We start from the raw sequence: 144,179 nt of genomic DNA, 5'->3' as shown, positions 1-144,179 counted from the left end.
CTGCACTAAATAAAGAAATAACTCGAACAACCAACATGAAACCTGCCATCGCGATCACAAAAAAGTATATACCCGTGCAACGTGATTCTTCAGCGCAGCCAATACTGGGTGATGTCACTGTAAGATATTTATATGAACCAGGTGAACCTGAAGGTGGTAAACGAAGAGCAACTGATCCTATCTGGAGTATTACCGCACATAAGATATCTAACATAACGAGATCGTCAGGCAGACCAGCAATCTACAGGTTGGATTCAACTGTTCCTCAACGTGGATTTACACGTGAGCAACTTCAGGTAATTCCCGAGGATACCCAATTACCGCCGCGATCACTTAACTAGCACCGGCACCCCGACGTCGATTACACTAAAGACAGGTCAGCATCACATTATCGCGTGTATGACCGCGACTGTTATCTTTTCTATCTACGGTGAATTGTCTTGGATTATTACTCGAATACTGCCATAGCATTATACAATTACAACTCGCACAGTGATTATTCTGCTGTTGTTTCAGCGCAACAACGAAGTCATCATCGAGGTCGAAATCGCGATTATTTTTTTTGTCACTCTGTTTGTAACCAGCGAGTTTTCTTATTATGTCACTGGCGACTGCGTCGTTGTTGTTTTCAGACTCATCCAAGACAATTCTTCGCAGTTGAGATATTCTTCTGACTCTAGACACAGCTAAATAGACTAAATTTGACCATTCGATGCGGTCGTCAACGATCCAGACAGTTGTATCACTGATAGTTAGTCCCTGAGATGAATGTATCGTCATTGCGTATCCCAGCGTCCATGGGGATTTATTCATTTTTAGTGCGTCTTTGACAGCATTAATATCAACTAGCACAATATCATTCAATACTAAATTCTGTTTCCTTGACTCTGTCCCAGGATCGAATGGGAACAAAATATATTCCCGAGAAAATAATTTGGGATGAGATATGTACGGTACCGTTGGATATATTAAAAACGTTCCTGGATTGGCTGCTAACAGCGAATACTGCAGTGATAATGTGCGGCGATCACGGTCAGCCACCTCCGTTTGTCGGCGTATCCCCACATGATTGGCTGAGGGATTTTGTTGATTATTACGAAGAAGTGTTTGATGATCATAGAGCACTTGATGCAACGTTGAAGGAATTTAAAACATTAATCAGATTACAACCGAATAAAATTCAGTGTGAAATTATTCGCAAGATGATTCCTGAAACTTCAATGAGCGACTTTTGGAGCGCGTGGAAACCAAACGATTTGATAGTGGCAAGTAGAAAGATAGTCAGAGACACACTTCAACAACAGCTATTTCAGTTACAACAAGAAAAGTTTCCAATGCTGCCAGTGCCGTTATGTTATAGACCAGCTGATACGAGGTTACAGAATATAGATGTTGATATTCCTGGGACAGAGTCAAGGAAACAGAATTTAGTATTGAATGATACTGTGCTAGTTGATATTAATGCTGTCAAAGACGCACTAAAAATGAAATGGATGGCGTGGGATAAGTTGTATTTGATAGCTCCATCTGTGGATGATCAGCGATGCTACAGCGTGTTAAAAGATTTTAATGAAAGCGTAAAGTCGCTAAACGACGGTGATGTTATTGAATTTATCACTGACATCGATGAAGCACCAAGTATTGATGATATTGATGGGAGAATTAACAATTTAGTCGTGTACGATGATGTGATGTTGGACACGCAATCAAACCCCGCAAGGATATTTTCACGCGGCAGACATAAAAACACTGATGTGATTTATGTAACCCAGCGATATACACAAATCCCAAAAGTGATCAGGGATAACTGTAACATTCTTGCGCTATTCAGCGGCGTTGATACTCATACACTGAGAAATATACATCAGACTTGGTGCAGCGGCGACATGGACATAAATAAATTTAGAAATTTCTTTGGTCGTGCTCAGGCAAAGCCACATGGATTTGTAACGATAAATTTACATGATCCTCGAACACGGTATCGAGTTGGGTTAGATAAAATTTTTAACTAGACAAGCAAACTCTGCCAGGACTTTCACAGAGCAGCAGAGGGGGCTAAACACCCCCGAGTGTTTTCGCAGCATAGACCCTTGTACGAGAAATAGTTGTAGCGTAGATATTTTCACGATATAACTCTTCCAAGTCAGCAGAGAAAGCCCATTTTGTCATGTTATCTGAATAGAGGGTTTATTTTGTGAAAATAATATCTCTATCTAAAATGTCCTCGATAGAAGGCTCTGTTAAGCGAAATATTTTGTGTTATTAGCCCCCTCTGCTGCTAATAATCATCACAATGGACGAAATGAGTGTCGTTCGATCTCTTTCAAAGCCGACATGCTTTCAACAAGGGACTGTCTCAAGGCAAGGTAATCATTGGAAACAAGGTACATGTACGCAACATTTTAAACAATTATACTAAACATATAGATAAGATAAAATTATGAGACTGGCATAGCACAGAAATAGAGCACCTCAATGACAAGGCCACCAGTGCAGTATACTTCAACGGCAGCATAGGAGACTGGTTCAGAATGACAGAGACAGATAAGGCTGTATGCTCTCTCCCACACTATTCATCATCTTTCTGGAGAGAATCATGGCTGACGCGCTTGAAAAGCATGAAGGGACAGTCAGCATCAGAGGCAGAACAGTCACCAACTTACGTTTTGCCGATGACATTGATGGACTAGCATGAAATGAGCAGGAATTAGCTAGCTTAGTAGAGAGCCTCGAAAAAACCTCTGCAGCCTACGGCATGGAAATCAGTGCAGAGAAGACCAAAATGATAATTAACAACATCAAGGGAATCAGCACCGATATCAGGGTCCAAGGTACAAAGCTAGAAACAGCCCACAGCTTCAAGTATTTGGGGGCAACTGTAACAGATAAAGGATCGAAGTCTGACGTACTCTCCATGATTGCACAGACAACAGCAGCGCTGACAAAACTGAAGCCCATCTGGAACGACAAGAACATCACACTCCGTTCAAAGGTCAGACTGATGCACTCACTGGTGATCTCCATATTTCTCTACAACTGCAAATCATGGACCATAACAGCTGACTTAGAGAAATGGATACAGGCCACGGAGATGAGATGTTTCTGAGAGATCCTCGGCATCACATACGTTGACCATGTCACCAATGAAGAAATAAGGCAAAGGATCAGATAAGCCATTGGGCCTCAGAAAACCTCCTGATCACAGTGAAAAAACATAAACTGCAGTGGTATGGGCCTATCTCATGATCATCAGGACTTGCCAAGACAATCCTTCAAGGCACTGTACAAGGAAGAAGAAAGACAGGCAGGCAGAGAAAGAGGTGGGATGATAACTTTCGAGAATGGACAGGTTTGACACTGAGCGATTCACTGAGAAAGACGGAAAATCGAGAGGAACGGAGGAAGCTGGTTGTTTGGTCTTGTGACCCCAAAGGTCTATCAGACTGATGATGATATATAAAACAATGTCTCTTACCAAAATGAGTAATTTACTAATCTGCAAATGATATTGATACAATTTAATGCAAAATACGATCATAAATATATTTATTATATAGTTGAGTACATGTTAACCTGTATAGGTTGTCATAATATAATGCCATCAACAAGAAGAAATTATTACTTATTAGAAATTTTTCATATGTAGAAATGAATTTACATACAGTTCTGTCCTCCAATGCAGAATCCCGGAGTCAAAAGAAACTTTGATTCTATCCAAATCTCTAAATAGGGCATCCTCTCCAACTGATGCTCCAATGTGTTGGAATTGTTGAAAAAGCTAAAATGTAAGAAAATAAATAAATAAAAGTGATTATGGCAAAACAACTGATATAATGTTGGACAAGAGTTTATTACTTTCTTAACAGTTACATAAATACAATAATTAGGTAGCTGTTAATGTAATTGTAATGTACACAGTTTACTTAGTGGATTCCAGTCTATCTTTGGTATTTATTGACTATATTTGAAGGCTTTGCAAACAAAAGTGTACCATATAATACTTTATGAATTACAAGCTAGCAACGTTTTTGGTTTCACGTAACTTGCGAAGTACCAACACTTTTTTTTATCTCTCTCTACCCCCCCCCCCCAAAGTGATCTCTTTGTTCCACTTTCCACATTTGTATTGCATTCATTTTTTGAAGGAGTGACAGCTTTCTAGAATGAAGCTGATACAGTAGCATTGACAAGCAACAACCAATGGGTCGATTTAGAACGTTACCTGTCACTCTGGAAAATGTTTTTTTTTTTTTTTTTTTTTTTTTAAAGACAGTTTTGTTATTAATGCAACGTAAACATATATTTGTCACATTACTGGACAAATTATCATCGCATGATCATAATAAAGGATGTACGACTAAAACATATTAAAGTCTAACTGCTAACCTGTATAAGCTTAATGAAGTGCAAAACGGGGTCTGACGTGTTCATGTTTTTGATCCGCTATAACAGTAAATACATAAATATATGTGTACGTGTCTTTAAAACTATCGCATTCGTCAGTAGTTTTTGCTATAATTCTAATTCAACATTAAAAAATTTCAAAGTTAGTACCTTTGTGTTCAAAGAGGAAAGTTTATAGAAACTGGAATGATGTAAATCACCTTGAGGTTGAAAATACAGTTTACATCGTTCTATTTCAGTAACAAGAACTCTCTCTCTCTCACACACTCACACACACACACACACCAACACACTCACAAACATATAGAGCATACTTTATTGGAAATAAAATGATTACTGACGTGTCATGATTATTTTAACCTGATGCATTTAATTTTTCCTATTTACTCTCTTAAACCGTTTCTAATTAGCTGGATTTGGTAATATAAGAAGAATAACATCTTTTGAAATGTCTAGACCTTTGGCATGCAGCAGTAACAAGTGCACTGTAAAATACAGAAGCCGCTGATTTAACCTTTTCATTACTTTCCTCCCAGTTAAAGTTTTCGATAGACCCAACCGAGATCTCTCTTGATAGAGGAAAGTCAAAATGTTCAAGTTTCTTCAATCCTTTCCTTGTCTGATCAATCACAAAATCTACAAGGGCCCTTCTAGCTACGTTTGATTTCTTCAAGTAATACCTGAATCCTTTCTTGTATTCAGAATTTTAAAAGTATGACAGCCCTTGATGAAATCGCTGCTTTCCCTGAAAAAATATTTTATTTCGTTGCATTGTACAAAACACTTGAATTCTTCTGGATCATCACGATTTAAGCAAAAATAACAAAAGTGGTAACAGATTTCTTTAATAAACACTGTTATCATACTTGAAAGGAAAATAAGAAGAAATAAAAAAAAAATAGAATTTAACGGCACATAATTGATGAAGTCAGGAGTGATAAAAAATATAGTAACTGAAATGCTTAATGTAACTTCCCTACCTTACCTTAAGAGGACTAGCAATCGGTGATCTAATTTTGGATGCAACAAAATGTGGTGACGGTCTTGGTCTCTTGATTGGAGTTGTGTCTGCTGGAAAATGCAATTTTCTCTTCCTGGCTAAATATGAATCCTCCTGCGTTCTTTCCTGCAATTCTTTTCTGGCCTTGACACCATCTTTGGCAATTCTTACAAGCTGATGCCACTCATGGCATAAGAAATACCCTTGTCGGGGAGCACGGGGTGTTAACGTTTCCACTCCTAACATTTCCTCTATTTCTTCTTTTAAGTGTAAAACTGAATATCTCCTGTAGCCACTTTTTTCCCCCTCAAATTCATGTCCACAGTATCCACATTGCATTTCAAAAGTGTTATTGGTAACAAAATAAAAAAAAAAATTATACATGATATTGAACAACACTAATGACAGTTATCTATGCAATAATGAAGGCGCATGTAACCCCAAACTCTCAATTGTCAAAGCTTTTATATGGACTAAAGAGATCAAAGAAGCACTGACCACTCTGGTATCTTGTTAGCACGTGATATTCAAGTCACGTGACCAATCATGGTCTTTGATGTCAATTTACATTGCCGATTAATTAACTTTGCCGCGTGCTAAGCTTTAAAGGACTAGTATTGGGAAGAAGATGAAAGCTGAAGACAATTTTCGTTTGTACAAAAATGTTCTCAAAATAAAACACAACTACATATTTTCACTGAAATCGGAACAAGTTGCAGTTATGCATGCTGTTATGTCGAAGCGGGATTGTTTCGGACTTTTACCCACAGGATTTGGAAAGAGCATTTGCTACCACCTTCTGCCACTTTTACTAGACATCGTAACATCGTAATCTCTCTCTCTCTCTCTCCCTCTCTCTCTCTCTCTCTCTCTCTCTCTCATATACACATAAAAATAAATTTAACTAAATTGAAAACTTTGTGTCCTGACAAGAACTGGAAATCTTTTATATTTTTCTGAAATATAAACATGAAAGTATTGTCTTGACAACTGCTAAATACAAACACATACAGCTTCAATACATTATGACAGTGATTGTACATATTCAAAATTAAGTCAAATTAGTATTTTATTAATATTCTTTCTTTCTTTCTTTCGTTATTGCTTTATTCAGATTGAACCATCCAAGAGGTACACTTCGTTAGTGATTTCACCTCTAATAAGTCTCATGACCGACCAGTGTCAAGATTTAGGCAAACAGGGGATTGAGTGTGACAACATCTCAAGCGATGTGAAAGGAGGTGAGATATCACGGATAGCTATCTTTGTTAGAAAAACATAAATCAAGTTAAAATCGATCGTGTATCATTCTACACATTCGTTTTGTACTACAACGTAAGGGACATCACCCGATATTTTTGTTCGGGGGTGTGTGTGACAGGACATAGCACAAAAACAAAAACATGTGCTATGTCTTACCACAGGAGTCTGACGTTTTATCAATAAAGTACGGCGAAATCTCTGACAACATGAAATCAGCTTATCGGTAATATGAATGAACACAAGGAGTGCAAGCGTGTTCATTTATATTACCGATAAGGTGATTTCATGTCAGAGATTTCGCTGTACTTTAATGATAAAACGTCAGACTCCCGTGGTCAGACTATACGTAGACATTGGCCTACCTGCCCAACAACTTCGCGATTTCAGTGTCTGATGCTAACTGCTCCATCAGTGCTCTCCATGGAACAAATTGATCCCCAAGACGGATCCTTGATAGTTCCCGTTCGGTTTCTCTGATAGCTTTTCGACGTTTCTTCTCAGAAAGCGACAAGCGCGGGCGACTTTTACGTTGTTTACTCTCTCGTACGTTCGGCATTAAAGGGGGGGGGGGGGGCTCCCAACAGTTATTATGTACTTTTGAGAGAGTGACGTATGTACGGTGAAGTTGTTTGCATTTAAAAACATGCACAGTAGACAGAATGTTGACCTACCTCTATGCTGATTTAATGTAATGTGGCTGACATTTCTTTGGATACTGTACTTTGGGAAATTGTAAATGATCTAAGCACACTGCTGACTAAAATGACTCCTCCCTTGTACTAAAAAAATAAGCCTGAATTTGTCTAAAGTACACTATCCTTAGCAGCTATTCAAATTGGGAAAATGAATTTTGACAGACTAGACAATACCAGCTTCTGAAAGTGCAATGAACGAAATACCAAATATATCAAATGTAAAAAGTTATCAGCTCTTATTTACCTCTGAAGTTCAGCAATACCAGCTTCTGAAAGTGCAATGAATGAATTACCAAATATATAAAATATATTTTAAAAAAAGTTATCGGCTCTATTTTATACAATTTACCTCTGAAGTTCAGGAAGTGAAACTGACCAAGTGGAGCTAGCATTGTTTTGAAAGATGCACATCTGGAGTAAGGCCAAGCTGTTTACTTTACAACCCATATTACACCCATCAATCATACACCAAAAATAAAGGGAATTCAAGTTTCTTGGCATATTACATAAGATATTCAATGTCTTTTTTAAATAGCCAGTAAAACAAGTAGGAAACCCGGGGCGATTCTTTTTCTGCAAAATACAAAACTGTAGAGCGCCACCTATAGTATATATTTAAATTACAACCACGTGACTCATAACCCGCCCACTAGACGAAGATGACGTATCGATTTTTGTGGCCACGAGAGGTTTCCATAAACAGTGCGTGACCTACAAGTTTAAATTAAAGCAGCCCCCCCCCCCCTGCATTTTCTCCCGTTTATTTATCAATTATCTAATTGAATCTTCACAAAGTCTAGGTTTTTGTCAATTATTTCAGTTTATAAGTTTGACAAATTTCATCACTTTCATGACCTTTAAAATTCATAGAATTACAGAAACTCTGCACTATTGTGTCTTTAAAATTCCCTCTCTCTTTCTCTCTGTCTCTCTCACATACACACACACACAGAGTACATTTCGGAAAAAGAAAACCCAGCAGCAGTGACAATGAAATAATGAAATAACTGTGTTTGAGAGAGACAGCGACTGAAAGAAACAGTCAGACAATCAGAAGGTAAATATAATTTTTTTTACACAAAGCTGTTTACGGTTTAAACTTTATTTTCGATTACAACGTCAAGTAGATGCCTAAGAAGAACAGCTTTGATTTAATACATAACGTATATATCAAGACAAGGTTTCCCTATGATGCTTAAATTTTTTGTTTTAGTTGTCAAATTATATTATACATATTTTTTAACACGAGTTAAACATTCCGTATTTATTCACTGTAGAGCAATAAAGTCTCATTTTTATGTACAACATTGTTAAAAGTTGAAAAAGCACATTTTTCTTGGTTTTGCATTTACACATAAACATCACATTTCCTTTTTTCATAATATATACTTTATGAAAATGGCAGTTACGAGCAAATAAAGCATCAATCAATATTGTTTAAGTCAACATTTAAGAACAACCAAATATACTGTTTATTTCTCTTATTATAATTCCTTCTTCGTGACGAATGAATGAATAAACGAATGAATGAATGTACGTGTGAACGCGTTGTGGTCTCGCATGTGTGATACAATAGTAGGATAGTGAATACCAGTGACCATTGATCTTAACCTAGATCAGGTATGTTTTTGTATAGATTTTTCACGAATTTGGTGAAGCAAAGAAAGATTTCTTTTCTTCAGAAAAGATTAGAACTATTTTGTGCTTTAGTCGTCGAACTATATTTATTAATTTTTGCATAAAATGTTTACATTTTTATTTTGTTTTGAAGCATAATTTGCATGCCTTGACTTGAAGTTTTCACTACCTTTTTAAAGAAGTGGATATTTTTAGAAAAGCAGGTCTCATCTCAGTTTGTGCAGAAATAATCGCAGCTCAACCTGATCACGTGGTAACATTTGAACAAATATACCAACTAATGTAATTGCAATTGCATAAATATATCAGTTAGCCAAAAAATTTCCCTTTTCATGGTTTCATCGTTAGCTTTAAAATGAAATCCTGTCCTTGACCTTTTTCTCCATGACCTTCCATATGCCATGGAGTGGTTAGTTAAAAATTGCTGAGCTGAAATACTATTGTTTTCGTACGAAATTATGCCTTTAAAATTGATGAAAATTGTGTTGAAATTTCGGATACATTCAGAAATCATAATTGCTATCACACAGGTTCCCTCTGCAACAGACGGTTTTAAAGAGTCAATTTTCTCGTGTGCTCCGGATGAAAAATATTTGCATAACACTAAAAAGTTTGTAGTTTGACACTCAAATAGTCCTTTGCTGTTTGTTTTATCACCCTCACAACATTTATATTTTGTAACGTTCACATCAGGTGGATCACATGGTTTATCATCCATGTCAAAATATGACCAATCTGTTCCAAGAATTCCAAAATATGAGATATAGTAATCATAGAATTTCATTTGGTAAACTGCGTTTCCAAACTGAAGCAGTATCTTTGCATCGTCTGTTTCTGAAACTCCAAGTTCACCAAAAAAATAAATCAGTTCAACTTGTTGACATAAGGAAAGACTGAAAACAAACTGCCATGTTTTACAATATGTATATTCAGTAAGATGTGTAACCACGACATAACGCGGCTGTTTAATGTATTCAAAGTCTTCGTATTTAAATTTAACCTGTTGTAGCACATCTGCAACAAACTTTGGTTTATCATCAAAAACTTTTTTAATATGTAATTTAAGTGAGCTTTCATTTACATTATACAATTTATCTAGGCTTTGATTTTGTAGAATCTTTTGTTTTTCAAAGCAAACTCTACTCTCTGATGGTAAAAGTAAATCATTTTTGATACTTTTTGTACCAGGTTTATAACGTAAACAAACGTTTGGTTTCTTGAATGTCACGTCAATACTATCTTTTGTAATGATTACATCATCCACATGAAATTTACTTCCTCTAAGATTTTTTATTGACTTTATCGCATCGGACTCATGTATGTTCAAAAATTTGAAAAGGTTTTGAGGTAGAACTTTGCTTTCTAATATTTGTTCCAAATATTGTTCATACATGTTGCAGTTTACATCTGAGTGACGTAATTCATACACCTGAGAGTTTATAAATTTATAAATGTTACCTTAGCGTTGTTTTATATCCATTCTTTAGTTTAGAACACACAGTATATCATTATGTGTAGATTTATGAAGTTTCAGATCCATGCTTCTGTAGTCCTCGTACCAAGTCAGCCTGTATTTATAGAGATCATCAACACGTGGCATGCAGTTTTAACCTTAGTCATGAGATTAATTGCCATGTAAATATCCTTGAATAAAGCATTGATTTTATCTCAACTTATTTGAACAAGGAAGTTGCGTTATAAATCTGAACAAGTACTATGGACTGCAATACAAATCCAAATTATGTTATCGTTATCTCAACATTTTATCGAAGGCAATAATGTACAATGTTGTGCGTGATTGGAGGGTGGATAAGGAATGATTTCAGACACTGTACACATTAACTCTGTCTATTAAGTTGCATGTTAGGAAAATTTACCTAAGCATTATTTTCACTCTTTGTATAAAAACTTACTGAGCTAATTTTTATCGACACGGGATTTTAACACGTGATATTCTGTATTGAGATTCGATGTCACAATACAAAGATGACGTATTTTAGCTGCATAAAAGGAGCCGTGTACATAAGACACTTTCTGTAAATGTATACATTGTAACTGCATAAGCCCTGTTCCATCTAATTCTTTAAGAAGTCATATAGACAGTATTTATTTATTCTGGATTCCAATGATTTTGTGCATGAAGATCCGATATCGCGTTGTATTCATGGTATTTTATTTAAAACAGCTTTTGTAAGAAAGGTATAGTTGCTTGTATCAAAGTCAAATAATCATAACTCCTTGGCTAAACAGATCAAGTAAAACTGGGCGATTATTAATATTTATACGTACCAAAGAATGTCCCTCATGCATTCTCTTTACCAAGCCTACCTGGAGATCTAGCTAAATATAGGCACATAGACTGTGAGTACGTGAGTAAAGGGTAGATATATGGAACGAATATTTATGATTCGCAATCAAACTTTCATCTGATTTAATTCTGATTTTTATATTATTCCAACCTTCCAAATGTTCTTGTAAATTAAATAGGTGAACGAGGTAAAAATGAAAATTAAAACAAAGTTGACAGAGAATCGGAAGGTTATGACAAATAGTTTGAAATGTAAAATCAAAGACATTTATTAATAGTGGACAAGGAAAATACTCGACTGAATTTAGCAGCGGTGAGTATTATTGCACACCTTGTAGAATGGAGTTCCTTTCAAAACTTATAGAAGACATAAAATAGAACCATGAAATGGAGAGAAGTGTACAAGAAAGAATAAAAACACAGATTATTAGAAAAAAAATATATAAATCTATTCATAAAACACCAGAGACACAAGAAAGACCACCATGATGACATTTTCAGATTGCTTATCACATCAGGAAATAGAATTTACAAGCAACACAGTACCGAAGCAAGACATTAAATGAGATGCGACGTTGAAAATGATTGGTGTTTTAGCAATTGATTTTCATTGTAAACTTACAAAAACCTGAAAGTGAGAATGAAAATTAACTTCGTATTGAACAAAAGTTATTGTATGTTGATATTTTATTTGTGTGATCCCGAGAGACAGAAAAAACTAGTGTCATTCTTCCATTACAAGGTATATGATTGCAAATGACAATCTGGTTAAAAACGCTAAGATACTTGGCATGAGATAGAAAGGTGCATGAAAAATCTTAAACATTCAAGATAGCTAACTTCGTCATTCAAGAAATTTTAAACGGCTTTGTATACTCGTTACTTCTGAGAATTTTGGATGGTAAACAGCTACAGTGTCAATTACTATAACGATTGTAGTTAAAGGCAAAAATGAATTAAAAACAAAGCACACTGTTACACATGCAAATTGTAAAGTGTTTTAATGTTTTGATTCATCTATGTCTTCTGCCGTGGGCTTTTGAAATTAAAATGTTTGAAAATTATTGTACCTAAACAAAATCTACATAGATGCAGCCATGACAAAACTCCAGTGACGTACCTAATTCCACTTGAAATCATACATTCATATTTCAATTTCTTCTATAAACTATGTTTTTTGATTGGAAAAAATGTTCGAATTAATGATATTACAGCATAAATTACAACATCTGATAATACTTGGAGCATCGACGAAGATTTCATATATCTTCTTGATTTCCTTTCTTCATCTTTTCCTACTCTTTTTCGTTTAAAGTTTTACCAGTCATCCTTTGGTATTGTCCAGTTTCTATACTTAATTTAATTCCAGAGTTTACTCTTCCGTTTGAATAGAAAAAGACAGAGCTAAAGGGGAAAATGTTTAGCTTTGAGAAAGTCATGTGCCAGAGACACTACATACATATACTCTGGAACTAAGTGTTGAACAACACTACATAACAATATAGAAATATATCCGGTACAATAAAGATGTAAACAAGGGAAACAGAAGAGACGTTTGATGAACAAGTTAGATAAGGTGGGCTATATAATCAAATCCAACCTCAAGGGCTCTGCTTCAAACAATAGAAAACAACCTAATGACATGAACCCTTGCCCTCAGATTTGCGTTCCCCAAGGATGTTCTATTCAAGTGGTGAATCTGGTTAATTCACTGTGAACCTTGTACTTTTGACCCCCGAATTCCAGGAGATACTTTATATTTTGTACAGAAAACGTCCACGTATTTTTGTTGACAGTCTATCCCAGAGAACATAAGACACTGATCCGAAAATTAAGACATTTACCAAAAACCTTAATTTATATAACTGCCCCGTCTTCAGTAACCTTGTTATCTGACATTGTTTAACTTGGCTCTTTATGAATGGTACCCATGGTACATTTATGACTAAAGTACCATGAAGCCTATTCGTGCAAACGGGATAATTTTATATTGCTTTTAAGAAACTTTAACTAAAGGCTGACATATCCCTGATAGACAATGGCTGGCTGAAATTGTCACAGACAATTTTGCTTTCAAGACAGAAGCACATATAATTTTGTTATGTATATCTATATTTTGTGTATTATTGTAATAATAATAGTTTTTTAAGGGTTATTTATTTAATAAAATTTAAAGTACTCATTTCCTTTATGAATAAGTTTGTACTCTCAGAAGAAGAGTCGTGTATCAAATGCATAGATTCATCCATAAGTTCCAAGGTAGAATCCAGTTAAATAGCATGTGCTGTGAGTGGATTTATTTTTATATAAAGAAAAGGATATTCTGAGCTAATTCTTGATTAACTAGTCTAACCCACATGCTCCTTGTTTACCGGTTCGATGTGCAATGTAAATGAGTACTTAAATAGATTAAAAACATTCTTCGCCTGATCTGCGGACAAAACTGTACTATTTCCATTATATTACTGATATAAAAAAATTATCTTGAGGAAATAGAACAAAATTCTGGTTTGAAAGAAAATCCAAGGTGCCCCCCTCCCCCTCTGCCAAACTAAATGGTTGGTCCGTTAGCAGCGAGTTTATAGTTCTGCATAAATATAGCTATTGCAGAAAATGTAAAACACTTGTAAAGTTTCTCTTAGTTCATAGGTTCACGCACGACAGATGATTAATAATGTTTCATGCTGTATGTGTCATGTCTCATATTCTATGAAGCTTTAGGACTAATTTAAACCTTAATATTCATATGTACATACCTGCTTTAACAATATTGTTTATAAGGTTAAATTGTTATAAACATTTTAAGGGAATTTGAATGATAATGTGTGATAATATTTGTCACATTCGCCATACTAATACATCAATCTACAAAACCTAATTACAGTATTTTAAATGCACAAAAATTAAAATGTATATCCTGAAACCATGTTATTTCAGATGAGGCTACAAGAAACCAGATTCTTGGAATCAAAAGTGAACTGATGAACAAACTGACACATGTTGTTAGTTCTCGATATAAACTATTTGAAGGAAGTCATTTATTTAATATTCACTCCACCAAGGTGTTTATAGGGGGAGAATTGCGGCTGCCAGACTATAAGTATTAAATACAGCCAATAAAATATACGTACTTAGCATATTTCTCAAGTGGAACGCATTGGGTTTTTTTTTATTAAAAAGGAAAACTAATTGTAACTAATAGTATTTAGCTAATTTGCTGACACAGTGTATAAGCTGTCTTTGGTACCAATTATACATACCTATATATTAATGAAGAATATTGGAATAATTTATGTTTTGTTGTTGTTGTTTATTGGTTTTACAATTACTGAAGGACATTTAGAGTTTTTGGAAAATTACCCACTCAAGTAGCAGGCCTACTTTTATTCATCTATGTAGTCTTAAATAATAGTTATAAGTACATAGTGCTGAGTCAAACCTTTTTGCACTTAATAAAGTAAGACGGCAACTGTTTATTCGTTAATTTGATTTGTATTGCGAGTGATTTTATCCATGCAAAAGATATGGGCAAAACTGGTGAGCTGAATGGTTAACGACCATTACATACGCCACCATTTTGTCCTAAGAATGTACACTAACACCGTATTTACTGGTATGACGTTATAGGAAATATCATGAAACGAAAAAAATACATGTGAAAAATCCCTATTTGCTGAATATATAGTTCCGCATTTCTTTATTTCTCATTCTTCTTTATAGTCAATGAATTGAAGCATGCGCCTCGCTAAACATGTATGATTACTCGGGTTTATGATGTTAGCCAGCATCAAGTCTCGGCCACAGTCTTGGTCCAACGAGATATTGAAACTGGTCTAGCTAATGTCACGCGAAGGTCTCCTCGTGTAAAAGCCTCTATCTCTCTATCTGATGCCCAACACATTTTAATTATCATTTCACATACAACATGCATTTTTGTACTAATTTCAGCAGTCTGTTAATGTAGGTTTGAGTTTTATATTCTGTAATTTTGATGATTGATTGTCTTATATTAAAAATTGCAATGTATGGACACTGTTTCACATTCTGATCTAAAACATGAACTAAAGTTTGCAAAACTATTATTGAAAGCAAGAAATGTTGTCCATACTTAAACCCTTTTTGGTATCATGTATATCTAATTTAAAGCTTGTGCATTGGTGTTCAAACTGTCAAAAAACAAGATTTATTGCCAGACCGAATTCCAATACTTGTACAGAATATCTGGACTTGGACTTCTTTTCAGCGTCTACAGAAATTGATATAAAATGTAGACATTTTGTATCAAGTAAAATTTGCACTTTGGTTCTCAGATTTAGGTTAAAGCTTCAATGGATAATTTGGACGTTAACTATTTTGCAACGGCAAAAAAGTTCAGTACATCGCATGGACTTCGTCTCATTTGCATCTAATAAACCTTGGTATTGGACCTATGTAGTTCCAGAAAAGTTCCAACCTGGACTTTAACACTTCTACAGCAGGGAGATTCATCAAAGAAAAACTTTTTTAATTATCTTGCAGTAGGTTAACACTCCCATAAATAATCTGTTCTTTGGCTTTTTGCATTTTTTGTAGTTGTGGAAATGTACACTATAGAAGCTGAGAGAGTCAGTGTGGACTTTCAAGCCTTGTAGCTACTAATACAATGTAAGCGTGGATTCTGTGATACGGTTTGATGCTGCGGAAAAAAACCCTAAACATGACTCTTTGGGAAATGATCTGAACGTGGACTCCATCACATGGGATAGAATCTCCTGTATATTTCCCGGCCTGTCATTTTACAATTTCTTTTTCTCAAAACTACTGCCCCGAAAATATTGTCTGTTGAATTTCGTTGTCATTATTTTCCTGATTTACAGATATTTAGGTGTTCAAATGATGCATATTGGAAGTTGTCTTTAAAATTTCTTCATAAATCACACTATTAAGATAATATGGACCAAGCCTATCTCCGTCCTATTCCTGTCTCTGACTTTTTTGCTGATGTTCAGATAGTACTTGCATCTATTTTATTAACGATGACTCAGTTTACGTAATATGGGCCACTTACATCCTTTCTGTTTCCTTTTCTGTACTTGCATATTTTCAGAATTGTTGTATTGTTTCTGAACAGAAGTCATTGCTAATTTGTATAATCTACCTCGAGTCACTCATTTTTGTGTTCTGATTAAATGTGCAGACCTTTCAATCTTTAAATCGCATTTTAATGCCGAAAATGTTTTACTCTATATTTGACTGTGGCTTCTGTTTGTCTATCAATCGAATATGAAGAATGAATTATTTGTATTAATGAGACATTTAAAGGTTCATTTAAATCTATAAAAAAAGAGAAAAAAATTATGATCAAATAGTGCTTGAAACATAATGATTGAGATGTACTAATACAAATTTCACACATCAGTCAAGTGATATATAACATTCCAATAAATTGTATTTTTGGTGAGGACAGAACGAGATAGAAAAGCCGCACACAAAGAAATCGTCTTGAATAATAATAATTGTAGCTTTGTTAAAGATTATAATCTCAGTGCGTTTACCAGTAAGTCTTGGTTACTATGTTTTTGGATAACACGTTTTCTCTGTTTGAACGTTCGAATTTGACGGTCTTTCTCCTTTCTTACAGCGTTTGATTGGTTACGGAGTTTGATTTGTCTGGTCCGTCAAACAAAATTAGCCCAGTGGTAACATTCTTATCACCAGACCTGCAAAAGCCGGATAACAACGGCGATCGTTTAAATAACAAAGGCGTAACAAACGCGCAAGGTAACAGACTCTTGATAAACACACTTAAGTCACAACTGGTAATTTAAAATCACGGTTTGCTGGTTCAGTGCAATTCAAGCATGAGAAAAAAATGCTTTGTTTTTTTACTTTTTGACCAAACAGTTTAGCATTATGCTTTAGCGATCATTCCGTACTTGAATGTCGAATAATCAAGTACAGCCGGAAGTAACTCGAGGAGTCATCATCATTTTGAAACCATCTTACGCAGGAGCTCTTATCGTAATATGCATGAGCAAAAAAGAACAGAACAAACGCTTCTTGAAAAATAATCATACACATATTCTATAAAAGTCAAATGCAATGAGAATGTTATTACAGAAGACGCCATCATAGTGTAGCATAAATGAGGGAAATGCTACGAGACAGAATATCACTGAGACAGGCAAACCAGAGAGCAGATTGATTATCCAAATATTACAAGTCCAAAGAGTATCTAAAAGAAACAAAATGTGAACTAACAATTATTTTAATCAAAAATACTTTTGATACAGACACTTTTTATATAAAAGAGTCGCAAAAGGCTGGAATGTGAAATCAGTCCATTTAGCTATCCCGATTTATATTCAGTTTCTAATCGTTTATAATTATGCTAATGAATATACTTAATTTTCCATTGCAATTTTATTTCTATTTGTTATTAATTGCTTATATTTTAGAGCATTCAGACTTGTGTAATACGATTTCGTAATCAGTTCGATCCTTTCGAGAACTGACACTCAAAGACGTAATGGAATTCATTACCCAAAATATTATTCTGACGTTGGGAATATTTTCTTTCTTCATATGGAGTACACCTTTTTAGGAGCATTGTTTAAATATTCTTCCAATTAGATACATGTTTTATCAATTTCAAACATTGTCCTTTAAATGATTTTTCTATGACAGATAACCAATCTTGTTTGTGTTGATCAAAGAGGATGGTTGTAATATAATTTCCTATAGCACGAATGCTGTTTTTTCTCTATCATTTAATTGTACATTATATCTTCCCGCCCGTTCAGCAATATGCACAATCCAGTTATGGTCAAAAAGGCCAGAATCAACGTATTAAGTACTGAGAGAAATAAACGTAACGAGGGCAATCAGTATAATTTTAATATTGCATGGCATGATGGTTCCACGGGCTGTGCTGCATCTTGTATCTGCCTGAGTTTTAATAATGATAATAACAATACTTTAAAATATAAACTTGTATAAAGCGAAACTTTGTTAGTTAATTTTTGTTTTATGAGACGATATGTTTACTTGTTACACATAACGTTTACTCATTTTTGTATTATACAAATTTGTAAACGAAATATAGGAATAAGCTGAGTTGCAATAGATAAAAAAACATAAATAACATTAAATATTTAGTTGTATAATTTAACAAATTCAGTAATTCTATTGGAAATTTAGAAAATAATATTTTTGAAACCATTTACGTGTATATGCTGGGACATTTACTTAAGAGTTTAATGTTGTTTTTAAGCTGTGTGATTAGGCAGCTAACGATGTCTACAACGATAAACAAATAACAATAAACTCTTCTAACTCAAATTCTATTAATTTTATTCATTCATTTTGTCATTTATTGCTTTAAAGAATCTCTATTCAGCGTATGAATGCTAGTTTTGTGTTCTATCTTTTAAGTTTAAGTCGTGTATCGGCAGCTGATACTTTGTACTTTTGACTTCAATGTGCGCTGTAGAGCACTTCTTTTTGCGCAGCATCCCAAGGAAGCTGCTGTTGAAGGGTGCTCTGATCTCCTACTGCATCTGTTCTGTTCGTCTCCTCCTGCCCTGCTGGTTTTGTGCTGTTTATACATATAGTATGCGTTTATGACGAAGGCTCTTTTCATCATCATCATCATCATTGGCGACTCGGTCTCGAAAGACCATGCGAATAGCGCCCTTGCGGTGTTGTCTGTCTCTGTTGGCAACGTCTGATGTGGCTGTGCAGGCCTATACGTGAGTGACAGTCCCTACTGCAGTTGGTGCAGACATACTGGGAAGTCTGCGTTACTGTGGTTGCTGTTGCGTTCTTCTTTCTCTTACGTTTCTCTGCCGCCAACTGGCCTCTCCTCGCATCAGCGACTGATATGCCATTGTTTACCATCAGTCTCCAGGTGCCTCGGTCCTCAGCCAGCTCTTCCCAGCCATCGGGTGAAATGTTGCATGCCTTCATGTCCCTCTTGCACACATCTTTGAAACGGAGTGAGGGGCGTCCGACTCTTCTCATGCCAGTGGCCAGCTGTCCATATAAGATGTCCTTTGGCAGCCTTCCATCCTCCATGCGTCGGACGTGACCCAGCCATCGAAGGCGGCGTTTAATTAGCAGGGAGTACATGCTGGGGGTACATGCACGCTGCAGGATCTCGCTGTGTGGAACACGGTCTTGCCAGCTGATTTTCAGGATGCGTTTTAGGCACCGTATATGGAAGGAGTTGAGCCGGCGTTCTTGCCTCATGTAGGTACTCCACGTCTCACTTCCATATAGAAGGGTGCTGAGAACGCAGGCCTGGTAGACTCGGACCTTGGTGTGCTCTGTCAGCGCGTTGTTTTCCCAAACCCTCTTTGTTAATCGAGCCATGATGGTGTTTGCCTTTCCAAGCCTTCTGTCCAGCTCCATATCAATCGAGAGAGTGTTGCTGATGGTTGACCCTAGGTAGGTAAAGTTGTTGACTGCTTCCAGGGTGACACCGTTGATTTTGATTGAAGGGGCAATGGTGGTATCTTGCACGCTGACATTTGTTTTTTCCAAGCTGATTGTGAGACCAAACTGCGTGCAGGCAACAGCAAAACGGTCTCCCAGTCTTTGGAGGGCTTCCTCGGTGTGGGCCACAAGAGCTGCGTCATCTGCAAAAAGCATCTCCCTGATGAGCACAGCTCTCACTTTGGTCTTTGAGCGCAGTCGTACCAGGTTGAACAGCCTCCCATCAGACCTGGTGTGTAGATATATGCCATCCGTGGACGTGTCGAAGGCGTAGGACAGGAGCAGGGAGAAGAAGATCCCAAAAAGTGTTGGTGCCAGCACGCAGCCCTGCTTCACACCACTGTTAATTGGGAAGGAAGTTGAGGATGATCCATCATACAGGACTGTTCCCTTCATATCTGCATGGAAAGAGATTATCATGCTGAGGAGTTTTGGGGGGCAACCGATCTTACTCAGAAGTTCAAAAAGGCCCTTCCTGCTGACCAAGTCAAAGGCCTTGGTGAGGTCGATGAACATCATGTAGAGTGGTTGACCTTGCTCTCTGCTCTTCTCTTGGAGTTGTCGTAGGGAGAAGATCATGTCTGTCGTCGACCTGCCTGCTCTGAAGCCGCACTGTGATTCCGGGTACACACGGTCTGCCAGCAACTGCAGCCTGTTGAGTATGATGCGGGCGTACACTTTACCAACAATACTCAAGAGCGAGATCCCTCTGTAATTATTACAGTCACTGCGGTCGCCCTTGTTTTTGTAAAGGGTCACAATTGTGGCATCACGCATGTCTTGGGGGACTACTCCTTCCTCCCAGCAGCGGCAAAGTAGCTCGTGCAGTGGTTTAATCAATGCTGGTTTTCCACGTTTGATAGCTTCGGGCGGGATGCTGTCACTACCTGGTGCTTTGTCGTTTGGAAGGCAGTCGATTGCTTTGCTGAGCTCCTCTAAGGTTGGCACTTTGTCGAGCTCTTCCATGGTGGGCAGATTGTTTATGCTGCTCAGGGCTGCATCAGTGACTGACGTTTCTCGGGAGTATAGTTCTGAGTAGTGCTCCACCCATCTGGCCATCTGTTGCCCACGGTCTGTGATCTTCTCTCCCGTCAGGGATTTCAGGGGAGCGACCCCTTTCACTGTAGGGCCTAGAGCCTTCTTGATGCCACTGTACATGCCTTGGATGTGTCCGGACTCGGCACTGCGCTGGATCCCTTCACACAGTTGTTGCCAGTACTCGTTCGCACACTGTCTAGCAATGCGTTGGGTGTTACTTCGGGCACTTCTGAGAGCAACAAGCGTCCGTTCATTAGGGCATTTTTTGTAAGCTATGAAGGCTTTTCGTTTCTCCTCGATTTGTGGTTCCATCCTTGATAGGTGTGCATTGAACCAGTCCTGGCTGGGTCGTTCCTTCTTGCCAAACGCTGACATAGCTGTACTGTAGATGGCACCCTTCATGGCGTTCCACTTGGCTGTAGCGTCATACTCAGGCAGGTCCTGGAGAGCCTTGTTCAGGGCAGACACATACTCCTCCACCTTGGCAGGGACTGACATCTGTGCAGTGTTTATGCGAGGACGTCCTTTTGGTTTTGAGCGGTGTAGCGCGTGTGGCTGTAGTCGCACTCTGCTGCTCACAAGGGCATGGTCAGAGTCACAGTCTGCACTGTGGTAGGTTCTGGTGGAGAGGACACTGTTAAGGGCAGAGCGCCTGGTGATGACCAAGTCGAGTTGGTGCCAGTGATGAGATCTGGGGTGTTTCCATGACACTTTGTGTTGTGGCTTACACTTGAAGAAGGTGTTTGTGATGCACAAGCCATGGTAGGTGCATAGCTCCAGCAGTCTCTGGCCGTTTTCGTTGGTCTTTCCAGTGTCATGATATCCGAGGCAGGTAGGCCAGGACTCGTGGTCCGCACCTACTCTGGCATTAAAGTCGCCGAGGAGGAATAGTGGTTCATTTTTGGGGCATCCTTTGATCTGTTCGTCCAGCTGCCCATATAACTGATCCTTCACGTCTTCTGATGACGTGACGGTTGGGGCGTAGACACTGATGATGTTGACAGGACCTTAAGTAGTGGTGAGGTGGATGGACAAGAGACGCTCAGTGCCCCCTGTGGGAGGTTCAACCGAGGCCAGGAGATTGTTTTTGATGGCAAAGCCCACTCCGTGCTGACGGGGCTCCTCAGGTTCTCGACCCTTCCAGAAGAAGGTGTAGTTTTCCTTTTGAGGGAGCCACTAGAGGCGAGCCTGGTTTCCTGGAGGGCAGCTATGCTGATATTTAGTCTGGTGAGTTCTCTATCGATGATGGCCGTCTTTCTGGTTTCGTCCACTTCTCTGAGGTCGTCGGAGATGCCTGTACACATGGTGCGCACATTCCAACTTGCAAATCGAAGAGCTGGAGTCTTCTTTATTGGTTTCTTGTTTCTTTTGTCTGGTGTGGAATTACCGTCTGCTTGTCATGCTGAACAACACACTGAGCTCCAGACACCCACTGGAGCAGGCAGACGATGGCGGGTCAACACCTTATTGACCGGGGGCTGCCCGGCTTGAGGCGGGCGATAGTTGGCCAGTAGGACACGATGATCCCTCCCACCGTCAAAACTGACCCGTGGCGCCCCTTCCCTACGCCAATCGGGTGGGACTTATAACCCGTAAACTGTCAGCTTCCGTGTTGTTTCCTCACTTAGTAGCGAGACTGGAGTGTCCTCTCCAGGGCGCAAGCCTGGGCGTGGAGTATGGAGATCCTGGGCTGCCCAGACGTCAGGATCCCTCTCTCGTCCTTGCTGGTGGGGTCCAAAGGAATGCTGAGCATGACATTTGGCACCAGTTTGGATGCAGGAGCTGCCGGAAGGAGGTCGTAGTCGACCCCCAGCCGCCTTAGGGGCTCCACTCCTGATTTTCTCTCTGGGTTTACTCCCGTAGCCTTTCCTTCTCCCGAAGATATCCACAAGGCAGTGGAGCCATAATCCAATGGATGGGACTTGGTTGGTTTTGAATCAGAGTTTCCTTCTCCTAGATGAACTGCCTGACAAGGCTAACGAGCTTCATCTGCCCGGGTTTGGGGTCAGAGTTTCCCTTCTCTTAGACTGGTTGCCTGCCAAGGCTAATGAGCCCAGTCTGCCCACCCAGTTATACCGCCGGGTACTCGGTCGCGCCACACAGCAGGCTCTGTTAAAACAGGGAGCACCGCGTGAAGGTGCTGCTGTGGACACAATAGTGTAGGAGAGGCCATATGCAAGTAACCTCCCGCCCCGCAGAGCGAGACAGTGGTCCTGCGGCGATCACTACACCTGGGAAGGAGAGGCTATGAGAGACGCTTCACTTTCCTTTGGCAAGCGGGACGTCAGGCCCAGGCCACGCACCCCGTACTTAGAAGGATTTTCTTAATTCGTCCATCCTGGTGGTTTCCGCCTGCTTCATGGTTGCCTTTTATTTCTCTGACACTGCCTTCACTTCTATTTCGTTCCTTCTTCATCTTGTTCACTTCCGTTGATATCATCTTTATCTCTTCATGTATTGGTGCCTTTTTCTCCCAGCTTCTTCCTTTGACCTCACACCCTTTCTGTTGTTTCCTTCTTTTCTGGTGTCTTTCCTTTATGCATGCGCCTTCAGTCCCCGCGTCTTCGTTTTCTTATTTTTGCTCAGAGTGTGTGTTTATCTATTTGTTTATTTACAAGTATTGTTTCTCCGCACCGTTATATTATTGTATTATTATTATTTATTGAAACCCTAAATTATTTATTTATTTATTTATTTATTTATTTATTTATTTATTTATTTATTTATCATGATGGCTACTCTGAGCTGTATGTGGGTTTTTATTTTATTTATTTATTAATTTATTAATAATTTTGGATAATTAAAAGGTTGTTCTAGGATGTATTTCCTTCTGATATTGCTTTATATATTTGTATTTAATTTTCAAGTCAACTTATCGGCCAGTTTTAAAGGGTGGAATTTTCGACATTGTGTTGGGGGGTGGGGGTGGATAAACGCATAATGTTCCATCGATATGAGTGATATATCCAACCCCTACCGTCCTACCTTTCCAGTGTGTAAAATGTGTTCATTCTTCATTCTGGGCAGACCAGGCCTGAACAGAGAAGGGTCTTTCTTTTCATGAGTTCTTAAGTATTGGTGCTGGATTGTAGGTGTTTGTATTTAGATAGTAAATGTAATGTACTGGATTGTAGGTAAAAATTGTATCATAGCCATTCCAGTTTATTCCTATAAAGCACTTTACCCTATAAAACATTTTGACCCCATAAACACCCCATGATTCTATGAACACCTTAGACTAAAGGCGACCATTCTTATATGTGATTACCTCGGGAACATATCCACATTTACAACGTTTTCTTGGACGAGCATAACTGCAATGTCAGGGCTTTTACGCGCACTTCGTTCGTATCATATATCAATAGGTTGTCAAGTGTATTCTATGTTGAAAGATCGGAAAAGTCTAGGATCTATCCCGTATTTAAAATACCCATCCAACCATTTACAAAAGGAACGACATAGAATTAAAGCCAGTGTTGTCATCTTTAATGGCTAGACAATGGATCTATACGAAATAAGAGAATTTCTAATCAGTTCTTCCTCTTCAGCAATTGGAACACCACGGTAGTCAACCAAGGCTGATATTACGGAAGGATTTGTATCCGTACGATTTGGAACCACTGCGGTCCTTCTACATCGATACATACTGAATAGATTTATAGAATAATATACTGATCGAGACTTTATGTGAGTAAGTGAATAAAAGATATGCACTTTGCTGGATGGATTGGTATTATTTCGACTTATAAATGGATTTTCCATTTAAATATACTTTAATTTGGTATAGGAGACACAATACGTGTGTCATAATCTATAAACAGTACTTAAATTTTACAGAAGAAAACGCAGGTAGGTTTATAGCATATGAAAGACTATATTGTCAATAATGTATGGAAGGTATGCATGTACTTTCTAGTGTGTGGTTGGATTGGGTATAAAGAACCATTTCAGACACGGTTACCCTTCAGTCAGGTTACATGTATTGGAGGCTTATGTCAGCGCTATTTTAACTCTTTCTATAATAAGTCACTGAGATAATGTTTATCGACTCGGGTTTCCAATACGTGATATTCTGTTTTGAGACTGAAAGTCACATTCATAAAACGTACAACAAATAGGGTAGGTCAGCTAACATGAAAGGAGCTGTATGCGTAAGACATTTTTGTGTTAGTCCGGTATAATGCAAATGTACTTGTGATAAACGTGATTGCATTCGCGATTTCAGTGCTTGAGTTTGTGTATTAAGATATTACGTCACACAATAGGTGGGTTCCTTGAATGCACCAAAGAATGACGTTACCCATGTTGTATACAGGGTGTTGTATAATGGTCGGCATGTTGTCAGGATAATGTGACTGGGTGGGACATGATGCTATATGTCTGCAGCATCAATCCCCCCAGTGCAAGGTACTATCAACTGACACATCGCAGACATCGTAGCATTATGACTGAAAAATTGTTAAAAGCTACTTTAAAAACACGCACTAAAAACAGTGCAACTACAAATGGGCCATTAGTAACACTTATAACGTGACACGTATGATCAAATATTTAACATAGTAGCTCTATACCAACCTCGACTTACCTACCTAAATAACTAACAATAACACCCCCCTCCATATATATATATATATATATATATATATATATATATATATATATATATATATATATATATATATATAAAACGAAAAAAGTGAAACCAACAGCAAGATTTTTGCTGTTTGAAAAGAATTAATGCGATATTGATAAATTTGAAACTAATTGTAAAACAAAAAAAGTTTATTGTAAAGGACGTATATATAGATCATCATTTCATTTTCATTACGTGCATCTGTGCTAACCGTTTATATATGTGTACAGGACTATGGTAAAATTATAATGGCTTTTCATCGTCACCGTTGTTATACATTTAACCGCTTTTAGAAATAATGCGAAATATTAATTCTGATCTTGAAGCTACTGAGCCAACTTCGAGTGTAATGCCGATTATCAGCTTCTTAAGCAGACCGTCATGTTGTAAATATTAATGCCACGCTCATACTAGGCTCTGGCAGCAGCTGACCTTAATAAAAACCAGGCCTCACAAGAACCTGTCCTCCCCCAAAACCAGTCTGAACACAAGTAAAGTTGAACACAGCGATGCAACTCAGATTCGCCTGATGTTACACACAGGGTCCAACATTAACTCAAACACTGTGGATGTCTTTTGACAGATTCATTATCAGTTTGATCAGTGGAAATAACTGAAACGTGACCAACATTTAAATAAAGAAATGTGCTTTGTTTTCTTCCAGATGAGCCGCATCCGACAGCTTCGTACAACGGCAGCGCAGCTTCATATACAAATTTCTTAACAAATGGTCGCCGATAAACAAAATCGTCGCCATATCGCATCAGTTATCGTCGCTTTGACTGCCGCGTTTGTAAGTCAGTGGGTCAAAGTCCCATAATTTAAGTTACACAAGCGCGTAGGTGATTTCGAAGATTACCAAGTAATAATTCAAAGTCTGTAAGCCAAGAAGTGATGCTGTGATTTTTCTCTCGAAAATGCATCCGTCGATCATATCAACGTTGCAGCTCTCGCGCACAACATCGCTCGTGACCGGAATCAACGTGATTTTGCGCGGAATGTATCATGCCTAGTTATTTGGCTAAATAAAGCCACGTAATGCATACTATCTCATAATATGGTTTTGAAGTGATGTCCTTGTGATCTCAAATCACGAAGCCACCGAGTTTGATAAATACAACCGAACGGTTACAGAATGGTCTCTTTCCAGTTTGTTTGAAATTCAAGTTAGGGCTTCTGCGTACAAGACTTTTCGCGGGTCGAGTTATATTACAACGCCATCGTGGATTCAACCGCGAGAAGTGATAAACGTGAAACAACGACGACAACCGTTGTTTTGAATGGGCGATCGTGTTGCGCTGCATCCCACAAGCGATCGTACAGATTAGCCTCAAAAATACCTGGGTGAAATCGAGTTGGATAGCATATAATTCCCTTTACAAATTACTGATATCAGTAAGTTTGAACGACTCATTCCAAACATTGCCATTAATATCTTTATTTAGAATACTGGTCTTAGCCGATTCGACTATCCACCGTGGCAAGCGAAGCTATCACGCACGGGCAGACTAACGTTGATCTGTTTTTGTTGAGCAACATGGTAACCCAGTCGGATACCAGTACGTATCTTAAAAACTTGCCTGGATGGTTTACCGATACAGCAAGCACAAGACGAAAAGATTTCCATCTCGACATTGTCTGTATAAATTCAGCACGCAACAGCTGCTTGACAGGCATGACTGTTACTGCGGGATTGTCATTGAAAAGCTACAGCGTGCGATCATTCCACAACCAAGCAAAAACATTCTGAAATTGACGCTGCAACGTTCAGCGTGTGATTTACGCGATAATTGAATGCTTGAACATGTACGATCAAATGTTGTTGCGGGAAACATATGCAACACAAGATGCTGAATAAGTCACATGCGTTTTGTTTTAGACTAATGTTAGATGCGACGGATCAACTAAGGCGACATTGCTGTTTTTGACCCATGCGACAGAGAAATCCAGCTTAGTTGCTAGCCTTTTCATGCCTCAGTCTGTCTCAGAATGGTCGCCTCAGTCGTGTTGCCGACGAGACTTTTGAAGAGAAGAAACCGTTGTTGTCTTGAGTTGTGCCCAATGGAGTTGTTTTAAAATCAAACAACAACAGAAATACAACAAAAAGGAACTGTACCTCGTCAAATATATGGTTCATGTGTTCCTTAAATAGCTCCAGATTACCACGAAATGGATCAAGCATCCGCTTGATCTTTGATGGTCCCTTTGGCACCGTTGGAATTGAAAGTTCTGGGTCCGAAGTGCGTGATCACTCTCACATCACTGGAGCTGCACACAGGGCAAGCACCCTATAAATACTGATTTACCCCGATAAACCAAGAACTCAAGTAGTCCTGCGACGAACCCCTGTCAGGCTATTTCCTCTAGTGTTTGTTTCTTTCAAAATGTTCCATTCCGCTGCACGACACAGTTAAAATCACCATCCCTGACAGGGGTTATATCACTGGGATCAAACTCCGACATTTAGAAGAGCCCGTGTGCCACTGCAACCACTCGGTGAGTGTTATTGGAGTAGGCTTGTTGACGCCAGTGAGAAATACTGACAGCGTCTATCACGAAGCGTGGAAACGCGTAGCGCAAGATTCTGACCTTTTCCCCCTCTCCAGGTTGAACGTCTCTGTTACCGCCCATCCATTCGCGTTTCGTTCGGCCTTGGATAAGGAACTTTACAGAAATGAAATATTCTTTCCACCACCCCAATCCCGCTAAAATTTGACCTGATCCATCCTGACACTCACGTCTCTAAATATTTCAAGCAATATTTGAATCCCTAATCTGGTTTCTAAGAAAGTTAAAAAGTTATTCGATGTATGCTTAAATGTTAACAATGCCTGCCTGCTCCTAGTTATCCATGTGACTAACATAACCCTTCTGTAAGTAAATTGTTCCCGCTTACCTGTGTAATGTGTAGCGGACTGTTCAACTAACCATAATTTCTGTTCAGTTTATATTTTATGTTTTTCCTTGTTTGATTAAAACTTTTGTACGTAATTGGACTTTCTGTACGTAATTGGACTTTCTGTACGTAATTGGACTTTTTGTACGTAATTGGACTTTCTGGAGTACTGCTATGAGGTCGTGAATACAAATATGTGTCACTCATTTATAACGAAATAAAATGTCAAGAAAATACTTTCTTTAACTTAATACATTCTCGTTACATTTTATCAACAACACAACATAAATCATATATGTGATTTTAGTTTTAGCAATTTGGATTTATGTATCTCCTTCCATTCCAACGTATGAATGGTTTCAGACCTGTGTCGAACTGATATTGACTCTGCTGCTGCTGCCTCATAGACTGTGTCACCGTATACTGTTTGGACATAATTATTTGGCCAAGCTCATGCTACTACATAGACTGTGTCACCTAGCAGCAGAGAGGGTGAACAGACCACTTAATCCGTCACGTACGTTTTTTAGACAGAAAAAATAGTGACCCTTCAGAGAGGTCATTAACATTACCGCGTCATTGATTGACCCAGACAAACAAGGGATGCGGTCGCACCTCTCTCTGCTGCCATGTTATTCTGAATAATCCTGGAAATTATCAGAGTAATCTTGAGGATCTTTAAATTTTAAATAATACTCTATCTCTGTTGGTGGTTTTTCTATTTTTGGGGGTTTTTTTTGTTTTTTTTTCTGTAATACGCCATCAGACTTCTATATCGATCTCCGTGACAATTTTCACAAATCTGATATAATCCTCTAACGCCGTTGTTACATCCAACACAGCGTCGTGAACCAGCATGAGGATTTTTTGATAAAATATAATTATGTCTCCTGCAATATTCTCCATGGCACCTTTTGTTGCATTTATCTGTTGTTTTTTTGAATCAGCCACGCACAATTGTGCATTATATTAATGATATCTGTTTAATTAAATTTACACCTCTCTCTGCTGCTATTCATCCAAATATTTTATCAAGTCCAATACGACATCTTGTTCTAGGATCGTGCAAATTTATTGTTATAAATCCATGCGGAGTAGCTTGCGCTCGTGAAAAAAAGTTTTTAAATTTAATTATATCCATGTCACCGCTGCACCAAGTTTGATGAATATTTCTCATCGTGTGTGTATCAACTCCATTAAACACAACTAAAATATTACAGTTATCTCTGATCACTTTTGGTATTTGTGCGTATCGTTGAGTAACATAAATGACATCAGTGTTTTTATGTCTACCTCGAGAAAATATTCTAGCTGGGTTTGTTTGTTTATCTAGCATCACATCGTCGTATACAACTAAATTATTAATAAATCCGTCTATGGAATCAACTGATGGTGCTTCATCAATATCAGTTATAAACTTGATAACATCGTCATCCAGTAATCGCGCGTTTTCATTAAAATCCTTGAGCACATCATAACATCGTTGATCATCAACTGACGGGGCTACCAAATACAATTTATCCCACTTTAACCATCTCATTATAAGATTAAGTAACAACTGTGTCTTTCCGCTTCCATATGGTCCTATTATTATCATTCTGATGGAATTCGGTAACGCAGGATGATGCTTAACAGGTTCTCGTTTTCTTGTCGCTGAGAAATCAATTATATCCATGCTATATAAAATATATATGGATTTATATTGTGTGAAGTGCAGGACGCGTACCCCGACGGATACACTAACAACTATTACCACAAAAAATAACAGATCAGCGGTTACGGGTAAGTGTACGCGTTGTGGTACAAAGAAATTCAAATATATCTCTACTGACAAGTCAGTGCAGTCAGGTGAAAAACCAAAACCAAAATCAAGTAAAAAGAAAAGCAACGCGGAGGTGATATTGCAGCAAAATTAACAAAGTTACCGGGAACTCCGTGGGCCAAATACCCAGGAGAAAAACATCTACCAGGATATAATTATTGCGGTCCTGGTACTCGACTCGATATCAGGCTCGATAATCAGGATCAACCAAAACCAGGCGAGGAACCAATAAACGCTATTGATAAAGCATGTCATGCTCATGATGTTGCGTATAAAAGCAATGATCTACAACATAGGCATATTGCAGATGTGAAATTAATTCATGCGCTAGGTTCTATAAAAAATAAAAATATCAAAGAAAAATTAGCTAATTGGTTAGGAAGATCTGCGATGAAAGGTAAATTAGCACTTGGGGCTGGTAATATATAAAAATGGAATCGATTTATTATTCCCCAATTCGATACTGGAAAGGTAAAACAGCAATTAGTAAACTTGCTGATGCAGCAGCGGTTAAACATTCTACTGCTAAAGCGTGGTTATCCAAACAGGCAATATGGCAAATTTACCTACCACCACCTAAGCAAATTCGATTTGCACATTTCGATGTTAGTGTTCCTAATGAAGTTCATCAAGCTGATATTCTGTTTTTACCACATGATACTGTACGTAGAAAAACGTACTAATACGCGCTAACCGTTTTTGATGTTGCAAGTAGATATAAAGATGCAGAACCGCTATCAACGAAGACAGCATTTGAAGTAGCCGATGCTTTTAAACGAATTTATCAACGAGGACCATTACGATGGCCACAGCTGCTACAGATTGATCCTGGCAAGGAATTTCTTGGTTCAGTATCATCGCTGATGAAACAACATAATATCAAAATACGACGAGGACATACTGCAATTCATCGTGATCAGGCAATTGTTGAACGATTTAATCGAACACTTGCTGAGCGGTTATTTGGATATCAATACGCGAAGGAATTTATTCAGGATACGAGATCTCGTGAATGGGTTGCAAGATTACCAAGTGTGATAGCTGCATTAAATAACGAGATCACTCGAACAACCAACATGAAACCTATTCATGCAATTACACAAAAAAAATACCAATACAACGACGTGATCTTTCAACATAGCCAGTGCTAGGTAATATCACTGTAAGGTATTTATACGAGCCCGGTGAACTCGAAAGTGGTAAAAAAAGAGCGACTGATCCTATTTGGAGTGTTACCACACATAAGATATCCACCGTAACTAGATCCTCAGGTAGAGCCGCAATCTACAGGCTGGATTCAACTGCTCCTCAACGTGGATTTGTACGTGAACAATTACAAGTATTTCCCGAGGATACACAATTACCACCGCGATCACTTAACTAGCGCCAAGGGTGCCAGCACCCCGACGTCGGTTACACTCAAGACAGGTCAACATGATATTTTCTCGTGTATGACCGCGACTATTATCTTTTCTGTCTACGGTAAATTGTCTTGGATCATTTTTTAGATACTGCCATAACATTATACACTTATAACTTGCACAATGATTATTCTGCTGTTGTTTCAACGTGCTGATAAATTCAACGTCGAGATCAAAATCGCGTTTATTTTTTTATCAGATTGTTTATAACCAGCTAATTTTTTTCTTATTATATCACTCTGACATTCGTCAAGGCCTCGACATTTATCGAGGTCATCACTAATCACTGACGAGTTCATGACGATTCGTCTCAGTTGAGATATTTTTCTAACTCGAGACACTGCAAGATAAACTAAGTTCGACCATTCGATGTGATCATCGACGATCCAAACAACTGTATCAGTAATAGTTAATCTCTGAGATGAATGAATCGTCATTGCGTATCCAAGCGTCCACGGGAATTTATCATCATGTAGAGCATCTTCAACAACATCAACATCAACTGTGATAATATCATTCAGAACAATATTCTGTTTCCCCTGTCCTGGTATATCAACGTCAATATTTTGCCTTCGCGTACCTGCTGGTCGATAATATAACGGAACTGGCAATGTTGGATATTTTTCTTTATGCAACTGAAACAACTCTCGTTGAAGTGTATCACGAACTATCTTTCTACTTGCAACTATTAAATCGGTTGGTCGCCACGTCTGCAGAAAGTCGTTCATGTGTGTTTCTGAAATTATTTCACGCATTACTTCACACTGAATTTTATTTGGTTGTAGTCCGATTAATTTTTTAAACTGTTTCAACGTTACATCAAGTGCACTATGATCATCATTCATTTCTTCGTAATAATCGACAAAGTTTTTCAGCCATCCATGTGGAGATGGTCCAACTATGGGTGGTGGTTGACCATGATCGCCACACATTATCACAGCAGTATTTCTTGTTAATAGTCAATCAAGAAACGTTTTTAATGTTTCTAACGGCACAGTGCATATTTCATCCCAAATGATGATCCTTGGAATGTATTTCTCACCCATCCTTAAAGATGTCCATGTATCACCCTTCCATCGGAAGAAGCTGTGATAATTACACGATTGTACTCCTCGTTGTTTCATCTCTCGCGCGAGTCTGTGTGTAGGTGTTAGCACGATCATATCTGATTTTTGAAACAGTTCGATCGCTCGAGTGGTTTTACCAGGGCCTCCCGGTCCGTTTAGATAAACCGTTTTATTTCTAGTTATTGGATCATATACCGATGGTAACAACGAAGTTGTCAATGATATATTTGATCGCTGGTTTTTATAATAATCATCTTTGATCGTAACATCTGCTGATTCTGAATAATCAAGTATATTTTCTTTCTTTATTCTCCATGAACCCCACGATGCATTATCGTCCGTAAAATCATCCAACAATGTTGCATATTTCTTATCGATGTAGAACGAATTCGTTGCAACCCTAACTGCGGTATCAGGGAATTTATTTATCGTAGATAGCAAGTTTATGCTCACGTAGGCCAACATCGATGATCTTAAATGCGTATACTGAGGCGATTCTCCATCCATATAGCTTACAATCGTACCTAATCGTGTTTCATTTGATAAATAAATATCTTCGCGGTTTATAAATATATTTCTCGCTGCTGCATCAGCAACTATAAAATCGTGTTCGGTATCATCCAGCATTAATCGTGCATGACGTTGTTTATGATCATATGCACCACCTTGAGTAAACTTTCCTATTATTTTTCTTCCAAGATCTTTTGCTGTTTTATCGCTATTATTGAGTTTAATCTCGAGGATTCTAGGGATATCATCGGGGGAAGCGTCAGGACATTTTTCTCTAAATTCCTTAATGACCTCATCGAGACTGATATTTTTCCTCGGTGGTAACCAAACCTCGGTTTGTTTCTTATATGATATAATTGCCTCACTAACCACCAACGATACCAATATCGCACAATCGAGCATATATCGTAATAAAACTATTGATGCCCAGCGTTTTTCTGAGAAATGTCTACCAAACCAAACATAGCATATCGTATGAAGATCCAAAGCAAACTCGAATGATTCAATACAAGCAAATCCAGTTAGATCAAAATCCGGCAATGGTCCATTTATCGATACTTGCGTCATTTCATGTGTTGGATGACCGAACCTTGCAAAATAATTAGAACAATCTCCGTATCCGAGAAAACTTCATGGATAACATGCAACCATATCAACAGATATCATATCGTTGTAATTGTATTTGGTGTTCCACAATCCGCCGTGGCCATGCTCGACACAACTTGATTGTATATCCGAAAGAAATTCATTTTGGGTTGGTTTCCACGAGTTTTTTTCTCTAGCAAAATGAGCTGCAACGGATGGAACAGTAAAACAGTTGCTGAGCAACTCATCAATATTTTCTGAATATTTTTGAGCAAGATTTTTCATTTCTTCATGAAGGGATTCTTTACGATATATTTCACCGTTGGGTCGCACAAATTGATCATATTTTTCATCATCTGAGCTCTTAAATAACCACACTGACACAGGATCGTTTTTACTTATTTTGTTAATAGAATCAAACATGTTATCATCATAAAATTTAACAGTTCGATTTCGTGGAAATATTGTTTACTGCGCTAGTCCATGCATGCGCATTATGATCAATGATATTTATTTGAGTTCCTTTTGATTTATACTTTGATTCTCCTGTTATCGTCGCTACGGTTATTGGGAATTTTAATTGTTTTCCTAGCTCAGTGACATCTTTGATAGACGCTCCGGTATCTTTAACTGTCGCCCCACTCGTTTATTATTTTACGTCTTTTATCTGTTAAAAACCGTTTCCACGGGCCGCGTTTGTAAAATGTTCTATTACTCGTTCAGCTACACAGTTTATTTTTGAAAATTTCATTGGCGCCAGTTTACCAACGCTAGGTTTTTCATTTATCACATAGATTTCATAAATAAGTGCTGTTACAGGATACGCTCGCTCATAATACGGTTTGTCAATACCGGTCAATAGACCTGGTTTGGAATTTCTACTTAGTATGACAGTTTTTTTTATTACCGTGGACTGGATCATATTTGTCAAGGATAATCCAGTTATCTGTTTCTGCAAGTATGACAAATTTTATTCTGAAAAGATAACTTCTATCATCGAGCTGTTTAATAATAGCTGCTGCTCTTTTGTCATTCATCGTAGCGTCGACACCTTTGGCGTTGACCTTGTCATTGCGAATAATCTTGAACGTTGACCAGACATGAGATGCACCATCTGCGTAAATTTTTTTCTTGGCGTCATGAATTTTATGAAGTATTATATATATACAATGTCTCAATGCAAATGGTTAATGATTGGATCATTAACTTGTTGTAATAAACCCATCAGAAAGGAATTATGTGGACAACACATGCAAAACGTCCACCGTGGAAGCTTAGGACCAATACCATGTCTGCGATGTGGTGCTGGAGTACGAGGAAAAACACAGTTGTGTGCGTGTTGTGGTGGTAAACGATACAGAGAGCTTAAAAGATATTATGACAAAAAAAATAACGTCAATAACAACGCTATAAAATCCGTGGAGGATTATCTAACTAGGTTTTCAGACAAATTATGATTTAAACAAATGATATTTTTGTATAATGGAGCAAGATAAATTTGTCTCACATCCTACAATAACAAACTACGAATCAAATATTGATGGTATGATCAGAAATTATCAGAAGAAAGTACCAGTTGGTTATGTTAATAATACTGGTTATCTATTGTTTACTGTTGGGAAGAAACCTTATCTCTGTCATCGATTTGTGTATGAATGTCACAAGGGGTTGATCAGAGACGGTCTTGTGATCAATCATATTGACTGGAATCCTCAAAATAATAGTTTATCCAACCTTCGAGTTGTTACACAGAGCGAAACCTCTGCACGTGGTAATACTGGGAGATGTAAAACAACCGGAAAGAGGGCGGTAAAGTCTACAAACATATAAACTGGCGAAGAAATTATATTTCAATAAATGAACGCGGCTGCGAAATATTTCGATATTAATCAGCGTTCGGTACAATTTGTCGCGGAAAATATATATAAATCCACTTTTTCCAGTAAATATAAACAAAGAATCACCTTCCAATATTGTTAGTGAGATAAACTATCATCATTATCAAGTAATTACGTAGAATTATATTTATTAACTATTTTTTTAATTATTTATCCTTTTTGTCAGGGATTCCCATTTTTATACTACTTATTTTTGACTCATGCGAAAGGGAGATTACTACTGTATGCATATATTTATCAGTAGATTTCTGATTTTTATGGTCGTAATTAGTCAATTTTAACCATTTACGTCGTAATTAATTACTCGTAGAAGTATATTTATGGTTTTTAGGTCACAAAATAAATATATAAACGTATTTCCCATCATACAATATAGCGGAGTTATTTTTGGATCTGTTACGAGAAATCGAGGCAGAACACGCAGTTTTAATGCAGATATTTACAATCTGTTTAGGAACTGCTGTTATAATACAAATCGATCTGTAGGTATGATAATGCAGTGGTAGCATGTCCATATATTTTATCAAGGCAGAACACGCTGTTTGAGTGTAGATATTTACAATCTGTTACGAAAAATGTTGGCAGAACACGCTGTTAGTGCAAGCTATTCAGAAACCACTGTTATAATACAGAAATATTTACAATCTATTCAGAACACGCTGTTAGTGCAAGATATTTAGAAACTGCTGTTTTAATGTAGAAATATGTATAACTTACAATCTATTCAGAAACCGTAGCTATATAATATTTTTCTAAAACATAATATTGTTAGATGATTCGATAGCTCAGTTGGTAACGTATTGGACCGTAATACTTGTGGTCCGGCGATCGAATCCCCATGGCTGACAACTGGTCGGTGGTTACGCATATTTGCGATTTTTGTAATTAATTGGGGCGCTGCCAGTCCCTCTACGCTCAGCAGAACCCCTCCAACCACACGTCGCTGGTGTGTGTTCTGCTGAGCGTAGAAAATGGCCTCATATATGTTTGTGCCGTCCATTCATTCATTGTATATACTCATTCATTGTATGTTTGTGCCGTCCATTCATTCATTGTATATACTTATTCATTGTATGTTTGTGCCGTCCATTCATTCATTGTATATATTTCATGTCATTCATTGTATGTTTGTACTGTCCTTAATTAAGATTATATGTATCCTCTAAACTTAGTAGAATGTGGTGGCAAACTACAAGTTATGGGGTTGTATCATGTAAATACTTCATATTGTGTTCCTTGTATCGTCTAAACTTAGTAGAATGCGGTGGCAAGCTACGAGTTTAATGGGGATTATCTTCACCAAACGCACCCTCTTGGGCCTCTAGACCGTTGTTTGACGGGTTAGGGGCTCTCATAGGGGGTAGTGTTTCGTTTGCCCGTTGAACTTGGTAGAATGCGGTGGCAAGCTACGAGTTCTGGGTTGAACTGTTCTTGTATGTTGTGCTGTGCCCCTTCCTGAACTTGCCAAAAGACTCGAAGAGATGTTCATAGGGGATATTTTTTTCTTATATATATATTTATATATATATATATATATATATATATATATATATATATATACTAAATAATGAACTATAAAAATATCAATGATGTAATTGTTGCTATTAAAAAATTAGAAAAAGACAGTATTAATGTATCTGATGAACTGAATCTGATTTTGATATCTTACAAGAACGTAAAAATGATGGTGGTTTTACACTGTCGTCTGAATACAAGTTCATAAAACGAATTCAGGCAGCGATGATCCGGTCACTAGCTGCAGTAAAAGATGATCCGGTCAAGGAATTCGTTCCTCTTTCTGCCGCAGTAGAAAAAATTAGATCCGAGTTATCTCATGAATACGAGGCAAATAAAACGATTAGTACTCGTATAAGACAGTTAAAGAAGATCATGTTAGATCGTGAAATGACCGAACAAGTGTAATATTTTTATTTATTCTGAAATATTTTTATTTATTCTGAAATATTTTTATTTTTTGCAAAAACTGATCGATTTTGTTAATTTTGAGTACCCATTTACAAGTCAAAATTAACAAACTGATTGATTTGCATGATTTTGTGTACCCATTTACTAGTCAAAACTAACAAACTGATTGATTTGCATGATTCTGAGTACCAATCACCATATCAATTTGACATATTTCTGATAAAATAAAAAAAATATTTCAGAATAATAATAAAGTATTTCAGAATAATAATAAAATATTTCTGATAAAATAAAAAACATTTCAGAATAATAATAAAATATTTTTTTGTAGTACTTTTTGCAAAACTGATCGATTTGCATGATTTTGAGTACCTAAATACCCATCAGAATTAGCAAACTGATCGATTTGCATGATTTTGAATACCCATTTACTAGTCAAAATTAACAAACTGATTGATTTGCATGATTTTGAGTACCAATCACCATATCAATTTAACATATTTCTGATAAAATAAAATAATATTTCAGAATAATAATAAAATATTTCTGCTAAAATAATAATAATAAAATATTTCAGATTATAATAATTATTTCAGATTACTTGCAAAACTGATTGATTTGCATGATTTTGAGTACAAATCATCATATCAATTTCAGAATTAAAAAAATATTTCACAATAATAGGAAATTTTTTTGTAGTATTTTTTGCAAAACTGATTGATTTGCATGATTTTGAGTACCTAAATACCCATCAGAATTAACAAATTGATTGATTTGCATGATTTTGAATACCTAAATACCCATCAGAATTAACAAACTGATTGATTTACACGATTTTGAGTACCATCCACCATATCAATTTCTCATAAAATAAAATATTTCAGAATAAATAAAACATTTCTGATAAAATAAAATATTTCTGATAAAAATAAAATATTTCTGATCAAATTAAAATATTTCAGAATAAATATAATATTTCTGAAAAATCTACGATAAAGATCTATGATTTCACATACAGATTGACAATCAATTCCTCCCCACGCAGGTCAATTAATCGTCCTATGTGGTCAGTTAGTTTAAAATTTATTCGTGTTAACATATTATTATGACACCCCAGATAAACAGGATTAATTGGTTCTTGCACGATCAAAACCCCAGGGGGAACTTGTGATGTGAACGTGTATAAAACATATCCTTGTTGAGCCTGGTTTGATCTTCCGAGATCTATTTGATAGCTGCCATCGATCACATCACAAACTAGATTAACCGCGACCGTTGAAGTTATATTAACGATTCCCGGAGATACATGTCTGCCGCCGCCGTGTGGATCATTATTATATCTAAGAACGGTTGCTGGTGGGGCTACTTTTCTCCACGCATCGATTATTTTAGGAAAATATTCATCAATGACATCATTGACAGATTTTCTTAATCTATCTGGATTATAATCAGGGAACTCAAACGTTGCAATATCAGCTTCGGGTATTTTGTATTTGGTTGCGAAAAACCTTCTATAATCGCCCGATGATTTAAAAACCAAGTTTATGATTCTATTATGAAAATATTCAGTGGTATCAGCTATATGATTTAAAATTTCTACTCGTTTAATAATTTCTTCACGCGTAGATGTCAAATCAGATAAATATTCCTGAAAATTATCACGCAAATTATTTAGTTGTTATTTATGGTCTGAATTTATGATATTAATGATATTATTTATATTTATATCGTAAAATGAATTATACAGGTTATTACCGTCGTCAGCGTTGTGTAAAAGCCAATAGTAATCACCAGTTCGCTCGAGACGAAATTGATCCCGTTTATCCCATACCCGTTTTTCTATGTTCCACCAAAAACTAGTATAATTCATTTTAATATTATGATGAAAACTTTTCGTCGATGTAAAATCAGCCCGAGTTGGTTCTGGTATCTGTGCCGGTATTGGTGGTGCTATTTCAGGCCAACCTAGCACGTTTCTGATTGAAGATTGATAAATATCAACGACGTAATCAGGAGAATGTATCTCAACCGTAGAAGATAGCGTCGGCTCATGAGCGTTAATCGATATTTTTGATTCTTTTCCTATTATTGATTTTATTCTACGTTGAAATTCCTCATTGATCTCTTCAATCTCATAACTGCCAGTTGGTATTCCAACAACGACCCAGTCAGGTGTTCCATCTGGTTTGTTTTTATTAGCAAATACAAGCGAATTATTTGCTTGTGTACCATGAAATGATTTCCATCTGATATTTGGCCAACTATGGTATACTCGTAATTGCGCTAGTGTAATTTCATTCGCGTGAATTGCAGTTGGAAAATTGATACTAAATTCAGGATTAATCGAGCTTACCGAGATCATCGTGGTCTTGTGTGAGGTTGTGTTTGTCACGATCTGCTGGAGTAATTCCGTCATTATTAATACTCGTACCTTTAACAGCACTGTTATATATTTTAATTATCTCTGAAAACTCGAAATCAGATATAATTCCATCACTGAGACTCTCTGATAACAACGAAGAGAACTTCGAGTATGCGACCGTCGCTGTATGTAATTTTATGATGTAATCGGATAACTTTTCATTCGTGCAAGTACATACTTTTTTTGCAATGATATTGAACACACCTGCAATAGTTGTTGTAGCTGAAATACAAATGGTTACAGCTACTGGTGCCATCATTGTTATTGTTGATAATATCACACCGGTTCCAGCAACAATAGCGGATACTGAATAAACGATCACGTCGACGATAACTAGTCGTCGTCGATATTTTTTACTTTTACCGCGTATTGTATTGTTCAACTAGATCTTTCAACGCTGCCTGCTATTCACGCGCTTGATTATACCTGTATTGAGACGCATCGTCGATCTGGGTACTCATTATATTGTATGCAGTAACCAATTGAGGTGTTTCAGCTACAAATTCCAAACACCACCAGTAAGATGTTGCGGTTAATTTCTTATCAGCTGCTTCCAGAATAAATATTTCTTCGGTTCCGCTATTTAATATAACAGATACAACCCAGGAAAACTTACCAGTTGAATGACGCCATGGATACGTTGTAAATATTTCAAATTTTGCAGCACTGAACACAGATAGTCTGTACACGCCAGTGACTGTTGCGGTATATTTGATAGTTTTATTTTGCTGCGACCATGTTGCGAATCCAGGTGATACAGTGTATACGATGTTGGTAATATGCCCGGGAGTTATTCCGGCTGGAATTTTAATCAAATTGGTTTTATTAACGATCTCAGGAATCTCCGCTACGATGTTTTGCTGTGTTTGTTTGATCGTGTCCATGTTCGTCCGTCTTGATGTCAACGAGTTTTATGTCAACGGTGTGCGGAGCGCCGAAGAAGTCTTCTGCGGTTTTTTGATGGTTTCTGCGAAATCTTGCAAAAGCGCTCACATGAACGTCATACGCGGCCCGCAACATGGACAGTTTACCATCTACGGTGTTGTTGTTGACGTCGACGTATTTTTTGTTGCTGCGTCTTCGTCGGATGTTGGATCTCTTAAAACTATTATCTTATTCCCGTTCATGCTGAGTTCACCCGTCATTGTGTCACCGGTATTTTTCACGCGATTAGCAACACTTGCTGTAATTTGATCTCTGATGGTTGTAAACGACATACTTGAATCCCTGATTTTGCCGCTGTCAGTAAACACAGGGATATTATCCGTGACCGCACCGAGTACTCGTCGAACTATATCATTCCATTTGATATTGCTGGTTTTTAGTTTACCATATCGATCTTGAAAAATAACAACGTCATCTGGGTCAACTCCAGCCAGGTTCATGATATCAGCGAGTTCATCTTTAGTCGCGTACTTTGACAGATCAATGTCATCGGATTTTTTCTTAACGCGTGAAGATATTCTTCCGTAAATATCAACGATTATATAAGATCTAAGATCTAAGATCTGTTTAAAACGAATCGGTTGCTTGTATAATCATGCACGACTTTATGTGGCGGTTTGGATGATTTTGATATAGCGTTAAGTACATTAATTGCCTCACGGCCACATATTGGCGGATCTGTCATTGTTTGTGTTGATAGCGTTGAATACCAAACTTGCGCTTGAAGTGGTGCAACATACTTGATAAATTCAACGGGTTGAGCTAACCCGTATGAATCAAAATAAACGACTCCACGTGGATCAACCGCGTATGATACCCAATGAGTACCGGGTCCTAAGTTCGAGTCGAGATTAATAATACCTGATTCAACAATGTTTGGTTGTTTCGGTACTTGACCTCGCATAAAAACACCTCTAAAGTTTTTTATTTTTAATCGTTTAGCAGCATCAAGTAAATCAAAATTTGATGCTGGAGCATCTAACGATGTGATCCTGGAAGCCTCAGATCTCTTCCCCAACGAGATCCCTGTAATCTTAGGCCGCGACCCTTTTTTTGTATCCCTTTCCTGTTGCTTTCTTTACAGCCATTCCAGCAGCTGTTCCAACAGCACCCAGTGCGGCTGCTTTTGCTACGGCTGGAGCGGCAGCAGCTATTAACGCTGGAATATCCGCGTGAAGTGGAAAAATACCACCGGTTTTAACTTAATCGCACCCGCAGAGAGATTAAGTTTGACGCCTGTTTTTTGATTGTTTAGCATCGTTGAAATGTTTAAGTTGACGTTCTGATAATGATAGTTTGTTTTGACCACCCGTGATCTGATCTCGCTTTAGTGATATTTTCATCCGCAGTTTTTTGCTGAATTTGATTGAAGGTTTTTAATTTGACCAGGAGTTAGACTGACACTAACGTGATGATATGGCATTTTATGATAATACACGTGTTTTTGAAAAACATGATTAAAGATTTTCCACTGGTGCATCAACGACTCTCATTCGACCACTACCACCTTCCAGTAACATGGCTTTATCGCTAAGTATAACCGCGATTGCTCTGTAGCTGCCGTGAATGAGAGGTGGACCAACTATATCAGGAGAAGGGTTAGTAACACGAGCTCGAAAGTGTATATCAACGACAGATTGTTTGGACAAATCAAGATGTTCCAGTGAAAAATAATAAATCGGATATAGATTTGTAAAGTCTAACTGTGATATTTGCAAACCGGTATCCACATTTTGATCACGTCCCATGAATGACATCAAATGATGATATGCACGCGCTACGTGATTTTGATCAAAATTTAACATTATATCTTCAGCTGGTTCTTGATGTCCATTTATCCGCAAAGAAACTTCATTAACTCCAAGGTCGTCAAATATCATGTGTGAACGTTCTTGATTATTCATCCGAGCATTATCTTGCAGCGCAATAAAAATATGTCGCGGCGCAGAAACACCTTGCTGTGATGATATATTCCATGTAAATAAACCATTAACAGAACTTTGAGTAGCATCTGTGGTTACTGTTAACCATGATAGCAATGATTTACCGCCTGATCCGTAAAAGAGAGTAATTTTTGTTCTTCAGCAATAGATGGAATCATTACTGGCATCCACAATGAAAGCTTTGATATATTTACTTTACCATCAGCAACACCAACACCTCGCCAGATTGCATCATTATCATCACCTTTTCTTACGAGCACAACTGTGTGTTTAGCTCCAAAGATGACCTTTCTAACATTTCTGCAAAATCCAAAGATGTGAGACAGTGGAATTGCACATGAAAAATTTGTATCATTTCCTGACAACGCTGCTCGGCGTTTTGCAAATCCTAAGTTGTATCTCGTATTAACACTTTTTATAATATCAAATTCACCTGCTGGTCTAACTTCATGCTCAAAATCATCTGGTTGTGGATTAACTGAAATATTTTGTGGTGCTCGTAACTTAATATACTGAACATGATCAGCGCGGTCAGTAATATCCTTAGTAAACATCATTGTTGGACCGGCTGATCTTGTGTAATCATCAGAATATCTCGCTAGACCAATTATTGTTGTAGCAACATCAACATCATTCTGAATTGCTTCAATATTTTTTCCATCAATCATGTATGTGGCGCTATTAAACAGTGCCATAATCCCGTTGTTGACAAAACCAACATGCAAATTGGCACCATATGGCGTATTAGCTACAACATTCGTTACAAGTCTACCTTCTACTTCAATAAATGTCTCAGCGGGTAAAAAATATCTACTTGTATCATGAACCTTTAATTCGATTCTCCCCCGCTGATTTGGTTGTATTGCGTCATAGGAATAAAATTGATAATCACGTACCGATTCATTTTTGATGACCGGTTCATCCATGTCAAATGCTGAGTCGGACATACGTTTAAACATTTTATTATAATTACCATTTTTCCAAATGGTGATCTAATTATCATCGTCGACGAAGACCGCTTCTTGCTATTAAATTTGCTGTCATATTTCTTTCTGCTTCTTCAGATAATTCCGCTAGTTTTTGATTTGCAGCCTGATTTATTATTTTACTTACGTCTGCGGGCATAATTTCAGTACTTGACAGTTTCACTGGTGGTTGTGATCTTCGTCGCATTAATCGTGCTAGTCTATCTTTTATCGCCGAGAGCGCCTTACCAGCAACATTGACAATTGCACCAGGAGCTTTTTCACGAACAACATCGATAGCTTTCATCGATAATTGTTTTGCAACAGGTGCTACTTTTGGAGCTATCCTTGTAAATAATCCCTGTACAACATCACCAAGTCCATCTCCGTAAATAGCTCTGTAGATTGGTAATCGTGAGTTTACCGCTCTGACCTGTGCGGATTTACGATGATCATTGTGTACTATCATCTTATTTTATTTACCATTTATCTAACAACTAGTCACTGTAATCATGAACAAGTTCATCGATAAGTTCTCGGTAAACTCCGATATCCATAATACCGCCTTGAAATAATCGCCGACAAATATTAGCTGCTTCATTAATTATTTCTGGTGAATTATTCCCGGCACGTTTTCCTCCTATGAGAACTTCTAACTGTGACACATCATTGAGGATATTATCGGGACGAACAAAATTATTTCCCAGACCACTCCCCGTTGCTCCTTCTTCTGTTGTTTTCTTAAATAGTCTTAAGGGTGATCTTTTTTCTGTTGTTTTCTTAAATAGTCTTGAGGGTGATACTTCTTCTTCCTCACTTATTGTTCCGAGAGATTGTGATATTTTTGATTCTTTTTGTGCAGGATACATATCTATTTTTCTGCGATAATCATTATATAGCTCATCATTAGAATAAACTCTATCTTTATTGAAATATATACGATATATCCATTTATACCAGATTTCAGGATCACTAATACGAGCGGGAGTATATTCAGGTTTTAAAAACTTTTCCTTTTTATCTTTACTTTCTGCAGCAAGTTTTGATAACGTATCAGTATCACTAATTTCTCTTATGAATCTGATACTCCCCTTGGTAAATTTATTGCTCAGCGTAATCATTTCACTTTCATCATATTCCTCTTCTTCTGGTTTTATTATTTCACGATCTTTCATATCACCTATCTCAGTACGAAGTTCTCTAATACCTTCAAGTATTTCCTCATCAATGGATTGAGGCTGAGCCGCAACTATATCAGTTGGAAGATCTCGTAAAATATCCTTTGTTTTCTTGGTTCTTCTTGCTATTTTTTCAGTCTGCGCTGCAGTTTGTTCTAATACTGGGAAAATACCCTTTTTCCTCTTCTTATCTTCCTCCGCAATATCTCCCCATATAGTTTTTTCAACAGCCGCTGCAGCTTTCTTAGTAGCTGCAGTGACGGGTTTAAACAGTTTTTTAGTGTCCTCTTCGTACTCAACTTGTGCTTGTTGTTGCGCTTGTAAGTTTTCTCTAAATGAGTCTCTGACAGGAAGAAATTTTTTGATTGCTTCTAATCGTTCTCGAGCTATTCTTGCAGTATGAGATTCCAGATGTACCATTATTTTAATATAACATAATGATTTAATTATAGCAGCAGAGAGAGGTGTAAAGTTAATTAAACAGATATCATTAATATAATGCACAATTGTGCGTGGCTGATTCAAAAAACAACAGATAAATGCAACAAAATGTGCCATGGAGAATATTGCAGGAGACATAATTATATTTTATCAAAAAATCCTCATGCTGGTTCACGACGCTGTGTTGGATGTAACAACGGCGTTAGAGGATTATATCAGATTTGTGCAAATTGTCACGGAGATCGATATAGAAGTCTGATGGCGTATTACAGAAAAAGAAAAAAAGATAAACCCAAAAATAGAAAAACCACCAACAGAGATAGAGTATTATTTAAAATTTAAAGATCCTCAAGATTACTCTGATAATTTCCAGGATTATTCAGAATAACATGGCAGCAGAGAGAGGTGCGACCGCATCCCTTGTTTGTCTGAGTCAATCAATGACGCGGTAATGTTAATGACCTCTATGAAGGGTCACTATTTTTTTTCTGTCTAAAAAACGTACGTGACGGATTAAGTGGTCTTTTCACCCTCTCTGCTGCTCACCTTATGCTGTTTGGACATCGATATTTGGCCCTGCTCCAGTTACCTCATATACAGTGTCACCGTATGATGTTTGGACATCAATATTTGGCACTGCTCCAGTTACCTCATATACCGTGTCACCATATGCTGTTTGGCATCAATATTTGGCCCTGCTCCAGTTATCTCATATACCGTGTCACCGTATTCTGTTTGGACATCCATATTTGGCCCTGTTCATGCTACTTCATAGACTGTGTCACAGTGTGTTCTTTGGACATCCCAATATTTGGCCCTGCTCCAGTTATATACCATGTGACCGTGTCTTGTTTTGACATCTCTATTTTTGGCTCTGTAACAGTTACACAATATCACCCTGTGCTGTTTGATCATCCAAATATTTGGCTCTGCGCCAGCTAAATTGTACACCACGTGATTGTGTCTTGATTTGACATCCATATATTTCTGTAACTGTTACTTCATACACTGTGTCACTGTGTGCAATTTTGTCATCCCTATATTTGGCTCTGTAGCAGTTATTCATACACTGTGTCGCCTTGTACTGTTTGGGCATCACTATATTTGACTCTGTAACAGTTAAGTCATACACTGTGTCGCCTTGTCCTGTTTGGACATCTTATGTTTGGCTCTGTAACAGTTCCTTCATATACTGTCTCCCCGTGTGCAGTTAGGACATCCCTATATTTGACTCTGTAACAGTTACGTCGTACACTGTGTCGCCTTGTACTGTTTGAACATCCATATATTTAACTCTTAACTTCATACATAGTGTCGCCGTGTGCTATTTTAAATTGGACTTTATTCTCTGTAGATTGTGAGTCCGTTTTTGATGAATAAATTTAAAGTTTGTTTCTGTATTCTTAGCGAGCTGTTTATATTGTACAGTAAATTGAGCCTATCATAAAATAGTTTTTATACACATCAAATAAGTAATTAATTCCTTCCTGATACTGTACTATTTTAACCACCTTTCTGTTGGGGTTGATGCTTTTTATTTAAGTATTATCATCATTGAATGTAATCTGCAACTTATCTAAATCATTGGATTACATAATATATTTTGTTTGAAATCATCAAGTTAACATTTTACTCCCTTGACTGTTATTCGTCAACGCCAATATCGTTGATTACACTTTAACCCCGTCCAAATTTTTCAACAAATATAGATTATCTCTAAATACTGCCACAGATGCTTTCATGCAAAATTCGTGAAATAGTGATATCATCTCTCTAAAATATGCACAATTCAATACAATGTGTTTTTTATTACTCTGTATCTAGAGGATGACCTCCCTCGATATTATAGCCCGGCGGGAGTGAAAGAAGAATGGAATTTCAACAGAGAACTGAGCGAGAATACTGGGAAGAAACAAACAATACAAGCCCCCTTTTTACAAGAAAATAACAAATTTAATCAGAACAAATTAATAACGGTAATTCCAATTCAAGTTAGATTATAAGACTAGAATTTAACAGGTGTGTCCAATTTGGATTTATTACATCATCATAATGAGAGGTGAACAGAGTGCAATGTCCACGATCGATTGCATCACATTCGTTCACTTTGACTGATATCAACGTCTGCTAGTTCATCCTTCATAAATTCTAGGTTCTGCCTCTTCATGGACTTCCTGGTCCTTTTATTCTGACCTCGTCCTTTTTCTTTCTTTTCCCCGTACTCCTGTCTTCGGACTGTCTCGTCTTCATCTCAAAAAGCTGTTCCTTAAAGGACAAATTTTCCCCCATAATTCTGTTTACCCACTATTTAGAGGTACATGCAGTTCACTTAAAGTTATTCAGAGCATGTTGCTATCCACACACCGAGTAAATTCTGACTTAGTACGGTAGGACATTGACCTCGCTTTCCAGCGGCAGGTCTTAAATTACCACGTGAACGTCAACCAAATATTACCGTATCATTTTACATATGCTACTACATGTTCGATTACTATTGCATGAAATTAAAAAGAAATGTAACTCATGGCATTCCTTAACTACAAGACTATCCAAGTATTACAAAATCAGACATAATTAGGTAATTATCGTTAACTCACGATGAACTGTATCGTCCTAACAACAAAGGAAGTTATTTCATATAACCATATGAAATCCCACACATATGAACATTTGGATCGCATGCAATCAATTCTACCAATGAACTAATTGTGTAATTAAAAGGTAAAGTGCATAACAATTCTAGCAACAACACTTTCCATGAAATTGAATAAAATAAATTGCATAATAACTATAGCATCAACACTTTCCTTGATATTGAATAAATTAAATTGCATAACATCTCTAGCATCAACACATTCCCCTTAATTGAATAAATGATGCATAATATGGAAACCTAATCATAGTAAACACATTTGCATAAAACAATCAAATAATAGAATATTACATGAAACTAAAATTGCGTACCTTGTCGCTGTTTCTTTCAGGACTTGTGCGTCCTAGCACTAAACATGCCTTTCTTTTTACACGACGACCACCTGGTCCCTTCCTTGTTTCGCGAGGAAAGCACTAATCACTTTTATGCTTTCCACGGAGTTGAGACTAAGTTTCCTCTTCTAGGAAATTTTCAGACTAAATAATTTCGACTAAGGTCGTCACTTTATAGTCAGATTGCTCTAAAGTTTACGCCCTAATTTATTCTACCCAATGGTAGGCGGTGGTCCCTAATCTTTCCCAAAGAATTAATTCCTTTCATCAGGTTTAGACAGCTCATAATCTGTGTACGACAGTGCGTGACAATTTCCCATTAAAAATATGATAAGTGGACATGGGTTCCTACCAAGCGGTTAGGATTGGTAGCTCAAATGTTTACTTTCTAAGGACCGTGTTAAGATACCCGGTCAATTTCACTGGGTCGGAATGCTGTTACTTTGAAGTTTACACTGACATGAGGGGAGGTGATGAACGAAGAAAGGTCGAAGTGACCCTTCACAAAGACTTTCTGGCTTAAATGCCATACGTCTTTAATTGCTCAAAGCATTCAACTTTAAAATTTTCTGTAATTCAAAATTCGACACTTCACATACTCGTTTATTATGCATACAATACAATAGCCAAATTATATTTTTGTGTTCGCTTCGCTAATTGTTTCCACAGTCTAACTATTCTAGTGGTTTCAAATTTGTTAAATAGAAAATTATGACTGCTTCAGTAATTATTAGAGTCTGCAATATTTATCCAGAACAGGAATTTTAATCCCATTACATATCTTTTACGTATCTTAATACATAAGAACATATAAGATTCTTCTATTTTCATTTGTGTCTTTGTTCTATTATGCAATTGTATCTTATACTGATAGTAGAGTTCTACCAAGGTATTATACATTTGTAACTTTCGATATCCCTTATTCACCCGCCCACCCCTTCCCAACACACACACACACACACACACACACACACACACACACACACACATTTCATGGCTTTTATCTTTGGTCTATTATCAGGTCATCGTTTGCAAGGAATATATTCTTGAAATACAACTGAGGACCTAATGTTTTAACGTAATACCGATTGTTTGGAATACATTCTTGAAATACAACTGAGGACCTAATGTTTTAACGTAATACCGATTGTTTGGAATACATTCTTGAAATACAACTGAGGACCTAATGTTTTAACGTAATACCGATTGTTTGGAATACATTCTTGAAATACAACTGAGGATCAAATGTTTTAACGTAATACCGATTGTTTGGAATACATTCTTGAAATACAACTGAGGACGTAATGTTTTAACGTAATACCGATTGTTTGGAATACATTCTTGAAATACAACTGAGGACCTAATGTTTTAACGTAATACCGATTGTTTGGAATACATTCTTGAAATACAACTGAGGACCTAATGTTTTAACGTAATACCGATTGTTTGGAATACATTCTTGAAATACAACTGAGGATCTAATGTTTTAACGTAATACCGATTGTATGGAATACATTCTTGAAATACAACTGAGGATCAAATGTTGTAACGTAATACCGATTATCTGAAATACATTCTTGAAATAAAACTGCAGGATCTAATGTTCCAACGTAATACCGATTATATTGTTTTCTATTGCAATGAATGTTCATTGTCTGAGTCCTTAGTTGGAAAGTTTATCAAACCAAACAACTAATCAACTAACCAACACACACACACACACACACACACACACACACACACACACACACGCGCACACACACATACGCACACACAAGCACACACATTTACAGTGCACATACAATTTTACCTTTAACACTTATCGCAATCCCCTCCTAAAAATAATTCAACAGAGTAGAAGAAAATGTTATTGAAGTGTAGGCGCTAGATACTTCAGTTTCATTGGTTGGGTCAGTATTTTCATTCAGTGTTGAATAAAAGCAGCCAAATTTGTTTCTAATTTTAGACGCTTTACACAATATGTCTCCTTACTAATTTTTGCCTCTTTTCACAATCTGTTTCCATACTGACTTACCCGACGATACGATGCACATACACGAGACTCTGATAGAAACAGAATGAAAGATATTGGAGTCACATTTCGGATATATTCTTTTATTTTCTTTTAGAAATGTTTAATTGCAGGAAAGTAAGCCAGAGCGGCTCTGCTTGTTTTGTGACATTCATTCATTCCACATTGCGTAAGTACTTCAAGTCTGGTCGAAATGTGTGTAATAGACAGACAAACGTGCATACAGTGAATAGTATATATAGACCATACCCTGAAAGGAGAATGGGGTGGGGTAAAAGAGAAGAAGAAAAAAACCAACCCTTGTTGCATAATAGAAGCATTGGTCCAAGGATCTAAATTGGTCAATAAAATAACATTTCCTGAATATTCAGAAAAGGTATGACGGAAAGAAGGTTGTGCAGAAAGAATAAATATCATACGTCAATGTTCCTATCTTTTAATCATTAACTTTGTAATTTTTGGAACTGACGTCCTTACTATAAGTGTCGCAATATTTTAATTAATGTTGTTCGGGTTTTTTGTTAGTAGTAGTAACATAATTATGATTATCATTAAGATGAGTATTACCACAATCATCATCATCATCATCATCATCGTCATCATCATCATGACTAATATCTTGTATTTTTCGTTTAATTGTTGACACATTTGTTAAGGTTGTGGATGTAATTGTTAATATTCTAAATTCGAATGTATGACTAGCCATGTGTACATGCAGTGGGTGATAGCTCGGACTGACGATAAATGTGTCAATCAACATGTCATTGCCCGTGCTAATTGTAATTCAATGAACCACCATATTTAAACTGAATGGAACTCACTATTATACGTCTTTACGTGCATCGTGCGTTCGTTTCAAACCTATATAAACCATCTTCTAATGAAATGTTTGCATTGAGGTTGATACAACGAAAATATTGGATAAGGTGACAGACAGGGAAAAGAATATCGCTAAGGTACGATTTTGTTGATACAAAATAGACTGTACAGTCCAATATTTCTTTGCTTCGTTAGAATTGGTCCGAAAAGTATGTATTGATTAATATATAGATGATATCTATGTTTTTGTGGATTTAAAGAAATGTTTCATGAGTGTAGTGGCAATATTGTATGGTCACAAGTGACGAAGCCACTCGTGACAACACAAAATGTTTCCACCTCAGGAGTGAAATATTTCCATATATGTATCTTAAAGATAACTCCTTCGATTTGCATTAGTTTTGTTTACAAATGTACATTGTATATACTTCAAAATGCGTATTTTGTCGAATCGAGAAATTTCGTGCTTGAATAAGTTATTATTTTTTCGTTGACTCAGTTTTTGAGAGGAATGATAAGGTAAACATTGGTTTGGGTGGGAGTATTATGGCAGCAAGACGGAACGCTCCAACAGACTTCAGAGATAGCATTTTCTATTTTATCACATAGTTGGTACTCTTTACATAATGTGTGCAGTTTAATATTTTTGATGTCAACATGTCACTTTGTGAATCTGTTTTGTCCAAAACAGTCATGAAATTCTTGCGTAGTATTTTGTCTTCACTGACTGGCTGCGACCGTGGAAACGTTTCCTCGCCGGCCTTCTCGAAATTAATTTTTTCTTTTTGTATTAGCAGCAACAATTTGGCAGCAATATGGCCAACTTACCACACAGGGACCAGTTACAAGGGAAATTAAGAGTGTTGAAAATATCAGAGGCTTGGGAGGGTAGGTGGGGTTCAAACTTGTTACAGACAAAACACCTGACACGCGTGGTTTAAAAGTCAGCCTATGCGAGTAAGCAAACATGGCCCTTATTTGAAAAGAATGTTTACAACTGACAGAAAGTTATCCAATCATAGCATTTATTTTCAAATCAAATAACGCTAATGTCGGGTCACAAAATACTTAAAACTTGAATTACTATCATAAACAGGAACAGCTTTGTAGTCTGGATTTAGTAATGTTTCTTCATCAAGTAATCACGCGAATATCCAACTGAAATGCCACTATTTTCTGCTGTATCCTGCATTTGTGATGAATGTCCATGGAATGGGTTCACTTTTCGTGGAAAAATTGCACAAAGTCTCGTCGAATTCCAAGTATAAGGTGCGTCAAATCAGCGAAGTATGTGGCACTACACAGGAACTTCCATTTGGAAATCCGGCGTTGAAAAACGTCCGTGTCAAATATTCTATTGATTTGGGAGGATAGATTGTTTGAATCATAATTTCTAACAAAATATCTACTTCTAAATGCTGCTAGTCATCGAACTGTGCATTATTGATTCAATTCGCATCTGAGACCATTTTTTCATGCACAAGAATTGAAAGGTGCAGCGTTTTAGCCAGAATTTAATAAATGCTAAAAATGATCGGTTCTTCTTTCAATCCAAACTCTTTCAACTGAATTAAAAATTGATGCAAAATTTTTAAACGGATGATTTAACAATTTAAAAAAAAATATAAAAATTTTCGATTTCTATATCATTTTGATTGCTCTTGTTTCGGTAATGTTTCGACAATCGTTTCTTTTTTCGAATCATAGTATTAGAACTAAATGGTGTGGTTCAAATTATAGAATAGACAATTTTGTTGCAGTTTCTGTGACTTGATACCATAATTGTTTTCGTCGAAATGGTATTTGTCTCTGAAGTGAAACTGGTCCGTTGATCCAGTTTTACTTATTCACCATCACGTACTCCCGATACAAGATGCAAAAGAGATTATCGTCGGTCTCAAATAACAAATTTGTAACTGGTACATAGAAAGGGTTGATAAACACGACGGGATCTAAAGCAAGAAAAATATTATTCCGAAAAATATTAATCCAGGTGTAGGCAGGCAATTCTGTCAAACGAGCACCTGCTGCCAAATGGTGGTGTAACGTACAACATGAAAATTGTCTTTTTAATTTATTGCTGGTTTTTGTTATTGTGTTTTTTTATTTCTTTCTGGAGAACAATTCATTCTAGTTAAGTGCCCTTGTAGCGAAAACGTAATTTGATAATATATATTAAATACATTTTCATGGCCTTCACAAATTGTTTAAAAGTCAATATTTTAACATTCAATATCATTTGTGTGCCTAGTTTATTTGTATTCGTTGATATTCGTTATTCTGTATCTCACTTGTCATGATTCACGAGTCTCACAGATGTGCCTAGTGAACAGTTTTTAAATTTTATAATGAAAACCTGAATAATTGCAGAAATGTATACCTTTACGCGAGAAGCGCTTGCACTGGATTTTCTTCCAAACATTAATATCCAGTGATCAGTTTGGTAAGGAAGTCAGAATCGTTCTCAACTCTTTAAATGAAGAAACCGATCCACTATTCCAGTTGACCATATAGAGGAACTTCCTTATAATAGTACATTTTAATTCATTGCCTCTATGAAAAGGGGAAAACACGCTGTCAGATTTTCCTCATCAGTTATCCTAAATGTATCCATGGATTTCTTCATATGTGGGTTGTATATACATGAAGCTTAGGTAATTCATTTAGCGACAAGCTCGGATAACTTTGATATCAAGGGCATATTAATCGAAAATTTGCATCAAGGTTCTGGGTCAAGTTTCATTTGTTTAAAATTCCCACGCACTTTGACTTTTCTTTAGGCTGAATTTGTCTTTAAGAAACTAATCAACATACTCGTTCAGTTTTGGTTCAAGGTCCCAAATTCCACAAGTGTTTTTATCGTGGACTCGACGTGCAGGCCGTTGTTTTATGATTCCGGTGTCAATGGGGCTAGGGAGTTCGATCGATCGATCGAGAAATTTCTATCGCAAGCCATCTAATCTGGTCTTGTTCATCAACAGACTCTTTGATTTCAGATGACCAGCCTGCTGCACCCGTTGATCGTACTGGCTGTAACCACAGTTGGACTTGCACAAACATTTCAATACAGTAAGCTCTCTCTCTCTCTCTCTCTCTCTCTCTACATATATATATATATATATATATATATATATATATATATATATATATATATATATATATATATATATATATATATCCGTTCATATTTTATTAAATACTATGTTTTAAGAATGGGAGTAAAGTCTTTAGAGGCATAGTGCATGTTGACCACCTCTTGAACTGGTGAAAATTGCATGTTAAGTTGTCTCGATTTATAAATATATAAAAAAAAAAACAACTATTCCACCGAAAGCAAAATACCCAGATGCTATTACATTTGAACAGAATACCTAATGCATTCATAATTTCATTCTCGCGTCTACATACTATTAAGATAATTCATGTTAGCCGACACTTCGGGTACAGGATTTCTTTATGAAGAGAGCCACGCCGTCTAAAATACATGAGTGTGCCAGTAGAAAATGACTGGTATTTATCAACCATCTTACAACTCTAACTTGCGTCCTGCATTTTCCTCTACCAGTATTTAGTCTGATAACAGATGGAAACTGTAAAATGCTAGTTAGAACCCATCCACACACAACTGAAACAAATGTGGAACTAAAGTATAAACGGCAGCAGTTTTCATGTAAAAAAAAACAAACCCATATGATTGTAGATGTTTAATGGCTTATTATATATATATATATATATATATATATATATATATATATATATATATATATATTATAATATCTGAACTCGTTAATAGAAGATTTAAATGTATTTGTTTTAGGTCTATGTAATTTCTATCGGTCGACGAACAATCTAAACCAAAATGCCACCAAAAGTATATAGGATATAACTCTAAAAGTATAGTGAATAATACAGATCACAAGAATATCTCTCGGAAACAGATAAAGCACATGAAGAATTATGCAAATTATTAAAAAGGAAAAGAAATAAGCAAACAAGCTAAGAGTAATTGTAGTTTATGATCTAACTGAAGACAAGTTATGATCGTTAAGTAATGGGCTATCTTACCTTCGTCTAGCAAGACGCTCCAATTAACCAAGACCTTGCACAAATAATTCAAGAAAAGATAATCTTCTACCACTAAAATAACTGGCACTGGATTCATATATTACGGCTACCCTACCCCACCACCCCACGCACATCCAAGGACTAAGCTCAGCTTGGAAACTATTGAGATCTCTGTTACTATATCCATACATAATGGGCATGAAAAAAGAAATGATCATATTCAGCTGACAGTTTGCTCTTGGGGTAGTATATACACACGGGGACCACACCCAAGAGACTAAAATCGGGTAATTAAGGTGATAATTGCTTTTACAAAGATAGTTTGTCAGATTTATATTTCACTGACCTGTATTTGCAAACTCAATTGAGTGAAAAGGGGAATAAGCAAAAAGGGGAATAAGCAAGATTACTGTGTCTAGTAGTCTTGTGGAACCATTCACATCAGCTCCAGCACCAAGGAAGATCGAACGTTCGTATCCACTTTGTGGTCTCGTCAACATAAATTCATGTTCGATTAGTATCAAAATCGTATTTTTGAGCATTCACGCTTTTATTTTTCAGCATGCTATCCCAATAATACCATAATTGTGACAAATCCCTCTCCAGAAACGTATACCTCGATTCTTGCTGATAATTCCGTCGTAACTTGTGCTACTGCATGGCGAGATGGCAGTAGGAGCTTGGTTGAAATCACCGGTTGTATTAAAGTAGGTTGCTTCTTTCTCCATCTACGCGCGTGTGTGTGTGTGTGTGTATGTGTGTGTTTGTCTGTACATAAACAGACATTTATTTCTCATACGGATAACACGCATTTACGCGTGCCAATCTTTGAATGTTTATCCACTTTTTGACACTATGGCCCCAAAACAAAATAGATATATAATTTACATATTTGACACTGTTTTTCGTTTGATTTGTTTCCCGTTTATCTGGGTTCGTTCTGTAGATCACTCGTTCATTTCAATTTGTTAATAGCTTAGAGTTTACTCTTATTTTGTGTCACCTGTTCGTTTCGTTGCAAGTTGCTTCTAGCGAAAATTTATTGGCTGGAAAATAATTGATAAATTCTATGTATTTTTAAATGTGTGTATGTATATATGTATGCAGATGCATATGTATGTATATTCACATACTTATGCATATGTATATGGTTATGTCTGTCTGGTCTGTTTATCTGTGTATATATAATATAATATATGTATATATGTATGTGTGTATATATATATGGTCTTAAACTAAGTAACATAAAAGTGAAAACCACCAAGTTTTGTAAAATTCCACAAATTTTTTCCCCTTGAATACAAAGTGAAAATTAAAAAGAAAATACTTTCAGTATTGTATATTAAATCCCAAACAGTCCTAAAAGTTCTATCACAAGTACGAATGAATGAAGTTCCATTTTGTGTACCAATTAAAGTTCAGTATTGAATGGGTTCATGAGCCTGTATTCTTGAATGTGCTAATGTACTTGTGGCCTGCTAAATCTTTGTATCACAACAATATAACCCAAAATGTTCTTTTCTGAATTCATACAATTCCAAATTAATGTTCCTGATCAAGAATAGTATTAATCACTTTGTAATTCCAGTGAATAATAACTTGAATAAATAAATCCACTCAAATGAAAAGCTGAACACAAGGACTAATTCTGCTTCAGATATTAAGGCAAAAATTCCTAAGTTTTAGATAAACAAGATTTTATACCCCTGTACTTGACCTAAGTCACAATTACCATTTTCTGGAAATACTGTCACTTCATGGAATTTTCCATTCTTGATGATTATGTGATCAGAATGAAGCATGTATCTTTGAACTCATATTCAGTTAAACATGTTTACATTAATGATCTGAATATTTAATTCACAATCAGATACAATTTTAGATTTGTATTCTGTTTACAAAATGAATGCCTCTGGTCAGATACAGTGAACTTGAATTTGGACAACGTCAAGTACAAAATACAAAAGTCATTAAGAAATAGCCAACAAATATATAAATTAAATACAGATAACAATATAAGTTTGTGTGTGTAAATATGTATATGTACATGTATGTATGGTGCGTATTTAACGTTATGTTGTAATAAATGTTATTTATAAGCGTGCAGTGTCAGTAAAACTATAAAACGCTATTTATTTTAGAATTAGTATCAGAATCCATAAACCTGAACTGAATATATATTTTGGTAACGATGCAGCAAAATCTTAAAATCTGATTTTTATGTAGCTCATTTTAGTTATGAGAAATTAAGACGTGTTTATGTAGAGATTACAATTATATTGAAAAGAGTTGCATTGATAAGGTAACATTCTACAACACTTTATAGACATCCGACATATATTAGTCATAGCTGTGTCAATAAAACTGCGATGCTTCATGTTTAATGTATACCTTATGTCTAGCAAATATTCGATTTTTGAGCGGCTATATTGTGAAACCTTCTGTCCACCCGTCTGCCTGTTACCTCCAGTTTTCCTCAGTCACTTCATAGAAAATGAATGAAACTGCTGTGTAGCCCATTGAATAATTATCTACAAGATGAGTGTAATCCTTGGCTCACACCCCTATTTTACAACCAAACATTATATATGCATTCATTCCAGGATTACCCACATGTGTGCCAGATTTTGTTTGTACATAAACAGCCATTTATTTCTCATACGGATAACACGCATTTCCTATGATTGTAGGAACATACTGGAGGTGGGTGTTATCTATATTTCATTTATATTGTGCTTGACCTTTGTCAGTGATTGAGGGTGGAATTTTGACCTTTCTTCAGTGATTGAGGGTGGAGTTTTGACCTAACTGATTAATATCATAGCTGAGAGTTGTGTGTAACTGATTTTTATCATGTAGTTTACTAAAATTTAATTTTAAATCTTGACCTTGTTTACGACTTGATGAACTTTTCCAGAAAAATAGAATTGCGTCTCAAGTCAGATGATAGTCTGTATATAGAGGATATGGTTAAGAAATTAAATCTGTTTTAAGTACGGTCTGTGGAATTATTGACTGTTATATTCAGATACAATTTGAGAGGAATCATTTAAATTATTGGAATCAAATACTACTTTGGGATTAGATTGTGATTCATTCAAAGGCATTTTGTATTATAGCAGTTATTCATCGCGACATTCATCAGGCCATTCCAGATGAATCAAATTCATTTGATATTTTTGTACTTTTGATAGAACTTTTAGGATTATTTGCGATCGAATTCACAATACTGATTTGAAGTTTGTTGAATTCTAGGGAATTAAACTGCTCGTTGAATTTTACTTGGTTTCATTTCTGTTAGCATAAGACAATATAGTCATAACAGTGGGGATAAGTACGCAGGCGCATATTGGTAGGTCGGGTGGGGGCTGAAGTATGCAAACAAAAAGCATGGGGATTTGCAATGGTGAGCCATTTACAGTTCTTGTTTGAGTTGTAGATATGAGTTGTCAGTACTGTAGCCTAGATTTAACAATGCTGCAGTATAGAGTTAAACATACTTTAGTACAGTATAGATTAAATCATGTTTCATATCCTGTTCATATTTGTACTCTTGTAGTATCTTCTTGGAATATTTTCAACAAAAAAAATGTTACTTTCCTTCTATCGTTTTTTTTTAATATGGCGATACCCTTCTCGTGAGAAAGAACTAGGATGGCCTTGTGTCTTATAGTTCAATGAAACATCTAATTTTCATACTTGATGTTATATCAGTTTCATCGAAACATGTCAGAAAAAGTCATAATGTACTAAGCAACAAATAAACACCTTATATAAAATGTTTCTTCAAAAAGAATGTAATTGTTCGACATTTTTATGCTGACATGACCCGCTTACTTTTAAGAGTGCAAATCACGAGCTCTTACAGAAAAACTTCCAAATGAATTAGATCATTATACTAATGACATTTTAGAAAGTATGAATACAGTTTAGATTTTAAAGGAATTTTTTTCGGGAGCGGGACTCAGAACATTAAGAAATATTTAAGAGGTAAGCAGATGTCTTAACACCACACATGTACAATTTGGTAGTGGAGGGAAATAAGTTAGATTTAGATTTGTTCATTTCAATAACAACATTAATACATCGATACGTTGATATTTCAGGTTGTTGAGACATTGATCAATGCATCATTGACCTATTTTATGATCGATTATCTATCTTGTGCATTTTTCTTTTTCCTTGTTTTTTCTTTCTCTTTCTTCCTAATATGATTTTGTATCATCATCCTTGTAAGATATATCATTCTAACTCCTCCAAAAGTAAGGAAAAAACGATTATATTAACATTTCATTCAGTTTTTCTCAACTTTCTAATTTACTTATAACAGGACAACGAAATCCGTGTGAGTTTTATGAACAAACCTCTGATTGATGATATAATCATAGCCGGAAATGTGGGTGAACATTTCATCATTAACTGTGCTGAAATATCTCTGAGTGGAGTGGAGAGAAAGGTCATCAACGGAATAACAGCTTAGTAAGCAGAATAATTTTTTGAATTCTTTGAACACAAAAGTGGAAAAAAAGCTTTACACCATACAGTCAAGTGCTGTGCTGAGATTGAAATGTCATTAAAATATAGTATGCAACAAACCAGACCATTGTTTAAAAGATAGTCCTACAGTAGCAGTCCTACAGTAGCAAACATTATATATGAAATTTATGCAACCATTGAATATTGCCAGCAAGATTTTTAGTCACTTGTATATTTAATTATTCAAGGAATATTATAAATTTCATGTCCATGTCTGTTTGGCTTGGTTTTGTGGGGTTTAACGCTAGTTTTGAGCACATGATGGGCTATTCCTCACAGCCAGTACATTTGGTGGATGAAGAGTTTGGAAATACCCCGGGAAGAAACATAGACCCACAGGAAGCTACTGGCAAGCTTTTTCACATGATCAGACTGAGACTCAAACTCACATGGGCAGACGACAGATGTGAATGATATCTAAATTGGGAGTCATTAGACCACTCGGCCATCCAGGGCCCAGTTTTATGCCTAATGAAATGGAATGCAAGATTTTTTGTCAATTGCCTTATACATTTGCCTTTTCCCCCTTGTGCGCTGTTGCGAGTTATGCCACATGTCACAACTCACAAGAATGTTAAATGTCACAATATAGGAATCATACATACTCGTACATGCTTTTTTTCTATAACGTTCATCAAATCACAAGGCTTGAAGAGCAATGCTTTCAACAGAGTGGGCGAAAGTTGATACAAGAACAAAAATCATGTATGATCTTTATTCTTATATGACGATGACAATTTTGTTTTAAAATTACATATTTAGATGCAATTTAAAGTTTCCCTAGTGAAGATGCCGATTGGTACATTGACTCTACTAAATCCTGTTCCTGGGTGGAGCGACTAGAAACCTTGCCAGAATTGCATATGTTTTAGCCATTATACACAAGATGTGGAATATATAGCCATTTTCTTTTTGGGGTTGGGCCAGTATAATACAATAAGGGACCATTGCTGCGTGATATCCGATGTTACATGGATGCGGCGACATTCATACATGTGGTCCAAGAAGCTTTGTGTTAAATTGATGAAAAAAGTGGGAATTGGATTGCAGCCCCAGCCTCTCAGCTCACCTTTCTTGAAACTTTCCCAGCTTGAGCGAATAGTGTGCTACAAAGTTGGCACCTATGAATAAACTATGAATACGTGTGGGCCAAGCCAAGATAACAAACTTGTTTCCAAATGCAAAAGTACGTGCAATTATTGTATTGTAGTATATAACCAGCATGCACAATTTTAGCAGTGTAGTGTCTTTACTGAAAGCTGAGACAATTGTTATATAAGAGGGGCGTGGTTTTTACTGGTATATATTTCTGTATGAAATACTAGCGTCTCCCTTATATATTTTAATTTTATCACTGGTCTTGGCAGAACGTCAGTCTCATGCTGTCTAGTGATAGTTAGTAAAGGTATAAATCTGCAATGAGATGTGGGGATATTTTATTTGTATGAGAAAAATAATCTTTACCCTTTATATGTGCTTTCCTGCTTCAGATTTCTGGTAATGAATTTGAACTAGACAGCAATAACTGGCTAGTACTTCATTAAACTGTATTTGTGAAGTGATTTCACTGGTCTGACCTTTATATACCCAACAATGCAGACCAGCTAAAACATTGCTAAATGTGAACTAGCCAATAAAACGACTAAAAGTTTCGGTTCAGACATAGGGGATTTTCACTGTATTAATTTTATCCTTTCAGTGTATCAACCAACAAGGTGCCAAGCGTAACACCATCATTCCGAGTCTATACAAAGATTTACTCAAACTCCAGTCGAACCGTCATTGTGATGAGTGCGTCAGTGGGAACACAACTCTACTGGACGATTGAAGGGCCCAGTATGTGCGGCTTTTATCTCAAATAATACTGATTCTACTTTTCTGCCTCGACAATAAGCTCTGTTAGTCTGTTCTCCTGCTCTAGGCTTATACTGGTACATCAATCAACATCAAATATTCAACGTAGGTGAAAGTGTTGCATGTCACACAGAAAAACTAGGTTGTTGTGACCTACTCTTCCGGTTTTATTCAAATATTTCCCCCAGTATGGACCTGGGTCTAATTGGGATTGAACTAAGTTACTTTCCTTAAAACAAATAGGTAGTGTCACTAAAGAATCTAACCCCAACAAAGTAAAGTAATTTACTGCCCCTGCTTTAGTTCAACGTTCCAGATTGATTTTCTTTGCAACTATAATTAATAATGACACAACATCTTCTCAAGACAAAATGATGATTCAGACTTGAAGTATTTTATAAATTTTAGTTATGGTTATTTTAGTTATGGTTATTGCAGAGGTCTAAACTATATCTAAAAATCTACTGATTTTAAAAGAAAAATAAAGCAATTTAATGGTGGACTTCTGAGCAAAACTCTTAAACATGCATGCAGTTTAAATGAGATTTCTCTTAATTTCATTTTCTGTGGTTCTGTTTGATACTCAATCTGAAAAGATTTTTTAATCAGAGTACGGAACATGGAAAGTATTATTTTTTACATGTAGTATATGGGCATTAGTACATGTAACCAATGTATGGGTTTTAGGACATGTACTATATGGGCATTAGCAACGAATGCATGGGTTTTAGTACATGTAACTAATATATGGGTTTTAGTACATGTAATATATGGGCATTAGTACATGTAACTAATGTATGGGTTTTAGGACATGTACTATATGGGCATTAGTACATGTAACTAATATATGGGTGTTAGTACATGTACTATATGGGCATTAGTACATGTAACTAATGTATGGGTTTTAGTACATGTACTATATGGGCATTAGTACACGTAACTAATGTATGGGTTTTAGGACATGTACTATATGGGCATTAGTACATGTAACTAATATATCGACATTAATATATATAACAAAGCAAGTGATATTAACGTCAGTTTAATGACGCGCTTATCTCTCCTCCAGAAATTTTAATTTGGGATTTTTACAATATAATCCCATAGATGCTGCTTGTGCGACGGTTTAACGAGGACGGGTCGTTTTGTGGCATGTTGTCATGGAAACTGGTTGCTGTTTCCTGATTGACTGTACACTGACTGTGGATACTGATCTATTTATGCATGTATTTTTGAGCGGTTAAAAAGCTAGAATGGATATATTAGATAGAGGTTTTGACAGAAATTCCTTTACTTTATTAATGGGATAAAATTTATAATGAATGACAAGGATGAACCTAAGTAAATGTCGTGCAAGCGTAGATATGATCAATAGTTCCCACAGCGTTTTTTCCTGTTAGATACTAAATGAACTGGGAAGAATAAATGGACAATCAATATTAAATTATGCTATTAGATGACAAAGAGGAATAATAGAAAAGCTTTAATCATAAATACAGATCAAGTTATGTAGTGTGGTTTTGTCTCATCGCAGGCGAGTACCATCTAATGCCACTGAACTGCAAAGCCTTCTCCGGTTCCACTGCAGGAGGAGACCTTTACAAAGACATCATAATTAATGGGTAAGGCACAAGGAAAGAAAATGCAATGAGTTTCTTCGATTAATCTAAAAGGAAACTTAATTTGGTTTGAATTATCTTGAATTATCCGTGTGTGTGTGTGTGTGCATATATGTATGTATGTGTATGTGCGTGTTTAGTTGTAGTACAATTCCTTATAAATTCTTTTGCTTTTGTCTACTTGTCATTCTTTCATGCTGTATCTTCCCATACATGTCTATTAATCTGTAATTATTGTCTAATATGTATACTATTTTCGAGTCTTAGTTGCTTATTTTATTTAAATCTAATTTTCATTTAGTTATATTTACATTTATTTAATAATTGTTTAAAATTTATTTTAGTTGCTCAGAGAACGAGGATCTTGTTGGGCATTTCAGCGTTGCTGGGCCCGGTGAACTTGCTGCCTCCTTGTTTGCCTTCCGGTTTTTCAACAGCCCTTATGTTACCTTCCAATGTGTCGTCAGGGTTTGTCCTGCCGGCTCAGATGTCTGTAATTTTGTAAGTAACACATTAATCCTGTGATATCATACACTGTTTTCACAATTTATTTCAGATGGTATAGTGAGTACTTGCTTTTTGAGCCTAGTCAAATTTCTAATTCCACTATGACCGCTCCGATGGCCTAAATGTTTAGAGCATCCCACTTGGTGCTCAACATTAAGAAATTAGTATTAAGACTGGTTGGCCTAACGGGATATGAGGCCACGTGTCTGCGACATGATGCTCCATTTCTAGACATCATTAGAAACTGACTGTCGACATTGTAGCGATATAACTCAAATCATTAAAGTTAACATTAAAAACGCACAATGTTCCTGTGCTTGGCAAAACCGATCACTTCAATTACGAATTAGAGGATTGCACAGTGCCGGATTACCAAATAGGCAGAGTAGGCACCTGCCTATGGGCCTCATGCCTTTGTAGCAGCAAGCGATGAGTGTGGCCCCAAGCAAAATATCTATTCAATCTCACCACAGTAAAATAAAACTAACCTGCAGTGAGGGTTCCCTGAGGGACATTATTCAACTCGTTTCATAAATTCAGTATTAAATCGTTATCCATTTGAGATCCTCTATCTGTAACTGATGCAGAAAGGAAGATTGATACTGACCACGCAATCACTGTTTAATATACGAGTGTATGAATTGGTGAACAAAGGAAACAAAATGGTATCCGTTCAACAAATTTAGATTATTTCAATTGACACCTACAAATCTATAGTACTAATAAAATTTAGATATAAATAAATTCCGGCTTATTTTTTTTTATAAAATGTGGAATGAATCTAGTCACATGAAAATGAAATTAAATGATATGTAATATTTGTTTGGTTGTGATGTTTAAACTTTTACCATCATAATATTCAATACCTATTTTTTATATACCAGAAACCTTAACTAGATATGGTGGGACTTCTGTTGAACCCACATTGCTTAATTCCCGTATGCCCTCAGAGCGCCATCCCAATGATACATTTCCCTTTGTCTCCATAGTACCATCTCCATAGTACCATCCAATGTTGAGCCTATCACTTAATTCCCTTTAGACCCCAGAACGATCTAACGTGAGAGACTGAAGAATGGACTTTCTCGTACGATCCCAGAGTGCTATTTTTTTTTACTCCAGACATGTTCTTGGTACTACATTCCCATGGATCTCTATACCTTCCCAGAGACCACCGTACCAGGCTACATTGTTGAGTTGCCCTTATACCAGCCTTCACTGTTAAATTTGTGGACACTTTAAACTGTTTTCATTTTCTTCTATGCCGGCAGAATTAAGGTGACCGGAGAATGTATTTTCCCATTTTCCACCATACAGGCCATCATATTCATTGCAGACCTTGAAAGTTGGCTGAAAATATTTAGATTTATCTCAGATGTAGGATGTGTGTAGTGTGTGTGATTTGGATTTATAACATAGATTTAGCGATTTTCAGTAAAGTGTCTAGCACTGGGGCATCATGCCACAGACATGTAACATGTCCCAGTCACATTATACTGACACCAGGCCGACCAGTCCTAACACTAACCTCTTAATGCTGAGTGCCAAGCGAGGCAGCTGCATGTACCATTTTGGCGTGGCTTTGCCTGGGATCGAACCCGCGACTTCCCGCATCCGAGGCAGATGCTATAACCACCTATGCCACCGGAGCGGTCTTCAAATGTAGAAAAATAGAATGACTAAATATAATCATTTAGTATTCAATTTGTACAATTTTGAATTTTTAAAATCTTAATGGAGATTCCTTAAATTTTGGAAAATCTGCAAAATTTGGTTAGGAATAAAACTTTCCTGAATGCAGGCAACACGTTGCGACTGCATTTATATTTTTGAGGATTGCTAAATAGTTGGTTTGTAAAAAAAATTTTAGTTGCAAAAACAAAATTAAAATCTCAATGATGATGAAAATAGAAAATGTTAAGTAAAACTGTCTGGTTTTTGTCGATTTAAAAAGCCCAAATTTTACGACAAAAAAAAACATATGATTTATGTACCATGTAGTTATTTGCATGCAAATACAGCCCATTTTTTCTGCAAAAGTTTGCCGGAACATTCAAAACAGATTTTCTGATCAGATTGTACACATCACATTACTTTGCGAAACAATGGAGGCACATTCCTGGCATTACCGTCCGTGGTCCATGCTTAAAAATTTGTTATGTATGTTCCTTTGAAATTCAAGAGATGTCAATGATATAAATATCTCTACCAAAGGAAGTATTACGTTGAAAATGCATGATCCTATCTTTAAGACCAACAGTTTGGTTTACATAGTATCTCGAACTTGTTATACATGATAGTGATGATGGTGGCAATTGTCTTAAAACTGTTGCTGGGAGTGGGAATGCAACATCTAATATCTCCTCTTATGAGACAAGTCCATTTAGCTTAACTTGTTTGCCTTCTCTGGTCTCTGCATCAAAATTTAGGAGAATCTGATTTTACTAATATCAGAATTTTTCAAATGCAACATGTATAGGTAATTTAAGGTCAGTTGGGAGATGCCATTAGCTTAATCGATTGCTTGATTTCTTTTTTGGTTACCGTATAGCTTGGTCTTGTTGAACCAGAAATTACATGTTATTTTAATGTTATCGTATACCATGCACAAATTGATGAAGCATCTGTTGTAATGTCAATTAATAGCTCCTCTGAGAACACACTTACACATACACACACATATATATAATGTTTTCTTGTTTTGGTTACCATATTTTGTTTTCTACGTTATACAGATCTAAAGACAAATCAATGTCTGTCTAGATTTGGATACATTCACCTCGGGCAGCAACTCGAGCAGAGTTGGACAGCGGAGTTATTTCAGTAGATAACAGTTCATAGTTAGGCCGGCCATTTTGTTTCCTATTCATCAAGGTCAGCTGTTACCTTTTCCTAGTAGTTTCTCTTGTCACAATAATTTTTATCATTTTGCAACATTAGAACTGTTCCAGCACGAACAGGGAGAAACGTGATTTACAAACTACAGTCGATGATCCCAGCATCCAACAGCAGTCTGTGATTACCCACCTGTCCATTGTTCCTCCAGAAGATGTCGAATTGGAACCATCGTTGGATGTATCATCTGTGGCTTTTTTGGGTAGGGTATTATTTATTTAGGACTGATCCAGGCAATGGGCATTTCCACGTTATTTTTGCATACTTTTCAAAGTGATACATCTTGATACATTCTATCAAATATCGAACACAATACATCATCTGAAGATTACATTTTTGAACTTAGATAATTTGAACATGCCCGAACAATAATTGTGATGTGATAGTATGTTGAAAACTGACTATTTTTGATATTTTTATTAGATTTGTTCAAAAGCTATTCCACAGAATCAAACAAAGACACGAAATGAGAGTTCAGATCATTAAAATTTTTCCTACTTTCATTGCGAAAATTTATACCAGCAAGTCCTTGGATTACTGTGGTAGTTTTCTCGCTATGAATGCTTATCCCGAAGCAGATAATCTCGCTATGAATGCTTATCCCGAAGCAGATAATCTCGCTATGAATGCTTATCCCGAAGCAGATAATCTCGCTATGAATGCTTATCCCGAAGCAGATAATGCATCTTATAACTATTTAAAGCATGACATCATAGCGACATCACAATACAGATACGTTCTTAAGGCATAATATATGATCAATTTGAAACCTAATATTCAATAAGTAATTCGTATACAAAGGTTTCTTTGCAACTTCGATTTCTTAGTTTTCAGCAAATATCAATATAATGCATTCAAGTGTGTCAGTGTATACCCATGTATTGGATATCTTGGCTCGTGCACAGGTCGTGCAATATCCACAAAAAAACTCGCTCTTATTTTCCCATACAATTGCAGTATCTTATAAGTAGAGACTGTTTTCGTTAACATATTTACCTTTGACTAAAGTTTTTTATTTTGGTAGTCTAAAATTCATGCAGGACTTATAAAGAATATGCAACATGCCAATTTCTCTGTAATTAAGTAACCATGCAGAGATCTCGGAAACGTTTAATTACGCATATTTGGATGCCAATTTTTTATCTGGGATGCAGAAAATCCCTAAGGTGGGAGTCTTCCGTATGCATGTTATAGGTGTGTGGCAAATTTCAAAGACTTGCCAGTCCTGCTTCAGCCACCTGCTTTGTGGGGAAAATGTGTTGATCAATTAGCTGTGCTGATATTTACAATGACATAATTCAGTGACTGAAAGACCCCATAATGTACATACATGTTGCCATTATAAGAGTACAGCAAAAAAGAACATGATGCAATAGCTGGGCGGCAAGATCAAAGGCTTTGACTGGCAGCCGGATGCGAAAATGTACTTATATTTACAGTGATTGAATTCAGTCAGAAAGACCCAGAGATGTACATGTGGTCATTTTATAAAAGTACATCAAATAAACAACTTTAGCTTTCGTTATTGTGTTCATTTCCGAATGTATCGGAATATGTAGTGCACGAGAATCAAGACATGTTGAGACTTGGACAAAATGCCATTCGTAAATTTGGATACGTATTTTGGGGTTAAACGGCAAACTTACGAAAATTTTAACGAGATTCAGAATTGATAGTTAGGACAGGACAGTAGCTAAGTGTAAGAAAGTGTGATGCCTAGCTTAGTATTTGGAATAAGACCTGACATGGATTGACAACATTCAGTATCACTCTGATGGACGAACAAGAGCTATTTAAGAGGTACATTGACTGACCATACTTTTTTAAAATACAGTTTTGCCTTAGCCCGGTTATTTCTAGTGTTGTAGCAAAATGTATTCATCAATACATCAGTAGCTAGGCCTAGTTTTGATATCAGTTACGCTGACAAACAAATTCTTGCCCATTCACAAGCATGTTTTGATAGCTGATTGACCATTAACCCTTTTCCGAGTAAGGTAGCAACTCTGTTTCCTGCATGGTACCGTTTAATGATAAAACATACAAACATGTTTTAAGATCAGAATTGGTGATTATTAACTGCCTCTTGTACACTATTTTGTCATAAAATTAGTTTGAAACTCAGTGAACCAGTAGGCCTTCAAACAGGAAATAATGGCGACTTCGTTAAGTTTGGGATGTACCAGTTTATTATATTGTGTTTTCGTAAATCATCGGGCAAATATTTTCAGAAAAATATACAGATAATTGAAAGCAAAGCCAAGGTATTATTTCATTAAAGATTTAACTTTAAAATGCAAATTATGTAGGTCAGAAACATATGGGACAATGCTATGTTGTGGAATTCGCAAGATGCGCTTTAAGGTCTAATCTGTTTTTCGACCCGACACGTATTTGCAAAAATACGGGGGAAAAAAAGCATATAGGATACTATTTAACCATTGCCTAAAATTACTACAAGGACGTAGACAAAAAAAAACATAAATTTGCAATCCTGTAAATGGACTGTTGTAATGAAGCTATATTAAAGTGAGTGATTACATTACGAAAACCTCTCCATCTAAATATTGATGCACTCGCGTCTGTGTTGATTCTGTAGGAAAGAGGTGACTGCAACTTTTGATGGTGGGACTCCCTATTTTTACCAAACTGGGAGTCCTGGACTCCTAGTTTTAAAATCCTAGCGAGACCTCCGCATGCAGGTCTTTTGTGCATGTTTTACTAAACCTTTTGATAGCTGACAAATGTAACGTATAATCTAACCTGCTTATACCCATCATGCACTTGCATTAAATGTATCCTTGTGTATTAAGTTTCTGTGGAATGTACGTTGCTATGCAAGCAGCAGGTGGTACTTTATGTTCACCTCTAATGATTTGCGGGTTTCGTTGGCTTTCTTCCAAAATAAGCGGCTTGTTTTATTTTTCTGAACCTAATATTTTCATACTTTCTTACTTTATCCTTCCTCTCTAGCTCACTTCTCGTTAATGTAACACGAAAAATGTTTACTAAATGACTGTTATTATCTATCTAAATACTTTTAATCTCAGGGGGCCCTGAGTGGCCGAGTGGTCTAAAGTGCTCTCCGTTACGGATCACTGCCATCTCACCAGTCTGCGTGGGTTCAAGTCTCGGATTCGGCCAATATGGGTATGTGAGAAAGCTTGCCAGTAGCTTCTCGTGGGTCGGTGGTTCTTTCCGGGGTTTTCCTGGGTGCTTCCTCCACCATGTATAGCCTATCGTGTGCTGAAAAATGGCGTTAAACCATACAGCAACATCTTTTAATCTCTGTGAAAAATAAGTCGAACTTCATTAAAGTAGTGCAGCTACCCCCCCCCCCCCAGCTCCTTAACTTCAACAAGGCCATAAGTAACCCCAATGAACGTCGATCGATGTGAAATCAGAAATATTCTTGGGGACAAATTTTTGTGGGTTTGTGGCAAAATGATATTGGGATAAATTTCATTTACTATATATATATATATATATATATAATCTATTATATAACTGTAGTACTAAGTAGTAAGTAAGCAGTATTAATAATAGTAAGAAAGTAACCTTGCCTAGTTGAAAAGTTTGGTTGTTAAATCAATAATTTAAACAACTAAAATACACGTTCCTTTTTCAGCACCGAGCATCTTTACTCTGATGTTTATAACAGTCGTTCAAGTACTGTAATCTGGAATTGACGATCCATCAGCCTGACATCCAGCTCGATCTGATCAAAACCGTTGTTACAACTATTCGCGATATATATACCGTGTATGTCGTTTTTCGACTTTTGTTTTCCATATTGTACTTATGTGAATGCTGCTGTTGAAGGAGTGATATTTATGAAATCTGAATTAGATGTACTTTATATTTGTTATATTTTTCTTGGTTTTAATTTTTTTTATTTAAAAACAAACCAGTATCATATTTGTATATACTTCCATGTTGATCTTATTGCATAATACGTGCATCTCTCTCGATAATAGTTTCGAAAACTAATCAAATAAAGCAGACACATGACGTCACCCTTGTAAACAGTTAAATAGCAGAAGGGTGATGCTGTTTACACAGGGAAGAGACACAAGTTACACCTCGACTTGCATTTATAGGTAATGTGAGTGCGCCTGTTTGTACCAACAGTATAAAGTACTATGAACTCAGAACGTTACATATTGTCTCATTAGCAAGTGCATATTAGTAAACCTTAATGGCGGTCTGACTTTTGTCCAAAGGAATTCATTTTAGCTAAACAATGTTCATAAGCGCATACTGTTATGAACAACCATACCGCTAGGAAATAAATGGTGACTGAGGGCCAGGGCTGGCTTTTGTGTGGAGAACGGTGTCGGTGTTGACAATCAGATTTTATCATAGTACTATCCCAAACTCTGTCTGTCATTCTAAAATTTAGAACAAAGATGGGAGGATCTTTGAACCATTCTGGAGATGGTTACTACCAAGCCAACTTTGATTTTGATTTGCTGTATATGGATATGTTCTGGAGGTCTTTGTTAATGTGTGTATTAAAGAGGTTTCCTTGATAACTATAATGTATCTGTGAAAACAATACACATGATTACGTCTGCACTGAGCCAATCAACCGATTTGTATTACACTGGTTTAAGGCCAGTGCTTTTCCTCTTGAGAGTTTAGAAGCTGGAAAATAAGGCTGTGTTAAAGACATTTCTGTATTGTAATTAATAAAGAAAGCATATCTAAATTACTACAACTTTTTTCTTTTGTCTTTTATTATATACCATATGTACTTTTCTAAATTTCAGGGACTTTTTTTTAAAAAAAATGCAAATTTAACATTTTTTCTTTGCAGTTATTTAAAATTTAAATTCTTACTAATATCTTGTTGTCCTTTTTAGATGCATACGATTAATACATTTGCTACACAAATCAGGTCACTGCCGAATGAAGAGGGGTGTAACTTTATTGGTCAGCAAATTGATGCAGGAGACGATTGACATCAGTCTCCCATGTTTTATGAAACTTAACCGTGCTTTATGAAAAACAATGATTTGGTGCAAGTAGTCTCACTGTAGGACTGAAAAGCATCATTTATGGAAATAAAACAAATTTTTTAATTTGATTGGCTACAAGACTTTGATCTGTGTGAAATTCAGAATGTGAAAATGTAATTCAAATTCAACAGATGTAATAGTGTTTCTAAATATTTCCACTATAAAATTATCCACCACTACAAACCGTTATCATGTACAGTCCAAATATTCCTGTGTTGTATGCTTTTCAAAGACTGAATCTCAAATTTGAAAACTAGGTACGTGTATGTATATTGTAAGAATTGCAACAGCCGCATTGTCCATCTAAGGCAAATAAAAAAACACACAGAATTTCTTTTTAAATTAACATATGGATAGGTATGTCAGAGTCTGTTGGCAGCAAGTTGTAATAATAGCGATTAATGTGGTGTCAAACAAAGAGAATACGGTTTTACTTGTCACGTTATGTTAAGGACTTGACATAATTAATTTTCATTCCTATGAATGGTTATGAGTTGCTTCATAGAGGCGATAAATTTGTATGATCTGAAAACATAATGCTCTTAAAAGTAAGGTTTATGCAATATTTATAGAATTCATCCGCACCAGCGTGGGGAAAAAATTTCCAGTAAAAGTGCAGACAGGAATGAAACTTTTTTCGAGTTCCTGGCACTAATTTGGATTCCGACCATCAGATTCCTCACAAGGAAGCACATGCTACATGTTTCTCTCATTTATCACAAGAAAATTTAAACACCAACGCTATAATGATTATCAATGCTAACCCAATTTTACTTTATCAATGAATGATATGGGAGAAAAAGAATGTTCCTGCGAGTGGGAGCAAACTTGCGACCTCGTGTTCCAAAGTCTGTTACAGTTAGGCTATATATGCATCATTTCCATGATTTATTATTGTCGCTATAACAGAATTACATTTTTCTCGTTAGAAAAACGATCAAATAATAGTATAGCTGTGGAGACATAGAATGCTTTAAATTTGATGGAAATTAAAATCTCTGAATTAAGATTTAACAATTTCCCATATTAATTTCAAAGATACCTTGCGGTCAGATTGATTACTTTCATTGTTAATGACAGGACCAGAATTAGAGCTGTTAAGGACAACGCCCCAAGTCAGATTGTTTGTGTAATGCAACTTTCCCGAGCTGGAATTAGCATCATCTGATACCAATATTGCATCCGGTTTTTAACTTCAGTCAGTTAGATCCCTTGATTAATTTCTGTTCCTTCTGAATTATTTTTCTTCAATCTTTTGGGGTCCTCACCCCCCAGAAATGTGCGGATTCAGCAGGAAATAAAATAGGGTCAGTTGGGTAACTAGAACCACAAATGCTTTTTATTTGACCTTATATTCCAATATTTTGGTCAAACTGGAACACAACCATGGCCTCGAGTGGTTACAAGCTCCATCAGACACGAAATCACTTATGTGTCGATTTAATTAATTCTCAAGTTCATCTGAGATCTAAATGATGCAACCATATATTAAAAGTGTTGATCAATTTCAAATCGGAAATGTCTCCAAAAGTGGCAACAAGGTTAGCCAATTGGTGAAAGATCACCCGAAAAAACACGCATTGATCTTGCTCAGCAAAGTCTGTCAGAATGTGAAGTAAACCCATATTCCAATTTGGTTTAAATCTGATAAAACATATGGGCTTTCGAGTGGTAACAAGCAATTGAGGATGCTTGACTGATGAAAGACGCACGAGATGCACAGGGCTATGCCTTTAACTTCCTTGGCTTGGCGGCCGTATGAAGTAAAGACAAACGCGAGTCACTCAAAGGGACCGGATGCTTCATTGTCCCAACAAAACAAAAAAAAAGTTCAAGAAATCAAAACAAGACCATTTCTTCTTTCCAACTGCCAAATGTTGAAACAAGAATCTAAACGTTCAAACTATATTGGATGCAAGTTTGGCATGATTTTCATCAGAGGAAAGTAGACCCCATTAGAAGACTTTTGGTAGAAGCCCCATGTTGATCTGACTTGCGATTTAAGAGTAGCAAAAACATGATTTTCAAGAGGGCTTCCACGTGGCCATACTGGATATTATTAGATCGGCCTACCATTTCCGTTTAGTACATGTATGAACTACATGTCACAAGAAATCTGCCAGTGAAAACGCAGTGTCGATATGACTTTCCATTTAGGAGGTGTATTTGTAAGATTTTCAAGATAATGGATGTAAGAGTGACACCATTTTCATTTAGGACCAACTAGAAGCTGAAAGAAAGTTTTGTGAAAACACAATGAAAACCCCTTGTTGATATAACCATCCATTCAGATGAAGTAGCATGACCACGATTTTTACTGCCAGCATGGGTATTTAAGAACACTAGCTTCCCGTGGGTTGGTGGTTCCTCCTGCTATTTTCCCAGGTTCTTCCTCCGGCAAGTATACGGGCCACCATCTAAAGCCAGCCTATCATGTACTGGAAAATGGTTTGAAACTAGTAACAAGATTTTTTTGTGCTGACCATATTGGATTCCTTTTCACAATACTGTAAGAATTCTTACAGAAACACCATGCCAATACGACTTTCCATTCAGGATATATAGCGGCAAAAATATTTTCAAGATGGGTGCCGTAGCTGGTATACTGAACATTAGATCAGCACCATTTACACTGAGGACGAACTGGACCTCATAATGTCTTTAGCGCAAATGGTGATATGACCATCCATTTATGAGTAACATTAACAAGATTTTCAAGATGGTTGGAATGGTGGACATATTGAATATCAGAAGATTTATTTTGACAAAATTAAAAAGAAATCTGTTTAATAAATGTATTTTAGTCTTTGCTATGGTTTAAACTAATAGCACTTTTTTGCAAAAGATTGTCCTAGATACATGTACGTTGCCATTTGGATTGTAATTTTCTTTCATGAATTGATATTATAAACGCAAAACTGCAGTTTTCCTGCAGGTTTTTCTAAAGGCATTACAAATGTGAAGTCTTTGACTGCCGACAGAGTAATGTATTTTCAAGGTTAAAGTCACATCTCTGGCAAGGAAGATTTAATTTAGTTTGAGGTTCAATTACTGACAACAGTGTTTAAATTACAAATACACAATTTGTCATTTAAAGATGTATTCTTTTGGAAGTAAATGTAATCAAGAAACCATGGGTATATATGCTGGTAGTAATTTGTGAACACTAACGTTAAATGAGTATATGATCTGTTGCAGCTCACTTCAGGTTAACCATATTGTCAAACATGTTAATGTTTTCACGAGTTACTCTTGCACACGATAAAACCTTTAATGCAGTAAAGAAGCTGTCCAATGAAAACATAGTACATGAAGGCGACAACATTATGTTGGCAAAACTGTCAAAACAAACAAGTTTATCTCATCTTTATGGCACTACCATTACTGAAGTTGTTGGGGGCGAACTCACTTTCTCTAGGTTTGCTGAGTGAGGAACAAATCAGGTGCAAATAACAGGGTGACAGCTGGAGGCAAAGCCTCAAGAACGTAAATCCTGCAATGATGATCTCGGGAAGTGACTAGTCATTTCACAACGTGGCTGGATGAGCCATTGAAAGTATTGGGCACACTCCCCCATGCCCATGCCTTGGTTAACAAATGGTTATGTTGAACCTGATGAACCACGGTACGCTGTATTTGCTGGGACTGTTCCAGAGACTGTTGTAACTGAAATCAACATACACCAGCTGGACATCCTTCACCATGGCTGCGGACGTGGGGTTCTAGCTGTTTCGTTCTTTTGCTGCACTGACTGTGGCACAGGCTTCTCAGAACTTTGGCCATCTGCTTTTCAAGAATGTCTGTATATTTTCTACAGACCTCGACAATCTGCATGTTTTTGTTGGGTTCTGTAGCACCATCCATCTGCCAGCACAAACAGCTCAACTCGTTTAGGGTCGAGATTTTATAATTTTCCCCGCCAAGAACCCATGCACACTTTGGATTGGCTGCCATGGTCAGCTGGATAGACATCTAGGCCCGCAAAGCTCTATTTTGTGTACTGATGCCAAAAACAAGGCCACCAGGCAGGTCTGCATGTTGTGGTAAACAAGCATATGCCTGCCCCACCCCACAATATTTGCTGCGATTGTAACTCGCCGTTCCCACACCTCCTGGTCTTCTTTTAGTGGCCCCCTGTGAGACCTGCCCTTACGAGACATTATCAAGGTATTCCACCACCGCACAACGCAGTTTAAAGTATCTGCTCTTATGGGGTCCTTATTTGTAGGATTAGCTTCCTGCACTTCATAAAGACCACATGCCACCATAGCCATTGGATAGTCATTGCCCTAGTCAGGCACATCTATGTTGGTGGGAAGACCAGGTCTTGTTCTATGAATGATTATGACCAACATCTAGTCCTATGTGCTTCTACCTTCACTGGGTCAAACTTGTCCACCACGATCCACTCATCTGCATTCTGATGTAAGGTGATGAGCTTGAAGTGGATGAAAAAGTACGCCTGTTGCAAGGTCTGCAAGAGTGGCAGCTGCACGTGCATTGATCATCTGCCTGTTCAAAAATCAGCTGCCTGCCCCATACCATTCCACAATGTCTATATCCTTGAGGACAAATGATCTTCAGCCTCAACCCAAAACATAAGGTATATACATATGTAGCCCATTAAATCTGGAACTCATTATTGGCCTTGCTGAAAGAGTAGTACCAACTGTGATCTAGATTTCCAGGAATAAGCATGTGGTACATGATGCCTAGTCAGATTCAAATGTGACCTCGAGCTCAATAGCACCAAGGCAGTCAAAATCTAGTCCCATTTCCTCTGCTGCACTGGCCACCCCCTAGCAGTCGTCAATCTGTTCTCATAATCTGTAGTGCTATGTCGCTCTTGGGGTGTGGGAACTGAACTTTGGCAATGCTTTATATACATCTTGTGCTTAATGCATCCATTGTGCATGAGCCATTTTTTGCTGCTTTATGATTTACAAGACACGCTTAGTGGAATTGGATATATACCTGTATACGGCCAGCATGCAGACCAATATAATTGGATATATACTGGAATATGTCTAGTGTACAGTCACTTTTAATGAGTAACTCGGCCATCACCTGCTTAAACTGCACCCTGGCCATATTTTATTCCTTGCACTGCACCCTGGCCTTTTTTTGTTCCTTGCACTGCATTAAACTACACAGTGGCGTCACTAGGGTTGGTGTCACCCAGTGCGGTAACTCATGATGTCACCCCCATGGACCTCCTTCCAGCACAAAAATTCTTAATTTTTATAGACAGTCATGTGCAGTAACTCATGGTGTCACCCCCATGGAACACTTCCTGCACAAAAATTCTAAATTTTTATAGACAGTCATTTGGGTGTCACCCCCTCTGATGGTGTCACCCGGTGCGGTCTGCACCCCCCGCACCCCCCTAGTGACGCCACTGAAACTACACCCTGGCCCTGTTTGTTCCTTGCACTGCATTAAACTGCACCCTGGCCTTTTTTGTTCCTTGTACTGCAACTAATACTTTGTCTTATCATTGGTGCACATCTGATACAGCTGCATCTAAGTGCACATCCCCTGTTCACATGAATGGCACGACGCTGGCAGTGCATTCCCCATCCTCAGCAGGTGTAGCTTGCAGTATTTTATGAAACATGGTTCCATGCATCACTAACATTCCTTTAATAGCCACCCACATGTATTACGTGTCCTCATTCTTCCAGAATATGCTGCATAATATACATTACTAATAAAAATTTGTCTAGACACAGTCATGGCTTGCATCATATGGGGGTCTCAACAAAAAACAGTATGGACTCTTCTTTAGTCCTTATGGGAGTGGTCCCAACATTGTTAGATATGATAGGGTTGAGTTGGGGTGGATCCTTAAGTGGCAACTCTCATCTCTCTCTGCATCCCTTCCAGGGGCCATCCCACAAGAGGGGGACAAACAAACCTAATTACACATCTGGTGGTGCTCCATATCCTGCACTTTGCCCTCCCTGCTACTCATTTCATATTTGAAGAGCCATTTGTTGTGTTCAGTTATCACAGTTCTCTATGAACCATTCACTGTTTTGACTGGCATCAGAAATTACTGGATAAATGTGTGATGTTAGCTGAATAGATGTGTTGTGTGATGTGATTTGGATTTTTAACGTAACTTTAACAAATTTTCAGTCATATCACTACAATGTCTGCAATGTGGCAGTTTATAGTCATGTCTAGCACTGGGGCATCATGCTGCAGACATGTAGCATGATGTCCCACCCAGTCACATTATCCTGACACCAGGCCGACCAGTCCTAACACTAACCTCTTAATGCTGAGCACCTAGCGAGGCAGCTGTTAGTACCATTTTTGTAAGTCTTTGGTATGACTCGGCCGGGGATCGAACCCACAACCTCCCGCATCCGCTCTAACCACTAGGCCACCGGGGCGGTCAGCTGAATAGAAAAAAATGCTGTTAATGTTCCATGTGTAAAGTTGTTTCTTTTCTGTGGATTACAATTAACATTAAAGTTTACCTTGAATATTCCATTGATAAAACAGGTTAATTGCTCTCTGTCCTCTCTCAGTTCTCAATTATGTTTTTGAATAAACAAACTCTGCTTTTCTATAAAAAAATGAATAGAGTTTAACACTACTATTGCTGAAGGAATGAAGACTGGATTACATCATTCTGTTTGCTGTGAAGTAAGCTTTATTTATTTTCTGTTTTATTTTTCTTCAAACAATTAACAATCCAGAATTGATTTTTTACAGACTTTATTATTAGAAGCATCATTATATTTTTGAAAGTGAGCCATTTTTTTTACCAGAACATCTATCCAGCTGTGTACATTATGCCAATGAAATGCTGCTGACAGGTAATTAAAATAATTGAAATGCATGTCTCAAACTACTGACAGACTTGTCCCAAACTACTGACAGACTTGTCTCAACTACTGACAGACTTGTAAACAGGTCTGGATTAGAGTACAGCTTGGGTCTTATATACATGCAGTCAACAATTTTAAAAAAAATTTCTGTCAGCTTTGTTTTGAGGATTACAAATGTATACTGCCCAATGTGAAGAAAATTACAATAAAAATGCTCTCAAACTGTCAATATTAAACAACAGCAAAGCCTGCATAGACAGTGTGACCCTGGGGTCAGCCAAATGAATTCAACTTTGAATCAGGTGCACACCAAGCAAGATTCCACTTTTAAGAGAATGAATTTCAAAATACAAGGTAACTACCAGTAGAGATAAAACTGGGGATGCAATCAACTAGTGTCAATATAATGATTATATATCCAGATGAAAATGCAAGTGAAAAATCAATGAATACATGTTTTTATATTTCACAGGATACATATTAGCTATAAATCATGGGAAATAATTTCTGAAAAATACAAAAGGTGAAAGGAGCATTAAGTCTGAGTCATTTTGGTAAATTGCAACATCCTGCATCAGAGAGTACAATGAAACCCCATTAATCAGAATGATTCTTCTCACCTCTTTCATACCAACAAAAATGAGGAATGTGGATGAAGAAACTGCTTCAACAACAACAGTTCCATGCAATGGATTTCTTGCTTGTATCATGGTACAGTTTTGTACTAACACATGAACATCTTGCCTATCAGGATACATACTTCATTCATATAGAACACAAGACCTAACACAAATTCTTTTGTTGGTGCTGTCACCATTGCTACCAAAAAAAGTGATACAGCACTCCCTCATTATAATGTTGTCCTCAGAAGCCATATAGTATACTGCCTTACACTGAGAACACTTTACAATGAAGTGCAAGACACATGTAAGTTTATTCCACATCATGAAATGGGATCCATCATCATGCCAAACTTATATCAAGAACTGTGCTATAATGAATGTCCCAACAATGAGGAAATGAACTACCTATGTTTTACTATTCACAGACAAGACAGTAATAAAGGAAATCTGTTCCTAGTGAATGTCGTGCATGGACACATCTATATCGATAAGACCTGGATTAAGGAGTCCTTACTCAATTATAATGAAATTAGTAATCCCTTATCAACTGGATCATTATAAATCCCCGGCAATATTACACATTTTATATTTGGGTCCTGGTGTGAAACAGTTGATATCCCCACAATCTCTTTATAAAAAAATCCAAAACATTGGAATGTGGTCTTGACCTTCAACATTATGACACTAAATCAAACAGTCTTTTCCTTTTCTGGGATATCTCATTTGCAAAGTATGCTGAAATATGTAAGCACAATTCTTGTCATTTCATGGAATCAATTTTGTTATGGCTGGTAACAGTGACCTTCACATCTGACCCTTTGACCCCAAAGAACAACCCTGCTGCAGAGTTTAGTGAAATTACATGAAGCAGGACCCATTGTAATATAACCTTTTTTTGGTTGGTCAGTAACAGTGACCTTGACCATTTTACCATCCAGATTCAACTGTTTTATGTAAGACAACCCACCTACAAAACTTGGTAACAGTATGTGAAGTAAAAGTTATTGCAAGGAAACTACATTTTCAAGGGACATGTATGACCATGACAATATGAGATCAGCTGGCATACCTAAATATTATACTGCTAATGAGAAGATTAAACAGTGGAACATGTCTTTAACGACACCTACATAAAAAGAACACCTTACAAAGGATAATGTCTGGAATACCAACTAAAATGCAAACACAATTTTACTTTAAAGACAGGACACATAACATGAACTGAAGGCACTTGTTTTGTCCCAAAACACCACTCTTATTGCACATAAAAGACAATACTTTGCTCCAAAATTGAAAGAGTAAACTCTGTTACAGAAAGTTATGAACTGGCACCTGTTTACTAATTATGATGAGTGGGCCTTTGATGGAGTCAATACATGAAACTGACTTTTATAACAATAGATTTTGACTTAAAACCCACCTATAATTATTTAGCTTGGTAATTAAAACATACATGCATATCTAATAGATTCCTAGAGACACCAGCATATAACAGACTACAGGTAAATAATTAGTTCTGGGCCTTAAATGTCCTTTACATGCCTGTTTCAAAGCAAACTAAAACCTTCCATAATTAATTAGCACACTACATCACAATACTAATATTCAACCAAATGAAGCTTTCAGGCTGGCCTACAGTACATGACATTTCTATTGCACAATATTGATAGTTGCCATAGTCACGATATAAACAATTTATGTTTAACTTTAAATCTACATTCAATATAATAATTGCGAGGAATATATTCCGTGCCTTATCAATAAAGGTAAATATTCATTATGTGTAGGTACAAAAAATATGTTATCATACATTAATGTTTAATTTTAAAGCCCTTGCATGCAAGGCCAGCTTGACACTGAAAGAGAAATTATATAAGGACACTTGATTGATCTAATTCTCATTGAAGTTTTTATTATTATTGAATACTATGATGAGCCCCTATGTAATATGTTAAGTTAAATGATTTTCAATAACTGTTCTCCTCTATGACGAAGAAACAACATTTGCCCACATAATAGTCTATAGTTGGCAAAAAGAACTTTGTTGGTAGAACACTGGACATGTAAACCAGGGTTTGTGTGTTTTAACAGTGCCATTACAAACTAACCATATGGGAAAAGGCAACCTGTACAGATTGTATTGAGACAACAACTGGATGCTTGGAAAATTAACTGACCTATTGCCAATTGAAAATCAGTTACTGCCCATCAGTGACCACAGTGGACCACTGATCAATAATATCCCTGGAGCTATTTACTTCATGTGATATGTGATGATCAGTAGGTAGAGATATTTCTGTTCTTGAGGCATTTTACGCTGAGTAGGTACAACTATATCTGTTCTTGAGATATGCTATTGAAAGGCAGAGCTATTCCATTCTTAAGATATCTCATCTAAATGAAATGGCAGATGAGTACGTTGAGCTAATTCTATTCTTGAGATCCAAGGAAAAAAAGAACATATAATCTCTAGCCAGCTGATGAGGTAATTATACTGGATTATATTTTGGTAAGCAGAGCTATTTATGTGCTAATAAGTAAGTACAGCTCTGTTGTTTCAGATATATTAAGGTATCAAACAGGTGGAGATAATTCTATTTTTGAGATATGAGAATAAAACAGGATATGCTACCAAGTAGATGGAGATATTTGTCAGATATATTATACTAATGAGCAGGTAGAGCTATTTGTCTGTCAGATATATTATACTAATGAGCAGGCAGAGCTATTTGTTTGTCAGATATATTATACTAATGAGCAGGTAGAGCTATTTGTCTGTCAGATATATTATACTAATGAGCAGGTGGAGCTATCTGTTTGTCAGATATATTATACTAATGAGCAGGTACAGCTATTTGTTTGTCAGATATATTATACTAATGAGCAGGTGGAGCTATTTGTCTGTCAGATATATTATACTAATGAGCAGGAAGAGCTATTTGTTTGTCAGATATATTATACTAATGAGCAGGTAGAGCTATTTGTCTGTCAGATATATTATACTAATGAGCAGGTGGAGCTATCTGTTTGTCAGATATATTATACTAATGAGCAGGTAGAGTCATTTGTCTGTCAGATATATTATACTAATGAGCAGGTAGAGCTATTTGTTTGTCAGATATATTATACTAATGAGCAGGTAGAGCTATTTGTTTGTCAGATATACTAATGAGCAGGTAGAGCTATTTGTTTGTCAGATATATTACACTAATGAGCAGGTAGACCTATTTGTTTGTCAGATATATTATACTAATGAGCAGGTAGAGATATTTGTTTGTCAGATATATTATACTAATGAGCAGGTAGAGCTATGTCTGTTCTTAAAAAATATTTTAATTACATGAAAAATTACAGAACATGTAATCTCAAACCAACTGCTGATTTGTGTAGTAGATTATATTTTGCAAGGCAGAGTTATTTGTGTGCTAATAACCAGGTGCAGATATTTCTGCTCTTGAGATATATTATGGTATCAAGCTATTTCTATTCTTGTCAGCAGGCACAGATTTTTCACTTCTCTCTATATTTTATGCTAATGATTAGACAGACCTATTTCTTTTCTTGAGATATATTACATTATTGAGTAGACAGACCTATTTCTGTTCTTCAATATCCTATGCTAATAATCAGGTGCAGCTCTTTCTGTTCTCAAGATATTTTAAGCTATTGAGTAAATGGGGCTATTTACATTCTTGAGATTCAAATTATTTTGCTCAACTTCTATGGCAAATGAGTTGAATCAGTGATTCTATCTGAAGCGATATTAAACAATCAAATAAATAAATAAGGATAGTGAATGGACCAAACCATTCACCTGCAGAATAAATTGCATGGTGAAATACAAAAGGAATGCATCTGGGTTTACAAAACATATAGCCAATAAAATCAAAATCTACATGCAAATATCTGTTTTGAAATTACTTCAAAGACAATTAAAATGAATAACAAAATCTTATAAACAAAATTGCAAGTATAATCTTTGACATTCTGGCCTAAAAACTGAAAACATGGACAGTCAGCGTAAAATCTGTAAAAATCCTAGTTTGTCTAAGATTTTATGAGTAAGAAAAGCAAACAGCAATGAAACACCAAAACACCTGACAATGACAAGCACATGGTGAAATTTTTTACAACTAGTTTGATTGTTTGCTAAGTTCCTTCTCTTATGACATGAACAGAGCATGCTTATCAGGAATCCTGTCATCAGCTTTTTCAGATTTTAGGCAGGCTGTCTGGAATGAATATGTTCTTTAAAAGCAACAATCTTCTACATAAGCATAATGCTTCTTCCTCTCTGACTATATATATACTTGTACACACCCAATAATGATTAATGTCCAGTGAGAATAAAAATGATGTGTACATTCCTAGAATTCCTTTACCCTAAATTCCTTATCATTTTGGAAATATATATAACCAATAAATTTTAGTTTTCTTCATGAATTATTTGCACTGATCTTCTGTCTTCATCTCTGCTATCATTTTCCACCTATTTACATTGCAATTGACTGGTTCCACCTATTTACATTGTAATTGACTGGTTCCACCTATTTACATTGTAATTGACTAGTTCCACCTATTTACATTGTAACTGACTGGTTCCACCTATTTACATTGTAATTGACTGGTGTCTTGTTATATACATTGTTTTGGTTGTGTCTATTTTTTTAACTGAGAATTTAAAACGACATTTTATGAAATTAGTGCTACAACAATTTGTTCACTATCTGTGATGACAAAGAAAACTCTAAAAGGTTTATCCCATAAAATTATTATTTTCTAGAATTTCATCAGCTTCATTCAGAAATATAAAGTTGTCACTAAAATATCTTTAATAACTCAAAAAATCTTGAATAACTGCCACCAGTGTATGATGTACAATAAAACAACAAAGCAATTAACACATGAGTTCAGCAGAATATGGTGACTCGTCTATGCATTGTATTTGACTTTCAAAAACTTTAACACAAAGCTTCAAAAAGAATCTTAGCATGAAGTTACTATCAGGAAAGTAATACCTATTTCTCCCCATCTGGTATGAAGGCATATACAATATACAATAATTTTGACATTTTTGTCAACTCATGTCCAAAAGAGTCCAGAAGGTGGGCTGGTCTAAAACTGACTGACTAGCAAGATAGAACAGTTTCTATATCTTTTTATTCATTTTTAATTTGATTACTAGAATCCTGATGCATGAATAGAGACTTGGTATCAATGTCTTTCTTCAAAACTAATGTATGGACTGAATTTGAGACAAACTAGGACGCATATTAGCCATACTATAGAATAATTGATAGAGAACACATCTATATTTGTTTATGACTAGTATACACAGACCAGTCTGTGATGTTAAAATAAACTGGCATATTAACAGCAGCTATGACTGAAAGTATCAAGCATGCAAAGATAATATGTACAGTCAAACAGTATATTACTGGAACACAAAATATGATTAAAAAACTGATATAATATTGCACTGCAACTTTGTACCTTTCAAATACTGGCTTACAAATTTCTAATCATTTAATCCTTGAGCAGATGGTTTGATCAAAAATTGATAAATGTATTGTCTTGCCAACTACAATGTCACTGTGTCCTTGTAAACAAACTACCAAACTACACCCCCACCCCTTCATCTCAGCATAAAGTACAGCTCAAATGTATTTTCAGAACCCCATGCAATGTGGTGGGGGACTTAATCCCTCCACTTTTGCTCTGCAATGAAGCAATAAAATACTAACAAATCACCACCGTACCTTGGCCAGCATGCAGAAGGCATCTCCACCATGGAGCGGCTGATCGGCATTATTGATTGACATCTGAACAGCCAATCAACGAAGATCACCCATGGAAAGACCAAAGCGTCATGGGTGATTACAGAAGGTTGATGGACTCATTTTGCAATGTTTATTCTTTTACTTTATTCAAAGAAATCTGAACCAACTTATACACCTTAAGGCTTAGACAATTCAATTCCAGTAGACAGTCACATTTGTTTTTTTAAAAACCCAACAAAAATGAGCAAATTTTGAATTTACAAATCATGTAATGACCCAGTTACATGGCTGAATATACATCTTTATTCAATTTTAACTACACATGTACTGAAAGGGACTGGCTATTTATGGGGTGAGATTGTTTTTTCTGACCAGGAGATATCAGAAGAAATAGTTTAAGATATTACTGGAAACTCGTTAGGACCAGATTAGGGTCCCTTCCCCCCCCACAAAAAAACTAAAACAAAATTTTAATTGTTTTATTTTTGCTCATGTTTACTGGGTATTATGTACAATTTGAGTACATAGATACATCAACTTTTCTTTTGGGGGTTCGAGTCACAGGCTCTGCCAATATGGGTACATGAGAAAGCTTGCCAGTAGCTTCTTGTGGGTTGGTGGTTCATCACAGGGTTTTCCCTCCACCATTTATACTGGATGCCATGTATAGCTTATTTCGTGCTGAAAAATGGCATTCACCCTATGAACAACTTTTCTTTTGCTTTGGTACCCTTTCGAGGAAAGTTAGTGCCTTTTGAAATTTTGGAGAAGAAAAAGACCAACACTTGACCTGATCTGGCCATGCTTGTGTATGGGGTAACTATTGGAACTTGTGCAATATTGTTTCAAATCAGTCAAATATGAATACAAATTTGTTGTACATGTGTGTATGTGTGTGATTTGGATATTTAATGTAGCTTTAACAATTTTTCAGTCATATCACTATGATGTCTGCAGTGTAGCAGTTTATAGTCATGTCTTGCACTGGGGCATCATTCTGCAGACATGCAGCATCATGTTCCACCCAGTCACATTATCCTGACACCAGACCGACCAGCCTTACAGTCACCTCTTAATGTCGAGTGCCTTGGGAGGCAGCTGTCAGTACCTTTTTTTATAAGTCTTTGGTATGACTTGGCCTGGGTTTGAACCTGCGACCTTCTGCACCTGAGGCAGATGCTCTAACCACTTAGACCACCGGTGCTGTCTCAATTTTGTTGTAAACTGTATGACATCTACTGTTCGTTATCGTTATTTTCACTGCAAAGTGCATTTATACTAAATTTCAAATCAAACTTAACAAAGCATTTTGCATGAACTGCAACAGAAAGAAGGAAATGAATGCATCTGTACATTATGATAACATATTATTGTGAGATTTAAAAAAAATAAGATTCACTTCGCCAAATGTGTTCAAAATAGGTCCATAAGCACTTTCTTAAATTTTTGTGTCGTGTTATGTAGAAGATTCCGTAATAAGCAGTAGAAAGCATTAAACCAATTTAAAATACATGTGTTACTGCTACTGATAAGTCTTTTATTCTGTAAAGCCATGAAACGTAAATTTGACACCTATCATTTTATTGATTCATCAATCGAGAGATGAGGAATCAATCTCATGTCTTCCACTGAATCCATTTTAGTTGCAAAGCAGAAAACCAAATACAGAAATCAGCTAAATACTGTGAGAAGGCATTGGTTTGCATGTTTTATATTTATGGGTCTCAATAGCCAAATGTTCAAATAGTCACAAACAGGAAACTGCATCAAAATAATTAAATGTCTTAGATCTATAGTATAATTAGGTTATTGACACATCATTTCCATATATCTGATTAGCTTTCTCTATCATGATAAAAACTGTTCTTATAAGAACGATTCAATAATAGGACACATGGATACAACCACGCAGAATACCTTAAATTTGTGGAACATTTAAGACTTTCCACATTGTTATTCATTTCAACAATATGCTGAGGTCATACTAATTAGAAGCAATTACCAAACTTCTGCTGTTAATGATGGAACCACAATTTAAGCTGTAAACTACAATGCACCAAATCGGATGGTTTTGTTAGAAATGCACCTTTGCAATGCTGAAAAGTGACATCGTCTTCAGATGCTAGTTTTATAATAGTGTTTACAATGGTCTTTATTTCTGTAGAACATCTGATCCATCTAATTCTGTATTAGGGAGAGACCATTTAAGTTTTCAAAGGGTAATATCATTTGAAACAATTTTATCTTGTGATGCATGAAAGAATTATAAAAATGCCCCAGTCAGAAAGAACCATACATTAACTGAGCAGTCCTATACAGTATAAATGCACTCAGTATATTCAGCCTCAGAACTGGACCATTACTTTCAATGACTAAACACATGGTTCACATTTAAGTGTAAATTCAGTGGAGTGAGTGAGTTATTTAGATTTGTAATGTAGCTTTAACAATTTTTCAGTCATATCACCACAATGTCTGCAGTGTGACAGTTTATAGTGATGACTAGCACTTGGGCATCAGACATCTAGCGTGATATCCCACCGAGTCACATTATCCTGACACCAGGCCGACCAGTCCTAACACTAACCTCTTAATGCTGAGTGCCAAGCGAGGCAGCTGTTAGTACCATTTTGTAAGTCTTTGGTATGCTCGGCTGGGTTTCAAACCCGTGACCTCCCGTATCCAAAGCAGACGCTCTAACCACTAGGCCACCAATGCGGTGTAAATTCAAAGGAGATTTTTTGGTTTTATTTGACAGAAACAGCTGCCATATGGAATATAACGTCCATGCCTCAGAGGATTACTTTTCATGTTTAAACAGTAGCATAACTTTGCACTGCTCAAGAGAAGATCAACAAGGTCTCATCAAGTCTGTGTGTAAGTTTGTTAAGATTTCTTTGAATAAACTAAAAGCACAAAGTTGTTGCAAAAGGTGTTAATCAGCCTTTGTAAATGAAAAAAGTACAATAGTATTAGGACAGTTTTTGAGGCAATGAACTACATTAATATTATCTAAACTTTGATTTGGCATTATATATATATTACATAGTCTTCATTAGAACTAGGAAATGTGTATAATCATCTGAAAATGATGTAGATAAATTGGCATCTCTCTCTCTCTCTCTCTCAACCTCTAAAAAGCATGCTTGCATGGGTCATACACAGTAAGCCACACCATTTGACAGAGACCACATTCACTCTGCAGTGGTTACCTCAACGACTCTCTGTGAGGCACTGTGGTAACTCTATCAGGATATGTGGAGAGATGGTGGAAACATTTTTTTCTTAGTTCTCTCCACTCTCTCTTCATCACCACCGTATTGCATGGGGTTCCAAAAATAAACGTGAGCTGTACTGTATCTCTTCATTTGCACTTACCAGTACGTGCTAAATCTGATAAAAGTCCATTTATGGAAACTGGAGACAGTACCACTCCATAAAACTATAAAACAATCTACCTCAAACGTTTACAATCAATTCACCCTGTGACCATGACCTGCTACCCTTTTATATTAATTCTCATGGATGCTTCATTATGAATCTAGTTCAAAATATGATGCCTTTTCAGAGACACCTTTTGTTTAAAATCTCTTTAAAAAAATCAAACACTCTAAGCTTGGCTTGACCCATTTGACTGCCATGTAGCCACAAAAAGAGTTGTTGTTGTTGTTGTTGTTGCAGGGATTAACACCATTTTTCAGCACAAGATAGGCTATACATGGCAGACAGTATAAATGGTTGAGGAAGATATGGGAAAACCCTGGAAAGAACCACCAATCCACAAAAAGCTACTGGCAAGCTTTCTCACATGCCCACAGTCGCCGAACCCCCGACTTGAACCCATGCAGACAGAGGTGAGATGGCAATGATCTATAATGGTGAGTGCTTTAGAACACTCTGCCACTTGGGGCCCCCCACAAGAGAGAGAACAAAATGTCCATGAATAATAATAATAATAACAGTGCATGGTATTTGCTCAAACATCAAATCTGGAAGGTGAAGCTGCATTCAGAGGTCACTAGTACACAATAGGAAGTTTGGCTTTTTCACATGGTTGGCTGCTGACAGGTGTGACTAATAATGATATATCCGTAGCGAAAGCATATACCCCTCCATCCAAAACTTGAATCATTGACTATGCTCTAACCTTTGTAAAACTTTGCCTCTGACCTTCATCTTCCACCTTAGTGCCTAATACCTGTCCCCTTACACTGATGATAGTCAAGTCATGCAAATAGAAGATACTGACCTTAAGCATAAACTGACACACTGGATAGATGACAGACAGAAGACGGATAGACAATGACTACTATGTTTTGGCTTATGTGACATTCATTGCAGACAAGACAATATTGATAAGAGTCATACATATTCTCACATAATCATATGAACATATTTTCAATGGCAAAAAGAACACAAATTTTCATACACAAAACTTATTTTAGACAGAAAAGCACATACACTGAAAGGTTAAATCAATTACAATCAAGAAAAAGAATACTGACTTTTTAAGACCATTAAAAAGTATGTACCCTGCTTACTAAACATCACTTTGACAAAGCAAAAACTGCATAATTAATCTAATATCACTTATGACCCCATGTGAAATTTACATTAGCGGCATGGACAAAATACTCAGTCTTGACATTGAGCCCATTTCTAAAGCACCATAAAAAAATGTCAGTATTGCTAAAACCACACAAAAGGTCACAAAACATATCAAAAGGTCAACACATCACTACATCTAGTTTTATCAAAACTTCTTTAAAAAAAGGATATGGTTTCATGGTTGGTTGTGAATAAAATGGGTAAAGTTATTCAGAAGAGGTTGAAAATACAAATCACAAGTTTATGAATAACATAACTATTGCTGGAGACAGGACCTTAACATAAGCATACAATGCATTCTAACAGATGTTAACTGGCAAGTACATACACAAGGGTTTTCTTAATACACATATATATTGATATAAATTCCTTATAAAAAAAATGCAAGAAAAACATCTGCCTGTAAAGATTGTCCTGGTTGCCAACTACTTGTACATTATTTATTAAATTTCCTTTTGCCAATACTACCAGAGTAGGACAAGTCATCGGGCCATGAAATCAGAACACTGAGATTCAAGTATCAGCCAATCAGAAATAAGTATGAGCCATTTCAATCTATAATAAGTTTAAGATGTATACTGAAAATCTATTTGAAACTTGGAGATACAAAAATTCTGAAGCTATCATATCAGTCAATTCCAAATGAAAACTGCACAATTAGCTAAGAATAATAAGCAGAACAGACGTGGATATGATAGTGTATTATGCAGTCTGTTGTTTGCAGTTGGACTTTACTTTAAAGTGAGTATGCAATAAGATACATGTCTGAAATTTTCAGTTTCTTCTTTCCAAAACTAAATATTTCTGCAAAGTTTGAATTGTTTTTCATGACTGCAGCAACATTTCTACTGACTGAGTTACGTGTAAAAGTCAGTGTTATATACTTAAGGGCAGTGAATAGCAAATATCTTACTACACAGTAAACAAACTTTTTCATTCAAAAAATAAAACTGGTAGTGAGATGTACCATGAATTCATTTATTTGAATTGGTATCAACTTTTGTAATTTTGTGATAAAAGACATTTTTATTGGTACCTAAATTCACAGACTAGGTAAGAAATCATTGTTTCTATAGAAGGATAATTATTTATTTGGTCTTTAAATTTTCTGCAAAACCACAAATTCCTTGAAAATTGGCACCTTACTACTTACTGGATTACATAAAAAACAGCAGCTGGCAAAAAAGAAAATAAATGACAAAATATTTGTACTGGATGAGTTGACAGATTGTGTCTAAATCTGTTGGAAGCCTTGTCGAGTTCCATGAGATGACTGTTCCTTTCAATTCTTACTGCATGGGTCTTTGTGTTGGTCTTTAACTGCAAGGTAAGACAAACATCAATTACTAACCAATGCAACTTTCATGACTTACCCTATGTTGTTTTTTTTAAATGTTCTTTCCGCACCCATCCAATGACCACAATCTAGGGGCCATAACCCCAAACTGTTCATGATTCTTCTTCCTAGAGGCATGTACAAAATTTAGACAGAAATTATTGAAAATTATAAGAGTGATTGCAATTTGTTTTACCACCCACAAGGAACACCAGGGGTTATCACATGGGTAACCTATGTACCATTTTTGGTTATTTTCCATTCAGCGACTTAAAAGATGAGGATATGGACAGATAGAAAGAAAGATGGTATCACAATATCCACCATTTTGCTGCTGAAGCATAGGAATAACTATCACATCCACTGATAAATTCTCCAACAAGAGTTATGCAGGATGAAGCGACTTATTACTGCTAATGTATCCAGGTTACACTTTGAATAAACAATCAAATGTTAACTTTAATTTCTCCCTGAACTCGACTCCTTTGCACCCTCTTGGTGTGCTTTTTTTGCCATCATGAGTGTTTATATAAAACAGGAACAATTTTACAATGTACATGTAATATTTCTATGGTGCACATCCATTACAGAGATATATTTTGTTAGAAGCTTGTACAAATCAAACTCCTCATTAGTTGGTGATTCATTTTAATTTTAAAAAACCTACAACTGCAATATTCTTGGTTTGTTCACTTGTCTGCCAAGTTTCCACGTTGAGCCATTGACAGACAATAGTCCAATAGTGTAACATTTTCTGGACTGAACTAATGACCTATGTGCAGTGTTTCCCTTTACCCTCATTTGCGCTTCAGAGACCTCCAAATTTTTAATTTGACCCCCAGTTTTGATACTAAAGTTTGTTTTTTACTCAGTCTGACCCGCAGTTTTGACACCAAGGAGATTTTTGACTCTCAGTCTTGCACCCCTAGGGGATACACTGTATGTGACTCAGGTTCTCAAGATGAATCTTGCAGAAGGACAGTTTAGGATTTAATCAATGAAAACTTAGTTTCAACCAACATAAATAATTGGAGTAAAATGTTTTTTTTTCATAATACTTGATTAAAAAATGTTTGAGTACATCCACTATCTCAAAATTCCAGCACTGCATAGCTAAAAAAAAAGTGATCACCAAATGATTTTGGCTTATTTAGCAAACGTACCCAAAGATGCAGTTTAAAATTTTGTTTAATTTTCATATGAACTCTGAATAGTCAGAGTACCCCTGCATATACTCCTGGGTAGCATGTACATTCAAATGGATCAGTTCTCAAGTTATTTCAATGAAAACATACACCAAAATATCAATTTCATAACGTGCAAACAATTTCATGGCTCTACACAGAATAGAATTTGTGTGATTGTGCCAAAACAAATTCAGGACCTACAAGGAATAATTTTAAGTTACAAATGGCAATAACTTTATTAAAAATAAGGATGTACATGTGAACAAAAATAACAACACATCATTTACTGATGACCATGATAAAATGTTAAATTGCAATAAATAGCTTTTGTGCAATCATAATAAAACCAAATCTGGAAAATTTATGAAAATTCCAAGTCACCAACTGCCATAACTCTGTTAAAATAGTATTATTTTGGAGAAAGTCTAATCAGATCATTTACTCAGAACTTTGTGTAAATTTTCATAGCTCTAAGTTTAATAGTTTTTGTGCCATTGTGGTAATATACCATTAATGCCTTCTCTCTTCCTGTTATTCTATGGCAGGATAACAATGCAGGTCAATTCCCAAAGGTGAAGGAAATAATAGATTTTAGTACATCACATGATGTCATGTGATATCATACAATGTTTGTGCATGGCAATATTGCTTGCTGAAATGGGTATAATTCCTGCAGACAAGTATGGCATTCCCTGTCATGGGAAAATGCATTCTGTCCTAAAATAGCAGACTTGCTAACCCTAACAAGATCATCTCAATTAAGGTAGTCGATGTAGATTGTTTTCCGTAAGTTGGGCCAGTTTTCAGTAAGGCGTAACAAAATATGTACAGCTATTGTCAATCTGAAAAACATGCACCTAAAAGTCCAGAAGTGTGATTCAAGACTGCTGTGCCGATGGCAAGGCAAAAAAAAACTGGTGTTTTTAAGATAGGCCAACGTCTGTGTTTATTTTAGCTGACCCAGGCACTTTTTTCTGCCAGGGTTAAAAAAAAAATGAAATGTCTTGAAATTGATTTATGCATCTGAGCTAGTTTTGCCCAGAACTTGAAGCACCTAGTACATTATATACACTATTCATTATAATTTACTGTATGCTCAAACACAAAAACAAAAGAAGAAAAAATTACCCTAATTTTAAAACCCATGCAATAGGAAACACTTTTCTTTGCCTAAACATCTTGTTAAACTTGAAAGTTTGTAAAGTTTATTTTAATCTTCATTACCTCCAGTAGAATTTCACAAATTGCAGTTCCAAACCTTATGGAGGTCAATGTCTTCTTGATTTCTCTCAACTTAATGTAATCCTTTAAAAATAAACTGTGGTGACATCAATCATCTTTACCTCAAATCAACATGATGTCCACTATACATAATTGTTGCCCTTCCTGCTTTTCCCCCAAGAATCTTAATATTCCATTTGATCCTTCTGTACTATTAAAACTTTTTTAAGACCATTATTGTTCTTTTTGTCCTGACTGCTCTTTTTCAATAACATTCAATAAATAAGGGGGCGCTCACGAATTATTATGTACTTCTGAGAGAGTGACATACATACAGTGAAATTGTTCGCATTTAAAACATGCACAGTGGAAAGAGTGTTGGCATAACTCTATGCTACTTTGATGTAATGTGGCTGACATTTCTTTGGATATTGTACTTTTGGAAATCATACATGATCTAAGCACACTGATAACTAAAATGACTGCTCCCTTGTGCTAAAAAAATCAACCTGAATTAGTCTAAAGTACACTATCCTTAGCAGCTATTAAAATAGGGAAAATTAAATTTGCCAGACTACACAATACCAGCTTCTGAAAGTGCAATGAATGAATTACCAAATATATAAAATGTAAAAGAAAAGTTATCAGCTCTTTTTTTTAATACAATTTACCTCTGAAGTTCAGGAAGTGAAAATGACTAAGTGGAGCTAGCACTTTTTTGCAAGGTGTACATCTGGAGTAAGGCCAAGCTGTATACTCTATAACCCAAATTACATCCATCACCAAAATAAGGTGAATTAAAGGTTCCTTGAACAATACCTAAGATATACAACGTCTTTTTTAAATAGCCAGTATAACCAGTGAGGAAATCCAAAATTCTAACCCTATGCAAAATACGAAACTGTAGAGTGCCACCTAATTAAAGAAAAATACAATAGCTTGATTATGCAGACATTTTACATCACAAAATACGTGCAGTTTCAAGCCTTTGACATACTCCAATAAAGTTAGTCTGGTTCCCTAACCAGTTCCACTGAATCTAATATGAAACTTGCATCCAAATCAAACACAAACAAACCAGTATCCGGATCTTACTGCAAACAACTGTATTTCCTTAAATTTGTAAACTGTAAGGTTTGGAAAGTCTCAAATAGACCCCTGCAGTCAGAAATTCAAAAGTGAAAAATGTATCATGTCATGTACCAAAATGGATTAAATAATATGTACCCTTCTGCAGCAAAGACCCAGATCTGCCAACACATTATACATGGATAAAATTGGTACCTGTAGAAATGTCAGGGTTTAACCAAAAACTGGGACTGGACAAAGGATCACTCCATTGCATCTGGATGGGACGATGAAAAGCACCAAGGTTTGTGGACTGGTTTGGAAGGTCCTCTTCTGACTGGATTGGACTGGGTTTACCCCAAAGTTGCTTTGGTGGAGGCCATGTATTTGTAGACTTACTATCCTAAAAAACAAAGGTATACTATGTAAGTGAAATGTTTAAAAACCCTCTAAATAAAAGACACTTGTACACCAGGTTCAATTTTAGAACACCCATTGACAATGCTGATATGATTCTCTTTGTATAAAGAATGATTTTAATACCTACATAGGATAATTTAATTTTATCCCTAATTCCATTTACTACAGATACATACATGCATGCATGTAGTAGTGTTTTACAGCATCTCGGCACAATAATCGCTCAGTGGTGTCAACTAAAGGTATAGTTAGAAAAACATTAAACTTGGCTGCACAAAAATTCAGGAATAAAAACCCTTTTAAATAGAAGTAAGCATGAAGTACATCAAGATAAAATATAAAATGTAAATACTTCAAATTCTGTAAACTGCACATAAATAAAAGATAAAGGTAACATATGTCACGTCCTTAAAAGACATTATACAATGTCACAAAATGAAAATTATGACGCTATTCATGGGAGATTATTTGATACATAAAGACATGTTTTGACAGAGTGTATCTGCTGATATTATACACAAAACTCTCATCTAATTGCACACAGTGTAGATCCACGGTCTGATTTTACTACTGATTTTACTAGATAGTCAATAACATGCTAGTACACTATATGCAAGATTTTTAAAAAAAATACTTTTATAAATGGGTCTGCATTAGATTAGGTTCAATAAGGTACCGGAACTTTCTTCAGAAAATATATTGCCTAGCAACTACATTTAATACTGTCAAAAAATATTTAGGGCTGTTCAGTTTAATAATACATGGTACCCAGGGAAGGTATTTTTTTTATAAAGAAATTATATCCCAGGGTATGCTGATTACTCAAAGAGTTTATATGAAAGGAACACAAAATTCTAAAATGCATTTAATGTTGACTAATCCATGTTGTAAGTGCCTTCCCAGGGTCCCCAAGTATGTTTTAATGGAACAGCTACTATCTAAATGATTGTACAGAGAGATCTAGGACTTAATATTATTCACCTCCAATTAACTGTGTCAGGAGTAAGAGACTACAGTAGGCCAGGTCTATGCTCTCTTGAGGCTACTAGATGGTATTTTTTTCCCATTTTTTTTTCAAAATGTGCAATTAACATTAATTACATTTCCGATTTTGAACAATTTAGGTACCCTATATATTACTGGAGACAAATCCAGTCTCTTGTTCCACCACAAACACTTCACACTGAGGGATATTTTACTAAAAATTATCCCAGCAGATTTAGTCACACATTTCATTCCCAAGTTTATCTTCAATTACAAAATTTGTGTGAAACAGAACTATGATCAATAACAAAAATAAGTACAACTGGCATATATTAATACAAACCACTATCTGTCTTATGTCAATGAAATATCACCACTGATCAAGCAAAGGGAGACAGCTATGGTCGATTGCAGAATCTGTAAAAAGGCTTATTTTGGTCTTGAAAAGTGTACTTAGGTAAGAATGACAGCTAGAACAGAGGAAAGACATATTCAGACACAAATTGACTGAAAAAAGTAAATGCTATAATATATAATATCTGCTACTAAATAAAAATAAAAATACTGGGTTAATTTACCAGCAGATCTTCCATACTGTGATGTCGTGCGGTCTCTCGAGACAGAGACTTTCTCGGTGATGCATTTGAGCCACCACTTGCTGACATATCATCCCACCTGAAAACCAGAAGGCACAGTAAATATTAACAGGGCATGGATATCTGCAGAGGGGCAAAAGACCTAACACATTTCACACAAAATTAAAACTAAAGTGAAAGACCTAAGTAATTTTGATATTAATATGGATTCCTTAATCCAACTGTACAACTCAACTACAGGCAGTAGAAGTCAAAAATGCATCAATTTAATTTGCAGTTACCTCATTTAGGTGGTGGGGGTTGGGGTGTACTACTTATGAATAATTTTTTCTCCAAAGGGTATGACTCTACCATAAAATGTAATTTAGAAATCGAATTACCACAAAAGGGATGAAATGTATGACACGAACTGATATGTATCATGATACACAACCTAAAATCTGTTACAATACATACTGATACATGTAGAAAAGAAAGAAGCAAAAGATTCATAATTAAACATGGGCATTGAAAATTAAAATTAACTTTTATAAGGGAAATATATTTCTGAATCAATTCTTCACCTTTTGTATCAATGTGTGTATCAAAACAACAATATTATCAATGCATTAGTTAATCATTTCACCCCTGTCATGGCCACATAAGTGTTAAATGTTGGTCAGATTGGCTTGACTACAAAATATGCTTTGACAAGGATATCAACTTTAACAAGTCTTGGATAGGTTGCTTTACACACTGATAAACTTCCTTTCAAGGTAGTAAAAATAGGCTAACTAGTTTCAGTGTTGTATGTGAACCACCATGCACAACCATAAAACCAGATACAGTGTTGTATGTGAACCACCATGCACAACCGTAAAACCAGATATAGCGCTTCTTCATTACACTGCCTCATGTATAATGTAATAGTCATAAATCAAAACGAATTCAACAAATTTTATTTCATTATTGCTATTTTATTTTTAGTAAGATATTTGTTTCTGGCTAATGAAAAAAAAAAACAAATTATGATACAATTTCACTTTACACAACTCCCTTAATAACTTGTACCCAGATAACTTGCAAACATGCTTACAATGCAGAGCCAGACATGGATCCCATATTTTTAACTTGAAAATAACCCCCAAATTGGCCCCTATTTTTTGAATGTGAAGAAAATCACAACCAAATCTTGGTATGCTGCTCATTTTATCTGCCTGGAAATTTGAATCAACTTCATGAAATTCTTGACTTGTAATAAGAAGTCATATATTTTGTTAATTTATTTTCCCAACAACATTCTCGGTACATTGTAAATAACAATATTCAATGAAATTTTAATGAAAATATCACTAATGAAGGTAACACTTTAATAAATACAAAAACTTTTCTCATGTGAAATTTGTGTTCTATCTTTTACAATGGTTTCAGTGTAATAATCATAAATGCAGCATGCCCTCTTGTATTCAAATTTGAAAAATGTCAATCTACTATCACAATCTACTATCACATTTATGACCATGAGTGTTTCTGTGGGAACCTAATCAAGTTGTTGTATTGTACACTCAGTTAAAAGAAAACCGGCTTTGCATTATCACGTTAATTACATCTTTTGCATGAAATCAAACAATGAGGGTGGAAGAAAAGAAATGTTAAAAGGCATGCAAATCTTTCTTGCATAAAAGCTAGCCGTCACAGTTGAGTGTCAACTCATTTCCACTGATCAATCCAAAAACATTATAAATATTATGTAAGTAATAAAATTAAAACGTATTACATTGGCTTACTCATTCACAAATGTGATCAAAGATATCAAGGCACCCAAACAAAATGAATACTTGAGGAATAAAAAGCTTTGTTTCATAGATAACAGTTCGTTACGGAGAAGTGAGTTCCTGATTTTGTAGTGAACTTAAGATTCCTGAATTGGCACTCGGTGGATTTTCTCAAGAATGAGAAGAAGTTTCATTATTACTTGCAATGAAATCACTGCATCAACATTTTACTTATAGAAAAATTAAAAAATTAGTTTTACATTAAGAGTTGTTTCACAAAACAAATGTCCATAGTTTTTGAAAAGAAGGAATCTTAGATTTGTTGCAAATCACACAATAACAAAAATCAATGGCATACAACAAAATGATTTCATGTCAAAGAGATAGTTGTTGAAACTAGTTCAAGTAATATTGTTAATAATCTTTCAGAGTCTGGGTATCTTAAAAATAAAAGTAATTTATACAAAAAAGCTAACAACTTCATTTTAAAAAGTTCTTTACTGACAATTATTCCCACATGATATATAAAATGTGAAATCAGCCATTAGACATCACCACTGCAGGCCAATTCCACCCCCATTTTCTAGATGTCCAGTGGGGATGGCATCCCCTTCTTAATTTGTTTGAGGTCCCTTGGTAACTTGCACCCTTGGCTACAATGCAGTCCATGTTTTTGGACCCCACCATGCATGACTTATCAAGGGAGAGATGTATATCCTATATTTGTGTTTTCATGCATTGTTTAAAAAGCCTTGTTGGACAGACCTCAATGTAAGGTGATCTCAGTTGCAGAGTGATAAACTTTTCACTCCAATCAAAACATTATAAAAAGTGAACAGTATATCCAGCCTGTGAGGCAGACGATGGCATGCCATTTATCTGACTGAGTGAAGCATATTATATTTACAATTTCCATCACCTTACAGTCTTCACCACCCACCTAGTGAATGCTAAGTTTCAGATAACAAGAGTCCCTCATTGAGAAAAGTCCCTCAATGGGAAAAGTCCCACTAATGGACCAATAATCTAATGGCTGAATAGAATCTGCATAAATTCCTTAAATGTTAGTGCCTTTCCTTCTTTTATTATTTTGAAATGCTGGGTATTGAAACCTTCGTAAGTATTCTCAAGAAACACCAACACATCAAATCTGGTAATGAAAATAATGTATTCTGCTCTAGTTAAGATGTTCACAAGGTAAATTTAATTTAAAAATTTGTGTCATGGCCCTCAACATTGAATATGATATAATGGTCAAATTAGCACCGTCTTCAAAAAGCAACAACTACATTCAGTAAGTAGTTCTTATGTGAAAACCCCATATAAATAAAACAACCTATTCAAAATAAGAAGTAGCAACAAGATTTTCAAGATGGTTGCCATGGCACCATTTTTGTAAAGTTAGATTAGTACCATTTTTCAGAAATTACCAACTTTACATACAGGGTACATACAGATCAATGACTGTCAATGACCAGTTTCAGTTTTCAATGACTACTAGTAGCAGAGAGGGCGAACAGACCATTTGCTAAAATGTCATTTTTGACAAAATAAAGCTTTCTACGAAAATGAAAAAAAACCAACAAAAAAAACCAATGTCAATAACACCAAGCCAAAGCTCTAACTTACCAAGAGTTTCTCTAATTGGGTTAGTTTTTAGTTACTTTATCGTTGTCGTTAGTGTTTTTTAAAAAGTATGTGCATGTGTTTACCCACTTTGATGCCTAACTGAGGTCGCACCCTCCCTGCTGCTATAATTAAATCATTATTATATTAACCAAATATTTTATGAAGACTTATACAATATCGTGATCGAAGATCATATAAATTTATTGTTAGCACAACATTCAATATGGGAACTTTATTTACCACCACCTAAAAAAATTCCACATGCACATTTTGATGTCAGCACCCCTAATGAAGTTCATCAAGCAGATATTTTGTTTTTACCACATGATACTGTTAAAATTGGAAGATGTCAATTAACATACAAATATGTGCTAACTGTTGCTGACGTTGCAAGTAGATATAAGGAAGCAGAGCTGTTATCAACTAAAACAGCAATTGAAGTTGCATCTGCTTTGGAACGAATTTATCAACAAGGAACTGGACCACAAAGTGGTCTGTGATGGCCAACTATTACAAGTTGATCCTGGCATGGAATTTCTTGGTGGAGTATTGTCGTTGATGAAAAAACATAATGTCAAAATCAGACGAGGACATACTGCAATTCATCATGATCAGGCAATTGTTGAATGATTTAATGGAACACTTGCAGAGCGGTTATTTGGATATCAATATGCAAAGGAAATAATTCAGATAGATCCCATGAGTGGATTGCAAGATTACCAAGTGTGATAGCTGCATTAAATAATGAAATTGCTTGAACAACTGCCATGAAACCTATTATTGTGATTACAAAAAATGTATACCAATATAACAACACGAATTTTCAAAACAACCAGTAATAGGTAATGTTACTCTAAGATATTTATATGAACCTGGTGAACTTGAAGGTGGTATAAAAAAGAATGACTGATTGGAGTATTACAACACATAAAATGTCTACGGTTAGACCTGCAATCTATAGACTTTCAACTGCTCCTAAACGTGGATTTGTACATGAACAATTACAGGTAATTCCTGAAGACACACAATTACCACCGCATTCACTTTTGTAAACTAGCACAAGTGCCAGCACCCTTATGTCAATTACACTCAAGACAGGTCAGCATTACATTTTCGCATGTATGACCAAAATTACTATTAATTCTGTTTACTGTAAATTGTCTTGGTTTATTAAGAATATTGCTCCATAACATTGCCGTGTTGCAGCTTGCACAATGATTATTCTGTCGTTGTTTCAATGTCATGATAAATTCAGCATTGAGATTAAAGTCGCCTTTATTTTTTGTCACATTGTTTATAACCAATTTTTTTCTTACTATATCACTGTTAATTTCCCCGAGTTTGATTATTATTTTCTGTAAAGTCTGTGACAATTCTCCGCAGCTGAGATATTCTTCTGACTCGAGACACTGCGAGATAAACTAAGTTTGACCATTCGATACGATCATCAACGATCCAAACATTTGTATCAGAGATGGTTAATCCTTGTGGTGAATTTATTGTCATTACGTATCCTAGCGTCCATGGAGTTTTGTCCCTGACTCCGTCAGGAGTTCATCCACTCTCAACAACACTGATAGGAACTAAAACAATATCATTTAATACAAGATTTTGTTTTTCTGACGATCCTTGCATATCTACATTGATACTCTGTCGTCACGTATCTGCTGGTTGATAACACAATGGTACATGTAGATTTGAAATCTTTTCTTTATGTAACAAATAACTGTTGAAGTTTATCATGAACTATCTTTCTACTTGCAACTATCAAATCATTTGGTCTCCACACTTGCAGAAAATCGTTCATAGGAGTTTCTGAAATTATTTCATGCATTATTTCGCACTGAATTTTATTCAGTTGTAGTCTGATTACTTTCCTAAACTCTTTTAATTCTGGATCTAGTGCTCTATGATCATCAGTTATTTCTTCATAATAATCTACAAAATTCGTTAACCATTCGTGTGGAGATAATCCAACAAACTTGACCATGATTGCAAGACATTATCACAAGAGTATTTTTTGTCAACAACCAATTAGGAAATATTTTTAACTTATCCAAGGATACTGTGCATATTTCATCCCAGACAATAATCCTTGGAATATATTTCTCGCCCATTCATTCAGGAGTCCATTTATCTCCCTTCCATCGAAAGAATTTATGATAAGTTCATGATTTAATATTTCTTTCTCTCCTTTCTCTTGCGAATCTGTGTGTAGGTGTTAATACAACTATTTCTGAACAACAGTTCAAGAATAATTCTATCACACAAGTTGTTTTACCACAACCTCTAGGTCCATTAAGGTAAACTCTTTTATGTCTACCTACAGGACCATATACAGATGGTGCAGATAATAATTTTGATATTTGACATTTTTGGCAATAAACATGTTTAATTTCAATGTTGGCAGATTCAGAATAATGAAGTATATTTTCTTGTTTTATTCTCCACTCACCCCATAATGCATAACTGCCGATATGTAGTTGTTCTAGCAATCCTGTATTCTTGCTGATATAAAATGAATCCGTAGCGACAGCAAACTTGGAAACTTTATTTATCATCAATTATAATAGATTTATCAAAACGTACACGAGCATTGAAGATCTTAAATGAGTAAACTGCGGTGACTCACCATCAATATAACTCACAAATGTACCTAATTTAGTTCTGTCTGACAAGTTAACATTACTTACTCTTATAAATGTATTTCTATTCATTGTATCAGCAGTTATAAAATCAAGTTCAGCATCATCTATAATCAATCTTGTGCAATGTCATTTATGATCATATGATCCTCCTTGGGTGAATTTACTTATTATTTTTCTGCCAAGATCTTTTTCGATTTTATTCTCAAAATCAGTTATATCAGGATTTTCACCATCAGAATATTTCTTTTGTTGTGGTAACCAAACTTTTTTCTGTGGATGATATGATATAATTGCTCCACTTACAACCGACAATAATAGTATTTTTACATCGAGCATTGATTGTAATAATACTATTGGAGTCCACATTTTTTCTGAAAAATGTTTGCCAAACCAGACATAACAAATCGGATGAAGATTTTCAGCAAATTTAAATGACTTGATACAAGCAAATCCAGTCAAATCAAAATCTGGTAATGGTCCATTTATCGATACTCTGGTCATTTCGTGTGTGGGATGTCCAAATCACCCAAAATACTTAGAACACTCTCCCATACCAAGAAAACTTCCAGGATAACATGCAACCATATCAATCTAAATAACATCCTTATAATCGTATTTAGTATTCCATAATCCACTGTGTCCATATTCGACACAACTCGATATTATATAATTCAGAAAATCAAACCTCGTAGGCTTCCACAAATTTTTCTCTCTAGCAAAATGAGCTGCGACTGATGGAATTGTAAAAAAATTACTCAGTAATTGTTCAGCCTTGAAATCGTCATTGTCATGGGTATATTTTGGTGATAAAAATCGCTGCGCAAGATTCTTCATTTCTTCATGGAGATTCTGTACGATAAATAATGCCATTAGGCCGTACAAATTGATCATAGTTTCCATTATCGGAACTTTGAAACAGCCACATGAATACAGGATCATTCTCATTAATCTGATTAATAAAATCAAAAATATCACTGTCATAAAATTTAACAATCTGATTTCATGGAAATATTGTTACTGCATTATTCCATGCATGCACGTTATGATCAATAATTTCAATCGAAGCTCCTTTCCATTTATACTTTGAGTCATAAAAAAATCTCTCCAGTTATCATTCTTACTGTTACTGGGAATTTTGATTTCCTTCCTAATTCAGCAACATCGTCTATTGTAGCTCCTTTATCCTTGACTGATTCAGCCCATTTGTTTAGTTTTTCATGTCGCTGATCCATTAAACCATTTCCACGTATCGTGTTTGTAAAATGTTCCATTACTCATTCGGTTACACAATTTATTTTTGAAAATTTCATCAGTTTTTGATTATTAATGCTGGGTTTATCATTTATCAGATAAATTCCATAAACAACCGCAGTTACAGGATACACTCTTTCATAATACGGTTTGTCGATACCAGTCAACATTCCTGGTCTGGAATTTGACTTAATATGTCAATTTTTTCATTATGAAGTACAGGGTCACGTTTGTCACTGATAATCCAAGTATTTTTGTTTGTTTCTGCTAATACAATAAACTTTATTCTGAAAAAATATATTCGATTGTCGAGATAATTATTAACCATTGATGCTCGTTTGTCATTCATTGTAGCATTGGTAACATCGGTGTGGTGTATGATTATAAACATCGACCACACATGAGATGCACCATCTTTACTAAATTCTTTCTTGGCATCATGATTATTATTAATCAAACTTTTATTTGTTGGATCAACCAGAGCTCGCATTGTTAAGTCAAGGGATATTCTGTCAAGATTAAATTTATATTTAGAAGGTTTTATCCTAATCTGTTAATTCTTCCATATTTCTGGTTATTAATATGATCAATCACAAAACCATCTCCATGTACCCCCCCCAAAAAAACATTATCGGTGTTATTTTTTTAATCATAATATCGTTTCAGCTCCCTGCATTTTTTACCACCACATTTCACACACAACTGTGTGTTTCCTCTAACCCCAACACCACATTTCAAACACGGTTTTGGTCTATAACTTCCTCTTTGTACACTTTGTAAATGAAGTCTGCAGAATTCATTTACACAAGATTTGTCACAGGGAGTTGCAGAACCTATTGCATTTATTCTTTGTCTGAATCATTATATGTATAATTATATTTCAATTTAAATATATATTTGTTTTAATTATAATGTGGAAGAATTAACAGAGATTAGGATAAAACCTGCCAAAGGGGCATATGCATAGCTAGCTCAGCCAGCTGAAACAAGTTTTGGAAACTGTTTTTTATGGTTGTTATGTACAATTTTCCACAGCCCACATGTATTATTGGATACTTCTGTCCCAAAATAAGATTTTTGACTAACGTAAGCTCTGCTAAAGTTTCACTTCGCTGAATCAGTGCTTTACTGACTACTATGTCAGATTTCCTAACTGTTCCATAACGCCGTATTAGGATTTTAAGTTCATTAATGACATAGACTGCTTCCTCATAAAGAGGTAGTTTGATCAAAAAAATATCTTTGTCTCCTAATTTCATTTTTAGATTCTTCTTAACTGTACCTGAACCCTTCTAAGACTAAATGTAGCAATGCTCAAGGTATTTTGAAATGTGCATTTTTAAGAAGAACTACTTTTCTGAGATTTACTGGGGTCTCATTTTTACAGATTTATTTGGGGGGGGGGGGGGTCACTCATGAACCCTAACATAATATGAAGGGCGTTGATTAAAAATTGAAATCTGAAGTCTGTCTTCTCATCAACAAAAGGGAATTTGCAAACTGTCAAATTTGTAAACACTTTTTATAGTACCTTAAAATAATTAAATGTTCTCATATCCCTATGTTTAGGTGAATAAAAAGACAGTGAAAAACATGTATCTCCATGTTTTTCCTATCTAGAATAATTTAACAGTAAATCGTCCCCAACTGTGCATTAGAATGCACACTGCATTGATTTATTCTGAAATAAAAACAGAATCCAGATGAACCAAAGAATATAAAATAGTGTCACTATTCATTCTTTCAATTTGCATGCATTATTGTACCTAAAAATTGAGTAGTAAATTAAAAAATGTGAGACAATACTTAATAACACTCCTGAAGAATGCAAAGGAGTTAATCTGTGTTTATATATCCATGCTAATAATTGCCAAACAAACAGTCCAGAATTTTATACCTCTTAAGCTGGTGATCAGGTCTATTCAAATTACATATCTGGTGTTTGAAAAGTTATATATTTGTTATATGGTGTGCTGATTTTGGTCAAAAAGTTTACATACCGTATATACTCATGTAGAAGCCAAGTAATTTAGGAAAAAATAAAGGCCTGGAAAAAGAGGGAGGTCAGCTTATTCGCGGGCCAATATGTAAACTTAACAGTTGTTAGGTCTTTTTGTTGAATACTGGAATGGCTGTAAATCTAGGACACGAAACAATAATTGGTTTAAAAAGGTACACGTTTATTTGTACAAGGCACATAACTATCATAATTTATTTACATGTTCACGAAGAGTGGTAATAATAAAAGCTAAAATTCTCATAGAGATCAACTAAGATTAACATCAATCAATTTTAGTTTTGTGTTTTAGCTGAACAAACATAAGTTTCCATACACTGGATAGCTTGATGTCTCGGTGTCTCATATGTTGATAGTTGGCTAATTTGTCTTTTGTTTTATGACAGCAGTACAGGCCACTTATTCATTAAAACCCTGAAACTGGCTTGTGATAAGAGGAAATTCTGACCAGTAACTATACCTGTTTAACATTGGTATATACAGTATAAAAATGCCAGGTGTTCACTCGTAGTGATCATTCTTGAAAACTGAAATTAACTGTGGATGATTTTATTCTTGTGGTTTATCTTTTTGTTCTGGTTTATTTTTATATTTGTTTCATTATTGTAGAAGTAAAAATAATCATTAATTTACGTGAATAATGTTTGAACTTAACATTCTATTTAGTGAAGAAGTGAATGCTTTATACTAAAATAATTATTTCGTCACAATAATAATTCACAGGTGATACAACCGAACATGTAGGACATTTCTTGTTTAGAAGAAATGAAAATTGAAGACATAATGTAATAATCAGGAGTTCTCTACAAAAATCAAAAGATATTATGAAATCGGGAGGTAGGCATGGAGCAACACAAAAATTAGGGAGTTTTTTCTCTCCCGGCATGAAAGTTGATAGGTCCGGTGTAAGGTCGCTTACATCAAAGCAAACTACATCTCAGCTTTTATGGTATTAGCATAATTTTTGAAGCATTATTTCCGAAACTTTATAAAAAAACAGAAAATTAAATAAATTACTTTTCAAACAAGTTGATACCATTTCTTTTTAATAATCATGCATACCAACCGCGAGATAAGTATACATGTAATTTTGTTAAATACAAATTTGCCTAAATAAATGCATTTAGAACTTACCTCATGCATCTTGAGATGCCTTGGAGTTGTAAGTTGGCTTATACGCAGGTCATGCACTTTTTAGTGTTTATACCTATTCTGTTTGGGGATCGGCCTATACGTGAATGGGCTTATACATGAGTATATACGGTACGGTTGCAGTGTAACATATTTTTGGGCCTTGAAAACGATGTCACTAACTATAAGTGTTGCTTCAATCATGTTGACAATGCATCTTCCTGTTCTGAAAACTCAATTTCAGGCAAGGTGCATCAACTTAAAATTCTCACTTTTAACAGTATCCCAGTTTCAATAATCTGATATACTTCATAGTTTTTAAATATACTGCCATCATTATTATGATTCGCTAGTATTTGCTGAACAAAACTGTCATCTAAAAATAAACAGTGCTGGGATTCAGCCATTTTATGTTATCAAGGTAGCCCATATTTTTAACATGCATATGTTAAACTTCCTTGATGGATGGTTCAGACTATGACAGGATGCTTTGTCCAGGACCCAAAGTGTCAATTAAACATTGTGAAGTGAAACAGGTTGCATATATTAATAACATCATGTGAAAGGGGCACAATGTACAATATCCGATTACTTCCTATGGATTACGATAATGGTGGAAATGCTAGCATACGACAGAAAATCAACATGTACTTCCAATCACATATCAATACAACCATTTGTTCAGTAAGAGAAGCCATAACAAAGTTTTCAAGATGGCTGTCATAACAGCCATGCTGAACATAAGATAGGTACCACTTCTGTTTCAATACAACTAGATATTATAAGCATTCTTTTAGTCAAACCTTGTGTGAATATTATTATCCATTCAGGAGTAGCAATAATGACATTTTCAAGCTGACCACCACCATGGTTGCCATAGTTGGGATCGGTTACAAACAGATATCATAAGAAGTCTTCAAGGCAAAACCCCATGACACTATGACTATCCATTGGAGTAGAAGTTATGAAAGTTTCGAAATAGGCAGTCATAATGAGGGCCAGATAGGCACCATTTTCATTATGAACCAACCAGATATCATAATAAGCCTTTCAGTGAAAACCTCAAGATATCAGGCAAATGTGAATCAGAAGCAGTAACAACAAGATTTCCAGATGGTTGCTTTGATGGCCATTATTGGTAATTAATCTGGTAAATAAAAAAATTCTGACCCTTACCATTTTTATTTATATTTCTGACCCTTACCATTTTTATTTCTGACCCTCCACATAAAATATCTTTTAGTTAACACCCAAGTTCATATGACCATCCATTTAGGAGCGGTAGCAAGAAGATTTTCAAGATGCCCTCTACTGTGGCCATTTCTGACAAACTGGCAAAATTTTCAAATATGCTCAATTACAAAAGTAAGAAGTTATGAATCCCCTATGTCCTGCAGCCATCAATTCAGGAGCAACCATAACAAGATTTTCAAGATACCCTCTATTGCAATCATTTCTGTCTGATTGGTATTATTTTCAAACAGGACTAGTTACATATATTAAGAAGTGTTTTAGTGAAACCCCTATGTCAAGCAACCATCAATTTTGGGTAATGACCATCAGTGTGGGCATGCTGGATACAGATCACAATTTTTTTAAGACTAACTAGATATCATTAGAAGCCGTTTGGTAAAATACCAATATGACAATGCCTGTAGGAAGAGCAGTGACTGCAATATGCAGCTATGCTGGACCTCGGAGTGGCACAATTTTTTATTCAGGACTATCTACATATTACAAGAAGCCTTTGGTGAAAAACACCATGCTAATATGAATCAGTTGAGAAGGTGTAAAAAAAACCAAGATTTTTTCAATGACCACCTTGGCATACAAGTTCAACACCATTTTTGTTTAGAACCATCAACATCTATAAGAAGTCTTTTGGTGAAAACCTTAAGTCGATTTAACCAACCATTCAGAAGAAGTAACAATAATAAAAGTTTAGAGATTTGTGGCCATACTGGAAGTCTATGATGAAAACAAAAAACTGCTAATGTATGTAGACACAGGACCATCACACCCACTCTTATGTCTTTGCCAAAATGAGCTAAAAGGGAACAGGAAAATTTTAATAGCTGTTGATACATATTATGGGTCTAAAATGCCTAAATATAACAGTGTCAACAGAGAACTTTATTCAGAGCATATACCTTTCAGCAGCTAACTATCTAATCTTATTCAGGATCACATCCATTATCCAGCTATCTAATAAACTTCTTAATGCCTAAAGCTACCTTACTTTGAATTGATGGCCTGCACCAAATCTAGCCCCACTGCTGACAGCTGATCTCCACTAGACGAATCATCACTGAGATCATCGGAGTCCACTGCACATGCAGACCAGCTGCTATTATTCAGCATGTCAGATCTGAAATAAACAATCATGGTTCATTACATGGACTGATGCCCAGTGACTACCAATGTAGGATCATTAACTGGATTCTGTCTCCAACACAACAGGGTCTGACAAATATGTCTGATGCCCAGTGGCTACCAATGTTGGGTTAACTGAATTGTGTTCAATACAACAGGGTTTGACAAATATGTCTGTTGTTGTTGTTATAGTAGTAGGGTTTAACGCCTTTTTTCAGCACAAGATAGGCTATACATGGCAGCCAGAATAAATGGTGGAGGAAGAACCTGGGAAAACCCTGGAAAGAACCAATGACCCACGAGAGGCTACTGGCAAGATTTCTCACATACCCACATTGGCTGAACCCATGCAGACTGAGGTGAGATGGCAGTGATCTGTAACTCGTGAGTGCTTCAGACCACTCAGCCACTTGGGGCCCCCAAATATGTCTGATGCCTGGTGACTACCAATGCAGTATCATTAATTGGACACTATGTTCAATGAGAAAGAGTTTGACAAATATGTGTCTGATGCCCAATGGCTAGCAATGTAAGATCATTAACTGAACTCTGTGTCCAATAAAACAGGACTTGACAAATAACTGATGCCCAGTGACTACTGTTTTGCCATGTGTTGAATTCAATATAATATAATTTCAGAACTTGTTTTATATTTTTTTAAAGTATCAACATATTTCACAAACAAGAATAAATATTACTGATTCAAAACAAGTAAATTAAAGTCTTACTGCTTATGTGCTCTTTTCTTGGAAGAAGTGCCATCGAACTCTAAAATCTGCCCAACCTTATAAAACTGTTGGATTAATGTAACAGCTGAATTAACTGATCATAAAGTCTTACTAAAATAGTAGCTGTGATAAAAACTCCTAGGAGGGGTGAATCCACTTTTATGCAAAAAATAAATGGGTTGTAATCCTAAATGAGAGGGATTAAAAACAAGTCAATATTTATCAGTGTACTTGCCTCTAATATATGCAGGGGGCTTGGCGCACAGTGCAACAATCAGAAGATTTGGCTACATGACACATCCATGCATGCTGTAAAGAATGTCACTTGACACTTGTTATTAGTCAATAGAATGTGCATCAGTCTGGTACTGAGCTCAACATATTTTTGTGTGGACAGCAATCCAGTAAATGCAAGTACACGGTTCACTAGTCCTGTATGAGGACTGAAGTTTTCACAAACATGAAGATGAGAACTGTCTAGACATAATGATCTCTCATGCCAGAATGACTGTCTAGACATAATGATCTCTCATGCCAGAATGACTGTCTAGACATAATGATCTCTCATGCCAGAATGACTGATTAGACTTAATGATCTCTCATGCCAGAATGACTGTCTAGACATAATGATCTCTCATGCCAGAATGACTGATTAGACTTAATGATCTCTCATGCCAGAATGACTGTCTAGACATAATGATCTCTCATGCCAGAATGACTGTCTAGACATAATGATCTCTCATGCCAGAATGACTGATTAGACTTAATGATCTCTCATGCCAGAATGACTGTCTAGACATAATGATCTCTCATGCCAGAATTAGCTACTGTATCAGAAGTATGAAGTGTCACCTATCAAATTAAAACAAAGAAAAGTGTGTGTGTGTGTGTGTGTGTGGTCATCAGGAGTAAGAGTAGACCAAGGGCCAAAGCCTAACACACACACACACACACACACACACACACACACACTCTTGCATGTAGTCCCATAATTTGGAGGTCATTCTGAATGTATGCAAAACAAATTCCAATGTCCAAGCCAAGGTCTGATGTCTCGAATGTTGTAATGGAATTTCATCATGACAACACATACATGTACACCCCACAACCAAAACTACACAAACACATATGTCTGGACAGGCAGGATCACACAATCCCATTCTTTTCTATGAGAAATACTGGGGCAATAATTTTGTCTATGTGTTCATGAAAAAATGGTTCTTTATGTTAAATCAGGGGCATATAACCTTTTGTGGCTCGGGGCCAAAAAAAGATAAAATGTTTAAGGCTGAGGACCAGATAAGCAAGAACAGTTCCTTATCACTAGTTATACATATTAAACTGCTTATTTTCAAAAGAACTGCCTAAATGGCTGTGTGCCACACAATGTGAAGGACTGGGCCACATGAGACCTGCAAGTTGAACATGCCTGAATTGATTATTGCTCACTTCTGGTGCACTTTATATCAGGTTTGAATTCACTGTTAATCAGTAGACCAAAGTGTATTATTCAATCATGTTGCAAACCCCACTTTATAAATCACTGAGTGACTACCTTTGTACCAGATGTGTGTCAGAACTCTGATAAAGTGGACAGATACCTAGGTAGAATTCACTATATATATATATATACATATAAAACACTGCAGTATACCACTCTCAAATTGCAGACATTGTCTTTAATCACATTAAATACATGGCAGGGCAAATTTCGTTTGCAACATTGCTGTTAAATTTGTTTGACTTTATGTTAGCTCCTGGCTCAAGAGAAAAATTTATAATGTGATTTCACATCATTAGGCACTATTGTTTGCACTTTAATGCACCATATTTACATAGCCATGTTGTTGCAGACTGAAGATTCCTCATACGTGTACAAGGCTCCATCACTTATGGTACAAGTTGCTTTGGTGATAAGCAATACTAGAAAGAGGAACAAACATATATATCTTCATTCAGATATTATATTTTACTTTGGCAAAATCTCAACATATATTTTTCAGCACAAAGTACAGGACATGCTTGAAAGCTGAATAATCTTAGTACATAGTTGATTACTTTTTACCAATACTTAAACAGTGACACAGTTTTGGTGCATGACATTTGTTCTTCACACAATGCAATGACATTGCAACTTTCATGTAAAAGGTATCAGATTTACAGTTCAGACACAATACTTAAGCAATGTTAATTAACCTTGTAAACAGGTCAAAGTGACCCAGTTTGTGTAATATATCTTACTTTCAAAATCAAGACACACTACAAGTTTCATATCAACAGACAGAATGAAATAATATTTACAGCCTAGCAATGGAGGCCAGATGCAAAGCTGCAATAATGGACAACCAACTGGTTGCATGGACAAATGGAAGTAATGAAGGAAATTCTACATATGGCCTGCTTCTGAAATATAAAAACTTCATATGGTTGTTCAACTACTTACCCTGCAGCTGTGAGGTTGCTGACAGGCCATGCTCGATGTAACTTCGGATCTCCCAAACCCCAATTTGTTTCTGCTGTGTAATGACTGGTGCCAGCACCAGGTGGCATCATAGCCCCCACGGGACACAGCTCCACATCATTTGAGAACTTTCGTGGCAGAGAAGAGACCCCAAAGTCAAAGAAGTTATTCTGATTCATATGTCTGCCTGAAGGATTAGATCGGTGTTGATCTGGCCATGTATTACCATGGTTATGTCCCACTTTTGTATACCATGAGAGATCCAGAGATCCTTCTGACCTTCGCTGTGTTTGCATGCGCGAGGTTTTCATGTCGATGCCTGAATCAGAGGGAGAGGGACTGAGAGATCCAACTGCCGATGGTGGAAGGACATACAGTGAGATTGGATCGTCTTGATGTTCTGGGATTGTCTGCATGGGTGATATGGTAGAGACACTGACACCTGACAACAGGTTGATCACGCTGTCCAACTCCTCCTTTGTTGCAAGATGGTTTTTTTCTGTAATCAAACCATAAACTATTAGTCAGCTGTGTCCTATATTCCAAAAAATATAAAATTAGACAGCGATAATGGAAAAGCTGGTAGCCAGATATTGTGAGGTAAAATGTACAACTAATTCATGATTATAAAAGAAATGATTTCATTTTTCAGTGAAAGAGATTTTCAGACATGCTTAAATTATGTCTGCTCTTTCATTATAAATTCTACATATAATACATTTTTGTTCATATTCCACATACTATATATATATATATATATATATATATATATATATATATATATATATATATATATATATATATATATATATATAATTTGAGGGTGAAATGTAACATATATACTCACTTATAAGTCATATCCATGCAGTTTGTTATCAGTAGAATAACAATACTTACCCTAATCTGATGGTGCGTAATGCAACAGCAGATAATTGTCTAGTATGCATTCTGCAGTTGGACTTGATTTACAAGTGAGTGCATATGGTAAGGCTTTTTATGATTAGAAAATAAATGATTTTCGCCTCTTGTGAAAGAAATTTTCAGGCAAGTTATCAATGACATCTTTTTCATTATAAATCTTTAATATTTTTCTCTTTTATCCCACATACATATATACATATGTGTTTTGTTCTAAGTTGGTTCAAAGAATGACTCTGAAGCAGCCTAAGAATATGTATATATATATATATATATATATATATATATATATATATATATATATATAGTATGTGGGATATGAACAAAAATGTATTATATCATGATATAGTCATATCCTATATCAAACAGGTTCTGTCCATAAAATTGAACAAAGAAATAAAATTCAATTTGGTTTTGCATTTATTACATATCACCTCATTTATACTTCAGAAATACTTTTAGCTATACAGATTAAATTGAATTCCAAACAAATTGGGATTCAAAAAAAAGAATCAATTCAGTTCATGTAAGAATATCAACACATGAACATCTGTAAAACCCTTAAATATTTCCTTCCTGAGTATGTGATAGTGAAATATAGACTGAAAATCCATATCAAATTGCCAGATCAACTGCAAGGGCACGTAATAAATGGGCATGTACTAAGTAGTAAAAACCTGCTACAGCAGTCACCTGTTTTTTAAACTAAAGCAACCCAAGTTCCATTTATCTGATCAGAAAAACCAGTTTTCTTTGGTCATATCTGTCAAAAGGCAAAAACTAGATTGACCAAACACAAGTATCTCACTAGTCAAACCATATTTTAATCAAAGATTGCATACTCAATCAAAGATTACATACTCAATCAAAGATTACGTACTCAAAGATTACATACTCAATCAGAGATTACATACTCAAAGAAAACATACTCAAAGATTACATACTCAAAGATTACATACTCAAACAAAGATTACATACTCAAAGATTACATACTCAAAGATTACATACTCAAAGATTACATACTCAAAGATTACATACTCAATCAAAGATTACATACTCAAAGATTACATACTGAATCAAAGATTACATACTCAAACAAAGATTACATACTCAAAGATTACATACTCAATCAAAGATTACATAAAGATTACATACTCAAAGATTACATACTCAATCAAAGATTACATACTCAAAGATTACATACTCAATCAAAGATTACATACTCAAAGATTACATACTCAATCAAAGATTACATACTCAATCAAAGATTACATACTCAAAGATTACATACTCAATCAAAGATTACATACTCAATCAAAGATTACATACTCAATCAAAGATTACATACTCAAAGATTACATACTCAATCAAAGATTACATACTCAATCAAAGATTACATACTCAAAGATTACATACTCAATCAAAGATTACATACTCAATCAAAGATTACATACTCTACATCTACTTTTACTAGTCTCCAGTAGCCACAGTAAATAATTTCATGCCGAAAATAAATTTAGACAAAAGTAATTTTTAATTGGTGCCTTTTCTAATGCAATTTTGTTCCCAATCTGTTATATTTATATTTAAATTTTAAATCATTTTATACCTGAAATTGACACAATATAGCTGGTAATGTACTAACATTGTAAAACAAATTTGTAATTATCTACACATTCACTCACCCAACCAACAAACTTACATACTCTGAATGGACATAAAACTATGAAAAAAAGAACATTCTATTCTATGATATCAAAGCATAGGAGAAGTAGGGGCTGGGAATGTAAGCATACCTGGAGTTTTGTTTAAACAATGGATCAAACCCTGGTTTCCAGGCCACCTGGCACCACATAAGGGTTTCCAAAACCACCCAGCCACCAGTTCTGTTAAGCCACTAAACAATGGATCTTGACACTTGTGAGGCTACTGGTAATAATTTGTCATTTGAAAATGTACAGTGTTAAGATAAACCAAGATATCTGTGAGCACTAACATGTTTTGGGATACTAATGGACAAGTGTGGAAAAGATGTATAAACTCAGTTCCTAAAGTTTGTGCACAGAGACTTCACAGGCAAGGTACACCTGTTGTGTGTGCTGCAGGGGTGGATTGTGTAGTGACATGAATAAATTTGGGAAGAAAGAAATCATTATTTAGGAATTTCAATACCTGGCTGATAATGAGTAGTACAATTTCACACGTAATTATTTTTTAATTAGAAATTTATAGGCCAAGCAGAGATGTCCCAGGCAAAATGATGTCATCCTAGCTCCTAGTTTAGCTTTACATAAGGCATGGGTCTTGGCAACCATCACTCACTGCCCCGAGTCTGTCAAAAAGTAAGACGGCAACCAAGATATTCTTTTAATGTGCATGAAGCAACTAAATCAGATAGGTGGTCATGATGATGTGCTACAACTTTGCTCATTTTGCCAGCTGTGGTCCCTGTGGTGTTGGTGGATGCTCATTCCAAACATCTGAATGCACCTGCTCTTGAGCTGCAATTTGCTAACTGAAATCAGTCTGCAAATCACAACAACTCTTCAACATTTGTGTTTGGCATCTCACCTATTTCTGTGAAAGCAACTAAATGACCCTGTTATGTTCTGGATGATTTGGTGGTTGGTTGCAAACTTAACTATGAGTAGCTGCTATGCTTAGGTCCAAAGGATTACAATGTGGCTCATAAGGGATGCTGTATAAAGTCACAGCACATTATAGCAATGTAGGGTTACAGTAGAATGAGAAAAACATAAACAGAAACAAATTTATATAAGACCAGCGACTCTGTTTACATCAATATGTTTTTCAGAAACTTTCATTTCTAAAATGTTTTATGCCTCAGCCCAACTCTCATGCTGAATGACATTATGAATGAAGCTGCATCTTGCCAGAGGGGGATCTGATCATGGTGGCAGCATTGTTTTTCTGGGTAATAACCAAATGCTGATTCCAGCATGGTGGCTAACATAGATGAGTTTAGTGCAGACTCGTTCTTTATGCTTGATGCCAAAAACAAAGGCACAACTGTTGAGCAGAAAGAGCATGGTGGTGTCGCAGAATCGCAACATTTTCCATGTAATGATTTCTAATCATGCGGTCCAGATCTAGGTGGGTAACAGTGTCAAACTCAGGTGAAATTCCTCTAATAGTGTATCTCACTCCTCGGTTAGTGCTACTGATCTGCCTACCATCAGCTCAAAGGTGAGATGGTCTGAAAGGCATGATCGGTAGAACAGCATTTTATTGGCATGAAATCAAGCAGCATATAAAAAAATTTCAAATGTGGCTGTTTCAGGCACATCTCATATTTTATTGGCATCAGCAATGGCATTGCTTCCCTAACACATATAGTGGCAGTGTTGTCATTTTATATACACTGCAGATAGAGTTACTCCACTCTTTATCATGAACCTCAGATCCTTGTCGATATCCCAAATATCTGCATCATTAATGCAAGTTATTTATTTCAAGCTTTATACTGTTCTTTTTAATGGTAGTGCAACCAAGATGTTTTTTTCACAATCATGCTGTTCATGTCTACACCTATGCTTGCCCCTCCATTCAAAGCTATTATGAATGCCTGACTGGGCATCACAGGCACTATCACTAATATCGGCCACTTTAGGGATACCCTAAGATTTTATAAGTATCAGTAGGTTTCTTATTACACCTGTTAATATTTTGATGGTCACATATCTTCCAAGGCTTTAAAGCACCCCGCATCTCTATGTCCATATAAATCAAATAAACAGCCTGGGGAACATTTTTAATGCAAAACAGAGTTCACTCTTGCTGGTGGTAAGTGGGCACTATAGTGGAAGGCAGACAATCACATGTGGATTGTCTAACTGGTGCAAACTTTGTGAAGTGTACTTTGGAGCTCTTGTCCCATATCTTGGATGATAAAAACATGCCAGTCAAGTTGATGGATTGCATGACCAATCTTGAAGCTAAAGATGAGTGCTAAATACTGATACAATGACTGCTAATTGATCAAGGCTTCTTCTTTGGTGATTCAAGCCAACTTGGGCAATTGCTTCCATTTAGTTGCAACACCAGATCAATGGGCCTTGAAGCAGACAATGACCTCTCCGGAGTCATATATAACAAAGGCCAACTTTGCCAAGTATGTGACATGGGACAAACTGACAGTAGCAGGACCTGTGAGGCTCAAAAAAGCCACCCCTCCTTTGTCAAAGGAAATATTGTATACTTAATGGCAAACAGAATATCATCATGTAGCTTTAAATGTGTCTGGTTTTTATCTCTGGGATTCAACACTAGTCTTTCAAATACGGATATTTTAACACTCAACAACATCAATGACACTATCATCATCCCTGGTGCCGGCTCTTACTTCATTAACCTTCATAAAAGTAAAGGTGATACATTATGGGAATCAATAGGAGTTAGAGTAAATGAGACCTCAATGGCCTGCTTTTCGAGCTAAATATGACAAATAATTAGAATTTATGTAGCTTTAAAGCAACAGCCTTAGCATGCCATGGGGAAGCAACTAAACACAGACAAAGAATATGAATCATTGGTGCCAGCTGGAACAGCAGATAATAAATATAAGTGGACAATGGAGTACTGGAGCAGCATGCAAAACAAGCTCCTGACACTGACAAGGAATACAAGCCCCTGGTGAGTATCTGCACCAACAGGAGGTTGACATCCACCAGTTTATATTAAGATGGAACAAAGATGCAAAGCAGATATATACTGAGCACTGGGACCCCCAGAGTACCCCCAAGCCACCCTGTTATCAGCAAGATGCTAAATGTTCTGAAATGTACTGCCCCCTGAGCATCTAGGACTACATTATTACTACAGATCCAATGTAGTATTTGACAAAACTCAATTCATTTGTCAATTTCTGTTAGGATGAGGTGGGGGAGAGTTTTAATCAGAAAAAAAAATCCATTCTGCCACATCTCAGAACTTGATCAGAGAAATAGTCACTTGCCCTGCAGAGAAATGGCATAGTATCTATGATTCTTGGTAAGTGAAGAAGGTCATGGTAGTTAAAGTTCTAGCAATATTAAGAAAGCTGCCATTTTTTTTAAACATCACCACCATCTCATTAGTAAAATGTGGAAACTGGTTAGAGGTGCAGATAAAGAACCCACCTCTCAATTAACTTCCATACATCACTGCTCAAATAACAGTTATAATGTCATCATACACAAAATGCAAAGACCCACAAAATTAACTTCCACACATCACTGCTCAAATAATAGTTATAATGTCATCATACACAAAATGCAAAGACCCACATAATTAACTTCCACACATCACTGCTCAAATAATAGTTATAATGTCATCATACACAAAATGCAAAGACCCACATAATTAACTTCCACACATCACTGCTCAAATAACAGTTATAATGTCATCATACACAAAATGCAAAGACCCACATAATTTTAACTTCCACACATCACTGCTCAAATAACAGTTATAATGTCATCATACACAAAATGCAAAGACCCACATAATTAACTTCCACACATCACTGCTCAAATAACAGTTACAATGTCATCATACACAAAATGCAAAGACCCACATAATTAACTTCCATACATCACTGCTCAAATAACAGTTATAATGTCATTATACACAAAACGCAAAGAACCACATAATTTTCATCTGAAAAGAATCTGCAAACTTACAGGTAAACTTGCTTGCTAAATCTGATGAATGGCATAGTAGCCCCACAAAGAACTATCAAACTGTTAACATTATTGATAGAATCAGTTCATACTGACAAGCATGCCTGTGGGTCACTTAGATTGTGGGATCATTTTCAATGGCCTATGCATTTTAGTTTGCTGTTCCAATCCCAGAGCCTTTGGCAAATTTATCACTATTGCATCAAAAACAAACCAATTACATTTCTGTCAGTGCAGAATCAAAACTAAGCACTATCATGGACCATACATCAAGGGTGCTTAAAGACAACGCAACATTGGAAGTAAATTCCATCTAATTCTCAACAAGTATGACAAGTACATAATAAAAAAAATAGAAATAAAAGATAATACATCTGTTTTAAGAAAGCTTGAAAAAAGAAAAGGTGACAGCCAAAGGAAATGATGAAGTACATGAGGAGATCATAAAATGTTTAACTAAAAAATCAACATACATGTAAACGTGAGCTGCATGATGTCAATCTAAACAAAAGAAACCATCAAAATGGCAAAAACTGCCAAGACAACAGAGCAGCTGAAACAACAACTCATATGTTATCACTGTACTGGTGTGGAAGAGTAAAGCATGCAGCTTTATTTGCAACTTAGTATATGCAAAAGAGTTGTAATATACATAGCAGCATGCACTGGTAAAGCCCCCAGCTTCAACAACATTTCAGACATTACCAATCAGCCAGTGCAAATTTAGTGCAACTTTGGAATGGAATGGAGCTGTTTATCTTGCTTAATGAAAACACTGCCACCCCACCTTTCCAATGCACGCGAAATACTTAGTAAAACATATGGTACATCCACTAATAATCAACTAGCTTGCGCATGTAGTTACTGGATATCGTATGGTCACTGATTACCCCATAAACTGATTTTAAGTAGGTCTTCATTTAAAACACTAGCAGCCAGGTTTGGGTTCTCAATAACAATTTAAAATGATAAACAATGCAGATAAGAAGTAACAGTAGCTCAAGTATAGATCCCTGGGGCACACTAGCCCTGACATTTTGGTCTTCAGAGGAACATTCTATAACATTCGTTTTGCATCTTGTTTATGAGATAATTTTAAACCATTCCAAAAGTCCATTGGCAATTCTAATACTTCTTTAGCTTATGAATTAAATCTTCAAGCCAGATTCTGTCAAAAGCCTTACAAACATCATAATACACAATTTCTAATATTTTTGCTGTCATTAACTATTTTATAAAATGTCTTGTCCATATCACATCGTTGTAAATGAGCCAAATCTTTTGCGGGTAAAACCAGACTGAAGTTATCTAACTGGGTTATCTGTTGTAAGATAACTGTGATGGTATTTAAAGACACATTTTTCAAAATGCCTTGCCCAAGCAGCTTAGTAGTGAAATTAGTCTGTAATTTGAAACAACATTGTTGTCCCTTTTTCATGAATAGGAGTAACATTAGCCTCTTTACACAATAATGGAAAACAAAGATTGGTGTGAATTAGGCAAAAAATGTGTTTCTGGTCAACCAACTGTCCCTATTTTTTGCCGCAGACCCTAGCACTTGCTTCCCCCCAGAGAAAAAATATTTTTAAAAAATAAAAATAGTTTACCTCAGTACTTGATGTGCTCAGTACATTATACAGAGGATATTTGCTTGAAATGAGTGAATAACAGATATATTTCATCGAGTGGATGAAAAACTCACTATTTTCACGAGTGGTGAAGGCACGAGTGAAAATACTAGTTTTTTACCCACGAGATGAAATGTATCCGTTATTCACTCGTTTCAAGCAAATATTCTTTTTATTTTATGCTCACATAAGTTGGCTACCTAAAGTTTTTGACACAGTGAATTAACAGATTTCGTACGGTAATGTCTACTGTTTACTGTACATGTTCTGCTGTGATATGTGTACCTGCACACAAAATTAGTTCCACATCAGAATGATACAAACTGATATTTCCAGAATAACAAACTACAAGTTTCAAGGATAACAGACAGGGATTATTAATAATGACAATGACATGTACATAAAGAAAAAGTAGATCACTGACAGAAAATCAAAGGGAGGTAAGTATGTTCTGACCCAAAAATTAGTTCCTGGTTATTTTGTCACTACAGTGAAATATCAATATTATTTTAATTAGAAAATCAAGTTAATTCACTGCTTAGCATAAAATAAATATATATTAATCATTATCATACAATGTTCAAAAAAAGATTTAAAATAATCCATACCTACCCAACCTAATTTTAAAACCAGTGCAAAAGGAAACATATTGTTTAGCCTTACTGAAGATTTCTAATCAATACTGCGTTAACATGCAAGTGCCTTCTTTAAGTAACTTTCGGTGGACCTGATCAGGACCTCCTGCCTTAATGACGCTGAGATTAGAAAGAAAATTTGTGTCATTTATGCTAATGAGAATATTCCTGTATTACGGCCATTGTCAAGAAGAGATACAGAGTATCAGCTACCAAGGCATGTTCAGAAAAATATTCATTAAATATCTACCAAGGCATGTTCAGAAAACTATTCATTTAATATCTACCAAGGCATGTTCAGAAACGTATTTATTAAAAATATGTTTGCTTTATGAAGACTAGAGTGAAAATATTGGTTATTACATAATATAAATGGATATTCTGGTTTTGTACTTTACTTCAGAAATGTGTTGCTTCTATTCCACTCAAGTTTTGGACCAATTTATGGCTGACATCTTGGAGTTTATTAGCTGACATTTTAAAATATTTGGAGTTTCTTACGGCATATAACTCGCTTTCTGAATTTTACCCAGTGTAAATAAAGATTCATTCTTTTAGCAAGGAGATTATTATTTTGTAATGCAAATTCATATATAGCTGTGCATTCAGGGAGGATCTCTCAAATGAAATTGTTTGTAATATATTATGAAAAACCTTACATGCCTGTTTATAACGCAAAAGATCTGATATACCTCACAATCAGCTTTATACAGCAAGTCTTCATACAATTTTAATTAGTTGCTTCATAGTCCCATGCTTTCCATTTAAATTTATGTTGCTGTGCATTCATTTAGTTGGTGGAACAATAAACTTGGTTATGATCACTATAAAAAGGACCCTTCTTCATAAGAATCGAATGTGTCACTCAAAAGTATTAAATCAATCATTGTGGAGCTGTGATTAATAATTCTTATATTCAATGTATTCATATTTGAATATTTCTACTTCTACTGGATAAACATGAGATTTTTATTCAAGGCCCCTAAAATGATTATATTTCAATATTGTTTTCCTTGTTCAACTAAAAATTCTACTCAAGTCCAATCATCAAATTTTGAGTATAAAAGCTTGACCCAAGATTTTTCCTCCATTAAGGATTATTTCACCCTAAAGGCAGCAAAGTTTGTATTAATAAATTGTTCTTTTTATAAAAGGGTGAACGTTTTATGATGTACACAGTCAAGACAGCCCCATATCGGATTCTGTCAAGGCAGACTGGTGATTGAAGATTCTGTATTATATTATTTTCCGTAAGGAATTGAACATCTATGTCTCACTGATAGTAATAATATTGACTTTGTTTAACTCCATGGTTAGATGGTCAATCTTATGGTACATAATCTGACCATTAACATGACAATCTGTAGGCCTATTTGTGAGTAAGGGTTGATGCATGGATTCAAATTAGTTTCAATGCCATGAGCAAGTATGAGCAACACGTGGACAAAAGGTGAAATTCCCTTTAATTATCTTATGTTAGCATTTGCACAGTCATGATCGTTGATGATAGGAGGAACACTCTATGATAAAATAATTTACGTAATATGTTAGTAAACTATAAATTATTTGATCGTATCTAAGTTTTGCTTGTAGGCCTGATAACGTTTGGATGGTAACAACCAACCTGAACCCTGTACTTTTCAACATCAATATTCATGGGTAATCTGAGTTGGCTTGGCTCGGTGCTGACTTAAAATAAACGAGGAGACTTGGTGTGGTCATGAGGTTCTGCATATAAAGTCATAAGAATTGCATTCATATTTTCTCTGGCCAGTTTCCAAAAACACAGGTGTATTTAATCCAATGAAAGCTATGTTAAGTGAAGGATTTTAACCCGAGTGGTATAAATGTGAGAATATATGTTCCAATTTTGGAAAAACATAAACCAAATATAATTTTTTTAATATATAAAAACAAAACAGCAATAATGTGCCTTTTCTTATTTGAATGTACATTCCATGGGAGTTTATCCATTAAATGCAACATGGATATATATATATATATATATATATATATATATATATATATATAAAGAAAATTAAAAATTAAAAACATGCATAATTTATATAAATAAAGGGGAAAGTGGAAAAATGCTAATAATGTTCAATTAAAGATAACTGAAGATTGAAACATAATTGTCCTTTACAACACTATCCAGCCCAAGCCAGACAAAATAATAAATATCCCTATTAACCAAGGCAGAAGCTATCACAAGGTCACTGTTACTAAAACAAATAATAATTTGCATGTCCATTCACAGCTGCAAGCCTAAATGAGAGAAAAGTAGTGCACAGAAAGAAACTACCTTATATACTTGCTTATAAGACAACTCCAAGTGCAATCTGCACAGACTCAGATCTGCTGTTGCATAATCCACTGGCAGATCTGGGTCTATGCAATTTATTAGGAATAATCAGTAGGACAAACACAGACTTTGATCTGCAGGCACATTATGCTACAGCACATCAGGATCTTTGATGTTTGCAGTTTGTCTTGTCTTGTAAGCGAGTATATATGGATAATATAATGAGAAGTGCATTCTAGAAAAAAGTGACTAAATACATCAAATACAAATGAGAATTACTGTGTTGTATAAACCTGACATCATTTGATGTTGTAAATATGGAATACGCTGTGGTGGACAGGTCTTGCTGAACAAGAGTGAGCATTTTCAGAATGTAATTATTGGATAAGTTCAAGTTTAATGTTTAAACAGTTGTTCAGGATATATGTTAATTTTCAGAGCCAATCATACATGTATCCACTGACTACACATGTACAAATATATACCCATGCATAAACAACACGCACACATACATACATGTATACATACATTCATATAATTGTATAAGTACATTCATGCATGTGTATTTCTTTAGCAAGAAGGAACTACTCTGCTGAATACAATAACTGTAAGGTAAATATATTGAGGATATCAATGTCGATAGTAGATCAACTAATGGTGTAAGCTTCAACTTATTTCACCGGTACAAATGTTGCACAAATAATACACAAATAATTGCTATAAAAACATCTATATTTAGTTGGGAGCATTATTTGCCATTGTGTGACTATTCTACATCATAGAGATGTTGATATACTAACTTATGGACTCAAAATATCTGCTTTGTTAATTGATGCCAAATTAATGAAGTATTAAATAAGCAGACATTGGTGTAAAAGATAATAAAATACAGTGTTTATTGTACTGTTCAGAAGAGGTTTTCATTCTTACCAATAAGAGAAAAATTAAAAAAAGTCTCAAAAAGTTAAATACAGGCATGAACTTTTGAGTAGGAGAAAATAATACTGATAATAATAATAATAATAATAATAATAATAATAACAACAATTAAGACTGAACCAGGACCAGAACACACAAATGCAAAAGCTCACAAGCACCAGAGGGCCTACTAAGATGAATCTTCATTAGAGAACTATTTTGACAAGTTAGCTCAGGGTTGTTCAAATAGATATTGCTTTGAGAACGTTATCTTAATTTTAAAACTATCTTTGATATCTTCCATCTTTTCTTTGTTGAATACATGCTTGATAGTGTTGACTTGAAGTTCAATTAAAATTAGTCCGTCACTTATCCAGAAATTCTTTATCTTGTGTTCACTTTTCAATATGCTTATGCATTTGATCCACTCTACACTGTGCTAGTCAGATCTTCATTAATAAATATTTGCCATGTTTTGTTTGGCTATGCCGCTTCTGTTGAACCCAATGAGTCAGAATGTATTGATGCATCATCCACAGACTGAGGTCTTCTAACGACAAATAAACTTTACAATTATCAGTTTTGATCCAAAAGTTCTTGGGGCTCCAACTCTGGGAGATCTACAGAGCCCAAAGGGAGGGATATCAGCCCCAAATTTTGCAGCAAGGCCAAGAACAATGTTTTTTTTTAAATTCTGCATATCTGTACACTGTTTCTATGGCAATACATTTCAAGTTCTTCATTCCTAGAATCATTAAGAGACTCCAGTGATTTTTGTCTAGCTTCTAAAGAATCATTAAGAGACTCCAGTGATTTTTGTCTAGCTTCTAAAGAATTTGTATTCAAATCCTTCTCATTCAACTCTTTTTGTAATTCAGCAAAAAAATTTTCTTCAAGTTTTCTACTGACAACAGAACAGACTGCATCTGCAATCTGACTCAGAACCAACTAATTTTGTAATGCTATGATGAGCAAACTTACTAGATCATTGGTTGCGATAGCACTTATTTTCACACACACACTCACACATGCATATACACACACACACACACATATAACTGCAGCACACTACAAAAGTTAGATTGGTGTCAGTTTCAAAGTATTCACTGTCACTTAGAGTTAATACTTTGATATCCAACTTTCACTTCTTGCTGAACTAGTGGAAGAGATATGAACATTTTCACCAGTTGCTTTTTCTTTTACTTTTCGATTTTCTTGGTAGACTTAGAAGCATTAGCAAAAACAGTCAAGTGCTGCATTAAGGTTCATCACATAGCCATTTATAATCAATAAAATATCAACAAAATGACAATCCCAATAGATTAATCTATAAAATACCAACAAAATAACAATCCCAATAGATTAATCTATGAAATACCAACAAAATGACAATCCCAATAGATTAATCTATGAAATACCAACAAAATGACAATCCCAATAGATTAATTTATGGGGGGCCCCGAGTGGCCGAGTGGTCTAAAGCGCTCTCCATTACGGATCACTGTCATCTCACCTCTGTCTGCGTGGGTTCGAGTCCAAGGCTCGGCTAGCGTGGGTACGTGGGAAAGCCTGCCAGTAGCTTCTCGTGGGTCGGTGGTTCTTCCCTGGGTTTGTCAGGGTTCTTCCTCCACCATTAATACTGGCCGCCATGTATAGCCTATCATGTGCTGAAAAATGGCGTTAAACACTACAACAACAACAACAACAACAGATTAATCTATGAAATATAAACAAAATGACAATCCCAATAGATTAATCTATGAAATACATGTACCAACAAAATGACAATCCCAATAGATTAATCTATAAAATATCAACAAAATGACAATCCCAATAGATTAATCTATAAAATACCAACAAAATGACAATCCCAATAGATTAATCTATAAAATACCAACAAAATGACAATCCCAATAGATTAGTCTATAAAATACCAACAAAATGACAATCCCAATAGATTAATCTATAAAATACCAACAAAATGACAATCCCAAAAGATTAATCTATGAAATACCAACAAAATGACAATCCCAAAAGATTAATCTATGAAATACCAACAAAATGAAAATCCCAATAGATTAATCTATGAAATACCAACAAAATGACAATCCCAATAGATTAATCTATGAAATACCAACAAAATGACAATCCCAAAAGATTAATCTATAAAATACCAACAAAATGACAATCCCAAAAGATTAATCTATAAAATACCAACAAAATGACAATCCCAATAGATTAATCTATAAAATACCAACAAAATGACAATCCCAATAGAGTAATCTATGAAATACCAACAAAATGACAATCCCAATAGATTAATCTATGAAATACCAACAAAATGACAATCCCAATAGATTAATCTACGAAATACCAACAAAATGACAATCCCAAAAGATTAATCTATAAAATACCAACAAAATGACAATCCCAATAGATTAATCTATGAAAAACAAACAAACAACATAATATGCTGTTAAAATTGCTTTGATGAATATCTCCATGGTATCCATACTTTTGCACACACTTTTTTTATAGAGAATACGTGCAATATTTTCTTTAGTTGAATGACTTGTCTGCCTATAGCACACTATGCTCATTAGATATAAATATACACTGTGTGCTTAACTTTTGTCATTGATTGTAGATTGTAAGGGTCATTTGCAAACAACATATTACATATCTAACTTCTGTCCATGACTGTAGATTAAACTTTAAGATAATGATCATTTGTAAAGAAAATGTTTACTTAGATTTGACTTCAGGACCTTGGCTTTTCCTTTGGAAATTATATTGTCTAAATGAATTTTGTCTTTTAAGTTATAAATAAATTGTTTACTTATATTTAGGTTCAAAATCTAGCTTTATATACAAAACTTAGAATGTTCTAGAAACAAACTTTTGATACACATCCTGTTCATCTTGTTGTGTCTTAGGTTTTTATATACGATCAAAGTTTTAAACAAAGTCTTCATCCCTATTTTAATATCAGTCTTTGTGTAACCATTTTTAGCTGTGTTCAGATACAATTTGAGAGGAATTATTTACTTAAATTATTCATTGGAATTACAATGTGATCATGGACATTTTGGACTAAAAAACAATACATTGGGCTTATTGTGAATTAATTCAAAGACATTTTGGATTTTACCATTGTGATACAGCCAGACCACTGGTACATCAACACATTCAAGACTATTGGTACATCAGCACAATCAAGATTGGAATTCATTCAGAATATTCTAAACTTTTGGACTGATAGAACACATAGGGTTATTTCGAATTTAATTCACAATACTGTAAGTTCCTCCAAAATCTTCACTTTGTAACGCAGAAAATTAATTTCTTGAATTTTTACAAAACTTGGTTTTGCTTTTTCTGTAACTTAGTTTAAGATTAGTGAAAACATAATGCACAACATCATGACATCCTGTGGTTCAAAATATCACTAAGATGCAGCACTGGACATCAATATGCAGATCACAATCATCATGATTTTGTGTGATTACACTTTATATGTAGTGTGCAAAAAAAACCATTTGATCATGAGCTAAATGCGCAGGTGTAACCAATGCCAGTAAAATGTGAAATGTATCTAACTGTTTTTTTTTTCTGGTATGGGTGTGGCAGATAGAAATACAGTTTGATGATTCTAGTATGAACAAGGCTTGAGAAACAAACTGTGTGTGAAATATAGCTCACAGTGATCTACTTTTGTTATGAAGGTTTTAGTACTCATCATGACACATCTCTCACCAAATCTTATTGTTCCAGATATAAGTATTTATACAGCGTGCAAAGAAACCTTAAATGAACACAAAAACTTAGCCAAGAATGTACAATTGATGTACAAGCAAAAAGTTCATCCCCTCACCCAGCTCACCAGGGAGTATGTGCTATGAAACACACTCCAAACTGCTGCCTAGAACCTAGGAAGAAAGAATGGTTGACATTCAGTGAAGGTGTACATCTGTGTGGATGGCAACACTAATGACAGGTGTAGTGCAATGGACTACCTCCATTTCATAGAGATAAGCTAAAAATGCTGTCCTTATGACTTATGTGTTGTAATTAACAGAATATAAACGTTTAATGCCTAAAGCTTCTTTTAGTTTTTATTAATTATACCATACTTTCAAATGATTTATACCAATAACTCTTCATGCTTCACTTTTTGGCCTAAGGTAGTCTTGGAGACAGTTCAGTCTGATTAAAAATTGATCTATTTATATAGATCTGACATACACCAATAAAAGTTCATGTTCTGGCAACCTTTGGAATTCGAAAACCATGTATTTTAGTAGCCAATTACAACAGCATTGCATTTTGTGTTAGTGAGATTTTGCTAAAATTGATAGGTTTTGAATAAAGTGCTTGCACTTAATAAATTAAAAGTTGTAATTTGATTAGAGAATTGAATATGACCTCATGAGTGTGTCCATCAGATCTTCATTTTAATCCCAAGGTGGGGGTAACTGGAAAACTGAGGAAACAATCAAACCTGAATGCACGTCCTCTTTTCCTCCCCAATGCAGGGATCATGCCTTAAATGTTTTGTGTAAACTACCAAGGAAGACAGTCCAAAAAATCTGTCTCATTAACAAAACTTTTGTCAATAGCTGATATTGACCATCAGAATAAAAATACTATGTCTGAGACAGATTTATCAATTTTTAAATAAGCATGCCACCATGGCACTATCTTGCAACTCTGCATTATTTACACATGGTACAGTTAACGTCATTACAGGTACTCGAAATTCCAATAGCCCATTTCCTGGGCAAGTGAATTTTCACATGGGCAATAAAATATTTAGATGTTAATTTCCAATTTTTACATTTCAAACCTGTAGTCTACTCATTAGATAACTTTCTATCTTGCACATTCCACATTAAGACTGGCATGAAACATGCAGATTTTTTTCAATACAATTTGTTATACTGAAAAAAACACAATAAAGTTTGGTCATTTACCCATGATACCAAGGAATGAATGTACAGAATTCAATAATCAATTAAAAATCTGAAATTAAAATTTGACTATGACAACTGAATATTCAAATCAATTTTCAAGGCTTATATTAACAGAAAATATACCTTCTGTCTGTTTTCCTGTTCCAACACTCTCTGCTGCTAAAGGTGCTGTTACTTTCACTTCTGGCATATTCATGATGGTTTTGGAGGACAACTGATTTAAGTTTGAGTCAGGGTCCAGCCCCAACTGTATCAAAACACCATCAGTCTTACTTTCTTGCATATTTTGATCACTGAGCATTTCCTGGTTATCACTCTGAGGTGGAAGGTCAACATAGAATGAGCTGCAGCTCTCTTGAGAAGGTGAGTTTTTTCGATCAAAAAATGAGAATAATGTTGTTTTAAAATTGCCATGCTTAGATGCCAATTTTGGAGAGCCTAACAAGGAGTTTAAAGATCCCTTAGTTGCAATGCTTCTTTTTGGAGACTGGTGAGGACATAAATTAAGCTCTAAGCTTTTAATCTGCTTCATAATGTCCATGTTGCCATGTTTTTCACATACTAATGCCAGTGCTTCTACAAGAGACGACAATGACTTTGAGCATATTTGATGATAATCAGCCTCCATCTTCAGTAACAACAAGATACATCTGAAAATAACCTAGAAATGAAAACATAAAACAAAATCAGTTAATAAATTCAATCCACAGAGAAACTAGAAATGCATTCATGGAACAATGATACTGCACCAAAGTGCCAAGATTACCTGAACAAAAAACTTAATTAAGGTGTGATGAATGGACAGATGGATGAATCAATGAACAGACATAAAAGGGTAATATTATATGCCCCTATTATTATATGCTCATTTTTTTCTCTGTTCATTTTGCATTGTCAGAATCATTCAATATTTTACAATACTGAACTCGCATGCAACTTCATACTGCACTCATAAAGGAACTACGTTTTATTGTAAACAAACAGTGGACACAAATGCTAGCACTTTTGATTTGTAAACAAATCATGTACACTCGCGTAGTAGGCGCTTTACATTTTAGTTGATTAAATTTGTTTCTGAATGAAGTAAAGCAGATGTTTCGAGGACTGCAACATACCAGCTGCTTTGGCACATTCCGCGTTTACTTTTTTAATACAATATTTTGGATTTAGGCTAGCTATACAGCAGACACCAGAAAGGGTCCTTACAAATAACATGCAAGTGACAAGGCGTAAACTGTCTTCTTTAGCTGGTAATAAGAATGGCAAAAAATATATTTAGTTTTACATCCTGAATTTCCTCAAAATGTACTTTCTTAGTTCTGCAAATCCAAATTACATGAGCCTTGTCATAGGTTCTCAATCTTAATTACACATGTTGAAATTGTACTGTAATTTCATATATAAGTGCAATTACATCCTCCTTACTGCACTCAAAATGACATAAGCATTAAATTCCATAGCGTCTTTTTGATAATTGCAATTGAGAGACTTCAAATTTTTCTCACATTATGATTTCAAATATTAAATGACAGAAACAGACACACATTTGCAGATGTCAACATGCTTCTCCCTAGCTTTTTCAATCCGATGTATTTCATTTGGAATTGTCACATATAAATCCAGTCCATCAGAAATTTCAAAGAATACACAAAAATAACAAAATCTATTCATTCCAGATCAAATGGAAAAGTTGTTGCAATGTGCATTCATTCAAAATATGACTCAAATTTCAATTTTAACTAGACATGCCATTTATTTTCGAAAGTTACGTCTAGTGCGCAACTAAGTTCAAATTTATCTGGGTGGAGTTATGTGCACAGTAATAATGTTGTTGTTGTGTAATGATGAATCTGCACTTGTGTATTCAGTTTGGAATACAGCATACATTCAGTTACTTTGTTTCTTGTAGCGTATTTTGTTAATATAATTAAGCATTAGGTAGAATAAGAAAATGAGCATATACAAAAAAGGTTACTGCATTTGTATGGAAAAATATGAACTCGTTTTGTTGGATGGATATACTGCACTCCCAAGGTCATGCAGTATTCCATCCGAAAACTCATTCATATTTGCAGTAACCTATAATTATTGTCATGGGGCCTAATATATCTCTTTCTGCATATAATTCATTGATATGACCTGGATCCTTCCCTGCCCCTATGGTCTAGGCCCTTATTTATAACATAGAAACTGTTAACTGCCTTACCCTTACTTGGCATTATCAAGGGAAATAATCAGTGAAATACCATTAACAATGAAACCTAAATGTAATTTATTAGGAGTCAAGTTACCATGATGTATCTATCCACATGACAGTTGGGGGCCCCGAGTGGCCGAGTGGTCTAAAGTGCTCTTCGTTATGGATCACTGCCATCTCACCTCTGTCTGCGGCGGTTCGAGTCTAAGATTCAGCCAATGTGGGCATGTGAGAAAGCTTGCCAGTAGCTTCTCGTGGGTCGGTGGTTCTTTCTGGGGTTTTCTGGGTTCTTCCTCCACCATTAATACTGGCCGCCATGTATAGCCTATCGTGCTGAAAAATGGCATTAAACCCCACAACAACAACAACAACAACAACATGACAGTTGTTAGGAACAAATTCTGGATTCCTCATTTATTCATACATAAGGGATGGAACAAAAGTGTCCAGATCAACAGAATTTCACTATACATTAAACAGCAACAAGGCGAGGCAATGAGTGTATTGCAATTGATTATCTTTGGAAGAGTTATGTTGTAAATATCCTAATTTACTAACAGTTAAAAATGTCCTGGATCTAAAATAATGATATTAGTTATGATTTGCTGAAACTGATATTTCACCCTTACACATTTAAACTTTTTATCACCAGAACAATTTATAAAAACAGCCAAAACTGTTCGATTCTTCTGGATGGCTGCAAGTGTAAAGTTACATTGTAAATAGAGAAAGTGATAAATGGAGACAGACAGACAGACAGACAATTATTTTATACCTGAAAATCTCCAAGGTTTTTACTATCACCAACTCCTTGTTTATCCAGTTGTCCAGACCCTTTCTGCAGGCTTTGGAGAAGACTGTTAATTTCTTTCAGCTTTCCCAAAGACTTCTCTTTCATGTCCGAGTCATCAGCAACGTCCTGAAGCAAGTGGAACATCTCTGTCCCAAACTTGTCATTGCTACTAACTTTAATTTGGTTTCCTAAGGATTTAAGGAGATCACTCTCTGTATCTTCTAAAGTCTTCCAAGCATTTCCAAACCTTGACAACTTCTCCAGACACTGATGTAGTGCTGTCTCTGAACTGGGTTTTGACTCCGCATCATATTCTGTTATGCCAACACCCTTGTTTCTTGTGGTATCAAAATTCTGTGCATCTTTTTTGTTATCCATTGCTAGCATTTAATCAATCAACTGTTGAGTAAAGGACCTTCAAACTTGTCATTCCATAATACTAGCTACGTACAAAAAATGTGAGTCATTGCCCTGCAACCAAATATTAGTATCTTCCATCTTTTTTATCAACCGCTCAAATTTGAAACTAAATATCTAAACACTGTAATTATCATTCCTTTGTCACATAAATGTTTTGCTAATCTAAAATCCTTGAATCAGTCAATGATTTAGAAACATGACTGAAACAAGAGCAGAATAAACACCCAATAATGCCACGATTCACAATTCCAAGGCAATGGTCCTGATCAATTTTACTAAATCACAAACATGTTGCCTGGCTTGTTATTTCTGACCCTGTGGTCACCTCCATGTATACTTCCCTATCCCATATTACAGAGAAATGTGTATGCGGAGTCTTACCCTGAAAAGAAACAAAAAACACTTAAGTTTTGTATAACATTATATAACTTTTACAGGATGGGTATCACACTGTGTGATGTGTGCAATATTTTGTATAACATTATACAACTTTTACAGGATGGGTATCACACTGTGTGATGTGTGCGATATTTTGATTTTTAACAGAGCTTTAACAAGTTTTCAGTCATATCACTATGATGCAGCAGTTTTTAGTGATATCAAGCACTGAAGCATCATGCTGCAGAAATGTAGCATCATGACCCACCCAGTCACATTATCCTGACACCAGTCTGACCCGTCACCAACCTATTAATGCTGTGCGCCAAGCGAGGCAGCTGCTAGTACCATTTTTATAAGTCTTGGTGTCACTAGGCCAGGGTTCAAACCCTCGACCTCCCACATCTGAGGCATTCTAACTACTTAGGCCTCCAGATCAGTGGTATGTGAGGATAGAATGAGCAAAAAGTAACTAGCTTGTCAAGTGTGTGTGTGTGATTTGGATTTTTAACGTAGCTTTAAAAAAATTTCAGTCATATCGCAATGATGTCAACAGTGTGACAGTTTATAGTGATGTCTAGCCCTGGGGCATCATGCCACAGGCATGTAGCATAATGTCCCACCCAGTCACATTACCCTGACACCAGACCGACCAATCCTAACACTAACCTCTTAATGCTGAGTGCCAAGCGAGGCAGCTGTTAGTACCATTTTTGTAAGTCTTTGGCATGACTTGGCCGGGGATCGAACCCACAACCTACCGCATCCGAGGCGGACACTCTAACCACTAGGCCACTGGTGCGGTCCGCTTGTCAAGTGTATCTCTTACAAGTGCACAATATTATACGTGCAATACTATATATATATATTGTACTTGCAAAGAAAATTACACAGTATGCAAAATAGTAATTCTTGGGATTCAACCAAAATAGGGTCTATATGGATATAAATACTGTGAATATTTAAACTTTAAAACTGAAGAAACATGATATCTATTTTAATAATTTCCATCTATTATATAATTTATTACTGTTTTCTATCTTTGACAAAAGCTTTAGCTAGGCAGGGACAGCAAGATACAAAATAGCATGAAGAAGGACTAAAATCACTGTCACATATTGGGGTATATTTTATTTTGATCATGAGGTGCAACAAGAAAAATGCCATGGAATACATATGCCTCCATTGCTCTCTTCAAAACAAAACTGAGGAAAAAGCATTTTAGCATCACTGATAAAATTTCCTTACTGCTGATAATCTGAAAAAGAATACAGTTATACCATTAATATTCAGGGAAAAGGAAGTTACTATAGTTTCATTCCACACAGCATGGCAAATTTTATGATCTTTAACTCCATAAATTTTCCGGTCAGCATCATTAAATGTAGTTAAAACTACCATAAAATACTTCATGTGAAACAAATTGGATACTTTAGCTAAATTTAATAAAGCTGATCTGAACTGAATGATAGGATAAAATCTGTGATGCTGTGTGGAATGAACTATAGTGAAAAAGACAAAGCTGAGGTAGTGATCTGACCTCGTCTTATACTCAAGGAAGTATAATGTATAATGTACAACGTTTGAAAATTCAACTTATACTCTGCATCAACTTATAGGACGTAAAAAATGCAAGATGTATTTTATGTCAATGCCACACGTGATATAAGTGGAGTAGTAACAGTAAGGTTTTCAAGATGGCTGTGGTCATATGTTGGACAGAATTTTCAGTAGAACTATCTACATTTTGCACAGGACTAAACATACATTGTAAGAAATCTTTGAAGTCAAAATACTATGTCAATATTACCATCTATTGAGGAGGAGTAGAATCAGTAGGATTTTCAAGACGGTCATATCGATGGTACCATTTTCACTGAGTACCAACTAGACATCATTTGAATTCTTCTTGTGAAAATCCAATGTTAAGATAACCATCAGTTTAGAATGAGGCATGAAAACGGATTTTCAAGACAGCCACATTGGTTTCCATATTGGATATTCAAAGGGCACCACATTCATTTAGTACCAGATAGACATACAAAATTACTGTTATGAAAACCACATGTCAATAAGACTATCCATTCAGCAGGAGTAACAGTAACAAGATTTACAAGATGGACAACATGGCTGTAATATTTACTGTAAGCAGCAATATCAGATGGGCACCATTTTCATTTACAGCAAAATAGATAACATGAACCATTACTGACAACCCTTTGTCAATATCACCACTCTTCAACAGTAGTGACAACAGAATTTTCATTATGGATGCCATGGTAACCAAAAATGATATCATAATAACTCCAGTTCAATTAGGTCAACAAGGCAACTTCATTGGTCTTTTAATGAAAAACCTCACTTAAATAAGAATATTCAATTAGGTAAATGAATAAGATTTTCAAGATGGTCACCATAGTTGCCATATTTTAAGTCTATGGAACACCATTTTAAACTTGACAAATCAGAAATCATAAGGCTTTTAAGTCAAAACCCTATTATTTTGTATATCTAATTTAGTTTAATTGTTAGTTTGTTAGTTTAACAATTTTTTTTTTAGTTCATTACATACTATTGTAATGTAACTTTGTATGCTGGACTTGACCTTGTTGAAAATTGAGTTCATTTCTGCTTGACCTGACTGACTTTTATTTCATTTTGTGTAAACAACTAATACATAGCTAAATTATTTTCTCTGAGTATGCACTTACCATCTGGATCATTATTAATTGAAGTAAATGTTTATTTGGGTCTAAGTTTTGGAATTTCCTGAATGTAATCCAGGTTATGGTTTTGATTTTGTAAACATCAGGATCATTCTAGGTAATGGGTTTTATTAGAAAATACAGTGAAGTAGAGAACTATATAATCTTGTAATTGTAAGGATTTGGTCATTTGTGCTTTAACATCTAGCACTTTCAAGTTGTATTATGCTGTGTCCAGTTGGGATGAATTATTTTCTTCAAATTATTGAATTTAAATTTCAAGTGATTATTTTCTCTGGAAATACAAAAGTGGTCTGATATATTCTTGGATAAATACATTCACTGGAATTTATACTGAATTTAAACCTGGAATTATATTAATGTGATTCAACAAAAATAACATGTAATACTCTATAAGCTATATCAGACACACCATGGCCTTCAGATTTTGGATTTCTTCAGGACTTGTACTGAATTTTATTCAGGACTTTAAAACTACTAGGACTTATGTCAATAATTCTTGGATTATTTTGAGATTTAAATCACAATACCGTAAGTTCTTTTTTTTATTTATCATTTTCAACTTGTATTCTAGGGAAATAAATTATTTTGTTAAATTTTACAAAGCTTGTAATCTTACACTCGTTGCTGTTTCTTATTTTAAGAGCACAGACTCGTAACGCTATATCAATACAAACATCCAGTGAAGAGTAGCAATCAGATGGCCACCATGGTAGCCACATTGGACTTCAGATTGGAACAATTATCATCTAGTTCTAAATAAACATTATAAGTCTTTCAGTGAAAATTCTATGTTAGTATGACAATCCATTCAGAAATAATATTTTAAACATGGACACTGTAGCAGCCATACTTGAGGGGTATCATTTTCAACTGGAGCCATCAAGATATCATACAATGTCTTGTCATGAAAACCACAACGAACATCTCTGTTCAGGAGATGTCAAATAAGATTTTCATGATGGTCAACATGGTGGTCATGTTGAATGTCCATTAAGCCCAACTAGAAATCATATAAAGTCTGTCAGTAAAGCTCATTGTCAATACGACCATCCATTATGAAGAAGCAGCAAAAACAACTTCATCAAGATGGCCAATATGGCAGCTATACTGAATGTCTGAGGGGTACCATTTTCATTTAGGACCAACTAAACTCTGTAAGAAGAGTTTTAGTGAAAACCCATGTTGATATGATCATCCTAGTTCAATAAATCAACCCCCAAATATGTAATAATGCTGATGAATCATTTGGTATATGATCTCACATATTCATTAAATCGTGCAATTGATGCAGACAAATCTGTCCACATCAGTGTAATACTTTAGATGCTTACTGGTACTTTATTTGTGGCCCCAGAATTAAGGTTGGTTGTCTTCAGAGTATCTCTTGATAAAATTCTGTGTTTCACAACTTGTAAATCAACAATAAGACAACCCTACCACCTGTCACAATCTTGATCTCATGGTTACATCTAGATGTTCCATCATATCCAACCAATCAGAAGCTACTTTCACTCCTTCACTCATTTGAAAGATTTGGTTTTGTTGGTAATGTGACTTAACTCAGTGTAAGTGGATCTGGCATGTGACTGTCACATGTTCTTCAAAAGTAAGCATCTACAAACAGCTGGTAAGAGCATTTCAAATTACCCATCACAGTGGATTTTTTATTCAGTTCATTTAATGTGTGAATAGGCAAAAGTGAAAAATGGTAGATAACAGTTTGTGTTCATCAGTATCAGTGCATGTTTGGGAGCTGATTTATCAGCCTATAACTATCCACTGAGGAGGTTTTGAAAGCACATTTTCAAAATGGTTGAGCATGGTGGCCATTTTTATTTAGGTGCAACTAGACATCATAAGAAGCCTTTCATTGGAAACTCCACATCAATATGACCATCCATTTCAATAACAAGATAGTCAAGATAGTTATCAGAAAAGTAGGAAAAACTAGGGCTGCTATAAAGACTGAATATACCTGCATATTTCCTAATTAATGCCTCTTCACCATTTTTAAGAACAGACAATTTAAAAGATGCAGTGTAAAACGGGCTTTTCAATACCCATCTGTTTCAGATCCATGATTACAAGAAAATGCTGGCGCCCGGGGAAGAGTATGGACTTGGGCATGGGTTAGAAACTAACAAGAGAGGTTTTAGTAGAGTTGCACGTGACGAGAACGGAGTATATTAAATATGTTGATCAACTGATCATTTTAACTGTGCTCATATTTACAATGACTAAATTCAGTGGCAGAAAGACCCCCAGATGTACACATAGTTATTATAGGAGTACATCAAAAGAACAACTTCAGCTTTCATGTTCTAATAAATGCCTCTTCCCCCCTTTGGTAAATGAATGCCCTTGGGGGCATTAATTAGGGAATATACTGTATCCACAAATTGGGTCTGATACAAATTTATTCATGATGTTTGTGTTATAATATTCATAAGGTAAATAAACATAAATTATAACCATAGACATTAAAATCAGTGTCAGAAAGCTGACTATCAACAAATTTTGATGTGTGATCAAAACTGACCTAATCATGTACAAGTACCAAGGTTCACAAACTCAGTGAATTACAACCAAAAAAATCCAAGGTCATTTTGGTCTGGTTTTCAAAACTCCTTCATAACTTCAAACATGTTTGTGGTCAGATTTGCATCATTTTCTTTTAGAACCACACATAAACATTACATGAAGTGTTGTAATGATAAGCAGTGATAACAAGATTTTCAAGATGCCACTATAGTGTCATGCTATAGTCAGACAAGCACCACTTTACTTCAGAACCAGCTATGTATTGCTGTACTGTTTAAGTGATAACCACATGTGGATTCAAACAACCATCAAAAAAAGTAGCAACAAAAAGACTTTTGTAATGCATACATGTATCAAGACAGTTGGGGCGGGGGTAGATCTGCATGATCTTAATATGGGTTGTTTTCACAGATGTCATGATTGAGTATGCAATTACCCACAATGCAATGTAATCGCACTTGCGCCGCCATTATGAGTCCCTAACAAACCTTTGTCAACATTAGTCCTCATGTATATTCAAGATAATAATCTGATTTAACTGTCGATAAGGACATTTACTTCATTGAAACAATGCATATATTAAACCTGAAATTAAGTGTCTTGTAGAACGAAAATAAAACCAAGGTTAGAAGTTCCCTTGCTTTTATTGAAAAACATAATAGTGAAGCTGAACCGTAATCATGTATACTGCTATCATATAGAAATGCATTCTTATTTTACAAACAGGCAATATTGACATTTTTTAAAAGTGTGTCGTATCATATCCCTAAGCTTGTCATCTTGAAAGAGTATTTCCGAACAATGATTTTCGGGATATAATATCAGTTATGAATTAAAATTGTACAGCATGTGTTTTATGCCAGAACTTTACGTACAAATACTTTTCGCAACAGGTGTTTGTACCAAAGACAGTTGACAAACCAGTTTAATTAGACTGGTCAAATATTGTATTTGTTGTTGAGATGATGGACGTAGGATGATACTGAATGAAAGTGATAACCGTTCCAAAAGACCTTACATCTTCACTGTATTCAAACAAAACACATGCAAAACGGAACATGACTTTGTGTCTAATGTCAAAATGAAGTATTCCTGAAATGCTTTTAGAAATATTAAATTATAAATTAACAATTAACTTTTTAACTTGAAAGATAACCAACTGATTGATTTCATCCCATGAAAATTAAAAATTATTAAATGCTTCTGCTTGTTTGTGTATCCATTTCTTTATGCGTTTGTTCATCAATCGATCTTTTTGCTTGTGAAAGAATAACAAAGATTGTTGAAATTTAAATGTTTTACTTGAAGAAAACAAGTAGAAAAGTCACGCATTCTGTCTCGTGCGGTTGACATGCACAACAGAATGTGATATATTATTATATTCTTATGCACAAAATGAGACATGCCATCGTAATTATGTGGGAAGAACAATGTTATTAGGTGCCGATTTGAGGGGCTAGTGGCTCAAAATGGTGGATATGGAAGTACACACGTTTTGTGACGTCACGTTAAAACAACGGATATGCAAGACAAAATCAGATTTTGTTATTTAATGTCTGTCATCTGTTTGAAGAATTAGCTATTATGAGGTTTTTCCAATTCTGAGTGGTATATCTGGCATAACAGACTACATAAATGTGGAGTAAGATGAGTTTTGTGAAAACTCCATCATGATGGACACTCTGGCTGTGAAAATGCAGGATGCATTACCACCATTTCTATTCTGGACCAACCAGACATCATAACAAGTCTTTAAGTGAAAATTCAGGTTGATATGAACAAATATTCAGGAGGAATAGTCATAAAAAAAATGTTATGATGGCTACCATGGCATCCATACTGGACATCATGTAAGCTCCACTTGGATTTAAGACAGACAAAACATATTAACATTTTCTTTTATGATGACCCTCCTCCCGACATGTTGATATGACTATCTGTTATGGAAAAGTAGATATAACAAAATTGCAACTTTCAAAATCTTATGGAGCACCTTGTTATAGCAAGGATAAATGCTAACAGTAATTAAACATATCCCAACTGAAACATTCACAATGTACATCAAATGTGACAATAAGCAATAGGCATAAGTTTTCATTATGATTAGTGTTATACATTATTTCCAGTAGATATATTAAACCAACCTGCATATCATTGTCTTCAGGAGTTTTATTCATTATTTTAAATATTTATGGAATTGTTCTGGGCCTTGTATATGGATGAGGACAATGTGCAATATTGCATTCATCTAAAGGTACCAACATTTTGCTCACACAATAGGCCTTGCTTGCAAAGTGTACTGCCATTGGTCAAACGATGATTCATTGAATCAAAATCAAGTTTATGTAATCGATCAATGATGGCAGCATTACAAATGTATATGAATCACAACAAATGAAATTTTGATTATCAATGTCCGAATTCCCACCCCCAAAAATCGGTTAAAACTTTATTTAAAAAAATAGTCCATTGTCTTAAGATATAAAAAGGCATCTGAATTAGTATTAATCATTCGTGATTTATCGCTCAAAGACAGGTATTATCTCTAGCATTTGATGCGTGTATAGGTCCTAAGCACAAACTGATCGAGTTTATTTTTTAACCGTTAACGCCACTATTAGTAGATCCGAATAGCTTCGCAGGTCACGTAAATCATACCCAGATCAAATCCTTTATTTTCTCGTTAAAATTAGGTACAGAAAACATTAATTCTAAGACATAACCTAATATATCTTTGCTCGGCCCAGACTTGAACAAGGTCAATACTACAGTACTGGGCAGCAGCAATCACCCAGCTTCTCGTCCTTTTCCTGATGCCTGCAGTCATTGTAAAATCTAATTCAGATCATTTTTTTTTAAATTCTTTTTTTTTTGGGAATCAAACTAAACGCTTGCAATTATACGTATACATCCACTTCTGTTCAAAAAGAGTTAAAACAATACATTATAGTCTTAAAATATGAACACACCCCTTCAGTCCTTCTGCTTCTTGGTTTTCAACCGGAAATTATGGACCAAAAGCGCACTTTATTTGCTCTATCAAAACACTTGAAGGTTGTTGAGATATAAACCAGAACGCTTTTTTTCTCTCCATTAGCATTATTATTGGGAATGTAAGAGCTATTTAACTGATGATAAATAGGTATTGTTTAAGAAAGAAATAATGGGTGGTAATATATGGAGAAAGCTAATTACCATAGATCGTAAATTATACCTGAAAACCTCTAAAATAAGCACGCAAAAACTATGTAACGCCTAGATGTTGTCGGGTCAGAAAGGACCGATACGGAAATGTCCCAGGTTAAAAAGGACCTCTTTAAAAGATTGTCCAATAATAATAATAACAATAATAATAAATTTAATAATAATAATAATAATAAATTTAATAATAATAATAATAAATTAATAATAATAATAATAATAATAATAATACAAACTTTGCTTCCTTGTTTTTCAATAAGCCTCTAATCACTTTTCTTTTTTCAAACTGTACCTGCAGTTTATACTGAATGTTTTCAAAGCTGTATTGCAGCAATCAGATGTCAAAGTCATTTGCCCTACCTTTTACCAAAAGCAAAAAGAGTTCTTGATGCCATAGTCATATTCGAACTTGAAGGACGAATAACAACAGTCTGCGTCTATGTTCTAAACGAAAACTTAAAACTGATTTCGCCTTTGCTCGTGTGCGATAAGTATATTTGTGTTTGCTTATAGTATGTTTATAAACACTCCTTCCATTGCCTGATAGTGTGATAATATATTTGTTTGTACGTAAGTACACCGTGTCTATAAAGGCTCTGACCTTTTTTGTTGGATATTGGGGAAGGTATTGTATTCAACATCAATGAGCGGGTTCTGGATAGTAGGGTGTATGTTTGGTTGTAAACAAAAAGCGGCTGATGGATATTAATGTGTGAGTGTGTGTGTGTGAGTAGTTAAGTGGGATACCCTAGGGACAATGGGACTTAGCATTAAAAAGACCCCTGGGACACTCTAGGGACAATGGAAATTTAACATGGAGAAAAATCGTGGGTCACTCTAGGGACAATGGGAATTTAACATAGAGTTTGGGACTGTCTAGGGACAATGGGAAATTAACATGGGAATAGAGTTTGGGTTTGTCTAGGGACAAGGGGAATTGAATATGGGATTTTTTTTTTAAAAAAAGTTTTTTTTAAATTTAAATTTAAATTTAAATTTAGAAAAGGGGTAGGCAATGGAAAGGCTATCTCTTTTCGAGAAATATGGCTGGCCCTGAAAAGGGCCTTTGGGTTTTCTTCTGCTTCTAGTTTCTTCTTTTTCTCCACCAAGTTCTTATTTTATCTCCAACACTCTTTCTCTTCTTTTCTTTCTTTTGTTTCTCCTGCTCTTCTTTCTTCTTCTCTTCCTCCTCTTCTTTCTTCCTCTTCTCATTTTCTTCTTCTTTTTCAATCTTTTCGTTCCATTTGCTTATTCTTATTCTTTCCTCTTCATCCTCCTTCTCCTCCTTTATCTCTTTCATGACACCACTAATCTTGTCCTTTACCTTTTTTAAGTTATTAATTTCCATCTTTACACGATGGGGACTATAGGAATAATGGTCTTCAACCAGTCTTATCAACATCTGCTCCATCATTCCTAAGTTGTCTAAAACGTCTTGTAATGTTTGTATTTTGTCCATTTGGTTAGAAGCCATCTTCTTTTTTATTCTTTGCAGAATGGTTTGAACGGCGAATACTGTGGGTTCTTATACTTAAAGCGCGTACGTGAAGGAAAACATCCCCCTAAAACGTAAAATTGATCTTACCTAGATCATGACCAAACAACGCGCGGACGTGAAGGAAAACATCCCCTACTTTTTCATTTCATATAATAAAACCCAGACTATACTCTCCACATACGCTAAGAAACAATAAACAAATCCATAATCTACTATCCACACAATCGTACGTGAGCGGGTACAAACACAAACACACAAACACAAACACACAAACACATACGCTAAGAAACAATAAACAAAATCCATAATCTACTATCCTCACAATCGTACGTGAGCGCTTACAAAACCCAAACTATACTCTTCACATACGCTAAGAAACAATAAACAAATCCATTATCTACTATCCACACAATCGTACGTGAGCGGGTACAAACACAAACACACAAACACAAACACACAAACACATACGCTAAGAAACAATAAACAAAATCCATAATCTACTATCCTCACAATCGTACGTGAGCGCTTACAAAACCCAAACTATACTCTTCACATACGCTAAGAAACAATAAACAAATCCATTATCTACTATCCACACAATCGTACGTGAGCGGGTACAAACACAAACACACAAACACAAACACACAAACACATACGCTAAGAAACAATAAACAAAATCCATAATCTACTATCCACACAATCGTACGTGAGCGGTTACAAAACCCAAACTATACTCTCCACATACGCTAAGAAACAATAAACAAAATCCATAATCTACTATCCACACAATCGTACGTGAGCGGTTACAAAACCCAAACTATACTCTCCACATACGCTAAGAAACAATAAACAAAATCCATAATCTACTATCCACACAATCGTACGTGAGCGGTTACAAAAC

The 144,179-nt window shown here is 35.7% G+C and overlaps 3 protein-coding genes across 4 annotated transcripts in view; 1 reads left to right on the top strand and 2 right to left on the bottom strand.

The window, feature by feature from the left end:
• Window positions 1–8,053, bottom strand: part of LOC149772442 (uncharacterized) — a 17,451-nt gene extending 9,398 nt beyond the window's left edge. Inside the window, exons 1-2 of the mRNA XM_089947802.1 lie at window positions 5,390–8,053; window positions 3,663–3,778 (exon numbers count right to left, since the gene is read on the bottom strand). Of these exons, the coding sequence (XP_089803928.1) occupies window positions 3,663–3,778; window positions 5,390–5,788 (515 nt within the window). The 5' untranslated portion in view covers window positions 5,789–8,053. The remainder of the gene's footprint in view (window positions 1–3,662; window positions 3,779–5,389) is intronic.
• An 8,880-nt stretch (window positions 8,054–16,933) lies between these two features.
• Window positions 16,934–71,512, top strand: LOC149772441 (uncharacterized). 2 transcript variants are annotated; one of them, XM_089947801.1, is made up of 9 exons: window positions 16,934–17,068; window positions 54,306–54,378; window positions 55,936–56,081; window positions 59,705–59,853; window positions 61,610–61,746; window positions 63,299–63,386; window positions 63,728–63,884; window positions 66,831–66,987; window positions 70,414–71,512. In XM_089947801.1, the coding sequence occupies exons 2-9, from the start codon at window positions 54,306–54,308 to the stop codon at window positions 70,461–70,463; spliced, it is 957 nt and encodes a 318-aa protein (XP_089803927.1). In that variant the 5' UTR covers window positions 16,934–17,068; the 3' UTR covers window positions 70,464–71,512. The 2 variants fall into 2 exon arrangements, with proteins under 2 accessions (XP_089803927.1, XP_089803926.1); XM_089947800.1 differs by lacking the exon at window positions 16,934–17,068 and adding an exon at window positions 51,371–51,446.
• A 7,006-nt stretch (window positions 71,513–78,518) lies between these two features.
• Window positions 78,519–141,592, bottom strand: LOC149772440 (uncharacterized). Its single transcript, XM_089947823.1, has 8 exons — window positions 141,549–141,592; window positions 132,494–133,313; window positions 129,645–130,182; window positions 112,446–112,962; window positions 109,141–109,269; window positions 96,454–96,550; window positions 94,688–94,874; window positions 78,519–90,979 (listed from the first exon to the last, which is right to left on the bottom strand). The coding sequence occupies exons 2-8, from the start codon at window positions 132,896–132,898 to the stop codon at window positions 90,942–90,944; spliced, it is 1,911 nt and encodes a 636-aa protein (XP_089803949.1). The 5' UTR covers window positions 132,899–133,313; window positions 141,549–141,592; the 3' UTR covers window positions 78,519–90,941.
• Window positions 141,593–144,179: the final 2,587 nt, after the last annotated feature.

The sequence above is a fragment of the Sinohyriopsis cumingii genome, unplaced genomic scaffold (assembly GCF_028554795.1).
Source record: "Sinohyriopsis cumingii isolate HCF-2022 unplaced genomic scaffold, ASM2855479v2 utg001505l, whole genome shotgun sequence".
In the NCBI taxonomy this organism is placed as follows: domain Eukaryota; kingdom Metazoa; phylum Mollusca; class Bivalvia; order Unionida; family Unionidae; genus Sinohyriopsis; species Sinohyriopsis cumingii.
Note: the sequence above shows the minus strand (reverse complement) of the source record. Positions and strands in the feature narration are given on the sequence as shown.

Coding starts and splice junctions, on each gene's coding strand:
- LOC149772441 (XM_089947801.1), top strand. CDS start 54,306: ATGACCAGCCTGCTGCACCCGTTGATCGTACTGGCTGTAACCACAGTT. Junction 59,854..61,609: donor ATCAACGGAATAACAGCTTA/GTAAGCAGAATA, acceptor TTATCCTTTCAG/TGTATCAACCAACAAGGTGC. Junction 66,988..70,413: donor ATCATCTGTGGCTTTTTTGG/GTAGGGTATTAT, acceptor TTCCTTTTTCAG/CACCGAGCATCTTTACTCTG.
- LOC149772440 (XM_089947823.1), bottom strand. CDS start 132,898: ATGCTAGCAATGGATAACAAAAAAGATGCACAGAATTTTGATACCACA. Junction 109,270..112,445: donor AGCAACCTCACAGCTGCAGG/GTAAGTAGTTGA, acceptor TGTTTATTTCAG/ATCTGACATGCTGAATAATA. Junction 94,875..96,453: donor ACAGTATGGAAGATCTGCTG/GTAAATTAACCC, acceptor TTTGTTTTTTAG/GATAGTAAGTCTACAAATAC.